Genomic DNA, 144,179 nt, shown 5'->3' on the forward strand with positions numbered 1-144,179 from the left:
GGCTTTTCTGCAGATGAGGTGTGCGGTGAAGATTTGATCCGCCTGCAACACTTTAACTAACTCGGCTCTGATTATAAAGAGAGTTGATTGAAAGTTATTTTAATCCCTCCGTGCTTTTCGATCTCTATTTCTTCCGCTCTCCCTATATTGACCCTCTCCTTTTCTGATCTCTCTAGTATCCTCTCCTTCTCATTCCCCGATCTCTCCCATTTTAGATATTTTCTTGTTATCTGACTTGCCTTGGTCAAAGTAATTAATTCTTCAGTTACCGATGCATACGCTTCGGTTTCTAGATGCAATAAATGCTCAAGCCTTATATATATACACCAACGAAAAATCCCCTTCATACTTCACTTCTCCTCCTTCAGTTTCTCCATTTCTCCAATTCTAGTTTTTCCGGCAATATTTCTGATTATAGTGATTGCTTTTGATCTTTTTTCGTCTATTTCTTCGCCCTTCGCCTGAAAATTTACAATCCCGGCGATCAGAAAACCATGAGGACAACATCTAATGACAATGAGGGAACTGGACTAATTTACCAATCAAGATCGAAAGTGACAATCATACCGATCTCGAATCGGTCTACCGATATAATTGATGAATCGATATCAGGCAAGAGGACTACTAATTTCAATCTTAATGTCGGTGACCGCCTCTTGAAGTTCATTTGGCCCCTCACCACATCGGGCATCCCGACTGTAGCTCGGTTCTGGTCGATGACATCGACGATGACTCCACTCACCATCATAAGAGTCATAGTCACCCTATCTGAGCTGCACATCTATCCAATACTTGTGGCTAGCTTTCTGATCAAACACATCTTTTGATTCAGCCACAAGACTAGGCTTTGACATAGGCTATTATTAGGTAAGATGTAGTGTTGATCTTTAGAGATCGCCCAAATGACGTAATCCGATATTTAAAGATTTCCCCAATGATGTAATCCGATCTCTTGAGATCGCCCAGATGATGTGATCCGATCTTTTGTAAATGAAATGATATTTTATTTGAAGATTTTTGTTTTATTAGTTATTTTTCCGATCTCTAATATGCTTGTCCGATCTAATCCCTAAACGAATCGCCATTAGTCGATCCATGATTTAGGAAGTTTGACCGATCCGAAGACCTCGGCTAACCGATCTCATTTATTCGATTGAGTACTTGATTGTTTGAATGTATTAGAACATTAAACTTTAAAGCAACTATTAACCTAAGTATAAGAGATCGGAAAGACATCACTCGTAAGCATGAGATCGGACTAAGCCATGACCAAACACCTGGTAAAACTTTAGAACATTAGAATTGGAAAGACTTAATTTGAATTCTTGAGGTCGAAATCATCATTAGATCGGACAGAAATCTTAACTTTATTTTAAGGATATCTGGAACATTCAGGTGAGAAGCCCGATCCTAACATTAGCTAAATGAATTTCCACAATATTTGTAAAGAGAGATCGGAGGCAAGACTGGATGATCCGGAGATCCGACACTGATTCGAACCCCTCTGATAAGAGATCAGAAAACAATTAACTAAGTGTGGGATCGGTTTATTTCATGATCGAACAATCGATGTGTTCGAAAAAGTAATTTGTGATCGAAGGACATCGTCTGAGAGTCGATTTTAAAGTCCCTTGACTTCGGTGATCGGCCAAAATATGGTGTCAACACTTTTGTTAATATTTGATTACAAATTTAATTAGTTCACATTTGGTAAAGATGTTATTGCCATCCTATATAAATTAATAATGTTACCAAGAGTAAAAAGGAAAAGAAATTAATTGGAAAGGTAGGCTAAGTTTGGAAGAGCAAATTTTTATAAGAAATCGTATTATAATTATTAATTATTAATGTCATATTATATTATATAATATATTTAATCATAAATTATATATATATATATATATATATATATATATATATATATATATATATATATAAATATAAATTAAGGACTATATAGTTAAGAAATAATATATTATAGGTTTTATGCATATTAATAACAAATTTTAAGACCTCAATGTTAATTTAAGTGTAATTTTTTATAAAAACAATTATATAAAATATATAAAATTATTTTTAGAACTGAAACTCAAACTAAAATCATACCAAAACTGAAAAATCAAGAATTGAATTAAATTGAAATTGAAACATTAAAAAATCGAATCAAATTTTAAATTAATTTTAATTAGACCTCGAATCGAAATCAAACCCACACACTTTAATAGAAATAAAGATTGCTATGGTATTTATTGAGTTCAATTTTATAAATTATTTTAATTATATTTGAAAACTCGAGACCCAATATAATTTTAAAAGATTACTCTAATATCATTAATATTTTAGTTATACATAACTGTATTAGGTTGATAATTGATCAATTAAGCATGTAATTTTGAGTTATGAGTTCACAATTTCTCAAGCCAAAAAAATCCGTCTGGCATTGATAGCACAGGTGGCCAAAGGTTCAGAGCCATGCCTTAATGGAAGCTATAAAAGCTGGGATCAGAAAAACTGCAACCCGCTGGGGCGCAGGAGGACCACCAAATTGTCAACAACAGCCCCACTTTGTTTGGGTTATAATCTGGCCTCTCATCAAGAACATTAAAGGCTCTGTTGATATCACTATTATTTTACTACAAAATTTTAATTTAGGGTCTGTATGTTTTCTGAAAAATATTTCTTTGAAAAATTTTTTTTTACATTTTTTTAATATTTAGTTAATTTAGAAAAATAATTAATAGAAAATATTTTTTTTAAAAAATTATCTATACATAATATAAATACATATTATTAACTTAATATTAACATTTTCATATATAAATTATTTTCTATGAAACATAGCCTAATCTCCACTTTAAAAATTATAAAGTTTTGAGTTTAAATTTTATATAAAATCAAATGAAATAAAAATATTATTGTTTTACATTTTCTTTTCCTCATTTAGTATTTACAATAAACTGAGGGAATCAATTTAGACTCTAAACAGTAGATTAATTATTTAAATAATATTTTTTTAAACTATTTATCATTTTAATGTGAATTTAAAACTATTTACAAAGATAGTATTTGCTTGAAAGAACGTCGGTTAACAAATATTTTCAAGTTTTAAAAAATAAACAAAAAATCACCATTTGAAGAAGCACTTTCAATGGCAATTTATCAACATGTCCTATAAGTGTATGTCAGCGTGTCAATGTGTGTCAATGCTTAAAAAACTGTCAGTCCAAATAATATTTTTAGGGTCTATCATATTGTTTAAGAAAATACCATTTGAAATGGTATTTTTTTGAGCATGTGTCAGATTGTTAGAACACATGAAATGTAGAGACTATATTTTAAAAGCATAGAGAATAAATTATGAAAATTTTAAAGTTTTGCCTTACTTTCATATCATTTTTTCCCTCTTTTCTCTTTTCCCTTATAAAAGAAATTTCTTCTGTTCTTCATATGAGTAATGATTAATGCATATAATTTTTTTAGGAGTACTGCAACTCTTTTTTATTTATATTTTTGTTATGAGTGTAATTATTTTCTTTATTAATTTTTTTCAGATTTAATGAAAGTAAAATAATAAAAATTAAGTTCGAAGAATTAAATAATAAATTAATATTAAACATGAAACTTTTTGAAATAGAAGCATAAAAGAGTTGAAGATGTTTGATTAGGTGAGTAAACAAAGAAATAATATTATAAATTTTTGGGTGGAAGTTAATAATTATTGCATGAAATATAAATAAAAATATTACATAAAATATATTATTAGAATGTACTTGTCACACCCTAATCCTTGTAAGGCATAACATGTTTCCGTAGTACACCTAATGAATTACCGTACTTCGCCTACCGGTATCCCATTAAATATACTATAAGGGATTTTAAAACAATTTCTGTTCATTTTTAAGCTGGCGGGTAAATTTTTTACAAATATTAAAAACCTTTAATTGACACTAAGTCACAAATCAAATTTTTGGATATTTAAAACTACCGTAATTTTTACAAAAATTCCAGCAGAGTGTCGGCTGTATTTTGAAAAAACAATTATTCAAAACTTGAAAAGAAACACACTTCTAATATGTTTTCTCAACCACAACTCCAATACAAATTATTTTCATATCCCAATTCAACACAATCACTCAATTCAATTTTCAAGCCATATATGGATTTCAAGACTCAAGAGGAAATTTGAATTTCATACTCATTAGGATAATAAAATTACTATTACAAAATATACAAGTAAAGAAATTCTCAAATTAAGATTACAATAGTTTGATTTCATTACATACCAAAACAATATTATAAGAGTTTTTGTACAACTGCTCAAATAATTTACATACATATAATTACATGCATACATCAAAATCTAATGTACAAGGGTATACCTCTAATATACCCGAAGCTAATCCCAATGAGTTTTCAAGGCGCAACTACTGGAAATCTCACTTAGCTGCTTTATCTTTACTTTCACTTGTAACAACATACAAAGCTATCGCTGAATGGTGAACTCAGTGGTGCACAACTATAATTTAAAATATAATATACAATACCTTGCCAAAATTTTAGCAAAGAATTTGGAAATTTTGAAATTCAATCAAAATTTCGAAAATCAAAATATTCATTACCAATAAAATAAATTATTTTTTAAAATGACTCTGCTCAAGAATTTCAATTTGTCAAATCATAACTGAACATTTAAAGTAATTCCAATAATTTATGGAAATAAATCTTAATTTCAATAAAATCAATTATGCATAAATCCCATTTGAAATCACAATTCTTACTATTCAAAACCCATTCTTTATCTCACTAACTATGCAAGACTAATCTATAAGGGCCATCTTCGGGGCGATTCTAACTCCTTATGGTCGGGGAGATCGAATCAGGATTCTAACTCCCTATGGTCGGGGAGGTCGAATCATCATGCGCAGTACACACCACAATAATGCTACTTCCGAAAGGGCCAATGAAAAACTTAAATCTAACCTCTAATAAGAGGAGAATTTAAGCTTGTGCACGTACCATGGTAGTCAAAACAAAGCTAACTCCATTGTCTCCTCAACAAATGAGGGAGACGGGTAATAACCTAGTCAAGCATCTATAGTGAGATATAAAACAATATCATGAATTTCTTTGTCCTTTTTGTGAGCATAAATCACAACACAATTCCATTCAAAGACAATTCTAATATCCAATAATTTTTATGCCCATCACAATTCAAAACATAAATTTGTATTTTTCCATGCAAATCTCATTTCAATCACAAATTTTCGAAACTGAACTCATTCAATCCATATCTAAAATAAAATTACAACTGAACCATTTTCCCAAAACTAAACTCATTTATACTATAACAAATTTCCAATAATCATTGAAATAAATTCGATGTTGGATAAACATAATAAATAAAGAACATAACGTCAATTAATCATATGAAATATTTAGAATAAAATCAATTAAAAACTAGTTGTGCACAAATCTCTTTGTCAACTAGTTTACTCTAATTTTTAGTTTTTCCTTGAAGATCCCTTTCTAGTCTCTTTTTCAATTGAAACACACAGTTTACAGTGTTTCAGTACCATATCTCATAATTAATCCATTAATTTATTTCATGCCTATTTAATTGTAGTCTTAAATTTGCTTAAAATGGTATCCTTTGAATTTTGTATTTTGTGTCACTATTCATTACACTATTCAAGTCAAAATGTTGATTTTTTCCTACTAAATAGGTTTATTAATTCTAATTGCACTCATATATCACATTTTGGGTGTCGATTTTATTGGCATTGATTGCCAATTCAATTTCTAATTTCCCTAGGTGCAAATCCAAAATTTTAGTTTTGATTCACTATTTTGTACTGTTCCATTGGTCTGGCTACTATGAAAATTTGGCTAAGTGTTCTTCATCAAAGTTGTTCCTTATTATCTTATCTTTAATTCCCTTTTTGAATCACTCCATTTGGAGTTTTTTTGGCTCAAGTTATGCCTATTTTTCTAAGGCTAGCCGGATTGGTTCAAACCTAGAATTCTAAGCACAATTTTGGTTTTGGCAGTTTTGGTGTGCTGATTGTAGCTCACTTTTTGGATGGGTTATGGTCAGAATTTAGGTTTATTTTCTTCATAAAAGTTGTAGTGCTATGTCTCAGCTTTCCATCCATATAAAATTCATGTCATTTGGACCTTCCTTCACCAACTTATGGTCAAATGAACAAATACTATTCATTTGGTCATTCTGATACAGTGGCAGTGCACATTACCCGGATTTGACCTAATTGTTTACTATCTTAGAGTCACTTTCTGGGTATGATTTCTACATGAAAAATGTGTCATTATGTGTATACTTTCATCTCCAATTGGCCTCACACTAATTGGAGGGACATAATTATAGTTTTAATCCCTGAAATGGACCTTGGTCAGGTTGTCCAGTAGTGACCCCTCACCAATCCGAATTTGACTGAACTTCTCTCCATTCAAACACATTTTAAATTACACCAATTAACCATTTTAAACCTCACTTATGTCAAGATACATCAATTTACTAAATTCTCAAATTTTCTTTCCAAACCCTAAGGGTCAGGAACCCTAATTTTTCTAAATGTTGCAATTTATGCAATTCACACATACAAATCACCTATCCATCATCAATTCACTAAGAATTTATGTTTAATTGAACTAAGCACCATTACTTCCACTTATCCCTAGCATGACCGAAATTCTCTAATGGTCCACCACACTTGATTTTATTAAATTTTTCCACAATTTCAAGCTTAACTCATACACATAAACATAATTCTAAAGAGAAATTAAGTGTTTATTTACTAACCTTTGTATAACTTTTCAATCTTCAATTTCTTCAACTTTTTCTTCTTTCTTTCTCCTTCAATCTTCTTTCCAAGGCTCAATTACTAGTTTTCTTTAAGGAAAGTAGGGTATTTAGGGTTAAAATTAGGGTTTAGGAAGTTTAACCGTAAGCTTCCATGGTGGAAATTGAGAGAAATTTGTGTGAGAGAGAGATGAGTGAAGCGTGGCGGTAAAGAGAGGTGGAAGAAGACCAAAATTATGCTTTTAATTTTCATTTTATTTTATTTATACCTATCCATAATTAGTTAATTAAATTATAATTACTTTTTTGATGTCATGCTTGCCTCACTAGGATGATGTCATAAAAATTTATTTTATTTTCTTTTCTTTTCTTTTCCTTTATTTTTTCATTGTTCTTTAATTTAATTCTATATTCTGAAATTTTTATTTCTCAAATTTTATTGGACAGTTAGGTCGTGATTCACCTTTATGGGTGAATTGACCAATTTGTCACTCGCCGGTCTGATCCGGTTTACCAATAATACTGTATTTCTTCTGGAACTCTGACCTAATTATTTGATATGGTTTTCAACCTTTTTTTATGATTTTCATATTTTCCCTAACTCTGCAATTTTTCCTCGGGCTGCAGTGTCACAATGCCCTGTACGAAATTAAGGTTTTGACTAATCTCGCAATCATTTCCCGGTGCGATCACCTATCCTTGTGACCCCCGGCTCATTTAACTTTTTATATTATATTTTTCTGATCTATATTTAACCTTCGGGTAATTACTATTAATTTTTGTTCATGGCTTTTCTAGGTGACTTAAATATGATTCTAATCCTTTTAATTATCCGGATCAACACCGGTCACCGAAACAGTGATTTGCATAGGACTATGCATATAGGGGTGTTACAGTACTCTTCCAATTATCACAAGTTTAATAGCATAATACTAAAATCAAAATATTCCATATCATATCAATATATTAATTTAATTTTTAATTAAATTTATTATAGAATTTGACATACATGTTAAAAAAATTATCAAAATTAAAATATTAAATAAACATATTACAAAATTAATCAAAATAAATAATTTACATTAATATTTAAAATTTACCTTAATTGCAATATTTTTACTTCCTAATGTCAAAATCCAAACAACAATTCAACCAGTAAACTTTGTATATAATATGAGAAAAAAAAAATCAAGTTACATGCAAAGAATATATATATATATATATATATAGGCAACAAAAGAAAAAAGAATTGAGATAAAAAGGGGAAGAAGAAAGAACCTTGCTTAAGGGAAGGAAACTCTTTAACTTTGAAGGGAGTTATTTTTGGCATTTTTTTTTTTAAATGTTGCGGTGCACCTTTACGTACTATACTAAAAATCACCAACTTAAATACTGCTATTATGTTATATTTATTAATTATTAATTTTATATTCATTTATTGTAATAAACAAACATATAATTATTTATTTTGAAATTATTCCTTAAAATGAAAATTAATTGATAGTTTTAAATAAATTAAGAGTATTACAACTACTTTTAATTTACATTTTTATTATGAGTGTAATTATTTTTTTTTGAATTTAATTGTGCTTTAAATAAATTTATAATATTATAACTCTAACTTTATAAAATATGACAATTTTATCTTAGAATAAATTTGTTACTCTACTTTAAATTAATGAGATTTCTCATTGACTAAAAAAATGGATCCATCTTCCTATGATTTATTTTCTAATGTATTGCGATAGTTTATTTTTAAAATCATCAAATAAAATAATAATTTTAGTGTCAAAAATTAAGAGTTTTAATTGATGTGATAACACATAAAATTATCAGTTTAACTAATAATTTTATAAATAATATTACTGTATAAAAATTATATTTTAATTGATAATTTTTTATTTAAATACTTAAACATAAAATTACTTTTTCAATTTATAATTTTGATAATATTATATTATTTTAGTAAATACTTAAATTTCATATTATTTTAATAAAATATTTTTAAAATAATATTATTTAAATAATTAATACCTAAATGGTCCCACACCCTTCATGATAATAAAACATTTGATAAACAAAATCAATCTAATCTCCACCAACCAAAATTTTGTGTGTCGGCAACCCTACACCATATCACATGCTACCCCTTTTTGTTGCGTCTTCGTCCTATTCTCCACGATTATATATATATATATATATATATATATATATATATATATATATATATATATACTTCCATATTTTATCCTACGAAATAATATTTTATTCGACTTCCCCATTGCTCGGATCAAATAGTAAATAAATATTTATTTTCAAATGATTTAGATTTAATTTTTATATTACATAAAATAAAAACACTAAATTATATATAATTTTAAATATAAGCAATCTCATAATAATTAAGTAATAACAACGTTCGGTTTATTTTTAGGTTTGAGTGATTATTTATTTTAAAAGTATTTATTTTTAAAATTGATAAAAAAATAAATTAATTGTGATATATGAAAATTAAGTCGAAAATATTTCAACAATAAATATTAAAATAATTAAATTTTAATAACTCCTTCTTTTATTAAAGAATTTTTTGAATTAAAAATAAATAAATAAATAGGATTAGGTTGCCACTGTTGTGGTGGAGTTTGAGCTGGGTAGTTGATGTGTTGATGGTGAGACTGGCAGTTATGAATGCCTCTCTGAAAACGAGCCTTGGATACAGTCCTTGATTCTTGAAAGCTCCATTACATATATATATATATATATATATATATATATATATATATATATATATATATATATATATATATATATATATGTCCAATTTAAATTATTTTGTATGATTTTCTGAAAAGTGTCTTTGAGACATTAGTTAATAGTAGTTAATTTTTTTTTATAAAAGTTAATATTTTAAAATTAATATATTTAGATTAATTTAAAAATTAAATTAATAGAATTAATTTTTTTTGTAAAAAATAAAATTTTGATATGAAACAATCCATAATCTATAAATTAATTTAAAATTTTACAATAATTCAATTTAATTAATTTTTTAATCAATTCTTATATTTAAAATAAAAAGTTTAATTCTTTTTAAGTAAAAAAATATTTTAAAAAATAAAAATAAATATAATTGTGTGAAAATTTAATTGAATTTTTTAAAATAATTTATTTTAAAACAAATCGTAATAATTTAATCTAAAATTATTTTAAAAAAAATAAATTTAAATAATCCACAATCTTGCCAATCCTACCTTGAATAATTTTGGTGTAACAAACACACTACAACAATTATTTTTTAGGAAATAAGAATTACAAATATAAAATATACATAATATTCACAAACTAAAAAAAAAAGTACATTTGCATAAAATAAAATAAGTATAAATAATCACTAAGAAAAAATTAATGGGGCAACCCTACTTGACCCAATAATAACATGTCTTAACTATTCCAACTAACCTTAAGAGTTTAAATTCTAAGATTCTAAATTCAAAACTCTAAAAATTTAAATTCTAAATTCTGAAAATTTGAACTTTAGACACTAAAATTTTAAATTTTAAAATTTTAAAATCTAAATTATAAATTCTAAACTTGAAACTCTAAATTTTAAATGCTAAACCCTAAAAACACTTTACTTTTTTTTTTTTTTTTTAATTTGGTCTAGTTGACCAGCATATTCATGTGAGAAGATCTTCTCATTTTTTTTTTTATACAAAATAAAAATAAGAAATTAATGTTTAGTTATCATATTTATCAAAATTAAAACTTAAGATATTTTTTCATGAATAAGATCATAGAATATAAATATATTATGAATTTTAAGCTATCATAAATGATTATTGAATTTCTTTTTTCTTGTATTTCATTGATATCCCATCTCAATAGATAAAGACTAATATATTTGTATCGGATAAACTCACTGAATGATAAAATGTTCTCAATAATATTTCTCTATTTAAAAAAATTAAATATTTAATATTTATTAAAATATAAGAATGTTAAATCATTCATATCAAATATTTGTTGATTGTATTTTTTTTTTAACTTTTAAAAATATTATTAAATTATGTATTAAATTAATTAAGTTGTTGTTAGGTTATTTTCTTTTCTACACAAATAATGGAAAAAATAAAAAATCCATATGCAAAATTTGACGAATTATATTAGACATCAAATCCATTATAATAAATAATTAAGTTGATTGAAATTCAATTGACTTGGCAAACTCCGAATCAACGAGGCTTCACCGTCAACAAAAGGTTCCTATTAGCCAGTATTATGATATTTTTGTTTTGACGTGTGCGAGGGACAGTCACAAATGTAGGGACCAGGGGGCGGAGGGAAAGGGGCGCTGGTGGGGGCATAAATGGCAGCACCAGGTGGCAGAGGGAAGGGGAGAGGCAGGGGAAAGGGGAGCTGCTAGGGGCATGCCCCCACCCTCCTAAAATTTTATATATATCTATAATTTGTCAATTGTCAGAGCTAAAATTTTTATTTGGTGGGATCATTTATTTAATTAGTTAATTTTAAGTGTATATATATATATAATTTTTAATCACAATTAAATTTTAAAATCATTGTAAATAAAAAAAATTATTGTCAAAAAATATAAATTTTAATAATTAAGATATTTTACAGTTATTTTAGTACATTAAATATTAAAATAATAATTACAAATTAAGAGTATTTTCTTCTTATATATATATATGCTACCTAATAAATTTAAATATAAAATATTTTATGTATATCTCAAAATTTTATGTATTACTTAAAATGTGAAAAAAATTATAAATAAATTATACAAATTTTTGGAAAAAATAAATTGTATAGTTACTTAAACTCTTTTTTATAAATATTAATTCAAAATATAAAATTGATACTAATTTTGTATTTTATATTAATTTTTAATAATTTTTTTAAATGATTAAAAATAATAATGTATTTTATATATATTTATTTTTTAAAAAAATTTAAGTGGATTAAGCAATAATAATAAATTGTCACGACCCAAATTATAGACCGGATCGACACCAGGACTTTGATCAACATAAAGCTCTCAAAGCCTGTAATAAGCTTAACTAATTCAAGCCCAAACCTAAGGCCTATTACTGTAGTCTAATTTTAAGAAGACAAACGAACAGAGTCTGGCAATAAATTGGATTATCCAACAGGGAGTTTTTAGCTCACCCGATCTATAATCACAAAATTTATTAATTTAGGGAGCTCAGCTCACCCTCATAATCCTCAACATTACAATTTAATCAAATGAGAGCTCAGCTCCCTTAATCAAGATAAATACTCATCCCATATATCCACATATGTATAAATAATAGGTTTACAATTTCAAAATAAATAAACTATTATAGTATCAAGCTAAATAAAATACTTTTAGCACATGCAGAGCTCTAGATTTTTAATTAATACTATAAAATACTGATGTTGTTGCTAAGAGACCTGCGATGAAGGAAATATGTTAATCACAAGAAGGAGATCCTCCTGTAACCTAGAAAAATAAGGTGAACAGGAGTGAGCATTCGATTCATAGAGTAAGATATTGATTTTAAACATAATTTTTATAGGGTTGTAAATGAACCAAGCCGCTTATGAACTATTCGAGGTTCGGCTCGGCTCGATTCGGTTTGATTTCTAAACGAGCCAAACTCGAGCTCGAATTTTAAGATCGTTTAATAAACGAGCCAAGCTCGAGCTCAACAGTATTCGACTTAAGCTCAAGTTCGAGCTCGGCTCATTTATAAGTTCGCGAGCTGGCTCGTTGAACAAGCTTGCAAGCTGGTTCGTTTACAAAAATATTTATATTAATTATTATAATTTTATAATATTATAAATATATTTATTTTGTTTATAATTTTTTTAAAATAATATATTCTTTAAAAATATGATATAAACAATATATAAAATATATTTTTAATTATATAATTATTTATGCTTTAGATTTATTTTTTTAAAAAAATAAGTTAATTTTTATATAAGAATAAGTTTAGAATATTGGATAATAAATACATAAAAATTATTGTAAACTATTTTTTCTATATTAAATTACTAAAAAATTTAAAATTACATACTTTTGACGTTAGTGTGATTTGAAACGTGAAGCATATATCTATCATTCTCTTCCTTCTCTATTAAAATTCTAAACTTTTAAAATATTAAGTTTCAAAATTAACATTAATATATCTAACAATTATTATTACTTTCTTTCTATATATAGTCTCACTTCCAATCTCTTAATTAATTTTCTTTTATGTGAATTTTAAACTTTTAAAAGATTAATATTCAATTTTAATACTAAACTATTTATCAATTATTATTCTTCTTATCTCTCTAAATACTTTCTCTTTATGCATCCTTTAAAAATTTTTCTCTCCTAAATTTTTTCCTGCTTAATATTATCCTCTTATTTCCTAAAAATTAAATTGTTAATATGTTAAATTTAAATTATAATACTATTGAATTTAGTTAAGAGCCATGAAATTAGATTATGTGTGTGTGTGTGTGTATATATATATATACACATTTATGTAATTGAGTTTATTATAATTATCATTAATATATTGATATTATATAATATATTGTATTTAATTACATAGTAATCTTTTAATTAAATCATAATACTATTGAGTTTAGTTAAGTGTCATGAGATTAGATTGTGTGTATATACATACACATGTAATTGAGTTAATTATAATTTTAATTAATATATTGATATCATATACTATCTTGAATTTGTATCATATGGTAATCTTTTTAATTAAATCATAATACTATTGAGTTTAGTTAAGATCCACGAAATTAGATTAAACATATGTATAATATAAATGTGATTTTTAATCAAATTTAAACCTTAAAAATTTATAAATGTAATAATAAATATGATAAAATTTTAATTATACATTATATTGTACCATTAGGCTTTTATTGTAGTAAATTATTTATATAAAATAAAAGCAAGTTAAAATTTAAAAATAAAAGTTAATAAATTAAAAAAGAAAAAGCTTTTTTTTTAATTGGCTAGCAAGCCAACATGTGGGGCTCAAATGGGCTCTTTAGTTTTTTTTTTTTTAAGTTTTTAATTTACTTTTATTTAAATTAAATTTTATTTTAATATAATAATATTAACGAGTTTGAGTTTAGTTTATAAACGAGCCGAGCTCGAGCTTGGTTCGTTTGTATTATAAATGAGTTTGATACGAGCCGAGCTCGAATCAGGCTCGAGTTTAATATATATGTAATGAGCCGAGCTCGAGTTTGAATATTAAAGCTCGAATCGAGCTTGAGCTGAGCTCGAGCCTGAAAAAAAAATATAAAGAGCTGAGCTTGAACTATTAAAAGTTCGGCTCGTCTCGGTTCGTTTACACTCCTAAATTTCTATAACTACTTGAGACTAATGCATCCCTGAGAATAAAATGTAATAAATACCAACATATTCAACCAAATTCAAATAATATTAGCACAAAGAATAATTTAAAGCACTCACACACCCACATGTCACATCAACATATGTATGCATATGGGAGCTGATCCCCTATACAACTTTTAATCCAACGTCTGCCAGTGAGATCAACTCGAGCCGAATTTTCTCTTAATAATTTAAATGTGAGGGTCAACAAGATCAACTCAAAGTCGTATTTACCCCTACTTATCACAAAAAGGATCAGGCCCCAGCAAGACTAACTCCAGCTGATTTGTCCATCTTACCCATATCTAATACCATGCCACACGTCCCAACACACATATAGAGCTCCAAATTACCTTAAGGAGACACCCACATTGATTTCATCAAATAAGAATACAACACAAGGTGTGCCTAATAATAGCTATATACATATATTTATAAATGATGCATGGGCAGGCCTTGAATATATAATAATATTGAAATCATAGGTAAAATCAATATCTGCTCACAGATTAACCAGAAGTGGCTATGGAGGAGGATGGCTGACCCTGATTACCTAAATAATTATATTCTAAATTTATCAATACTAACTTTAAAACAAGACTTTAAAGAGATAAAAGACATCCTAATTTATACCGAAAATCCGGCAGAGTTTCTCCTGTACCTAGAACCTATCAAACCTATAAAGTGGTTCAAATCACATTTCTAAAATCACAAGTCTCAAACTCACATCTCAACAATATCACATGGTCCCTCTTGGGCTCTCCAAACCAGGCAAAACTCACATAATCAGAAAATTTTGTTATAGTCCTTAAAACTGATATTCAGCAAAAACCATTCAAACTAACTCTAAGAATTCTAAAATTTTTCCCCGTGGTCCTTAACAATGTTATAAGGCTATTGCAAAATGAATTATAATTTTCTAGTCACCTACAAATATTTTATGGATTTTTATTCTAAACTCAGTACTAGATAAATAAGGAAATTTAGAGTTTGGGTTTACCTACGCCAATTCTGATGCTTTGAATGCATCCAGAGCATCTGAAAATAGTGGCGAGGACTGTAATATTGGCCTGCTTCTTAGATAATTCCGACAGTCAGCCTATCTGATCCGAAAATGCAAATCCGGGCGCCAATGAAATTTCTAAAAAATGAAAGTACCTACGCGAAGCCCACAACACAAAGAGTTATAATATAATTTTTATTTAATTAAATAAGCTCATTAAAGGCTCAGAAAAATATTGCAAAGTTCGTTGGACCATCGGATTTTCGGTGTCAGAAAATTTTGAAATTTATATCACCGCGAAGCTCTCGCCGAGTAAAGCACATTGGTACTCTCAAAATCTCCGTGAGGTTCCTGGTTTGGGAGAAATTTAGCCAAAAGTCGAAATAGGCTAAAACTTCCTAAGCTCGATTCAGACAAACCGCTTGATGAAAATTCGTATCCTTAGTGTCTTTTAAAAAAAGGTGATTGACACTGGACCCGGTCCAATTGGTAATTAGATCTACCAAATTTTGGCTGGGAAGATAAAGCATCGCACTACGAGTGAAGGGAGATTTGGGCGCATTTTTCCGGCAATCCAGGCGGCGACCTGTGGAGGGGAGGCTTCCTAGTGAGGCGTCAGCGACTGGGGAAAGGGAGAGGAGTGGTCGGCTGATGTGGGGAAGGGAGGAGGAGAGAGAAAATGAGAGGGGATGGGAGAAGAGTCATGTGCGCGGGAAAGAAGAAGCGAAAGAAAAGGGCCTATCCGATTCAATTTGGTTCTATTCAAGATACCCAAAATTAAATTTTTACTCTGCCTTGAGACCCAAAACAAGACCTAAAAATTTCGAAAAAAATTATCGAAAACTCAAAAAAATATGAGGAGTCCAAATATAATTTTAATTTTGCCACGTGGTATTTAAATTAATTTTTAAAAATCGATGAAATTTATTATCTCAAAAAAATAAACCCGATTTTAAAAATCTAAAAAATTTTAAATCAATTTTCCTAATATTTAATAAAATAAAATATTATAATTTACATATAAAATAATTATTTAAAAATTTTGAGTGTTATATAAATAGTATATAACTTGTTGGTCCCCTCAAGAAACATTTTCCGGCTCCACTCCTTGCAAGGACAACAAGAGAGGACACGAACGAGTTATCCATGACAATGAATTTACATTAAAAATCATCTTTAAGTCTGTATTTATTTATAATTGTAAATAATCCTGATTAGTAATATTCAAGATGATGTCCTTGGTGTATATTATTCGTGGATACTATTATATTAGTAGATGAAACTAAATATTAAAATAAAAATTATTATTTCATATAAAATTATATATATATATATATATATATATATATATATATTGTAATAAATAGAAAAAGAAGTTGTGTAAACAATATATAAGAGAAAAGAGTATTTATGTGTCAAAAATCATGCCATAAAAAATCTAACCCATGAACTACAAAGTAAAAATTTCATCAATTTTAATATATATATTTATAAAGAAATAGAAATATTAAATTAGTATTGGTAAATAATTTACGATGCAAAAGAGAAAAAAATTCACGAATATGAGATTTTATTTAAACATTAAAACTTATCACTTAAAAATAAAGCAAAAAAAAAAGAAGCTAATTTGTGGCTGTTTTAGCCTGAGGAGCATGCTCTCCAAGCCATGCGAAGATAGTCCCAAATACAAGCTCTACATTTTCCTTGGGTTCTCCAATCAAAACGTGCCACATACCAGGAAATACCCTCATAGTTTTGTCCTTGCTCGCAGCTGATTCATACACAAACCTAGCAGAGTTGAAGTCACAGACCATATCATCCTCCCCATGCACCATCAGCAATGGAACCTCTAGTTCATGGCAATGCCCCTTTATATACTCACAAATCCTCAGAAACTCTAATGCTGTCGCTGCCGGTGGCTTCCCTGTCGTCCGGCGATTCGGGTTCTTTGCCACCAACCTTCTTTTCCACTCTTCTTTGTAAGATTTGCTAGCCACTGGCTTTGAGGCCACTACTTTCCAAGTGGGTGCAAACAGTGCAGCCACAGGAAGTAGCTTCTCCAATGGCCAAATGGGCTTAAACTTGGGAGAAATTCCACACATTGAGCCGTTCAAAATCAAACCATTCCATGCAAATCTTTGCTGTAAGCATATGAGAACTGAAATTGCACCTCCTAGTGATTCTCCATAAAGAAAAGCAGGAAGCTTGGGATTATCTGCCTTAACAGAGTCAAAAAACTGTATGCAATCATTAACAACAGGTTGGATATTTGGTATGTGACCAGGCAACCCATCAGAGCGGCCATGGCCCTGGAGGTCAAGAGCACAGACCAAGAACCCATTTTTGGCTATAGCTACTGCAGTAAGCTCATTGAGCCAGCTGCTTTCAGAGGAGTAGCCATGGACCATAGCTACTAACCCTTTAGGGTTGAAGGTGGAATCAAGACGCCATGATTGAGTGAAGATGTTCATGTTCTCCTCGTTGAGCATGAAGGATTGTTGGTGAAGAATTTGGTTCTTTCTGTAGAACTCTTCTCTTGTGAAGTCCCCAAATGGGCTATTTTCATTGGCTTGGTGGATTGGGTGAGACATAATGATTACCTTCTGATCTTCTTTCTTTTTTTTTTTTTTTTCCAGGAAATAAAAAATTGAAGAGAAATTTTTGAAAGGGAAAAGTTGGGAATGATTGGAATAATAATGAGAATGGAGATTGAGAGTTACCTGGCAATAGCATTGCATTATATGGAGGGAGAGAGATGACCCTTCAACCGCCTAATTATCATCTCTCAACTGTCCTCACACCTAACACTTTATGTGGCTTTTAGGCAAAAGAAACACATGTTCCAATTACACTAACACCACACCAAAAACAACTTTTTACACAATTTTTTTTTATGAATTAAAATTTCATTAATGAAATCAAGAAAACTTAACCTGAAAAATTACGAAGTGGTTTTTTTTTTCTTCCTTATTTTAAAGATACAGAATGTTTTAGGTCTTGGAAAAACTTTTAGAATATTTTTTTACTTTTTTTAATTGACATAAACCAAAATCGGAATGGCCTAGTCACCTCGGGCAAAATAAAAATGTAAATTCTTTTCATTAAAATTGTACTTAAAAGTTTCTTACCTCATACTGTTGTTTCTGTTAATTAGTAATTAAATTAAGTAATTAATTACTTATTATTAGAATAAATTTTCCTGAAATTAGGAGTTCTAATTTAAATTAAAATAATTAGTAAAAAAATTTTAAAAAATAATAATAATTTTCATATAAAAAAAATTATCAACAAATATTATAACCTCCCTTTTAGTAGGCGATTTATAAACTCTACTATAATTTCTTAATAAGGTTAGTGGTATATCTTGATCTTAAATTGAGTGAACTACTCATTACTTAGAGGGTGTTTGGTTCACTTGTTTAGTGCACCTGATAGCAGATAGACACCAAAACAAGTGAACTAGAGTGTTTGGTAAGCTTAAAAAAATAAAAATAAAGCTGATACGATATGATACCCATTATCTGCAGTTTGTATCAACTATATTTTTAGAGTTGTTTCTCATCAACTGATAGCTGATTTCATTTTTTTTTATTTTAACTATATTTTCTTTTTTTTATTTAACTCGAAAATTAATATTATTAATACTTTTATCTTTTTTATTTATAATTTTAATATTTTAATTAATGCATTTCGACTTTGTTAAAATATTTTTTATTAATAACATAAAATATAAAATATTTATTTATACCTAAAAACTTAAAATTAATTATAAGTTTTTCCTTTATTAACATTAATAATTAATTTATTATTTTATCTATATTTTTAAAGTTATTTAATTATTTTTTTAAAATTTAATTATTTTTTTATTTCAATAATAAAATAAATGATATAATATAATAGATTAATAATTATATATTTGTAACAACCCAAAAAAAAAATAGTAAATAAAAAAATAAATTATAAGTAAAATAAAATTAAAATATCATGTTATTAATACTATAAGATTTATTTGAATTGATTTTAAAATAAAAGAAAATAATTAGAATAAATAAATTAAAAATTAAATTAAATATTTAAAATTTAAAATTTTTCCAGGAAATGAATCTGGACAACATGTCTGTCCAGGTTCATTCTTAGAAAAAAAAAAAAAACCAGCAGCCCCCCCCTGAAACTCTCTCTCCTGTCACTCTCCCTCCCCCTCCCTTTTTCTTCCGACTGGTGAGCCTCCAGCCACCATGGCCGGCCGGCGAGAGGTCCCCCCACCTTGGACGTTGCCGGTGCACCACCAGTCGGCCGACAGCACCACCAGACGCGACGGCAAGAGAGGGAGAAGAGAGGGAAATGCGTGGGCAGGTGGTCCAACTTCCAGGCGCAATTCCGGCTTCATCCGAGGTCCGATCAAGGCGATTCACGTGGCGTTGGAAAGCTTGTTCCGAGAGCTTTCTTTTGATACTAATTTTGCAGCAAATGGAGGTCGGATGAGTGAGATATGGAGGAGAGAAATTTCAAAATTTTCAAGCTTTTGGGTCAGATCTAGGACAATCTGACCGTTGGATTGATGATCCGAGACCACTTATGAACTGAGAGAGAGGAGAGAAACATGATGATAGACAGATGTTGCCGGCGACTGACGGCCGGCCACCGTGTGCGGTGGTTCTGGCGGTGGCTCCGGCGAGCTTTGGGGATAATTCAACTTTCAGAGGCTTCCTCATAAATTTTTGAAATTTTTGAGACATAAATAAGCTTTGGGTAAGATTATTTTCATTATTTCACAGTCTGTGGTGCTTAAATACAGTGTTTCTTAAACAGGAAAAATTAGAAAAAATTCTAAGAAAAATAAATGATAAAAGTAAAATTATTTGGATATATTCTATAGTGTTTATTGAATTTTTAAGTGATTGTAGAATATTTTTGAAAAATAAAGATGGATATTAGTTAGATTTTTAGTATATGGGCATATAAGATTATCTGAAATTATGATATTTAAATTTTATATGATTGGTTGAAGCTTGAGAATAGAGGTTTAAATATGTGAATACTGAATTGGGTTGAATTAAGAATATGTTAGCTATTGGAAACTTATAGAATTGAATAATATTCTTGAATAAAATATTTATGAGTGATTAGAAAATTACAATTCATTTTATGATAGCTTTATAACTTTATTAAGGATCGCGGGGCAAAATTTTAGAATTTTCAGAACTTGTTTGAGTGGATTTTTACAAAATATCAATTATAGGGACTAAAATATAATTTTTCAAGTTTATGACTATTGTCTAATTTGGAGGGCCCAGGAGGGGCCATATAATGTTGATGAAATGTGATTGTGAAAATTGAAATTTAGAAGTGTTATTTGAATCTTTTTGCAGGTTGGCTAGGTTCTAGGTATAGGGGAAACTCTGCCGAATTTTCAGCATAAATTAGGATATGTTGCCTCTTTAAATTTATTTTTATTTGAATTAGCACTAATAAATCCACAATAAAATTATGTAGGTGATCATGGTCAACCGTCTTCCTTCACCTAACCTCTACAGTCATCTTTGTGTACTGTGAGTAAAATATTAATTTTAATTATAATTTCAATATTATTATATGTTTAGGCATGCCCATGCATCACTTATAAATATGTATCTATGTAGTTAAACACTAGGCACGTTTTATATTGTATTCTTAATTGATGAATTACCATGGATGCTATTTGTGGTAATTTGGAGCAGTATGCGTGCGTTGGCATGCGTGTGGTATGGTATTGGATATGGACAGGATGGGTAAACACGGCTTGAGAGACACTCACTAGGACCCTGTCCTTTATGCATAAGTTGAGGTAGACACGGCTTGAGAGACACTCACTGACACCCTGCATTTGGTTTATTAAGTGAAAGTCCTACTTGAGAGACACTGGCTGGCAGAGGTTGGATTAAGAAAGCTGTATAGGGGATCAACTCTCATATATGTATTGTTTGAACAGTGTTGGGTGTGTAAGTACTTCAAATTGCCTTTTTGCTGTTATGATGTGATGTGTATTTGATGATGTTGTATTTCACTCCACAAGATGCATTAGCTTTAGATAGTTATAGAGATTATGATTAAAATTGGTATTTTACTCTCTGAGTCGAACGCTCACTATTGTTTACCTTATTTTTTCATACTACAGGAGAAGAACTTTTTTAAGAATAACCTGCTTTTTTTCCTCACAGGTTATCAATAATTACTTAATTGAATTATTATTCTCTAAATTTATAATTTAGAACTCCACATGTATTAGTAGTAGCATTAATCTTGTCAAGAACTGTATGAATTTAAGTTTTTGTATTTATAGATGAAAATTTTTTTGAGTTTTCAATAGTTTATGAATGATGTAGCAGGGTTGAGCTGGGCTCCCCTAATTTTCCTTTATGATAATTATTGAGTTAAATTAGCTAGAAATAATATTATAATAGTTTAATTTATTTTATTTTATATGCATGTTGGGCCTAAATTATGGGCCTAGTTATGGGTTTGGGAATAGTAAGGCTTACTACTGGCCTTGGGGGCTTTATGCCAGCCCAAGTCCTAGTGTTGGTCCGGCCCATAGGTTGGGTCGTAACAAAGTTGGTATCAAAGCTTAGGCTTTAGATTCATGGGAAAATGTACACCTAGAGTTGTCACATGCAGAGTATAGGGTCCTGTTTCGTCTTCTTCTATTATTCTTTGTTTCTAGATTCTGCATCATACCTAGGGTAATATAAGAGTGCCTCAGTTAGTGTCTTGATTTTTGTGGAGTACATAGATATGTGAAATAGATTTAGCAAACATATTGAGGTCTGCCATGAGGATACGTACTCCAAGAAATGCTATGTTTCTGTCAGTATAGGTTTGAGTGTCATGCCTATATGGTGCAAGGCGGGAGGACATAAAGGTGATTTTTGGCAATATAGTTGCTTCAGATGGGAACGAGGGTACCACTGCTAGTAGTCATTAGTGGATAGCCCCGTCAAAGTAAGTATATAGTATTAGTGAGTTCAAGAGAGATAAGAGATTCGGGAAATCTAGTATGTGGGATGTACCGTAGTAACTATGCAATATTCTCGATATTTGTGCTGTAAGCTACAGATTACAGTACTGACATGGGATTATTGTGTAGAGTTACGTATTTTCCCGTGGTACACCAGGATGAGGTTGTTTGCAAATGGCCTCTACTTTGGTACAGTTATACCTGAACAGGGTTCTATTACTACAAAAGAGTTTGGAAATCCTAGGTAGAGATTTAAAACCCTAGAGCTAAAATATCGAAGGGTCACAATTGTAAGGTAGCTAGAGTCAGTGACTCAGTTACCCTAGTATGAGCTACAGTTACATCAGGAATTGCTGAAAGACTAGAGGTTTCAGTATAGTCATAAGTTAAAGGTAACACCTATAGGGTGAGGCCATTTGGTCTTTGATATGGGGTCTTAGATAGTTTTTGCATTGCAATGGGCCTTTTGCCTAAAGTTTAGTAAAAAAAAAAAAAAAAGCAGTATCTTATTTGTGTAGCAGCAGGGCACAGGGTACGATTTTTCTCCCCTAAAGGAGACAGGAAGCTATGGATGATGTTCATAGCCTGTGAAACGACGCTTTAAGGGGTTTGCTGTATGATAAGAGAGTAGATAACCTGACATAGTTGTGGCAAGGTGGTAGATGTAGTACCTTTTTCACAGTCAATTATGATGTAAAGCGGTCTTATTCTTTTAAGAGGGATGGGGGTTTATTACTAATAATGGTGACTAACAAAATAGTGCCCCAGATGGGACTGTAGAGTGTGGTAGAGAGTAGTTGGCTCAGGTATCCTAGAGAGGATACAAGTTCCATTATAGGAGTCATATATAATCAGATCATGATGGATGTAAAGCCTTTGAATTGAATGACGAGTTTGGGTACCCAATATCTTAAGTTTTGGCTAATTGAGTAAACATGAAAAAAAAAATAATAATAATAAATAAATAAAATAAAATTGTTGCAGAATTAGTTTTCGAGGTAGTAAGGGTATTATGTAGGCTAAAGGATAGAAATAGACATCACACAATAAATGTATGACTGCAATTTCTTGAATTCCTTTCTAACTTCATATTGTTCAAAACAATAGTATAATCTAATTATAATAGTATTAAGAGTAATAAATTAGCGAAGATAAATCACAGGAGGCCAGTGGATAGAGAAAGTACAAAATGAAAATTTAGACAATTGATTGCAGATGCAACATAATCTAAGTGCTAGTAGAAGTACTAGCTAGAGTGGTCAAAGGACCAAATCTGAGTAGCACAGATATGTGATAACCCGGTAGAGACTCTGAAAGATATAGTTAACAAGTACAATTGTCATGTTAGGAAGAAGAATGGAACCAGGGATAGAATAGTTAAGTTCTAATTTGGGTAAGATAAAAGAAATAAATGAAAAGACAACTTGAAGGGCACAAAATAAAAAGGAACAAAGTTAAGATATAGGGTAGGCTAAGTGTTATTCTTGGCAAGGTGAATGACAAGGATGGAGAACCCAAAATGAGACCACATTAGTGAGAATAGTGATGGAGGTATGAAATCTAGTAATGTGATACTCATAGCATGATGTAGTTGGGGTACAGAGAATAGAAGTTAGTAAGTAGTAAGTTGAATAAAAGTCAATCTAATAGATCAAATAGGTATGATGAGAAGAAAGAATGATAGATAATGACACATAGGCTTTAGGTTAGACTTTTGAGATAGTGAGAAGGTAGTTAGAGGTTCATTATGAATGTTAAGCAAACGTCTTTAGAGTGATCAACAGAATCACTTTGCAGTGAAGCAATAATGACAGAACAACAGTAGGGGCAGAAAGAAAAGCAACAAGCATAGGTGGTTATAAATCACTAGAAAGTTCAAGGATCAAATTAATGACCATAGGTAAGAGTGGAATTAGTGCTAAAAGAATCTATTAGTAAGAGAAATCTTTCAAGATTCAACAAAAGTTAAGGGCACAATATCAATGATGATAGGACAATGAATTATAAAGTATTATGTCAGGAAGGACAATGATACAGTAAAGGGTTCATGCAAATGATACCTTATAGGTAGAGCACAATTGTGCTAAGAGATGATGAAATTTGAAGAGAAAGGCCAAGAAACATAGGTTAAACATTATTATATGAACAATCAGGCATAATTGACTGTAAGAGGATATTTTTCTTTCTCTTCAAGTTTAACTCGTGCTTTTTGTTCTAGAGGGTTATATAAGGAACAGAGACAGAGTCAAGGAGACCTGGTTATTTGAGAGTTTGGTAGGCACCAATTATACACAATTTCCTGATATGAGAATGACAGTAAGTGCATGCCTAGTATTAAGTATGAAAGGACGAGCAAAGTAGTCACAGGAGTTAAATTGAGTTAACTACTAAGGCTTGCAACCGTTTTAAACTATGAGCTGGAGGAAATACTATTTGTGGATGAGTTTCAATAGATGATATTTTTGCCAATGGGAAAAGTTGAGGCTGAAGTTTGGAAAGTTGTGGGCAGTATATGTGGCTATATCAAGGAGAATGAACTAAGTATCTAGTTGGGAATTGTGGCAGAACACGCATTTACCACTACTTCGTCAGTTCAGGTGGAACTTATAGGCTCAAGGATTGTAGGAAATAATAATATTTTGATGGTCATGTTAGGAAGGAAGTACAGGGAGAATCATCTACGGTGAATATCCTAGTGGTAACTAATCGCAGAGTTAAAATTCTAGAAGTAACAGAGTTAGTAGTCAAGTTGAGAATAAAAAGTATAAAGGGTACAATTAATGCTAATGGGATGAATATCGTCAAGGGAAAGGCACAAGGCAAGGAAAGACAAAGAGGAATAGTATGAGAGGACATTAAAGAATGTCTAGGGCAAGTTATGGTAAAATGGCAGGTTAAGGGAATAGTGGAGCCTCAATCTAAGTACCAATGTTTCAAGAAAATGCCTCAAATAATAAGAAGTTCAAGCAGAAAGCAAGGAACTCCCTTTTCAGGAAAAGATGGTAGGATATGATAAGTTGTTTTAACTGGGTGGCTTAGGAATACGTAAACTTTTGTTAGGTCAGAGAAGAGACCCAATCCACTTTCTAATATTGATAGATAGAATATGAACACTCAACGCTTAGATGGAGCTCTACATAACTAGTTACATAAGATGGACATGAGTTGATTTGAGGACCTTAGTAATGACACAAAGGAGATTGAAAATTCGAAGTATCATGGGAGTGAGAATATGCATAGGTACTAACCGTTGAAGTCAAAGGACAAGTAAAAATTTAGAATAAGATGCCTATGATAGGTGCTACAAGAAACATGTTATAGAATACTATAGGATAAGGAACATAAGTCATGTCCTTGGGAAGCAGAAGATTGAGGGGTAAGCGCCAAGGTTGATTAAAGTTAAGAGACATAAAGTCAAGTACAGAGAGGTATAGTGAATACTTGAGATGTCAGAAAAATGGTCAATGAATAGTTAAGAGATAAGAGCATCTCTAGTAAAAAAAAATGATGACAGTTAGGGCACTACGGTAAAAATCAGAGAGCAGAGGAATGCGATCTATACTGCACGAAGAGTTTGGAGAATAAAGCATTTTAACCATCTTTGCTTAGCTGGAGGAGTAAATGCTCGCACCTATCCCAATAGCCCTCTTTCTTTATCCCTTGTTTATTTGAAAATTCAAGGACGAATTTTTCTTAAAGGGAAACAATGTAACAACAAAATAATAATAATAATAATAATAATAATAATAATAATAATAATAATAATAATAGTAAATAAATAAATAAATTATAAGTAAAATAAAATTAAAATATTATGTTATTAATACTATAAGATTTATTTGAATTGATTTTAAAATAAAGGAAAATAATTAGAATAAATAAATTAAAAATTAAATTAAACATTTAAAATTTAAAATTTTTCTAGGAATGAATCTGGACAACATGTTTGTCCAAGTTCATTCTCAAAAAAAAAAAAAAAACACCCCGCCCCCCCCCCCCCCCCCCCCCCCCAACACTCTCTCCCATCACTCTCCTTCCCCCTCCCTTTTTCTTCTGACCGGTGAGCCTCCAGCCACCATGGCCAGCCGGCAAGAGGTCCCCCCATCTTGGACGTTGCCGGTGCACCACCATTCTGTCGACAGCACCACCAAACGAGGCTGCAAGAGAGGGAGAAGAGAGAGAAACGCGCGCGCAGGTGGTACAACTTCCAAGCGCGATTTCGGCTTTATCCGAAGTCCGATCGAGGCGATTCAGGTGGCGTTGGAAAACTTGTTTCGAGAGCTTTCTTTTGATACCAATTTTGCAGCAAATGGAGGTCAGATGAGTGAGATATTGAGAAGAGAAGTTTCGGATTTTTCAAACTTTTGGATCAGATCTAGAACGATCCGACCATTGGATTGACGATCCGAGACCACCTATGGACTGAGGGAAAGGAGAGGAACAAGATGGTATGATCAGATCCGGCAGATGTCGCCTAATGTTAGAGTTATGTGTATACTTAACATGAGTTGTTTTCTTGTGTAGAAAATTATGAATATGCTGTCTTCAATTTGCTGTTTGGCTGCTGGCATAGTTAGAATAGCTTGGGGATGAATTTTGTTTCAAATCTTCACTATATTAAATTTTGTGTTATGATAGATTACTATATTTGATCATAATTGTTGCCTCGAGATTCAAAAATAATTAATTTTCTTGAAAGCAAGCTTGCCAAGAAAAATGCTTAATGTTTATGTAGTTGCTGATCGTTCTTGATATTTGCAATGTAAACAACACCAATTTGTCCTGACTTGCAAGATTTAATGTGTTAGTGAACGCCATTCGGACAGCTCTCCATTGATGACCCTTTTAGTAAATTAAGTACTTTTGCACCTGGTTTCCATATCTATATTTTCCACTTTGTGTTTACTTGAGAATGTTAATGTTTTCTTTTGGGTCTGTTGCATGTCTACTTTCTATTTGCGGGTTTTCATAATTATGCATGCAAGTTGACAATGATGCCGTGCCTTTGAAGTGACTTTGCCTATTTTATCTTCTTTTAGCCTCCACTCTATTGCCTCCACTTTCTAGTCTTCTAATCATCTTTGTTTAATTATCAGTTCTTGAATTCCATCTTCAGCCTTAACTATACAGCCAATTAAAAGTTTGTTGAGGCGATGTTCAACTAGTTTATTGATACAAAACCATAACATTTCCGTGGCTTCTTTTCCAGGTTGGAAACTTTCAGTTGAGTTCTCTCATTCAGAAAGCTATCAGACTTAGAAAGGCAGGGTTTCTGTACAAGCAGAGGCTTGAAAGGAGGTGTTCAGACCTTCAAAAGGCTGAAGCTGAGGTATGCCAGAAATTACATATTATATGTCATGTATATTGATGTGTTTCAATTTGACATGGTCTCAAAAAGAATTCCATCACCTAAAATGCAAGTATAAGGAACTGAAAGTGATCCTTTTGTATGATAGTAGCATATTTGACATAGTTTGCCCCATTTTGTGAAATGATTCTACTGCAAACTTCTAGTTTGTCTTATAATTATAAATAAATTATATAGTTGCTTCAACTCTTTTTTATGAATATTAATTTAAAATATAAAATTGATACTAATTTTGTACTTTATATTAATTTTTAATAAAAAAATTTTTAATCTATATTATATATATTTAATTTTTTTTTATAAAGTTAAGTGGATCAAGCAATAACAATAAGTAGTAGATAAGTTGTTGGTCCCTTCAAGAAACATTTTCTAGCTCCACCCCTTGTAAGGACAACAAGAGAGGACACCACCGAGTTTTTCATGACGATGAATTTACATTAAAGATCAACTTTGAGTCTGTATTTATTTATAATTGTGAATAATTCTGATTAGCAATATTCAAGATGATATTCTTAGCGCATATTACTGACAGATAATATCATATTAGTAAATGAAAATAAATATTAAAATAAAATTATCATTTCATATTAAATAATATATATAGAAAAAGAAGTGTAAACAATATATAAGAGAAAAGAGTATTTATGTGGCAAAATTCATGCCATAAAAAATCTAACCCATGAACTAAAAAATAAAAATTTCATCAATTTTAATATATATAAAAAATAAAAAGAAATAGAAATATTAAATTAGTATTGGTAAATAATTTACGATGCAAAAGAAAAAAAAAATCTCCAATGTGAGATTTTATTTAAACATTAAAACTTAACACTTAAAAAAAAGAAAAAAAAAAAAAGAAGCCAATTTGTGGCTGTTTTAGCTTGAGGAGCATGCTCTCCAAGCCATGCGAAGATAGTCCCAAATACAAGCTCTACATTTTCCTTGGGTTCTCCAATCAAAACGTGCCACATACCAGGAAATACCTTCATAGTTTTGTCCTTGCTTGCAGCTGATTCATACACAAACCTAGCAGAGTTGAAGTCACAGACCATATCATCCTCCCCATGCACCATGAGCAATGGAACCTCTAGTTCATGGCAATGCCTCTTTATATACTCACAAATCCTCAGAAACTCTAATGCTGTAGCTGCCGGTGGCTTCCCTGTCATCCGGCAATTCGGGTTCTTCGCCACCAACCTTCTTTTCCACTCTTCTTTGTAAGATTTGGGGGAAATTACCTAGATGGTGTAATTTAAAAACTAAATTACCAAAAGGAGGTGAGGAAAAAATTATTTATCAAAAGGGGTATTTTTGGTGACGTGGAGGAGAGAGACTGGCAGACTCAACCATGAGTAGCGACTAAGGACCAATTTGTACTAAAAAACCTCCTTTTGGACTAAAATGTAAAAAAAAAAAAAAAAATTTAAAAAGTCATACGTAGCTGGGTGCTACCCATACTAAAGTCTTGCTGCACTCAACAGTACAGATTCTCTTGTTTGGTGAAAAAGGTTTCGTTTTACGAAAAGAAGCAGCTGGGTACTACTCATGGTAGCGTTTAGCTGCATTCAAACAGTACTGATTTTCTCGTTTTAAGAAAAAAAAGTCAAAAAAAAAAAAAAGAAGTGGGCAGCTACTACCCATGGTAGCGCCTACCAGCTAGACGCTACCAAAGTTAGCGCCCAGCCTCATTTCGCGTGGCGTCAGAACTAGCCCCTCCTTTACGTCAGACCTCCTTTACGTCAAACCTCCGTGGCGTCAGAATCAGCCCCTCCTCTGCGTCAGACCCGTGAACTGTGAAGAGTGGAGTCCTGCTACAATTAGACGCGCATAATAGTGGCGTCTAAGTCCACTATTTATACCACCCTCCACTACTTCCCCCACATCCCATCAGCTATAAAAAAAAATAAAAAAATAAAAAAAATCAACCCTACTCTGCTCTCCCTCTAAAATTTTGCTGTAGATCAACTTTGTGTAAAAAATTTACTAATCATTTATTTGTTTATTTCTCTTTGATCATAGAGAAAACAAAAGGTAAATAAATATATTTAGAGTTAAGTTTTTATTATTCATGCTATATACATATTATATAATAATATATCTATCTAATAATATCTGATATATTTTTTTATATGCTAACAATATTTCTATCTCTGTATCTCTCTTTCTCTCCATATTTATAGATAAATTAAAGCCCATTGAATTTTGAAGTAATTTTATTTTGAGATAATTTTTATATTATTATTAATGTTAAATAATAATGATATAATAACAAATACTGTAGCATGATTTATTATAATACTCTAATAAAAATACTATTTATTAAAATTTTTGCACACTCTAATAAAGAAAATAATTTTTTATAAGTGTAATAGTATAATTTTTTTTATTATTGTTGTTAGATAATATTTTTATAATAAAAATGACTATAACATAATTTTTTGTAATACTCTAATATCTCTCTCCCTCTCTTTGTCAGTATCTCTTTCTCTCAGCTTGTAAAAAAAGTAAAGTGTAGTGCATTTTTAGGTATTATTTTAGTTATTGATGTTATATTATAAATTGTTATAGTATAATTTTTTATGACCCTCTAATCTCTCCCTCTCTCTCTCTCGACCTGAAGAGAACTTAAAGGTGCAGTGAATTTTGAGGTAATTTTTTATTTTGAGATTTTTTTTATATTAAATACTAACTTTATAAGAAAAATTAGTATAATATAATTATTTATAATACTGGAAAGAACTATTGTTTATTAAAATTCGTAGACACTGTAAAAGAAAATAATATTTTGTAAGTCAAACAGTAATTTTTTTTTATTTTTGTTAAATAACAATTTTATAATAAAAATTACTGTTATATAATTTTTTGTAATACTCTAATCTCCCTTCTCCCTCTCTATTTTTCTATCAATATCTCTTTCTCTCAGTCTGTAGTGAAAGTAAGTTTCAGTGCATTTTGACATATTTATTTAATTATTGATGATATTACAAATTGTTTACTATAATTTTTTATGACACTCTAATCTCTCTCTCTCAGTGTCTCTTTCTCTCTCTCTGGCTATAGGAAAATTAAGGTGCAGTGAATTTTGAGGTAAATTTTACTTTGAGCTAATTTTTTTTATTATTCATATTACATTTTTTTTAATTATTGATGTTAAATACCAATTTTATAATAAAAATTTCTATAATATAATTTTTTATAATACTATAAAAATAAAACTACTATTGATTAAAATTCCTGCACACTCTAAAAAAAATAATTTTTTGTAAGTGTAAAGTAATTTTTTTTAATTATTATTGTTAAATAATATTTTTATAATAAAAATAACTGTGTTGTATAAAAGTACTGTTGTGAATCTTGAGGTAATTTTTATTTTGAGATAATTTTTATTATTATTCATGTGACATTTTTTTTCATAGATGACATTTTATGATTATTATGGAAAATTTGTAGGTAATATTTATTTTGACATTAATTTTTGTATTATTGCTATTATATGAAAATCTAAATAGAAAATAATATGTTAGATGTAAATACAATACTGTATTTGTTAATTTTTTTATATAATGTGTTATAATAGATATTAATAGATTAAAAGACTAATAATTAGAGTGATTGTTTGTTCATTTATTTTTGTAATAGAAGAGTAATAATACGGTGCAGTGAAAGATTAATAAGTTGATAATTACCTTTAATAGGAATGGAAGAAGAACAAATGCACAGTCGAAATTACCTCCGGCCAGGTCCATCTGATCCTTCAATACTCAGACACTAGAGACTTCATCTGTCAGAGTCTATCTGGAAAGGTACAATGCAGGAAGAGGTGATAACTTGTAGAAGACATGCAGATGTTCTTCACTTGGATGCCCCTCCACAATTGATTGTTCCTCATTTGACGGAAAGTGGTTTTATTGGAGTATCTCGAATGAGATTTTTTGCATTGGATTGGCATCTCATATCAGCTCTAATTGAAAGGTGGAGACCTAAGACGCACACATTCATGTTATCGATAGGAGAGTGTACTATCACTCTAGAAGATATTGGTATAATTACTGGATTGTCTATAGATGGTCATGCAATAACTGGCAATTCTAAATTGGATTGGCCATCTATTTGTGAAGAATATCTAGGCATAAGGCCACCTCCACATGTATTTAAGGGATGTGGATTATATATGTCATGGTTTGTAGGTTAATTTGAAGCTATTCCTGAAGGAGCTGATGATACCAATTTACTTATACATGCACGAGCATATATAATGCGTCTAATTGGAGGTTCACTTTTCAATAACAAATCAAACGCTCGTGTTAATTTGATGTTCCTACCATTGCTTGCGGATATGAGACAAGCTGGGCAATATAGTTGGGGTTCAGCATATCTTGCATTCTATATAAGGAGCTTTACCGTGGAGCAGATCCTGAAACTAAAGAGATATCTGGTGCCCTTTTCATCCTACAGATTTGGGCATGGGAGATAATTAAGAATGTTGCTCCATCATTACCAGATCCAGCACCACATGATAATGCTCCATTGGGTAGATAATTCAAACATTTATAAATTAAGAAATAAATTTATGGGTTACTTTGCAGGTGGAGTAAAATGCGATAGGTGACACAGGTTACCATACATGTATTAATCCAAATGAGAGATAATATTGATAGAATGGCAGATAATAATGTGAGATACATAATAACATATTTCTATTAAATTAATTATAAGAGTTAATCTTATTTTCATCTAACAACAATTTTTTCTATGGTTTATATTTGCAGTTTATATGGGAACCATTCACCCAGGATGTACTAAATGGTTTGCTTGAGTATTGCATGCAGGGGGGGGGGGGGGGGTAGCAGGCGATGGTGCCACTAATCTGCTTTCACATTATTGAGTGGCACCAACCTGATAGGGTATTATTGCAATTTGGATTGCAGCAGCCGATTCCTCGGCCCCCTCGTCAAACAGACGATCTGCATCAAACTTCACTGCGACAAGGTGATGGTGACTAGGCAACATTTCATGCCCAATATATTAACAGATAGAATAAATGCCACCAATTCATTGTACCAGGTGATGCTGCTACGAGGCCACTCCACCATCATTCGCAGTACATAGAGTGGTATTGCCGCTTGTCTAGACGATGGATCTCAGTAACAGGAGCTGCTATAGGTTCTGTGGTAAAGTATCATTTTTACCTTTGTTTCTTTAATAGTGTATTTGATTATTAAGTAATAAATTAAGTGTGTAATTTTATTATATTCAAAATTGTGTTTCACAGAAGGATGGCCTGGAAGAATTGCTTATTACATTGGAAGATTCGTCCGCACAGAATATTACATATAGTAAAAGATTAGTCCTAAATATGCTATGAGCCCTGCAGGAGGAGAAGCGTCCTATTAACCGACGACCACCATATCTAGATCCGGCCCCACCAACACATGTTTTTGGGAGTTGTTAGAAGATCCATCGATTGTGCAATCATAGCAACAGCAGAGAAAGCATAGGGGTGGACAAGTAAGACAAAGGGAGCCATCTAATCCGTCTACAACACCAATAACTGAAGCAGTGCCACACCCTATATTTTACCATCCCTTTGATAGTTTTGATGCTAGGGCACAACCTCCTACCCAATTTCCCGAAGCTGGTCCGTCAACATCCATTCCAACATTCACTGAATATTTATAAATCCAGTACACAGATTGGACCCCTGGTCCATCCATGCTAGGCCCTTCTGGACAGTGGATGCCTTCGCCCTCACAACATATGATGCAATAAGAAAGGACATTATTCGAGTTCATTCCAACTCAACATGAGAGGACACCATTTGATGCAATGTTCGCCCCTTTCTCTCGACCATCTTCGACATCGCGATATGGATTCGATGCTGCAGAAGCTTCAGAGATGTATTTTGCACCTCATGATTCTGGGCTTGGGACTTTTGCATCAGGGGTGGGACTCTTTGAGCATTATGAATCTGGTTCAATGCAGAATGAGGCAGGTCCATCTTCAAGCATGCAGCAAACTGGACCAGAACTTCAACTAATGTCGAAACAGGATGTTGATGAACATGAAGATCAAGGAGAACATTGCAGACATGGGAGGTGGGCTGGTGCGTTGCGTCATGCAGGATAGAGGAGGTGTCCAGGATATGGCATGTGACCATTTTTTATTTTTATTTCTTTATAATTTATTTAGTACATGTATAAAATATGTGTCATAAATGACATTGCTGAAAAAATTATGCATTTATTATAATATCTAAAATTATTTTTAGTGATATCTTTAATTTTGCAAACGTAAACTCTGTTCATAGAATAATGTATTTATAGATATAATAAACATAAGTCTCAAAATTTAACTTAACCATCAAGTACATAGTTATTAATTTAACTAAACATTAATTCACATAATCGTCTCAATCTTAGAAAAAAAAATTTTCATCAACAACCTAGTACATAAAAAAAAAAAAAAAAAACATATATCCATACAATAATCCATACAGTTCATACTTATGAATATTATGACTAGGCAATTTTCTTGCAATGTACGTGTATTTCACCTTCAATTGTGCGCTTGACAACTTTAAAACTTCGATGACTTTTCAATTGTCTTATATATTCATATAATTGGAAATAATTATTTTCAAATTCTTCTCGCGCGTGGACTGCAATAACATATTCAAACATAATATAAATATAACAATATAAATAAATTTACAATCCATTTTAAGTAACATAAAATTATGTTATTCAATATTATAATATTATTTTTTTCATTTTTTTATTATTTTATTACCTTTTTTACATATAAAATAATGTTCTAAACCTATTAAATTTTCAAATCTAAATTTTACAACATAATATTTAAATTTTATTACTAATATTTTTTAGTTTAACTAATACAAATTATTAACTATACTATTATATAATATTTATTTTCACTACAAAATTTTAAAAATATTTTACTAATACATAAATTATTTTCTTTAACATGAAATTTATTATTGCATATCATTAAAAAAAAAACACATAAATATATACACTACACATACCTTAAAATTTTGGAGAGAGCCGGTACTTCAAATGGTTGCTCAAAATATTATACAGTGAATAGTGTAGATGCATGAAACTAGTGCAAGAAATGAGAGTTGGATTGGTGTATATACAGCTACTAGACGCTATTATATTTAGAGACTACCTGCTGGATAGAGGACTAGCTTGACGCTACCAATGGTAGCGTCTGATGACAGTGCGTCAGCTGGGTGCTCCTAGCTGGTTGCCTCTTCTCTTTCGACAAGTGGTGCAGATTTTATACTGTTGACTGCAGCTAGACTCCACCATGAGTAGCACCTAGCTGCCAACTCTCTTTCTCGAACAGTGTACTGTTGAGTGCAGCAAGACTCTACCATGGGTAGCACCCAGCTGCCCTGTACTGTTAAGTGCAACAAGACTCTAATATGGATAGCACCCAGCTGCATCTGACTTTTTATTTTTTATTTTTTATTTTTTTTTACATTTCAGTCCAAAAAGAGATTTTTTAGCATAAATTGGTTCTTAGTCGCTACTCATGGTTGAGTCTATCTGTCTCTCTCCTCCATGTCACCAAAAATACCTCCTTTTGGTAAATAGTTTTTCCCTCACCCCCTTTTGATAATTTAATTTTTAAATTATTTAAATTACACCATCTGGGTAATTTCCCCTAAGATTTGCTTGCCACTGGCTTTGAGGCCACTACTTTCCAAGTGGGTGCAAACAGTGCAGCCACAGGGAGTAGCTTCTCTAATGGCCAAATGGGCTTAAACTTGGGAGAAATTCCACACATTGAGCCGTTCAAAATCAAACCATTCCATGCAAATCTTTGCTGTAAGCATATGAGAACTGAAATTGCACCTTCTAGTGATTCTCCATAAAGAAAAGCAGGAAGCTTGGGATTATCTGCCTTAACAGAGTCGAAAAACTGTATGCAATCATTAACAACAGGTTGGATATTTAGTATGTGACCAGGCAACCCTTCAGAGCGGCCATGGCCTTGGAGGTCAAGAGCACAGACCAAGAACCCATTTTTGGCTATAGCTACTGCAGTAAGCTCATTAAGCCAGCTGCTTTCAGAGGAGTAGCCATGGACCATAGCTACTAACCCCTTAGGGTTGAAGGTGGAATTGGTTCTTTCTGTAGAACTCTTCTCTTGTGAAGTCCCCAAATGGGCTATTTTCATTGGCTTGGTGCATTGGGTGAGACATAATGATTACCTTCTGATCTTCTTTCTTTTTTTTTTTCCAGGAAATAAAAAATTGAAGAGAAATTTTTGAAAGGGAAAAGTTGGGAATGATTGGAATAATAATGAGAATGGAGATTGGAGATCATATATATAGAGGAAAGTGAAGAATATGATAAAATATTTCAAGAAATTGATAAGGGTATGGGATTCAGAGTTGCTTGGCAATAGCATTGCATTATATGGAGGGAGAGAGATGATCCTTCAACCGCCTAATTATCATCTCTCAACTGTCCTCACACCTAACACTTTATGTGGCTTTTAGGCAAAAGAAACACATGTTCCAATTACACTAACACCACACCAAAAACAACTTTTTACACAATTTTTTTTTATGAATTAAAATTTCATTAATGAAATCAAGAAAACTTAACCTGAAAAATTACGAAGTGGTTTTTTTTTTCTTCCTTATTTTAAAGATACAGAATGTTTTAGGTCTTGGAAAAACTTTTAGAATATTTTTTTACTTTTTTTAATTGACATAAACCAAAATCGGAATGGCCTAGTCACCTCGGGCAAAATAAAAATGTAAATTCTTTTCATTAAAATTGTACTTAAAAGTTTCTTACCTCATACTGTTGTTTCTGTTAATTAGTAATTAAATTAAGTAATTAATTACTTATTATTAGAATAAATTTTCCTGAAATTAGGAGTTCTAATTTAAATTAAAATAATTAGTAAAAAAATTTTAAAAAATAATAATAATTTTCATATAAAAAAAATTATCAACAAATATTATAACCTCCCTTTTAGTAGGCGATTTATAAACTCTACTATAATTTCTTAATAAGGTTAGTGGTATATCTTGATCTTAAATTGAGTGAACTACTCATTACTTAGAGGGTGTTTGGTTCACTTGTTTAGTGCACCTGATAGCAGATAGACACCAAAACAAGTGAACTAGAGTGTTTGGTAAGCTTAAAAAAATAAAAATAAAGCTGATACGATATGATACCCATTATCTGCAGTTTGTATCAACTATATTTTTAGAGTTGTTTCTCATCAACTGATAGCTGATTTCATTTTTTTTTATTTTAACTATATTTTCTTTTTTTATTTAACTCGAAAATTAATATTATTAATACTTTTATCTTTTTTATTTATAATTTTAATATTTTAATTAATGCATTTCGACTTTGTTAAAATATTTTTTATTAATAATATAAAATATAAAATATTTATTTATACCTAAAAACTTAAAATTAATTATAAGTTTTTCCTTTATCAACATTAATAATTACTTTATTATTTTATCTATATTTTTTAAATTATTTAATTATTTTTTTAATTTTAATTTTTTTCCAATAATAAAATAAATGATATAATATAATATATTAATAATTATATATTTATTTTAATAATATAATAAATTACATAATATATACCTTTATTAGCTATTTCACATATCAATAACAACAGCTAAATATAATTTTACCAAATACTTAACATAAATCAGTCATCATCAGCTACTAACTATTAGCTATCAGCTAACAGTAATAGTTATCAATTGACAGTTATCAGCTGTATTTAACGCTTAAACCAAACAGGCCTCTAAACTTTTTCTTTTTCAAAAAATTAATAATAATAATTTATTATTGATCATTATTTTTAATCGTTTATAACATTAAATTAATGTTATTAAATTCAATATTTGTTACAATTTTGATATTATTTGGCCAAATTAAATTGTACTTTCTGGGTAATTAAAAATTTTAATATTTTCTGTTAAAAATTTGAATAATATAAATTACAAATGAAAATTCCAACCAATTGAGATGCTTAAATTATTCAGTTCAAAAAATGTTTAAATTAGAACAGTTTGAATATATATATATATAGAGAGAGAGAGAGGAGATGGCAAAAGTTTTAGAATCCCATCTGCCCTGTCTCGAATCCAATCAATTTTTTTGACTCTGCTTTGATTATGATTTGCGTGGGGCGGGAAGACCTTCTCCCCGTCTGCATAATAATATATTATTATTTTTTATTAAAAATAATTTATTCTATATATTTATATATTGAAATGTTATAATTTTAATAAAAATAAAATATATTATTAAAATAATATGTCAAATTTATATTTCTAATTATATTTTATTTTTAATAAATAAATTTATATTATATATTAATAAATTAAAATAAAAATTTTAAAAAAAATGAAAATTACTCATGGGGAAATCTGTCCCGCTACTCGGTTAGGAACTTTCCACCCGACCCCCAACTTCTGTAAGGCGGGGATGAGGGAGTAATCCCACCCTCGACTCGCCTCGTTATCAATCCTACTTTGAGTTTTCCTGGGGAATTTATTAAAAAAAATTATAAAAAAATAAATTTTTTTATAATTTTTTTTAAAATTATACATAATAATATATATTAAAATTAAAATAAAATAGGACAACATAATTATCAAACATAATAATTATAATAAATATATCATTAAATTTATGTTAAAATAAATGAAATTTAAATTCTAAATTCTTTTAAAAGTATATTTATAATCAGTCACTTACTGTCGAACATCATAAATCAATATTTATTTATGTGGCTAATTAATACTTATGCTTTCCTTTAAGCTCATATGAAAAAGAGTCTACGAATGGACTGATATAAATGTATTTAATATATATGAAATAAATTTATTCATAAATTATAAAAACATAATATTTATAATAAAGTGCACTAAAAGACATAGAACGATAGGTTGATTTAATAATGTAAAATTATAAATAAAATAAGAGATTTTTTTTTAACCTTTATCAATAAGTTTTATTACTTTAATTTACTTATCCAAAGTCAATTAGATAGAAAGAGTCAAATGTTTTTATTAATTAATAATTATATCTAAACGTTTAATTTTGGATCGCATATCTCCACTTTTAAGTTTGAGAATAATTATATCCAGATCTCAAAATCTTATAGTTCATTTTGTTATCCACAATAAAATACATTGATTATATATTTTTTTATTTTTTTTATTAATTATTATTTTAGTTGGAAAAATTTAAAATCTCTTAAATTAATTTTGAGATTTTAATTACAATGGTTGTAATATTAAATATTGAAATGTATGTTTTAAAATTAAAATATTTAAATATAATTATAAATGTATTTTCTATATAGGTCTAGTTTTTTTGAAAATTGATTTGATTTGACCTTTTGTGGATCCCAAGCTTAATGCATATATATATATAATTTGATTGTTATGATATTGATAATTAATTAGTATTAATTTTCTATAATTCTAATTAATTTTTTATTTTAAATACATTGAACATTTCTACTAATAATTGTGTACACATTCATCTATCTAACATTGTCATGACCCAACCTATGGGCCGGACCGGCACTTGGACCTGGGCCAGCTTAAAGCCCCCGAGGCCCTTAGTAAGCCTAACTATTCCTCAAATCCATAACCAGGCCCATAATTTAGGCCCAATATGCATATAAAATAATTTAAATTAAACTATTATAATTATATTTTGAGCCAACTTAACCCAGAAATTTTCAGAAAACTAAAATCAGGGGAGCCTAGCTCAACCCTGTTACCTCATTTACAAACTGGTTAAATACCATACAAATCTTCCTTTATTAATTTCAAAAATTTAAATTAACACAATTTCTAACAAGGTCCACACTATTACTAACACATACGGAGTTCTAGATTTTTAAATTTAGAAAAGATAGTAAAATAATTAAATAATTGATGTTAAACCTGCGAGGAAGAAAACAGGTTGCTCTATAAAATAACTTCTCCTGAGGCCTGGAAAAATATTGAACAGGAGTGAGCGTTCGACTCAGAGAGTAAAATATCAATTTTAACCATAATCTCTATAACTATCTAAAACTAATGCATCATGTAAAGTGAAATGCAACAACAGCAATAAATTCACATCATAACATCAAAAAAGTCATTTGGAGCACTCTCGCACCCAATAATATCAATCATAATATATATGGGAGCTGATCCCCTATACAGCTCTCTTAATTCTAACTGTGCCAGCGAAGAACTCAGCTTGGACTTCCACTTAATAACTAAATCGGGGTCCCAGCGAAGAACTCAAGTCATGTCTATCCCGAAGGACCGGGTCCCAACGAAGATCTCAAGCCGTGTCTACCCATCCTATCCATAGTCCACACCACATCACACGCACGCCAACGCACGCACAGTGCTCCAAATTACCACAACAACATACATGGCACTTTCACAATTACGAATGCAACATAAATCGTGCCTAAAGTTTATCTACATAGATATATGAATATAAGTTGCATGGGCATGCTTGAACATATAATAATAGTGAAATTACAATTAAAATTATTATTTTACTCACAATACACCGATGACTATTGTGGCTGCTGGATGCAGAAAAATAGCTGACATCGATCACCTAATAATTAAATTATAAATTTATTAGTGCTAAGTTAAGATAAAACTCTAAAGAGGCAATAGACAGCCTAATTCATGCAGGAAATCCGACAAAGTTTCCCCTATACCTGGGACCTACCCAAACTACAAAAAGGCTCAAATAACATTTCTAAATTCTCAATTTTCATAATCACATCTCATCAATATCACATGGCCCCTCCTGAGCCCTCCAAATCAGACAATACTCAAAATCTTAAAAATTACATTTTAGTCCCTATAATTGACATTTTTCAAAAATCCACTCAAACAAGCTTTAAAAATTCTAAAATTTTGCCCCGGGGTCCTTAATAATATTATAAGGCTATTGCAAAATGAATTGAAATTTTCTAATCACCCATGAATATTTTATTCAAGAATTTTACTCGACTCCATAAATTTCCAACATCTAATATATTCTTAATTCAACCCAATTCAATATTCACATATTTAAACCTCCATCCTCAAGCTTCAACCAATTATATAAAATTTAATTATCTTAATTTCAAATAATCTTATATGCCCATATGCTAAAAATCTAACTAAAATCCATCTATATTTTTCAAAAATATTCTACAATCACTCAAAAATTCAACAAACACCATAGAATATCTCCAAATAATTTTACTTTCATCATATATATTTCTTAGAATTTTTCTCCAATTTTTTCTGTTTAAGAAACACTGTATTTATGCTCCACAGATAGAGAAATAATAAAAATTGTCTTACCCGAAGTTTATCTGTCTCAAAAATTCCAAAAATTTATGAGGAAGCCTCTGGAAGTTGAATCATCTCCATAGCCCACCGGAGCCACCGCCGGAACCACCGCGCACGGTGGCCGGCCGCCAGTCGCCGGCGATATTTGCCGGATCTGATCATACCACCATGTTCCTCTCCTCTTCCTCAGTCCATAGGTGGTCTCGGATCGTCGATCCAACGGTCGGATCGTCGTAGATCTGACGAAAAAGCTTGAAAAACCCGAAACTTCTCTCCTCCATATCTCACTCATCCGACCTCCATTTGCTGCAAAATTAGTATCAAAAGAAAGCTCTCGGAACAAGCTTTCCAACGTCACCTGAATCGCCTTAATCGGACGTCGGATGAAGCCGGAATCGCCCCGGAAAGCCGCTGCCCACTGTGCGCGCGTTTTCTCTCTCTCCTCCCTCTCTTGCCGCCGTTTCTGGTGGCTCTTGCCGTCGCCGGAGGGTCACCGGCCGAGTGGGAAGCTGCTCGGGAGGTCGCCGGCTGGTCATCGGAAAAAGAAAGAAGAAGAAGAAGAGAGGGAAGGAGAGGGAGAAAAGAGAAAATGGGGGGGGGGGGGGGGTCCTCCCGTTTTTTCTTTTGAAAATTATTGTTATTATTTTTTTTAAAAAAAGCTGGCATGTGACAGTGGAAACCCACTGTCACATGCCAAAGTCCCATCCCCCCCCCCCTTTTTTTTTATTGTTACATTCTTCCCCCTTTAAGAAAAATCCGTTCTCGAATTTTCGAATAAACAAGTGATAAGGAAAAGATGATTATTAGAACAAGTGCAATCATTACTCCTCTAGCTATGCAGAGATTGGTAAAACATTTATTCTTCAAACTCTTCATATATCATATATGATATTCTACCGCTCTCTGATTCTACTACAGTATCCTATTTGTCATCATCTCTTTCTAGAGATGCTCTTATCTCTTGACTATTCACTGACCATTCTTCTGACATCTCAGGTATTCATTATAACTTTATTACTCTCGACTTGATCTCTGATAACTTTAATTAACTTTGGCACTTACCTCACTTTTATTATGCCCTAACGTGTCTCTTAGTGACTTCAGTCCTCATCCCTTTATTTCAATAATCTCTGTTTCCCCAAAACATGACTTATATTCCTTATCTTAAGGCATCCTATGAGTAGCTTTCCTGTAGCACCTAATCTAGGCATCTTGTTCGAGATCTTTACTCTTCTTATGACCTCAGTGGTCAATACCTATAAATCTTCTCACTCCCATGATACTTCAAATTTTTAATCTCTTTTGTGTCATTACTAAGGTACTTAGACTAACCTCTATCCATCTTATGTAACTAGTCAGGTAGAGTCTCCTCCAAGGGCCAAGTGTATCATTTATCAATATTGGAAAGTGAACTGGGTCTCTCCTTCTAGGTAACAAAAGTGTTTATATTCCTTGACAACTCAATCTATGCGACTTTATCGATTCTCACTCCTTCTCTCAAATGGAAATATCTAGACTTCTTCCTTTAGCTTCTTAGTATGTGGCCTACTTCTGACACATTGGCACTCAGATCGAGACTCCACTACTCCTTTAATCTATCATCTCATAATAACTTATTTTAAACATCCCTTAGTGTGTTCCTAGCATACCTATTCCTCCTTATCCTCATCATTATAACTGGCTCTATCGAGCTTTCTTCCTGTCCTTTGCATCTTATCCACTTCCCTTTCCTATTTTTGGTATTGTTGATATCTTTTCAACCTGCTGTACTTATTCCTTAATTTCAGTCCTATCTCATCCTTACACCTTTTCCTTCAAGAATGTCCATCCCATCATCAACTTTAACTTTCATTTTATTTCTTAGTCTTATCTTGATTATTAGTTCTGTTACTTCAAGAATTCTTACCTTACGATTTTCTCCTACTAGCACATTCTTCACCTTTTGTAACACTTATAATTAACCATAGAAAATTTTTCTTGTATCCCCTTTTTCCAACTTAACTATCAGAATATTATCATTCCCTACCAGCCTTAGTAGGAAATTGCTTATCCTGGATGAATAGGAGCCCCATAAACTATAAGTTCCATCTGAACTAACACGGCTGTGGGAAATATGTGTCATGCCTTAATTCCAAACAAGATACTTCACGTGTTCATTCTCCTTAATATAATCACATAAACTGCCCATAGCTTTCTAAACTTCAACCTCAAATTACCCATCAGCAACAATTTCATCTATTGAAACTCATCCATAAATAGTACTTCATCTAGCTCATAGTTTAAAACAGTCGCAAGCCTTAGTAGCTAACTCAATTTAACTCCTGTCATTACTCTGATCGTCCTTTCATACTTAACACTAGGTATGCACTTACTGTTATTCTCATATCAGGAAATTGTATATGAATTAGTGCCTATCAAAATCTCAAATAACTAGGTCTCCTTGCCTCAGTCTCTGCTCCTTATATAACGCTCTAGAATCAAAAACACGAGCTAAACTTGAAAAGAAAGAAAAATATTCTCTTATATTCAACTATGCTCGATTGTCCATATAATAATGTTTAACCTATGTTTCTTGGTTTTTCTCTCCAAATTTCATTATCTCCTAGCACAATTGTGCTCTACCTATAAGGTATTATCTGCATGAACCCTTTACCGTACCATTGTCCTTCCTGACATAATATTTTATAATTTATTAACTTTACTTATACTCGACCTATGTTTCATATCTATTATCATTTATATTGTGCCCTTAACTTTTGTTAACTCCTGAAAGATTTCTCTTACTAATAGATTCTTCCAACACTAATTCCACCCTTAGCTATGGTCATTAATTTGATCATTGAACTTTCTAGTGATTTATAACCACCTATACTTGTCACTTCTCATTCTACCCCTACTGTTGTCCTGTCGTTATTGCTTCACTACAAAGTGATTCTGTTGATCACACTAAAAATGTTTGCCTGACATTCATAACGAACCTCTAACTACCTTCTCACTATCTCAAAAGTTTAACCTAAAGCCTATGTGTCATTATCTATAATTCTTTCCACTCATCATACTTATTTGATCCCTTAGACTGACTTTTTTTCAACTTACTGCTTACTAGCTTCTCTTTCTCTACCTAATTAGATAGTCCGCAATATCATCGCACACCTTCTACTTTTTGCTCATTATTATTGTATTCCTCGCCTAATCTTCTTGATACTGTTAACAAGTTAAAAGAATCTTGCCCTATTACTATCCACTTCACTTTAGAAATAGGGAATAAATAAAGTATGATCCAATCATGTAACTCCAAGCTCTATATTTTAGCCCCTGTCACAATCTCAGCTATATCATGCTATGAGTATCACATTCCTAGATTCCATATCTCCATCACTATTCTCACTTATGTGGTCCCATTTTGGGTTTTCCATCCTTGTCATTCACCTTGCCAAGAATAACACTTAGCCTACCCTATATCTTAACTTTATTCCTTTTATTATGCGCTCTTCAGGTTGTCCTTCTGTTTATTTCCTTCGTTTTACCCAAAATAGAACTTGACTATTTTATCCCTGGTTTCATTCTTCTCCCTAACATGACAGTTGTACCTGCTAACTATATCTTTCAGAATCTCTACCACGTTATCACATATCTATGCTACTCAGATTTGGTCCTTTGACCACTCTAGCTAGTACTTCCACTGGTATTTAGATTATATTGCATCTGCAATCAATTGTCCAAACCTTTATTCTGCACTTTCTCTATCCATTGGCCTTCTGTAATTTATCTTCGCTAATTTATTTCTCTTAACACTATTATAATTAGATTATACTATTGTTTTGAACAATATGAAGTTAGAAAGGAACTCAGGAAATTGCAGTCATACCTTTATCGTATGATTTCTATTCTTATCCTTTAGCTTACATAATACCCTTACCACCTCGAGAACTGATTCTGCAGTAATTTTATTTATTTGTTATTATTATTATCATTATTATTATTTATTTATTTTATTTTTATTTTTATTTTTATTTTTATTTTTATTTTTTTTTTTTTTTTTTTTTTTTTTTTTACTCAATTCGCCAAAACTTAAGATTTCGGGCACCCAAACCCGTCATCCAATTCAAAGGATTTACATCCATCATGATCTGATTATATATGATTCCTATAATGAAACTTGTATCCTCTGCAGAATACCCGAGCCAACTACTCTCTACCACACTCTACAGTCCCATCTGGGGCACTATTATTAGTAATAACTTTCGATCCCTTCTGAAAAGATAGGACTATACTCTAACTTGCTGCAACAAAGGTACTACATTTACCACCTTGCCTAAACCATGTCAAATCAATGACTCTCCTATCATATTATGGCTCTGTGAATCTTCAATTCACAATTTTGACCTTCCCTCGGTAGTAGGGTTGTACTTTATTCCATACTGATACACACAAGGTATACTATTCTCACTAAGCTATAAGCAAAATGTTTGCCATACTGCAAAAACGATCCAAAATTCCATGCTAAAGACTAGATGATCTCACTCTATAAGTGTCACCTTTACTTTACAATTAATCCGAAACCTCTGGTCTGATGGCAACTCTTTATGTGACTCTAGCTCATGCTAGGGTAACTGAGTCACTGACTCTAGTTATCACCCAACTGTGACCTTTCAATATTCTAACTCTAGACCCCTAACCAGGAGTTCCCAACTCCTCTGCAAATATAGAACTCGCTCGCATAATCGTACCAAAGCGAAGCCATCTCAAACACCCTCATTATGGAGCACCACGGGATGCACGCAGCTCTACACAATAATCTCATGTTTGCATCAGAACTGCAGCTTACAGAGCAGACATCGAGAACATTATATAGTTACTATGATACGTCCTGACAAACTAGGTCTCCTAATTTCTTATCTCTCCTGAATCTTCTATTATCACAAACTTATTCTGACTGGGTCATCTCACGATGATCGCCAAAGATGGTATCCTCATCCTTATCTGGGGCAACTGTACTTTTAAGACTCACTTTTATGTACTCGTGCCTTACACGTAATGGGCACACCATTTAAACCCATACTGATAAAAATATAACATTTCTTGGAGTTCGTATCCTCATGATAGACCTCACATGTCTACTAAATCTATTTCACATTTCTGTGTACTCCACGAAAATCAAGACACTAATTGAGGTACTTTTATATTTCCCGAGCTATAACGCAGAATCTAGAAATAAAGAATTACAGAAAAAGACGAAACAGAATCCTATACTCCGCATGTAACATCCTAACAAGACTCCTTTTACACTCGCAAGTATATTCTTTCCCATGAATCTAGAGCCTAAGCTCTGATACTATATTTGTCATGACCTAACCTATGGGCCGGACCGACACTAGGACCTGGGCCAACTTAAAGCCCCCGAGGCCCGTAGTAAGCCTAACTATTCCTCAAATCCATAACCAGGCCCACAATTTAGGCCCAATATGCATATAAAATAATTTAAATTAAACTATTATAATTATGTTTTAAGCCAACTTAACCCAGAAATTTTCAGAAAACTAAAATCAGGGGAGCCCAGCTCAACCCTGTTACCTTATTTACAAACTGGTTAAATACCATACAAATCTTCCTTTATTAATTTCAAAATTTTAAATTAACACAATTTCTAATAAGGTCCACACTATTACTAACACATGCGGAGTTCTAGATTTTTAAATTTAGAAAAGATAGTAAAACAATTAAATAATTGACGTTAAACCTGCGAGGAAGAAAACAGGTTGCTCTATAAAATAACTCCTCCTGAGGCCTGGAAAAATATTGAACAGGAGTGAGCATTCGACTCAGAGAGTAAAATATCAATTTTAACCATAATCTCTATAACTATCTAAAACTAATGCATCCTGTAGAGTGAAATGCAACAACAGCAATAAATTCACATCATAACATCAAAAAGGTAATTTGGAGCACTCACGCACCCAGTAATATCAATCATAATATATATGAGAGTTGATCCCCTATACAGCTCTCTTAATTCCAACTGTGCCAGCGAAGAACTCAGCTCGGACTTCCACTTAATAACCAAATCGGGGTCCCAGCGAAGAACTCAAGCCGTGTCTAGCCCGAAGGATCGGGTCCCAGCGAAGATCTCAAGCCGTGTCTACCCGTCCTATCCATAGTCCACACCACATCACACGCACGCCAACGCACGCACACTGCTCCAAATTACCACAACAACATACATGGCACTTTCACAGTTACGAATGCAACATAAATCGTGCCTAAAGTTTATCTACATAGATATATGCATATAAGTGATGCATGAGCATACTTGAACATATAATAATAGTGAAATTATAATTAAAATTTATATTTTACTCACAGTACACCGACGACTATTGTGGCTGCTGGATGTAGAAAAATAGCTGACCTCGATCACCTAATAATTAAATTATAAATTTGTTAGTACTAAGTTAAGATAAAACTCTAAAGAGGCAATAGACAGCCTAATTCATGCCGGAAATCCGACAGAGTTTTCCCTATACCTGGGACCTACCCAAACTGCAAAAAGGCTCAAATAACACTTCTAAAATCTCAATTTCCACAATCACATCTCATCAATATCACATGGCCCCTCCTGAGCCCTCCAAATCAGACAATACTCAAAATCTTAAAAATTACATTTTAGTCCCTATAATTGACATTTTTCAAAAATCCACTCAAACAAGCTCTAAAAATTCTAAAATTTTGCCCCGCGGTCCTTAATAATATTATAAGCCTATTGCAAAATGAATTGAAATTTTCTAATCACCCATGAATATTTTATTCAAGAATTTTACACGACTCCATAAGTTTCCAACATCTAATATATTCTTAATTCAACCCAATTCAATATTCACATATTTAAACCTCCATCCTCAAGCTTCAATCAATTATATAAAATTTAATTATCTTAATTTCAAATAATCTTATATGCCCATATGCTAAAAATCTAACTAAAATCCATCTATATTTTTCAAAAATATTCTACAATCACTCAAAAATTCAACAAACACCATAGAATATCTCCAAATAATTTTACTTTCATCATATATTTTTCTTAGAATTTTTCTCCAATTTTTCCTGTTTAAGAAACACTGTATTTATGCTCCACAGACAGAGAAATAATAAAAATTGTCTTACCCGAAGTTTATCTGTGTCTCAAAAATTCCAAAAATTTATGAGGAAGCCTCTGAAAGTTGAATCATCTCTATAGCTCACCGGAGCCACCGCCGGAACCACCGCGCACGGTGGCCGGCCGCCGGTCGCCGGCGACATTTGCCGGATCTGATCATACCACCATGTTCCTCTCCTCTTCCTCAGTCCATAGGTGGTCTCGGATCGTCGATCCAACGGTCGGATCGTCGTAGATCTGACGAAAAAGCTTGAAAAACTCGAAACTTCTCTCCTCCATATCTCACTCATCCGACCTCCATTTGCTGCAAAATTGGTATCAAAAGAAAGCTCTCGGAACAAGCTTTCCAACGCCACCTGAATCGCCTCGATCGGACGTCGGATGAAGCCGGAATCGCGCCGGAAAGCCGCTGCCCACTGTGCGCCCATTTTCTCTCTCTCGCCGCCATTTCTGGTGGCTCTCGCCGTCGCCGGCCTGGTGCGGAGCTGCTTGGGAGGTCGCCGTCCGGTCACCGGAAAAAGAAAGAAGAAGAAGAAGAGAGTGAAGGAGAGGGAGAGGAGAGAAAATTGGGGGGGTCCTCCTCCGGTTTTTTCTTTTGAAAATTATTTTTTTTTTTTTTAAAAAAAGCTGGCATGTGACAGTGGAAATCCACTGTCACATGCCAAAGTCCCATTCCCCTTTTTTTTTTTTTGTTGTTACAAACATTATTGGGAAACAATAAGGTAATTTATATGTACCTTGAGAAAAATTATAAAATGTTTTTCTAAAATTATATCTAATAATTTGTATAATTTTCAATAATAAAAAAATACAATTCAACTTAAATTTATTTATTTTTATTCAGTTCAACTAATAAATATATATAATTTATATTTGCCAATAATAATTATAATATAACTTCAGTGCTTTTGCTCTCTTTAGTCTTCCCACACCAGCAACATGCAAACTTCTCTTGCTTTTGTTGACTACTCCACATATATAAGTATTTCTCATTTTAATAATATTGTTAAAATTTATAAAATAATTTTTTAAAAAAATTAAAGTTATTTTTATTAAAAATAGCTTAATTTTTTCTTTTATTAAAAAAATATTTTTATTAACCTATTTTACTGAGTACCTAAAATGCTAAAAAATGTAAAAAATATTTTTTGTGAAATAAATGGAGTCTAAGTTAATTTAATTTGTAGAAAAGTTTATTTTTTAATAGATGTATAAGTAATAATGATGAAATTATATACAAACTAAAATTATTTATTATCTATATATCTATATTAAATAAAAGTAAAAGTTTATGCAATATGTATTATATTATAATTAAAATTTTGTCTATTATGTTTCTATAAAATTATGTACTATTAACTAACAGATGATTGCTCAATAATTTAAAGAAATGGCCATTTAATTTGATGAATTTAAATTTTAGAGACTAATTATTGTAATGATTATTAAAAAAACAAAGATTCATATTCGCATGGCAATTGATCCAACATTATTGTTTTATAAGTAATTTATTTATATAAAAATATAGCAATATAAAATTTTATAATTTAAATTTGTATTTTATTTTTATTTAATAAAGATTATTTAACAAAAAAAGTGTTTATTTAACAATCTATGAGGTCAAAAAGTAAAATTTGGATAATTCCATTTCATTTATAAAATTTTGAAATATTAAAAAGATAAAAAAAATTAATATTTTAAATTTAATTTGAAACTACACTCAATCTGTGATTAAATTAATAGCTTAGCAATTAAATATTTAGCTTATAATATTAAAAATTTAAAGTAGGATATGCATTATTCCATTATCCAAATTATGATATTTTTGTTTTCTTTAACTATTTTTAATCAATTTTTATTGATTGGATTCATTGTTTACTAAATTTTTTAATAAGTTAAATTGAATTTACATTGATTGATTAAAATTTGAAATTTACTCTCAAAATCTTTAGTAATAATAATATCATGTCAAAAGTTTAAGTTGGGTAGAATGATGGCCAATTGAACTATTCCATTTACATTCTGTTTGGGAAATTTTTTAGAGGGAAGAAAAAGAAAGAGTAAAAAATAAAGAATATTTTTCTTTTGCTATTTTCTTTGCTCTTGTTTGGATAAAAATGGAGGAAAATAAAGAGAGAAAATAAAATTATGATAAATTTACAATTTTATCTCATGTATTTTTCAAAACAAAAAACTTTATAAAAGGGTAATATTATAATTTTGATGTATAATCTCACACTTTTATTATTTTCTCTCCAAATTGGAAAGAAAATAACAATAAGAAAATAAGGGTCCTCTTGTTATTTTTCCTCCTCCCCTTATTTACTCTTCATTTCCAAACAAGAAAAAGTTCTAATCTCAATTTATTTTTCCTTATTTATTTTCTTTCCTCCCATTTTCCTTGTATCCAAATAGAGTGTTAGTGCCAATAATTTTCCCAACACTAAAATTCTTGATTTATGCTTTGATACCAACAGTAAAATTAAGCGCTTACTATTATACTAAAAATTTAAATTATTAGCAGAGATATAACTTTAACTCTCTATAGCGTAGCAGTCTAAATATCATGAACAAAAAAAAATGATGCTGGCCATTGAACTTTCCGCACTCAAATAAATATGTTAATAAAAAATATATAAACAAATATTATTATTAATATATATATAGTCGTCTAAATTAATTAAAAGGATATTAAATTATATTTTTTAAAAAAATTAAACATAAATATTTATTTATTAATCACATTTGTATATAATTAATGCATATAATATATATATATATATATATATATATATATATATATATATATATATATTTTCAATTCAATGTAATTTGTTTTTAAGTCTAATTTGTTGATATTTTCTCCGTACAAAAAAAAGCACATAATTAACAATATGAGAAAGACAGTCAATTGTAATTAATAATTTTGAAAAATAAAATAAATCATACATGAGCTTTTAAAATAAGGAATATGACTCACAAAATATATATGATCAACACTAGAAAAATAAGACTTTTCCTCCAAATTAATAAGCAAATTATGATAAAAGCCACTCCATATAATTAAGAGATAATTTATATATAGTCATTCTAAAGTTGGTACTTGATGTAGTAAATATATTTTAATTTAATAGAATTGTAATTATTTTTATTTTTTTATTTAAATTTTAAATATAAATCTCACTAGAAAAACATTATATAATTTTATATGCAATTTCCTCAGCCAATTTTAACTTAAAAATATATATTAAAAACTTTAACTTTCATATATTTATAATCAAATAATGATTATCAAAGAGCTTATTTAGATAAATTACATTTAACAAGAAAAAAAGAAATCTATTTTGAAGAACTTAAAACTTAATTTGTTAAATTTGGGGACTTTTATAATTAAAAAAAAAAGAAAGAAATTAGGAGTTAAGTAATCCTTCAAATCATTTTGGTTGGTTGGCATTGAAATTCTGAGATAAAAAAAGTCCTTTTAAAAAAATTATTTTGTTCTTTTGGAATTCTTTATGACTAGAATGTGTCAAATCTAATTTTGAATTGATTTTTAATAGCATTTAATTAATATATTAAAAAAAATTTTAAAAAAAATAAATTTAACAATAATGCTAAACCGTTCTTATAAGAGGATTCTACTATGGGATTAACTAATTGGATTTTTGTTTAGGTAGTTCACTTTGTGACTAAATTTTGCAATGGAAGTTCTCAATTAGTTGTCCAAAAATATTCAAACTTGTTCATTGGATCCCATCCTATTAAAGAGACAAGACTGACCAAGAGAAAGGAAAACTAGTTAGTTGATGTCCATGATTAATTAGTATTATTAATTGGAATTTGGCATCTCTTAAAGATTCTTTAATTCTATTATAAGTTATGCTTTGCAAGCTAATATTATACTGATTTGATTCCCATATGAATAGAATTGATTAATGGGTGAGGAAAATAGAATCCATATATATATATATATATATATATATATATATATATATATATTTTTTTTTTTTTTTTTTTTTTTTTTTTTTTCACTTGAAGTTACATTTTGAGCTGAGAAAATGGATGAAAAAGGAAACAAAATTGCATTTCAATTTTCTAATTTTCTGTGTTGGTTCCTTTAGAGTTCTTTTTTTATTTTTTTTTTGGTCATTTGAGCTACATTGTTAATTCAGTTGGTATTGTTACTTCCCCTGTTGTTGAGAATGCAGGGTTTTTTTTTTTCCCGGTCTCTGTTGGGGGCTATTCCTGGGTATCAACTGTCAAGTCAGATGAAAAGTTTTAACGCTCTCTATATTTTATATGCTACAAATTTAGTAAATAAAATTATAGTCCTTTGGTTGCTGTTGTCTGATTGTTGATTTTCTGGGTCACCTACTTACAATTTAGTTTTATGTTACTTTATAATTTGGCAGATTTTCTTTTTTTGGCGTGGAGTATATGACTTAGAAGCTGTTATTCAAATTCATGGGCAATTTAGCTTTTTCTCCTGCATTGCAACTTTGGTTGGTCCCAGTTGTGTTTCATTGAAAGTATATGGAGAGTCAAGAGGTTTTGGAAACATCAATCAGCATGGATTTTGGTGTCAGATCATGCAACAGCGGTATAATGCAGCACAGTGACATAAAAGATCGGTTGGGAATCTGGGTGTGGACATCCTTCATGATTTTGACACTTATTGGGAAGATATAAAAGATCGGTTGACTGTGTCAAGAATGGTGAGTGACTCAGTTGTCAAGGGTATGATATGTGCCGTTGCGCAGGAGGCAGCTGAAAAGATTGCTCTGAAAGAATCAGAGATGGCTAAATTAAAAGAAACATTACATCTTTACCATGTGGGTGCAGATGACAATGAATGCGTGAGGTGTTCAATGATGTGCCATGAGCCAAAAGGTAGAAAATATGGACTTTATTCCACCCATTCAAATGGCATGGTAGATCATGAGAGATTACAAGGTTCTTTGGGCAACCTTAAATTTGCAGCTAAAATGCAGTTTAAAAGGCTCAAGAATGAAATTGACAAGATTAAGAGGAAGGGTTCAGGTTCTGAGTTGAAAGGATTGAGCGGTTTTCTACAGGAGATCATGCCTGACAAGTGTATTGATGTGGATAGGGCATTTGATGGTCTTCGAACTACTTTGGAATCTATCTATGTGCATGCAGAAGATATAGTTTGCTTGTCTAAGTCATTACTCTTTGACTGGCAGCAGGAGAGAGAATTTCAAGCCAAAATTGAAGGAATGGTGGTCAAGAATTGTCTTCTGAGTCTTCAAGAAGAGTTTGAACGGAGATTGCGGGATCAAAATGCTAAATCTTATGGAAGTGAAATTGCAAATTGTGTTGAAAAGATCAAAGAGATTTCAAGTTTACAATGGGAATTAGATGCCATCTCCAAATGATTTTCTGTTCCTCAAAGTGGGCATTTAATTTCACATGGTTCCTTGGAGCACCGAAAGGCTTCATTTAATCATGTTTCATCAACTTCACTTTGGGAGGAAAATGGCAAACATGATGAGTCATTAACTGTTGTTCCAGAATATATGGATTATGCACAACTAAAGCACTTCTCAAAGGAAGAATTATTTAGTTATTGCAAGGCTGAGATGACTAGAATGAAGAGAGACCATGAGTTAAAAGTGCAACAAATGACAGAAGAATTTTTCAGTTTGAAGAGAAAGTACATGAAGCGAAGGGGTTCTTCTGTGCCAGTAAGGAAGGATAAGGAGTTTGATTCATTGAGGAAAAAGATCCTGGAGGTCATTCTAAAATTGGATGACATCCTTATGGAAAATGAGAAAGTGCCTTTGTTTTGTAACAATGGAGACTGTCTAGACAGTTTGAAGGATAGACTGGAACAACTCTGTTTAGAAAATCAGCAACTACGAAACTTGCTCATGGATAAGAAAAAGCAAATTAAATGCCTTTCCTCACAAGTTTCTGATGCTGCAGAGAAAATACTACAACACTCATTTGCTGAGGAAAAATTGTCAAGAATGCTTGACGATCTTAAATGTGTTATGGAAGATGCACACATTGAAGTTTCAATCAGTGATGATCTATATAAATTTCTTCCCAAGGAGGTGTTCAACCACATGAAAAGCTTCATACAAGAGTTAGATATGGAGCATCACATCATGCGTGGAATCTATGAAATCATATTCAAAGAAGCTACACACAATGCTGAGCCTGCTGTTAAGTTAGAGATTGAAGATTCATTTATAGAGTCCATCATCATGCAAGGAATATGTGAAGTTATTTTTAGAGAATCCTTCAAGGAAGCTGAGGAGAAAGCTGGCAACGTGAACCTGAAATATATTAATGAAAATGAAATGCAAATATCCCTTGAGATGCAAGTGTTGGAAAAAGAAAAGGAATTGAGATTGCATATTGCAGAGAGAGAAAAAATAGAGCAAAAGATGATCTTACTTAAGGCGATGATTGAAGAAAAGGACAATTTGGTGCAAGAAACAGCAGGGGCATTGGCCAAAGAGAAGGAGAACTTTGAGTTAATTTCTCAGGAGCTTGGTAATTTAAGGTCTCAGACAACTCAGCAGCAGATATTAGAGTTGACAAATAATGAAGAATAACAAATTGTCAAAGGTGATTTGGTCAAGGCATTGGAGACAATTGAAATTGATAAAGGGGAGATCTCCAAGTTGAGAGAGCAGCTTGAGATAGTAGCAAAAAAGTTGAAAGAAGTTGCTGAGGGGAAAAGTGTGCTTCAAACCATAGAATGACGATTTTGGTCCGGTTTGAAGCCGGTTTCTGTTTTGACCGGTTTCGATCCGGTTTTGACCGAAACAGTTCTGGTTCGGTTCTGATTCGAAACCGGACCCTGGCCACCCCTACTCCAGATGATTAAGTTTCATAGGATGCCTGTTCTACATACAATTGCAAACCTTATGCATTCATACATGTGTCGACTGTGACATGAGTGACTTCTCTCCCTTGGTTAAGGGAGATGGAAATGGTATACGTAAATTTAATTCATGTTACCTGCACTTGACATCCATTAACTCCCAGAGACTTGAACAAGTTGAATAGTGGATGTAGCTCAGAATCTCCTGCTTTAAATCTTGATTTGTGTTCTCAATGATTTCTGGCTAAATAAGTTGTGTCTATGAGAGACAAAGATTTCTTTTGATCTGTGCTCTATTCATTTTGTTAATGTTAGAGTTATGTGTATACTTAACATGAGTTGTTTTCTTGTGTAGAAAATTATGAATATGCTGTCTTCAATTTGCTGTTTGGCTACTGGCATAGTTAGAATAGCTCGGCGATGAATTTTGTTTCAAATCTTCACTATATTAAAATTTGTGTTATGATAGATTACCATATTTGATCATGATTGTTGCCTCCAGATTCAAAAATAATTAATTTTCTTGAAAGCAAGCTTGCCAAGAAAAATGCTTAATGTTTATGTAGTTGCTGATTGTTCTTGATATTTGCAATGTAAACAACACCAATTTGTCCTGACTTGCAAGATTTAATGTGTTAGTGAACGCCATTCGGACAGCTCTCCATTGATGACCCTTTTAGTAAATTAAGTACTTTTGCACCTGGTTTCCATATCTATATTTTCCACTTTGTGTTTACTTGAGAATGTTAATGTTTTCTTTTGGGTCTGTTGCATGTCTACTTTCTTATTTGCGGGTTTTCATAATTATGCATGCAAGTTGACAATGATGCCGTGCCTTTGAAGTTACTTTGCCTATTTTATCTTCTTTTAGCCTCCACTCCATTACCTCCACTTTCTAGTCTTCTAATCATCTTTGTTTAATTATCAGTTCTTGAATTCCATCTTCAGCTTTAACTATACAGCCAATTAAAAGTTTGTTGAGGCGATGTTTAACTAGTTTATTGATACAAAAACCATAACATTTCCGTGGCTTCTTTTCCAGGTTGGAAACTATGAGCTCTCAGTTGAGTTCTCTCATTCAGAAAGCTAACAGACTTAGAAAGGCAGGGTTTCTGTACAAGCAGAGGCTTGAAAGGAGGTGTTCAGACCTTCAAAAGGCTGAAGTTGAGGTATACCAAAAATTACATATTATATGTCATGTATATTGATGTGTTTCAGTTTGACTTTATGGTCTCAAAAAGAATTCCATCACCTAAAAAGCAAGTATAAGGAACTGAAAGTGATCCTTTTGTATGATAGTGGCATATTTGACATAGTTTGCCCCATTTTGTGAAATGATTCTACTGCAAACTTCTAGTTTGTCTTATTTAATGAAAATGTGACTTTTCTTGTTTATGTATAATGAGTCATCTAGTGTATTCTTAACTAATATATTGCTCTCTTTTTTTTTTAATTTAAAAAAAAAAAGGAGTCTTCATCTTTTGGTTCACTGTTTTTTAATGTTTGCAAATATTTGTGATTGTTACTTGTTAGTTGTGTGTGTAGCGCGTCTTTTCAAAATTTTAACTGATTTTTTCTTGAATCTCAGGTTGACCTTTTAGGTGACGAGTTGGATGCTCTTCTAAGCCTTCTTGAAAAGATATACATAGCAATGGATCATTATTCTCCAATATTGCAACACTATCCTGGAGTAAGATGCATCTCTTTCTGTTGGTTACATTAATGATGTATGTGAAATTGTAAATTATTTTTTGTGCATGAACTTGTGTCTATTTGTATGGTTGACTTCTAGGGTTGGTAGTGGGTAGTATTTGTAGGTATCCAACCTTAACCTAACAGGACAAGTTCGATAATTAGTATCCATATAAAGTTTTTATCAGGTCGGATTATATGCATTGAGTACTTATTAGCTAAATTATTTTATAAATTTTATTAATTAAATATAAGAATATATATTTTATATAATTTTATTTATAAATTTTGGGATATTATATTTTAGAAAATAGAATTTAAATATTTTTAAAGGATTACTAAATTTTAAAATATAAATTATTGATAAAAATACTTCAATAAAAATCTCTGCACATGTCAACCTAGGAAAACTTAATAGTAGGTTTTCTTTGTGTGGCCATTTACTAGAACTTATCTTCTTTGTGGTTATGCATCTCACTAGTGGTGTAATGCCATGTATATGTTAAAATTTTATATTAGTTTTCTCTTTCTTAGAGAATAAAATAAAATCCATCTACTCAATAAGTCTTTCATTTTGATTGTTACAGATTATAGAAATTCTGAAGTTGGTTAGAAGAGAATTAAGTGGAGAATCTGGTTAAACCAATTTAATCAATTTTTTGGCAAGGTAATATTTCCAAATTAGTGGCTTCATTGGTTTCACGCTTCTGTCTTGAGCTGCCATCTAACTTGGCATTCTATACATTTGAACAAACTGAGAGTTATTTACACATATTTGGTGATTTTACTGAAAATTTGTAACTTCTCCGCAGATCCTTTTGTTCCTTTTGTTGCACAGATAGAACTGCTCAATTTTTTTGGGTACTGCTGCAGAATCTTCTGACCACAGCATTATCTAGAAGTGCTTTTTGCAAGTAGATATCCTATAAAACACTGTTGCTAAGAATTTTCGCGCAGTCTAGCCAGAGAAGATATTACCATTTGCCAATCTTTTGGTCCGACATGTAAAATGAATTGGTATGCTACAACGATACAGGGTGCGCAACTTGGATAGCCTTTTTTTATTTAGTTTTCCGTACAGGATTGCATCGATGAACCACAATTGTTATTTATTTATTTATTTTTTGTACACTTGAGTTGCTTATGTAGATAAGTAGGAGCAAAGGGATGCTCCTTTGCCTCCAGAAAAATACACATTGGCAATTTTTTTTCCTGTGTCAAGCTTTGTCCTATTCTATTCTATAGGTTAAGCATAAAATGTACATATTTTTCCTCCTGTCAATGAAAGAAAAAAGATGCTAGTCAATTGAAAACAGCTTCATTTTCCCCGTATCCTTTGAGCTCTGTTACATCAGGTCTATGGTTGGCCGGAAGTCGAGTCCAGAAGGCCAATGAAACCCAACCATAGACCAATGACATCAGGTCTATTTATTTGACTAAAGGGCAATTGATTTATTCTTTGTTTCTTTTAAATAGTCCTTCCAAGGAACGCTGAAGGGCACTGTTTAAAAATGCTATTTGCTGTACACTGAAATAAACTTTTATTTGTATTCACCCAAAAAAATATATATATATTTCTTAGGAAGTCTTCCTCTATTTTTCATTGCACGGGGAAAACGTGTAGTCTAGTGCACAGCCATGGGTCAGCTATGGTTGTACTCTTTCAATTCTTTCATGAAGAAATTACAGGCCAGCAAAGCCGCCCCAACAGCTGGTTCCACCTGAAGAATCCAAATTACAGGGAAAAAAGATTGTTACCTCACTCTTATAATGAATGAAACTAACAAATGAGCAAATTACAAAATCCCCTTGAAATTTAGCAAAACTTAAAATTTTTTAAGTCCTTTCTTTTTAAAATAAGTTTAATGATCCTCATCTTATTTCGCCATAATTTAGTCCTATTCCCTCCTCTGTTCACTTTTATTTGTAGTTTAAAATTTTTACACAATAATTAAAAAAATAATTAAATTACTTATATCAAAGTACTCCTTAATTTTCCTAAATTACCCTTTATCTCACTTAGTTAAGAGAGAGATATGATTAGTTTTAGGAAATTGTAAAAATAGTTATTGTATTTAGTAGAGATGTAGGCAAAATTGGAAAAAATTAATTAATACTCTTTAATATTATCAAAATGACAGATAATTTTGTACAAAAACTAATTAAAAATGACAGATAAAAGTGGACGAAATGAGTATTAAAGTATCATGTATTTCAGTTCTTAATCTTTAATTTTAAACATTTTAGTCCATCTTTTAGTTGCAATAACATTTTGTCTCTGTTTCATTTATTTTTTCAAGATTAAGTTGCTTAATTTGAAAACTCAATGACTAAAAAGTTATTTAACTTAAAATATGAAGGACTAAAATGTACTAAAAGGCCTAGTGTATATTTTTTCAAAAGTTAAGGACTAGACTATTTAATTCATGCAAGTGTGATTATTGCTTAATGTCAGGAGCTTTTTGTAGTTTACCCCAAACAAAAATTCCCACCCCTCTTTAAGATCCTGGCTCCACTACTGGTTTATCCATTTCATTAAATCTTCAGAAATAGTTTGCATAAACAAGCTGGTTTGGGAACCAGATCAGTGTTTGCATTAATGGTGAGAAAAGCAAAAAGTTGCTAACCTGTGGTCTAACCGGATAAGCCCCAGGGAAGAACTCCTGAATGCATTTCACAACTTCTTTTCCTATATCCCAACTCTTGTTAGCTTCAAGGACACCTCCAACCATCACAACAGGGAAAGAACCATTTCCATCTACAAACAAAAATGATGTGTCTGAAGAAGATGAAGTCCATGAAAGTAGGCAAAACTAATATGCATGCTGGAAGCATTGCTTTCCTATAGTGTAAATGCTGATGCATTATCTACCATAGCTAGTGCAGTGAAAATTGATATAATAAAGGCTATAAGAATATGTTAACTATGACTATATTTCAACTGTTTTGAGCTCATAAAAGGTTGACATCCATTGTAGAAATTCTTTAAAGTCAAAAAGAAATTATACGACCATGAAGAAAATTGTCGATCTAATAAGTAACAATCAAATGAGCATGGCAAGACCATTTTGGCACCTTCTCCAGATAATCCAAGTCTCTGAACAACAGCTTTTACACTTAGAGCCAACTCCTGGACTGCTTTGAGTAAGATCTTATTTGCAACTTGATCAGAAGCTTCTGCACAAAATACCACTTCTGGAACAAGGGCTGCAATCCTTGCCCAAGATGTATCTGCATAAGTCCACCTAAAATCCCCAGTGAGAGGATACCAATCAACTTATATTCAATTCATGTTCTTCAGGGTGCTGGCCAATGACCAGATTTTAGGTTTCTGCTAAATATAAAATGTTTCAAAGCATACTTAGTTGAGCCGCATTAAATTCAACTATGCCTACCATAAAAGCATTGTGATAGATATTCCAAGAACAAAAGCTAAGATCATGCTTACCACAACAGGAAAAAATGCAAATTCCAAAAATCTGACTTCAAGAGAGTTCAAATATTAATGCTTTTGTGTTCCCAAAAAAATTGCACCATGTTTCGTGTAGCAGTAGCTTGCACAAAGATTAGGACCTCCCTGTTTCTGCTTTTTGTTGCTTTTGCAACATCAAACACTTTGTCTATTGACGACAGGCATATTTCCATAATCTGGTTACACTTAGGGTTTTAGAGACTACCATATCAGATAGATATTAACCATGCTGTATGAAGAGAGACAGCCTATGTGAAAATGATCTCTCCTACCACTTAAAAGGCTTAGGAGAAGAAAAGTGAGGTTGATCCATTCAATCGAAATATTGACAGCTGGAATTGGCCTTCTGTCAGTTCACTTCTGAAACTGACATTCAATAAGGTTGAAAAAGAGAGGAGCTAGGAAGATCTTTTAGGATTTGATTCATATGTCAACTTGTCAAGAAGATGCTCTGCATGTGTCTTTATAGGTGTATGTGGTCCACAATCATGCCATCCTTCATAAGCATACAATAAAAACAAACCAATTTCATTTTTCTACCAGGTCACTTCAATTCCACATTCTATTCCACTCCATATTTTTTGCGACTCCAAGAAAATTTTTGTTGGTTTCAGTTCCAGGAGAAGAATGAAGTGTAAAATGGCATTGAACATGTGTGTGTGTGTGCATATTCAAATGTTTGACAGACATGCTTAATTCACATTTTAAAGCAACTATTCAGTAAGTACTTGACAATCAGATTTAAGAGTATAAAAAGCGATACCCAATGACTTCATCAGGAGAAGAAAGATCCAATGCCTTCAGAATTTTATCAGTAAGCATTGTCTGTAGACCACGACCATCATGAGCCCTTATTACTGCAGTTAAAGCCTGAGCAGCAATGCCATAGCCACTGCAAATTACCACACATCACTATCATTGAATTTTTTTATTAAAGCCCATAAAGTTAACTAAAGCTCAACTCAATTAAGTGTTACTCCAATACCATTGGAGATTCTAAATGAATATTTGCCACCATAAGCTTCATGTCCATTTGGATCATATGATAAGCATGACACATGCGGAGTTATAAAGTTTGTAGATACTGATCTCTAAAATTGTGAAAACTTTCTATTAGGAGCACAGGACTTCATAAATTCAGCAAGAATGCAATATTTCATAAAATGAGCAGCACAAGTCAAGAAGTTCCTTATTTAGTTTAACTTTTGAAGCTGCACTTAGAATGGCTCCTTTTGTTTCAAAATTTTCATTGTTCATTACAACATTCAACAAAGATGCTGGTCTTGATTCCTGTTAAAAACCATTCCTTGTTGCATCCTTAGGCTTGTATTCAAAAACCCAGAGCACACGGACATAAGAGAAAGATGGCAGTTCCCTAAGCACAACAAGAAAAAAAAATGTAGTTTTCAGATACCCATAATTTTATAATGATGTGGTTGCACCGCACAAGGTTTGTCATTAACAAGAAGTCCTGATGCAACAAACGTTTCTCATATCACAAAAAGATAAGAGCATTTAAGTCCTTTTTTTTTCATTCTAAATAAAGCCTCATTAACCATAAGGAATCAATAAGTCACTCTCTACTCCTAACATATGCAAACTTTCAAGGAAACAAAATATAACAAGAGAGAATGAGAACAAAAGTAATGCTTGGAGAAAGTTTTCTTCAAATAACAGAACAGAAGCTCCAGTGTTATTTCTCAAAACTCAAATATCAACAATAAAACAAAATGGAATTTGTAAAAATATGGGAAAAAACACCAAGGTGGTAATTTTGTGTACTGTTTTGTAGAAGGGAAATCAGTATGAAACGAGAATTTTTTTTCTTAGCTGAACAGCCAAGAAAGGCATTGAATAACACTTCTTATGAAGGTAGATGAACAAGAATTGAGCACTAGCACTAGCATATAAAGGCAAATTAGAGTACTGGTATAAAATTCCAAAAGGAAAAAGAAAAAGTTAAGATCCAGACCCAGAAAGCCACTTCCACTACTTATGTGAAGTGGGAAAAACAAGTTTAAGGCCTTCTAATACCACTGAAATAAGCAAACTTCCTGTTTTTTCATCATCAACCCAAAAGAAAAAAGGAAAAAAGAAAAAAAAAAAACTCAGGAAACAAGATCAAATGCTATTATGACAGCAAGTCCTTCACAATTGAACATCCAATCATCCAATTTTTTTGTTAAAAAAAAAATGTAGAAACTGTTGTCCTTCGGGTTGCACGTGTATGATATTTATTGACAATACTTTCAAAACATATGTTGGAAGTCCATCTTAGAAAATATATGATTAATAAAGATATATTAGAATAAATTGCCATTATTAAGAACCATTAGAGTAAAAGCATCAATATTATTCTTCAAAAACTAACAGGCAATAAAATTTCCAAAAACTACCAATTGTTTAAGAAATGATTAATAAGCCAAAATCCTGTCTCATACTTGAAGCATAGAACTAAAACACACCAAGCATGAAGTTACATACCTTCCCCAATCACCTAAGATGGGCCCTACACCAGAAGCCCGAGCTTCTCTACCATCTTCAGCTATTCCATAAGAAATGCACCCAGTACCAGCAATTAATACACATCCATGAAGCTTTCCCATGGTCCCACTTGCCAAAGCAGCAACAGCATCATTCTGGACATACAATTTCACATGGCTGGGGAATATTTTCCTGAGAAAATAAAGTCAGCTGATTCAGCACCAGTTGTCCACCAATAATGCAACGGTACAAGCAAAAGATAAGGAAAGATAAGAGCTACCAGTCAAATGTGTGCTATCTACAGCACCAAAAAACAAAAAAATGTCTGGCATTGAACACTACAACGTAAGAACTCTTCAAGGAATGAAAGCAACAAAACAGTGATTTTGAGCCCTCAACGACCACCATTTCTTGCATTGCAATATGACATGAATCAAAATTTTGCAGGAGTTCATATCAAATTCCATTATTCGGGTTTGGAAACCCACTTTTTTCATCAAAGTGTCACTATGCCATATATCTCACCATCTATGGCAATCAAAACGTCTTCTTTTTTTTTTTTCCCTCAGTTTGCATGGTTTGTTAGTTAAAAGTTGCCTCCAACAGTTTCCAATTTTAGTAAAATTAGAATAGAGGGAGAGAGATTTCAGACATCAAAATAAAAGGAATCAACATATCTTCTTAGACATTAGATTTTCCCAAACAGAGTTATTTTCTTAACAAAATTCTATTTCGTTATCATCTAATGGTATTTCAGTTCCATGCACGTTTGTTTTGGCTCTCCTTTACAAGCGTAAAGTTCATAAAATCAAGACCAACCCCTCCCTCATGCAGATTCATGATATGTGAAGAAAGGTCAGATTGAAGAACTTTGAAATCTTGGTTATCATTTAGAAGCTTGATTAGTTAGTGCTGGATTTTCCAGGCTTAATGGTTTGTTCAATTATTAGTTTATCAATTAAATCACTAAATGTAGTCAATAAAGAACAGATTATGCCAGTCAGGAGATTTTTACTTTTTCAATTGAGTTATTAAAATAAATACAGTCTTCATTCACCAGCCAATACCTAGCTCCCAGGTCTACCTTCATCAGTCTTAAGTCTGAAAAGTTCTCAGTATCTATATAAAGATTTCTTGTATGCTCTTGAAATTATGACTGAATATAGCAAGTGCCAACAGAATTTTCCTGATTACCTGATATTAACACATTTTCCTCATAATATGGTAAGTGCCATCTGAAATTTAATTACTAAATGAAGTGTTATTAAAGATGTGTGGAAGCAGCGGTAGTTGGAGAAGGGTGAAATACATTGAAAGAGGCTGCTGTACCCAAACAAACTTCTAAGAAAAAGGCTTAAAAAGTACGGTGGATATCTAAATTATGGAGCTGGGGCTGATGTAGAAGAAGAAACCACCCATAAGCAAAAAGTTTAAGTCCTTACACCCTGAGATCAGACTCTGCTCAAATAAAAATAAAATTTTTTGCATATTTTTAAATCTACTATATAATCACTAGTCTTAGAATTCAATCTTCAAATAAATGTGGTATTACTTATTACGGTGAAAGAAAAACTTTACATAATTTCCACATCACCTTAGCCAACTTAGAACCCTTTCTTGATCAGTTGGATGGTTAACACCAGAAATGCCTAAGCAAACAGCACGAACAGCAGATCTATTTGAACCTGATTTTGAAAGGACCTCAGCCATAACATCTTCTAATGTATCCCTGGCAGAAGATTCTGTAGAATATGATACATGGACAATAACTAAAAAATTCAAAAAAGCAAAATAACTCTTTGCTCTCTTTGTTACTTTTAATCATTAACAACAGGACTTAGATAAAATTCATGGTAATATGTACTCTTAAAATTACATGAAAAAAGGTTTAAAAGGAAAAAATCCAACACAACTTATACTAAAAGCATGCAAAGTGATTTTCATACCCCAATTTTCAGAAAACACATTTTTTCCCCATTGAAACTCATACAAAGAAGTCAAAGATGTAGTACACAATATAACTTAAGAATCCAAGAACTCTCATTCCTATAAGAAAGCATTTATGATGAGAAAAACAACTTGATTACTTAATTCATTGCAATCTATCATCGCAAGGACCTTATTATATGACCATCAAAATAACACTGTTAGTATTGGCAAAGCTAAAAGATCAGTAACAGGTAAGAGTGCTTTCAAGCATTGTGCAATCAACAAATTCTTATGGAAAAGTTTCTTAAAACTACCCTGAGAACGAGCCTGCATTATTACCGTGGTTCAGAATTCCATCACACACACACAAAGCTAAAATAGCTACAGAAAAAATGCTAACGAAAAATAGCAGCAGGATAATAAGATCTAATTACAAATTATTTCGTGAGAAGCTAAACAAATCATGGGCAAGAAAAGAGACAACATGCCAAGATTGTTGCAGTCATCGCAGCTCCAGCAATAACAAGGTCAAGGAAAGACCAAAAAATACATGCAATTTTCAACAATTGAAGAAATGCCAAGTCCATTTTTTCAACTGATTTCAACAATTGAAGAAGACATCTAGATCAAATTCATTGAAATTTGAGAAAGCTTCTAAGAACTGAACATCATCATATACTACATACCTAATAAAAATAATCGAACATTTACAAAAGAAAGACCCTCCGATCAAGAATTCTTTATTTTTAAGAAAAAAAAAAGAGAAGAATTAAAAATTATACCTCCTATGCTGTTGTGATTGGAGCAACCAGTAATTGCACGAGCAAGCATAGGGAGAGGGTTAGGAAGGGTTTTGGAGAATGGAAGAAACGGCATACATACACAGACAGTGGAGGTGGTCCCACCATCCAAACCCAGAACAACCCCATCATACCCATCACCATTTTCACAATGATCATTAGCTAGAGCTACTTGTAATTCTTGTTTAGAAGCATTCTCAAATGCCCATATCTCTCCATTTCTTTGCATGTAATTATTCATGGAAATGGAAACAAGAACACCTCACCTCTCCCTATGATCTGAGTGTGTCTCGGGCCGAGGAAAGAAGAAGAAAGAAAGACAAGATAAAGATTAAGGACGAATGCCAACGTCAGCGATCAGACAACCTTTTGTCTGTATAGGAAAGACTCGCACTTTTAGCGTGCGATTAATTTTACAATGCTTTGGAAATTGGCTCCAATCTCTAAAATTCACATGGGTCAACTTGGGCGTCTACTATGTGAATTTATTCATATAATATAAATGAAAATATATTTAATTAGGATTATTTTCAGTTTATTTAAGAAAATAAATTTATATTTTAATGCTAGTTTTCATGCAATTTTAAGTTTGTACACAAATGCACCCCTTATGAGTGTCTGGGATCAATCCAAAATCATTTGTTTGAGGGGTCAAATTTAAATTTTTTTTTCTCATTAAAAATATAATAATTGTTCTATATCTTTATTTTTTTACATTAAAACTAAAATTAAAAATATAATTATATGTCATTTTATGAAATAAAATAATTTTATTATAAAATTATTTTGTGTTGCATATAAATATTAAATTTGTTTTTATTTTTATTTTATTTTTTACTCACAAAAATTATTTTTACTTTATTTTTATAATCAATAAAGTTAATTGATTATTTTTTTATATTATGCAAAATTAATAATTTAAATTTTAAATCTTATAAAAATTTTTAAATAGTTTATAAAAATAATTTATTTAATTTTTTAATATTATTTAATAATTTTGAATGACTTAATAAATATTAAAAATTTAATTGTAGAAAACAAACCTTCCTCATTCGTAGCCCATCATTATTAGCATTAACTCAAGTGTTCAAATCTTTGCTACTTTCATTAACCTTTAATTTACAATAAAGTTAAAAGATAATTATTTATGATTAATAAATAAAATTTCATTTTCTTTCCTCCATACCTACTTTATACATAAATAGAATTATTTAACAAAATTTATTAGATAATATAATTATTTATTTGTAATATATATAATTAATATGCCATTAATATTAAAAAGATAATTAAATATTTATATAAAATTTTTATAAAAATAAAATAAAAATTATTAACTATACATATTATATTTTTGCATAAATGAAACTAACCATTTATGCATGTAAAGAATTTAAAAAATTCAATAGTGTTGACGGTGTATTGGATAATAGATTGATTGCGCACTCTACTCTTTAACTCCATAATCTTTTTATGAGCTATAATCTCTAAATTTAAATTTACTATTGAAGGAAAGCTCTATGCTTCGTAAAATATTATTCTCAAAAAAAAATATATCTCTATAACAAAATACATAATAACTCAATTAAAGAAAATAATAAACTATAACAACTCAACAAGAACAAATATATAAATTTATTCATTCAAAATCTATAAATATTAGATGAGATATACTCAAAATTTATTTCAAACACATATTTAGAGTTATTAAAGAAAAGAAAAATATAGATAGAAAAAGGGAGGAATTGCTACTTAGTGAGCACTCAAATAGGAAATGAAAAGGAGAAAAATATGGAAAAAAATGGGAGAGAATAGAAAGTTTATAGGGAGATGACATGTATGGATATATATTCATAAACATTAAAAGTAATTAATAGTAATATTTAAAATTAAATACTTTTATATAAAATTTTAAAACACTATTAAAAATATATATAAATATAACCTAACAAATACAAATTTTAGTTTTAAAAAATTTAAATTAAATTGAATATAATTATTTATTTATTTGTTTATATTGATTGATATTACATTCAATTAATTTTTTTTATTAATTAGTATCTTCAAATTGTAGATTAATGGGTGAAGGCCTAGGATAATAAGGCTTCATTTCGACTGTTGCCCTAGTTATTCATTATATATAAATATTAATAATTATGATAATGCTAACATTATGAAGCATAAATAGATTTTTTTTTTACTTTTTAAAATCTTTATGAATTTTATATGACAAAAAAAAACTTTAATAGAAAATTTTATTTAGTAAGTTTAGTAATTTTTTTAATATTAAAAAAAATTCTGGCATTGGGAGTTCGTTGCTCCCTGCTCAATATAACAAGGAGAATATATATATATATATATATATATATATATATATATATATATATATATATATATATATATATATATTTCGCGAGGGTTTTGCGGTCGCCTGGACGAGCACTCACCGAAGTGGGAAAGATGAGAAGTCGCCACTTTAATCTTCAGGGAAATTAAAAAAAATCATTTATGAAGATAATTTAAGGAGAAACCATTTCGAAAACAAAGATTCTAGGTTCGGGGTCCATATACGGATAGGAAAGGTGTTAAGCACTCCACCTCGTCCCTCAATGAGGGTAAGCAGATTTAACATTATGCTTTGTATAAATTAAAATTGGTAATTTAAGAGTTGGGGTGACGATGTTATTCCTTTACAAGGGAAAAGGAACATTTGATATTTCACTATTCAGGGCTGCTCAATAACATGAGTACATGAGATAACCCTTAGTGAGTAAGTGTCGAATAGCAGATTTTTTCTAAGGGTTACTTTATATATTGAAGTTGTAGTGTTTTAATTCAGGTTTTAGTTAAGAGAATTCAGCTAAGGACTCTCTCCCGATCCCTTGATGTATTAATTTAAGTGGGAGATTTCGGATAAGAACTCTCCTCCGAGTTTTATTAAAATTTTGGCTGAGAATCAGGTAAGAACTCTCCCCCAATCTCTTAAAGTATGTTCGTTAAAAATTTAAGCGAAGGATCACGGATAAGAACTCTCCTCCGATCTATTTTATTAAAAATTTTGGTTGAGAATCAGGTAAAAACTCTCCCCCGATCTCATAGAGTATTTGATTTAAAGTTTAAGTGGGAGATTTCAGATAAGAACTCTCCTCCGATCTCCGCCTATTAAAATTTTTTATTGAGAATCGGGTAAGAACTCTCCCCCGCTCTCTTAAAGTATTCGGTTTGAAGTTTTAAGTGAAGGATCTCGGATAAGAACTCTCCTCCGACCTCCACACATTTAAATTTGGAATGAGAATCAGGTAAGAACTCTCCCCCGATCTCTTAAAATATTCATTAGGATCGCATATCGTAAGGACTTTGAACTAAAGATTCTGGCCGAGCGAGGGCACAAGAAACCGGTGCAGAGCTTCTCCTAACCCACAAAGCCTTATAACTAGAGGGTGAAAACAAGACCGAACTTCTCACTGATCTCCTATGTGATCGCCTTATTAGAACTCTTTGGTTGGCAATATCCGATCTTTTTTAGTTACTAGTCTAGGGCCCGATCCTATCTCGGTTCCCACTCTACTATATTATCTCCTAGGCTCGTTTCGTGGCCCGACCTCATTACTTATTTGTTTGACCTACTATTCAACCTAATGTTACACCTATCCTTTTTATCATTTTTTATTTTATTGAAAATTCTCACATCGAAACATTTCTGCTTACGACCTTTTGAGTACTTACAAGCTGCCTGTGAATTGAACGTCTACTCTTGAAAGAAATGAAAAATAAACGAAGACACAGGAAATAACTGTTTGACTGGACAATCTATTTTGAGATTTTAATGCAATTGGATATAGAAGAAATTTCAAAAGAAAGCTGGAGAAAATAAACAAAGGTATTCGACAAAATGATAGTTTAGACGTTTACTTGTGGGGAGTTAAGTAGACGGATGGAATGACTCCAGAATCTTCAAATATTGTAGAGCTGAAAGCTGACGGCTGAAGGACTAATGCTTACTTCGGAGTAGCGGGAACCAGGTCGAAATGCAGTTGAGTCGAAGTGACGGGAACCGGGTCAGAATGCAGTTAAGCTTCGAGAGTAATATACTGATATTGAGGCAGTGAGAATGAAAATGAACAAAGAAAATAGCCTTACGGAGTAATGAACAGGCACTGAAAATGAAAATTTCAGGGTTCAGAACTCCTTCGATGAAGATACTTAAGAAAATTAGTTTCCAAAGTTTCTCAAAAGCTCAGAATGGCAAACTAGCAAGACTGAATCAAATTTCAGAGTCTTTCCACTATAATCTCCACCACCTTTTGCCCGTCCCGTTTACAATATTGCATGTAGGTATTTATAGAGAATGGGTGCTCCTTATGAAGGGTCAGGATCTCATCAGGGGAGATGGAGGGTTTAGATTCAAAAGGTCACAATCCGACATCTGAGAATTAAAGAAAATCAAAATGGAGGGTTGAGATTTCATTCAGAACATCCGTCCTTTCTTCTCTTAATCCAACGGCTCAGAGTCTTGCCTTACAAGATGGATCTGAGGGCTGGGAATGAAAAGTGTCGATCCTGTCGTCTACTTTTTGATCCAAGGGCTCCGAGTTCGTCCTTACAAGTATAATCAATGGTGGAGATCAAGGTATACAGAACTACCATAACTGTTTTGGCGTCTGTCAGCTAGGTAGGCATTTCTGCAACTGAGGTGTGCGATAAAGATTTGATCCGCCTGCAACGCTTTAACTAACTCGGCTTTGATTATGAAGAGAGTTGATTGAAAGTTATTTTAATCCCTCCGTGCTTTTCGATCTCTATTTCTTCCGATCTCCCTATTATGACCCTCTCCTTTTCCGATCTCTCTAGTATCAGGTCCCTTCTCATTCCCCAATCTCTCCCATTCTAGATCTTTCTTCCTTATCTACTTGCCTTGGTCAACGCTATTAATTCTTCTGTTACCGATGCATCCGCTTCGGTTTCTGCATGCAATAAATGTCCGGCCCCTATATATATGTACCAACAGGGAAATCCCCTCCACACTTCACTTTTCCTCCTTCAGTTTCTCCATTTCTCCAATTCTAGTTTTTCCGGTAATATTTCTGATTATAGTGACTGCTTTTGATCTTTTTCCGTCTGTTTTCTTCGCCTTTCGCCTGAAAATTTATGATCCCGGCGATCAGAAAACCATGAAGACAACATCTAATGACAGTGAGGGAACCAGACTAATTTACCGATCAAGATCGAAAGTGATGATTGTGTCGATCTCGAATCGGCCTACCGGTATAATCAGTGGACCAATCTCGGGCAAGAGGACTGCTAATTTCAATCTTAATGTCGGTGACCGCCTCTTGAAGTTCATTTGGCTCCTCACCACATCAGATGACATCGACAATGACTCCGCTCACCATCATGAGAATCATAGTCACCCAACCTGAGCTGCACATCTATCCAATACTTGTGGCTGGCTTTCTGATCAAACACATCTTTTGATTCAGCCACAAGACTAGGCTTTGACATAGGCCCTTATTGGGTAAGATGTGGTACTAATCTTTAGAGATCACCCAAATGATGTAATCTGATCTTTAAAGATTCCCTTAATGATGCAATCCGATCTCTTGAGATAGCTCAAATGATGCAATCCGATCTTTTGGAAATAAAATGAAATTTTATTTAAAGGTTATTATTTAATTATTGCATTAGTTATTTTTCCGATCTCTGATGTGCATATCCGATCTGATCTCTCACTAAATCATTATTAGCCGATCTGTGGCTTTGAAAGTTTGCTCAATCCGATAACCCTAGCTAACCGATCTCTTTAATTTGGTCTTATTATTGTGTTTCTGGAATTTTCCCCCGACGTGTCAGGAAAGTGAACCGATTCCGCTAACTGATGCGTCGCTTGGGACTTTATGAGCATTAAATGCTCAGACGGGTATAAATAAGGGGAGGGTCAGTCAGTTGCTCCCTTATGTCATTTTCAGAACTTTGCTAGCAATCTCAGCATTCTCTTGTTTCTTCAAGTTTTTCCGGCACCGATCACATTCCGGTAAGGATTTTGATTCTTTTCTTAGTTAAACTTCTTTTGTTTTCTTGAAAATGAGCGGCGCCGAGGGTCGGAGGGCTACGAGCCCACCTTTCATCCATGTTTTGTGGACCTCTGAAGAGGGCGATGTAATTAGATCAGGTGGTCAAACCAGCACGGTCATCGTTCCGGTTATTAGTCCAGCTGCCAGATCGAGGCGAGGAGCATCTTCCAGAAGAGAAAACCTGCCAGTGGATGAGTTGCCTTCGATCCTGAGAGAAACCGATCTTCAATCTATAAGCTAAGAGTACAACCTGCAAATTGACTCCTTTGAACTGATCAAGTGCCATGGCGACCATCGGGCTGATCACTTCTTTGATGAGGTTGATCTCATCATAGTATCTGAAGAGCAGCTAAAGGCCGGGCTCCATTTTCCTTTGGACGAATTTTACAAGGCCGTCCTAAAGTTCCACCACGTCTCGGTAGCTCAAGTGCATCCGAACTCCTGGCGGACTCTAATAGCTTTCTGGGGCCTCTGCCGAGCTAAGGGACTGGAACCCACGGCTAAAGTCTTTACCGAGCTACATAGGCTTGCCCGAAGGAAGGATGATGAGTTCTGGTTCTTTCAAGCTAAGCCAAACTACTCCTTCTTTATCGATTTCCCTTCTTTATTGAAGAATTAGAAGGACCGCTTTTTCATATTGAGAAGCAAGATTCCTAACGGCTTTGAGGGTGTCCCACGGAGTTGGTAACACTTGGTAGCTCCGATCCCAAAGCAGATCGCCTTAAATAAGGATGAAGACGCCATGGCAAAAGAGTTAAAATCTCAAGCATCTACCCAAAAATTCTCGTGCTTTAATGCGGTTATGGCTGAACTAAAATATTAGATGATGCGGCTGATCACTGACGAAGAATACGAGCTTCAGCTCTCTGACCTCGGCCCTGGTACTACCCATATCTCTGGTCTCTGAATCTTAGCGAACTCACTGACTTCTTCTTTGTGCAGGTATGGCGAGCGGCGATGCTTCCAAGGAGAGCCGCAAGCGAAAGAGGGAGGTCTCCAGAAAAGTGCGAGCGATGAAGGGGGCCACCATTGCTGATGCTTAGACCCCTCGTTGTGAATTAGTAGAGATGCAGAGCTCTCCTCCCTGATCTCAGGAGCAACCGATCCCTGAGGTAGAGGTCGTCGCTCCTGCTCCTCAGTAAATCGAGCTTCCACCTCCCCAGCCTCCTCCGATCTCTTCCAATGTGGAAGGGGAATCCTCGGGTCCTACGGTTAGGACACTTTCTCGGGGTGCTCAACTTCTGATCCAATCACTGAAAAGGAACCACTCTACAAGGGGGAATCCTAGCCTGGCCAAAGTCATGGGAGCTTCCATTTGCTTCCAAGAAGATCGGAACCGGTTGGCAGAGGAGAGCATGGATGATATCTTAGCTTAGACAATGAGCTTAGGCTTAGAGGCCATTGCAAACCAGCACGTACTCAGAGAGAAAGCCCATGCCTTAAAGAAAGAGATTCTTAAGGCGGTCCAAGACTCCTCAGCTGCACAAGCTCAGCTCTCCTCTGCTAACGACTACATCGCCAGAATGGAAGATCGGATGAATCATTATGAAGAGAGGGTAGCGGAGGTGGAGGGAGAACTTGAAGACTCTCAAGCTAGTTGGTCTGCCTATCTCGCTCGTTATGCTGAAGACCTTTGGGGGAAGGAGAAAGAGCTCTGAGCCAAGGATGAGGAGCTCCAAGCTAAGGAAGAGGAGAGCACCACAAAGGAGGCTGGGGCTTATGTGAATGCACATAATGACCTTCTGGCCGAGCTAAGGAAGCAGTATCTTGAAGAGGACTTCTCCTGGATGAATGAGCTCGCCCTAGAGGCCAAAGATGAGAGCGACGAAGAGCCAGAGAGAGAGAGAGAATGAGAGAAATGATGATGTACCTAGAGAGCAGGCTGGGGGAGACCCTCCAGCCGAATGACTTGTAAATTTTATTTTGAAATAAATTGAAGTTCTTTTTCTGTTCAAATTCTTGATGAGATCGGAAAGCATGCAAATCGTATGAGTACTTAATTGTTTGAACGTATTGGACATCAAACCTGAAAGCCACCATTAACCTAAGTATAAGAGATCAGAAAACATTGTAAGCCTGAGACCGGACTTAGCCATAACCAAACACCAGGTAAATCTTTAGAACATTGGAAAGACTTGATTTGAATTCTTCAGATTGGGATCGTCAATAGACCGGACATAAACCTTAACTTTATTTTAAGAAATATCTGGGACATTCAAGTGAGGAACCCGATTCTAGCATTAGCTAAATGAATTTCCATAATATTTATAAAGAGAGATTGGGGGCAAGACTTGATGGTACGGAGACCTGACATTGGTTCGAACCCATCTGATAAGAGATCGGAAAACAATTAATTAAGTGTGGGATCGGTTCATTCCGTGGTCGAGCAATCGATGAGTTCGGAAAAGTCGTTTGTGATCGAAAGACATCGCCTGAGAGCGGCTTATAAAGTCGATTAAAAAGTCCCTTGACTTCAGAGGTCAGGCAAAATATGGTGTTGACAATATATAAAAGCAAAATTATTAATTTTATTGCATTATAGACACTTGTTGATTAGTGTCTCTCTCGTATTATAAAAAAAGATAAGAATTTAAATTTTAATAATTTTTATATTTTTTAAGGGATTTTCAAAAAATAAAAAAAAAATAAAGATAAAAAAAAAGAGTTTATGATAAATATGATCGTTATTTTGATGGTGAGATATGGAAATTCATTAATTTTTTTACATAATTCTTTTTATAATATATCGCATTGTTTGATTATTATCTCTCATTTTATTTTTTATTGGACTTTAATTGAAATGTGAATTCCTAAATATTTTGTTTAAATTTGTCATATATTAAATCCAGATTGAATCAGTCGGTTGAATCAGTAAATCGATTTTTAAATCGATTCAAATTTGTAATTAAATCAGATAAGAAAGCTATCTGGCGTGACGCTATCGACTTGATAGTTAAACCGATAAACTGGTGTGACCTAATTGACCATTCTGGTTCAATTATTAAATAGAAAAGCTCTTTTTTTATTTTTTTATTTTTACTATAAAGAATTAAACTCAAAATATTATAAAAAGTCTTTAAAATCAAAATAAATTAAGCTAACTTGATTGTTATGTATTTTTAATTTTAATATATTTATTTTTTAATATATACTTAATATTTCATATATATTAAAAAGAAAATTATACATTTATAAAAATTTTTATGTATTATATTACTTAAATAATTTTATATAAATTTTAAAAACTCTATTAAAATGTATTAAATATAATATAATAAATATTAAAATTTTATTTTAAATAATTAAAATTTAATTAATTATATTTATTTATATTAATAAGTATTATATTTAATTAATTTTAATTAATTTATATATTTAATTAATTTTTAATGACTGGTTGAATCATTGACCCACTGATTGAACCACTGACCCATTCACCTGGTTCCTCAACCGAGTCAACCTCCGGGCTGGGCTTAATAACACCGGTTGCCTCTTTTATAAAGTATGAACAATATGAATTTCTCACGAAAAATATTTTTCCTCAAATTTTTTTTTTAATTTTCAAAATATTAAAAAATATAAAATATATTTTTCTTGATTAAATAAAAAATTAAGTTATTTTTAAGAAAAATAACTTCCTCTTTTCAAACGAGGAAGTAATTTTTTTTATTTTTTAGATTTTAATAATTTTATTAAAATATAAAAATACTTTTATATATATATATATATATATATACTATTTGTTTAATATTATAATTAAATTATAAAAAATATTTTTATAGAAAAATATTATTTTAAAAATATTTTCTATATAAAAATTATTTTCTACAAAATAAAAGAAAGCTTAAAAAAATTATATCCATATCATTTTAAAAATTATTTTCACTTAAACAAAATATTAACTCCAAAGGTAGAGTTTAATTAATTAGTTAATTAGGGTGTAACTACAGAATCTCCATGGTTGCTGGTCTATCAAATCCAAATTATCATAGTCTCCCTAATTGGATTAGATTGTTCTATCCAATTTTGATTTCTAGTATTTAAATATACTAGGGTCTACCCACTTGCTGATTTTGATGGTGGAGAAATTACAAACTAAATAATAATAATAATAATAATAATAATAATAATAATAATAATAATAATAATAATATATACCTATCAAATTTGAATTTTTTTTATAATTATTTTCGATTGAAAATTAAATTCTGAAATATCAGACATTTGATTATTTATATTATGTAATATATAAATCTCCCCTAACCAAAATAGATATAAACTTTAATTCATGTGAGTTGCTTTTATTAATTAAATTTGACATAATATATAATAAATTTATATTTATTCAGGCATTAAAATCAATTATTTTTATATTTAAAAATATATTTTAAAATGGTGTATCTAATATAAGTTTAAATTCATATAAAAACGAACTTAACAATCGTTGGATTAAATATTTGCATTGAGATATGTGTAAAACTAATTAAAGTCTATATAAAGGATGCATGAATTTAAATATAAAAATTTAATATAACAGTTGATTAGCCCATTATGCTCGAACACTTTATAGACATACTCATTTTAAAAATATAGAAAAAAAAAATTAGACATTGAATTGAAAAGAGTATCTTTATGATTGCAAATTAGAATATGTAAAGAAAAGGGTTATTAACAAACTCAATAATTGAGACATAGAGTGAGGTCTTTAAGAGAAATACTAATAAGAATTTTTTCAATATAGTTTAACACTTTTTATTATTAACCAAAGTCTAATTGAAAATCTATTATGTAACAACTCAAAATTTTTAAATTATAAATAAAATAAAAAGGAGATATTATGTTATTAATATCATAGGATTTATTTGAATTGATTTTAAAATAAAGGAAGATAATAATAATAAATAAAGTAATAATAAATAAATTAATTAAAGTTAATTTAGTAAATGAGAATAAAATAATTAAATTTTCTTAGATTATATTTATTTTTATCATTACTAAAGTTTTATTAAACTTTAACATAATAAAATAATTTTGAACTTAATTGTAAATCCCTAAAAAGTTGAGGGACTAATAGTGTAATTAGAAGTTAAAAAAAAAGGGACCCAAAAACGCTGAATCGCCCCCCCCCCCCCCCCCCCCCAAAGCTCTCCTCTTTCTCCCCGACTCTCTCTCCTCCCTCTCGTTTTTCTCCTTACCGATGACCACCCCAGCGGCTCCAGCGTTGACCAGTCCACCTCCAGCAGCCATGAACGCCAGCCAAAAGAGCAGCAGCAGCGGTGGGGAGCTCTACCAACCACCTAAAGGCGCGCAACGTGGGAGAGCTTCTAGGCCATTTTCCAGCCATTTTCGATGTCGAGAAGCCTGCAAACGGTGTCAGCGTGGCTCAGGCGTCCCTTTGGAACCTCCTTCGCCAGTGATAATGGAGTTTTTCCGGCAAGTTGAAGAGAGAGAAAGAGGAGAGAGAAAATTTGGGCAGTGGCTTTTCGACCACTTTTCCGGCGATCCAACCGTCGGATTGGAAATTCGAGGCCACCGATGGGCTCAGGGCGACGAAATCTTTGAGATAGGGCTGGTCCCGCTCCGATCGGACACCGTTTGAAAAATGCGATAATCAAACGGTCCATATCGCTTAGTGAGATTTTTGAACTTTTTCGATTTTCAAAATTTTAAAATAATTTTATGATAATTATTAACAAAATTTGGACTTAATTTAGGTGCAATCGGATCAAGGATAGCTCACCGGCATTAGGACCGCATTTTCAGCCAGATCTGGTTGCCCGACGGCCCGTCTCAGAATGTGATCTATATTATAGTCAATCCTAGCGTTTTTGGACGTTCTGAATGCGTTCCAGGTGTCAGATTTAGCATAGGTAAACCCGAACTCTAAGCTACTAAATTTTTACCTCATACTAGATTTAGAATAAAATTCATAAAATATTCGTGGATGATCAGAAAATTTTGATTCCTTTTGCAATAGCCTTATAATATTGCTAAAGACCGCGAAGCAAAATTTTATAATTTTTAGAGCTTGTTTGAGTGGATTTTTATGAAATATCAATTATAGGGACTAAAACGTAATTTTTAAGTTTATGACTATTGTCTGATTTGGAGGGTCTAGGAGGGGCCATATGATGTTAATGAGATGTGATTGTGGAAATTGAGAATTTAGAAGTATTATTTGAATTTTTTTTTCAGATTGGGTAGGTCCTAGGTATAGAGGAAACTCTACTGAATTTTCAATATAAATTAGGATGTGTTGCCTCTTTAAATTTATTTTTATTTGAATTAGCACTAATAAATCCACAATAAAATTATGTAGGTGATCAGGGTCAACCGTCTTCCTTCACCCAACCTCTATAGTCATATTTGGTGTAATGTGAGTAAAATATTAATTTTAATTATAATTTCGATATTATTATATGTTAAAGCATGCCCATGCATCACTTATAAATATGTATTTATGTAGTTAAACACTAGGCATATTTTATATTACATTCATAATTGTTGAAGTGCCATGGATATTGTTTGTGGTAATTTGGAGCAGTGTGTGTGCGTGGCGTACGTGTGGTATGGTATTGGATATGGACAGGACGGGTAGACACAGCTTAAGAGACACTCACTGGGACCCAGTCTTTTGGGGTAGACATGGCTTGAGAGACACTCGCTGGGACCCCGCATATAGTTTATTAAACAAAAGTCTGGCTTGAGAGATACTCGTTGGCAGATGTTGGATTAAGAGGGCTGTATAGGGGATTAGCTCCCATATATGTATTGCTTAACAGTGTTGGGTGTGTGAGTGCTCCAAATTGCCTTTTTGCTGTTATGATATGAAAATTATGACGATGTTGCGTTTCACTCCACATGGTGCATTAACTTTAGATAGCTATAGAGATTATGGTTAAAATTGATATTTTACTCTCTGAGTCGAACGCTCACTCCTGTTCACCATATTTTTCCAAGCTATAGGAGGAGACCTTTTTCAGAATAACCTGTTCCTTTCCTTGCAGGTTATGAAAAAATTACTTAACTGTATTATTATTATTATTATTATTATTATCTAAATTTGTAATTTAGAACTCCGCATGTACTAGTAGTAGCATTAATCCTGTCAGGGACTGCATGAATTTAAGTTTTTGTATTAACAAATGAAAAATTTTTATTAGTTTTAAATAGTTTGTAAATGATGTAATAGGGTTGAGCTGGGCTTCCCTAATTTTAGTTTCTGATAATTACTGGATGAAGTTGGCCCGAAATAAAATTATAACAGTTTAATTTAAATTTTTTCATATGTATATTGGGCCTAAATTGTGGGCCTAGTCATGGGTTTGAGAACAGTAAGGCTTACTACAGGCCTTGGGGGCTTTATGACGGCTCAGGTCCTAGTGTCGGTCCGGCCCATAGATTGGGTCGTGACATATTCTACGAGTTAAATGGAGTTTGTTATTAAAATTTATTTTTTATTAGATTATGTAAAAATTAATAGATAAAAATAATACATTAATAGACAAAAACTTTAAATTTATTAAGGAAATTAAATTAATATAACAAACAAAGGAGATATAAATTATAAATAAATTAAGAATCAACAAACTTAATAATATTTTACCCAACTTATAGAATAAGTTTGAACCATCCGATCAAGCCCTAATAAAATAAGTTTGAGTAGTATATAATTGAGTTTGAATTTAAGTAATAATACTCGTGATAGATTTAGATCGGGTTTGAGTTTTATATATCGGATATCTTTTACTTGAACTTTTATACAAATACTTAATTAAATATAAAATATATTTTTTTTATAATAATATTTATAAATTGTATATTTTTTATTTTAAGTAAATAAAATTTAAATATTTTGTAAAATTATTAAATTTTTAAAATATAAATTATTAATAAAAAAAATAATTTTCATGTAGAATATTAATTAAAATATATAAAATTAAATAGATTTAAATATTTTTTGATAATAATTGTCACGACCCAACCTATGGGCCGGACCGGCACTAGGACCTGGGCCAGCCTAAAGCCCCCGAGGCCCGTAGTAAGCCTAACTGTTCATTAACCCAACTCTAAGGCCCATTTGGGCCCAAATTCAAGAAAACAAACGGACAGAGTCCGGCCATAAAATGGACTTTCCAACGGGGAGTTTTCGACTCACCCGACCTGTAAACACAATAAATACTCAATTGGGGAGCTCAGCTCACCCTCCACATACTCATCAGCATAAAAAAAATAAATGGGAGCTCAGCTCCCTCATCCAATCCATCAACATGCATAGAATATTAAGTTTACAGGTCCAAAATAATAATTTAGTTTACAGACCCAAATCAAATATACATTTCTAACACATGCGGAAATTCTAAGATTTAACAAGTTTATACAAACAGTAGTAATCGACCTGCGAGGGAGAAAGCAGGTTAACCTCAAAAATATCCTCCTGTGGCCTGGAAAAATTTTTGAACAGGAGTGAGCGTTCGACTCAGAGAGTAAAATATCAATTTTAACCATAATCTCTATAACTATCTAGAACTAATGCAACCTGTGGAGTGAAATGCAACATCAACAACATTTTCACATCATAACATCAAAAAGGTAATTTGGAGCACTCACGCACCCTGTAGCATCAATCATAATATATGGGAGCTGATCCCCTATACAGCTCTCTTAAATCCAACCTGGTGCCAGCGAAGAACTCAGCTCGGACTTCCACTTAATAACCAAATCGGGGGTCCCAGCGAAGAACTCAAGCCGTGACTACCCCCCGAAGGATCGGGTCCCAGCGAAGAACTCAAGCCATGACTACCCGTCCTATCCATAGTCCACACCACATCACACGCACGCCAACGCACGCACACTGCTCCAAATTACCACAACAACACTCATGGCACGTTAACAGTTATGAATGCAACGTAAATCGTGCCTAGAGTTTAACTACATAAATATATGCATATAAGTGATGCATGGGCATGCTGAACATATAATAATATTGAAATTACAATTAAAATTAATATTTTACTCACAGACTTGACGACAATCACTGTGGCGGCTGGGCGGAGGAAGAAGGTCGTCATTCCTCACCTGACAATTATATTACAATTATTTAATACAATCTGACTCAATATAAACAAAGAAAAAGACCAATACGTCCTAAGTCGTGCCGAAAATCCGGCAGAGTCTCCCCTATACCTAGGACCTACCCAACCTGCAAAAGGGCTCAAAACACACTTCTATACTCACAATCCATATATCCACAACTCAATCACATCACACAGCCCCTCCTGGGCCCATCAAATCAATCATCCATCACAATATGTAAAATTTCAATTTAGTCCCTATAATTGACCATTTTTGCAAAAACTGCCCAAATCAGCTCTAAAAATTCTAAAACTTTGCCCCGCGGTCCTTAGCAATATTACTAAGCTATTGCAAAAAGAATCATAATTTTCTAAGCTACCACGAATATTTTATGGATTTTTAATCCTATTTAAGCACTAGAAAATTACGAAAAAGCAAGGTTTGGGTTTACCTTTGCCGATTCCGACTTCGGGAACGCGCTCGGGACGTCTGACAATGGGGGGCTAGCCAAAACCTCGGTCCAATTCGGAGACTTTTCCGATAACGGGTCTGTCTGGCCGGAATTTCACAGACCTGGTCAACTGTCGAATTTCCGCGAATTGAGGATACCTACATGAAGCCCATAACACGGGGGTTAGTACATAAATTTTTTAGAATTTTCTAAGCTCATTAAATGCTCGGAAAAACACTGCGAAGTTCCGTGGGACCCACCGAAAAACGGTGTCGGAAAAATTCGAAATTTATGTAACCGCGAAGCTTTCGACGAGTGGAGCGTGCTGGTACCCTCGGTTTTCTCGTGGGATTCACGGTTTTCGAGAAATCTAGCCCAAAAATCGAAATGGTCTAAAAACTTCCCGAGCAAAAATCGGACAAACCGCTCGATGGATTTCGGCGTTCTTAGTGTCTATGGAAAGCTCTCGCCGAGTAGATGATTTTAGACACAAGACCCGGTCCAATTGGTGGCCTGATCGGCCGAATTTTGGCCGGGAAGCCCAACACAAGGCTGGCGTCCGTTCTAAGGCCGTCGGCGTTCGATCGGCCGAGGTGGGGCGCCGGCGAGGTGGGGACGCAGGGGAGGCAGCGGCGCGGCAAGGGGAAGAGGGAGGAGAGAGAAAAGAGAGAGAGAAGAGGAGAAGGTCGACGCGCGTGAGAAGGAGAAGAAAAAGAGAAGAAGGCCGATCCGATTCGACCGGTCCGATCCGGTCGGGTTCGATTCGGCCGGTTCGATTGAGAATACAAAATTTTAAATTTTTACTCTGCCTCAGGACCGAAAACGAGGTCCAAAAATTTCGAAAAAATTTCAGAAAACTCAGAAAAATACGTAGACTCCAAATATATTTTTAGTTTTGCCACGTGGTCTTTAAATTAATTTTTAAAAATCATCAAAGTTTATATTTTCGGAAAATCGAACCCGATTTTTAAAATCCGAAAAATCTCAAAAAATTCCAAAAATTTAATAAAATTAAAATACCAAAAATGCTCATAAAATTTAAAATTTTGGGGTGTTACATTCTTCCTCTTACGTAAAAATTCGTCCTCGAATTTTACACAAGCGTAATAAAGCACATGATTATACATTGAACAAACAAGGGTACTTGCTACGCATGTCCCGCTCGACTCAGTGCACTCTTCCACTGACTGACTCCTCCACAAAACCTTAACCATAGGAATCTGTTTTGATCTCAGCTGTCTCACTTGGTAGTCCACTATGGCTACAGGCTGCTCCTCAAATGTCAAGTTCTCTTTTAGCTCTATCACATCCGGTCGCAGTACATGAGAAGGATCTGGAATGTATTTCCTGAGCATGGAGATGTGAAACACGGGATGAACGTGAGAAAGGTTGGGTGGTAGCACCAACCGGTAGGCAACTGCTCCAACTCTATCAGTAACCTCAAAAGGTCCAATATACCGAGGTGCCAACTTGCCCTTCTTTCCAAATCTCATGACTCCCTTCATTGGAGAAACCTTCAGGAATACATAGTCGCCCACTGCAAACTCCACATCCCTCCGTCTAGGGTCTACATAACTCTTCCGCCATCGAAAGTCGTTACTGCTCGATTAAAGGAACTACCTCTGTAGTGTACTGCACTAGGTCTACATCATGCACCTTCGCTTCCCCCATTTTTGTCCAACACAGAGGAGACCTACACTTTCTTCCATATAGTGCCTCATAGGGTGCCATCCCTATGCTAGAGTGATAACTGTTGTTGTAGGCAAACTCCACCAAAGCTAGCTGCTCATCCCATTGACCTCCAAAATCCAAGACACTCATGCGAAGCATGTCTTCTAGTGTTTGGATTGTCCTTTCTGATCGTCCCGTCTCGAGGGTGGAAAGCCGCATCAAGTTCAATCAGTGTGCCAAGTGCCTCCGCAACTTTCTCCAAAACCGAGAAGTGAATCGGGGCCTCCGTCGAGATATTATGGAAGCCGGAACTCCATGCAATCTGACTATTTCTCGAATGTAGAGCCGGGCATACTGTGCCACAGAATATGTAGTCTTCACAGGTAAGAAGTGAGCTGATTTGGTCAAGCGGTCTACAATTACCCATATCGAATCATATCCTCGCGTGGTACGAGGCAACCCAGTCACAAAATCCATAGTGATCATTTCCCACTTCCATTCTGGGATAGGGAGCTCTTGCAGCCTTCCCCGATCTCGTGTTCAAACTTCACCTTCTGACAAGTCAAGCACTTGGACACAAAGTCTGCTATGTCTCTCTTCATACCATTCCACCAGTAGCTATCTTTCACATCATGGTACATCTTGGTGGAACCTGGGTGGACACTGTACAGTGTGTAGTGTGCCTCTCGCATGATTTCATTCCTGAGGTTGTCCACATCGGGCACACATATCCTAGAACCTAGCACTAGGGCGCCATCATTGGCAAATCCAAACTCACCACCTTCACCTTGCTGTACTCTTTCTATGATTTTCATCAATTGTTGGTCTCTGTGCTGGGAAACTCTAACTCTGTCCCTCAAGTCTGGCCTCACTAAAAGTGAGCCAACAATACCCTCATCCGAAAGATCTAGGATTAAACCTTGATCCATCAACTCATGTACTTCCCGAATCAACGGTCTCTTCTCTCTGAAATGTGCGCCAAACCGCGTAAGATTTCCTGCTCAAAGCATCTGCCACAACATTGGCCTTCCCAGGGTGGTACTGGATGGTGCAATCATAGTCTTTCAGAAGCTCCATCCATCTCCTCTGTCTCAAGTTTAAATCCCTCTGTTGGAAGATATACTTCAAACTCTTGTGGTCGGTGTATATCTCGCACACTTCACCATACAGGTATTGTCTCCAGATTTTCAGTGCAAAGACTACAGCCGCCATTTTCAAATCATGGGTGGGGTAGTTCTGCTCATGCCTCTTCAGCTGCCTTGAAGCATAAGCCACTACCTTTCCATTCTGCATCAAAACACACCCAAGGCCAACTCTGGAGGCGTCACAATACACGGTGTATCCTTCACCACTCACAGGTAGTGCCAACACAGGGGCAGTGGTTAGACACTCCTTAAGCTTTTGGAAACTCACCTCACAGTCATCTGTCCAAATGAATGGAACATTCTTCCTGGTCAACTTAGTTAGGGGAGCCGTTATCCTGGAGAAATCTTGCACAAAACGCCTGTAGTAGCCAGCTAAACCCAGAAAACCGCACTTCGCTGGATCGTTGTAGGCCTAAGCCAATCAGTTACAGCTTCAATTTTCTTGGGATCCACTTGAATACCGTCACTAGAAACCACATGTCCCAAGAATGAGATGCTTTCTAGCCAAAATTCACATTTTGAAAATTTGGCATATAGCTGGTGCTCCCTCAAGGTCTGCAACACCATCCTCAAGTGCCACACGTGTTCTTCCTCTGTCCGAGAGTATACCAGAATGTCATCTATGAATACAATGACAAAACGGTCCAAAAATGGCTTGAACACCCTGTTCATCAAGTCCATGAAGGCTGCTGGTGCATTAGTGAGTCCAAAAGACATCACCAAGAACTCATAATGACCATATCTTGTCCTGAAAGCCGTTTTGGACACGTCCTCATCCCTGATTCTCAACTGATGGTAGCCTGATCGTAGGTCTATCTTGGAAAAGAATCTAGCCCCTTGGAGCTGATCAAACAGGTCATCGATCCGAGGAAGTGGATACTTGTTCTTCACAGTCACCTTGTTCAGCTGTCTATAGTCAATACACAACCTCAATGACCCATCCTTATTTCTCACTAATAGAACAGGAGCACCCCAGGGTGAAGTGCTCGGACGTATAAAACCCTTGTCCAACAGCTCCTGTAGTTGCTCCTTTAACTCTTTCAACTCTGCTGGGGCCATCCTGTAAGGTGGCATTGATATGGGGTTTGTACCCGAAACAACATCAATGCAAAACTCTATATCCCTTCCTGGTGGCAACCCTGGAAGCTCCTCTGGGAAGACATCCATAAATTCTTTGACAACAGGAACATTTTCCATGCTGGCACCTTCTACAGATGTATCTCTCACCAATGCCAAATACCATTGGCATCCACGCCTCAACATTTTTCTAGCGCTAATTGCTGACACCAAATTATATGGAGCCACGCTCCTGTCACCATCAAAGCTAAACTCTTCCACACTAGGTATGTGGAAATACACCTTTTTGTTCCTGCAGTCTAAGGTGGCATAATGAGTTGCCAACCAATCCATCCCCAAAATTACATCAAAATCCATTACTGGTAGAGGAACCAAGTCTGCTGGGAGGATCTTTCCATCCACTACCACTGGGCTACCCGGAAAAACCATATCTACATCTATGTTGTCACTAAGTGGGGTAGCTACCGACAAAGGGCATTCTAAAGTTGTAGGGTTTCTACACAACCTTATGGCAAACACAGGGGAGACAAATGAGTGCGTAGCACCCGGATCTATCAAAACACGAGCCTCATAAGAACAGACCAGAAGAATACCTGCCACAACTGCGTTTGAAGCCTAAGCATCCTGGTGGGTCAGGGTGAAAACCCGAGCTTGACCCCTACCCTGAGTGGCAGAACCCTGATACTGACTTCTACCTCCTGATTTGCCCCCAAATCCACGTCCCCCTTGTCCTCGGCCCTGTCGAATCGATCGCCGCCATGTTGGAAGCACCCGGATACAACTGGCGAGGAACATTTGCAATAGAACCCTGTGACCCCATCTGTGGCTCACTAAAAACGGGGCATTCTCTAGCAAAGTGACCTGGTTGGCCACACCTGAAGTATACTCCTGAATGTCCTCTTCCACACTGTGTACAAGGTGCCAAGGAGGATCTCGAACTGCACCAATCTGTTGTACCGAATCGTGACCACCGCTGATCCGCACTCGTTCAATCCTCGTGGTTTGTGTCTAAAACCACTTCTATTGTTCCTACTCTTTCCTCTGTAATTACTCTGGCCACCACAATCCGGAGTACCCATTTGGGGAACACCGGTAGAACCCTCTGCTCTGTTTTTCTTTTCTCTTCCACTGTCATCCACAAAGATAGCTAATCTCTATCTGTCTGGCTCGATCAACTACCACGTCAAAAGACTGATCAGACATCATGGCCAGGTTTGCATACCTCCTGTCAAGCCCCTTTAGGAACCTCTTCACTTTCATAGTTTCTGTAGCTACTGCTGTAGGGGCATATCTGCTCAATTCCAGAAATTCTGTAGCATATTCATCTACAGACCTGCCATTCTGTCTTAAGGCCTCAAAGGCCCACTGTTTCTGATCTCTGAAGCTTTCTGGCACAAACCAATTAATGAACAGTTCCACAAACTGAGCCCACGACAAACCCTCCATCCGAGGTAACACGTAGTCATTCATCCATTGTCTAGGCATAGGCCCCATGACATGCTGCATACACTCTATCGCCTTCTATCACCAATCAGTAATTGCATTCCTCGCTTATCTGCAGGAATCCAAAAACCGATATGCATCGTCTGACACATCATAAGTTCCAGGCACCAACTTCTTGAAATTAATTATCTGTTCATAAGGTTCCCCTCTTGGTGCGGTGGACTGCTGCTGCTGTGGAGGGTGGACCATATACTGCGCCATCATGTCGATGGTTCTCTGCAGACCAGCTAGAGTAGCTACCATGGGGTCCATGGGACCCTGTGCCATAAAGGACTGATCCTGTACTGGGGGTGGCTGCTCCTCTACTTGAGCAGCTCTAGGCCTCCTACCCCGCCTCCTCGGGGCAAGCGCCTCATCCTGTGCTGACACCTCGTCAGGCACATCTGGCTCTGGTGCAGTGGTAGCTCTCCTGCTTCTACGCATTTTCCTGAAATTCAGCAGCATTAGCCCACAAAAATTCAAAACTGCTCATTACACAGCTCTATAGACTCATATTTATACATAATATATGGAGCAGAAACTAGAAGCAAAGATGACAATGCAAGACGAGTGTGAACCCTATTTTCCGCATGTGACTCCTAGTAGACTCTTCCCAACACTTAGACAAATTTTTTTTTTCCCTAAGAATCTGGAGTCTAAGCTCTGATACCACATTTTTTGTCACGACCCAACCTATGGGCCGGACCGACACTAGGACCTGGGCCAGCCTAAAGCCCCCGAGGCCCGTAGTAAGCCTAACTGTTCATTAACCCAACTCTAAGGCCCATTTGGGCCCAAATTCAAGAAAACAAACGGACAGAGTCCGGCCATAAAATGGACTTTCCAACGGGGAGTTTTCGACTCACCCGACCTGTAAACACAATAAATACTCAATTGGGGAGCTCAGCTCACCCTCCACATACTCATCAGCATAAAAAAAATAAATGGGAGCTCAGCTCCCTCATCCAATCCATCAACATGCATAGAATATTAAGTTTACAGGTCCAAAATAATAATTTAGTTTACAGACCCAAATCAAATATACATTTCTAACACATGCGGAAATTCTAAGATTTAATAAGTTTATACAAACAGTAGTAATCGACCTGCGAGGGAGAAAGCAGGTTAACCTCAAAAATATCCTCCTGTGGCCTGGAAAAATTTTTTAACAGGAGTGAGCGTTCGACTCAGAGAGTAAAATATCAATTTTAACCATAATCTCTATAACTATCTAGAACTAATGCAACATGTGGAGTGAAATGCAACATCAACAACATTTTCACATCATAACATCAAAAAGGTAATTTGGAGCACTCACGCACCCTGTAGCATCAATCATAATATATGGGAGCTGATCCCCTATACAGCTCTCTTAAATCCAACCTGGTGCCAGCGAAGAACTCAGCTCGGACTTCCACTTAATAACCAAATCGGGGGTCCCAGCGAAGAACTCAAGCCGTGACTACCCCCCGAAGGATCGGGTCCCAGCGAAGAACTCAAGCCGTGACTACCCGTCCTATCCATAGTCCACACCACATCACACGCACGCCAACACACGCACATTGCTCCAAATTACCACAACAACACTCATGGCACGTTAACAGTTATGAATGCAACGTAAATCGTGCCTAGAGTTTAACTACATAAATATATGCATATAAGTGATGCATGGGCATGCTGAACATATAATAATATCGAAATTACAATTAAAATTAATATTTTACTCACAGACTTAACGACAATCACTGTGGCGGTTGGGCGGAGGAAGAAGGCTGTCCCGGCTCACCTGACAATTATATTACAATTATTTAATACAATCTGACTCAATACAAACAAAGAAAAAGACCAATACGTCCTAAGTCGTGCCGAAAATCCAGCAGAGTCTCCCCTATACCTAGAACCAACCCAACCTGCAAAAGGGCTCAAAACACACTTCTATACTCACAATCCATATATCCACAACTCAATCACATCACACAGCCCCTCCTGGGCCCATCAAATCAATCATCCATCACAATATGTAAAATTTCAATTTAGTCCCTATAATTGACCATTTTTGCAAAAACTACCCAAATCAGCTCTAAAAATTCTAAAACTTTGCCCCGCGGTCCTTAGCAATATTACTAAGCTATTGCAAAAAGAATCATAATTTTCTAAGCTACCACGAATATTTTATGGATTTTTAATCCTATTTAAACACTAGAAAATTACGAAAAAGCAAGGTTCGGGTTTACCTTTGCCGATTCCGACTTCGGGAATGCGCTCGGGACATCTGACAATGGGGGGCTAGCCAAAACCTCGGTCCAATTCGGAGACTTTTCCAGAAGTGTCCGTTCGCCTAATTTCACAGCATCGGCCAATCGCCGAATTTCCGCGAATTGAAGATACCTACACGAAGCCCATAACACGGGGGTTAGTACATAAATTTTTTTCAGAATTTTCTAAGCTCATTAAATGCTCGGAAAACACCGCGGTTCTCAGGGGACCCACCGAAAACGGTGTCGGAAAAATTCGAAATTTATGTCGCCGCGAAGCTTTCGACGAGTGGAGCGTGCTGGTACCCTCGGTTTTCTCGTGGGATTCACGGTTTTCGAGAAATCTAGCCTAAAAGTCGAAATGGGCTAAAAACTTCCCGAGCAAAAATCGGACAAACCGCTCGATGGATTTCGGCGTTCTTGGTGTCTATGGAAAGCTCTCGCCGAGTAGATGATTTTAGACACAAGACCCGGTCCAATTGGTGGCCGGATCGGCCGGATTTTGGCCGAAGCCCATCGATCGCAAGGCGCGTCCGTTCTAAGGCCGTTTCGCGTTCCAGTGGCCGTGGGGGAGGGCCGAGGTGGGGCGCCGGCGAGGTGGGGACGCAGGAGAGGCGGCGGCGCGGCAAGGGGAAGAGGGAGGAGAGAGAAAAGAGAGAGAGAAGAGGAGAAGGTCGACGCGCGGGAAGGAGAAAAAAAAGAGAAGAAGGCCGGTCCGATCCGGTCCGGTCCGGTTCGATTCGGCCGGTTCGATTCAGAATACAAAATTTTGAATTTTTACTCTGCCTCGGGACCGAAAACGAGGTCCAAAAATTTCGAAAAAATTCCAGAAAACTCAGAAAAATACGTAGACTCCAAATATATTTTTAGTTTTGCCACGTGGTCTTTAAATTAATTTTTAAAAATCATCAAATTTATATTTTTGAAAAATCGAACCCGATTTTTAAAATCCGAAAAATCTCAAAAAATTCCAAAAATTTAATAAAATTAAAATACCAAAAATGCTCATAAAATTTAAAATTTTGGGGTGTTACAATAATAATCAATTTTAAATGAATTTAAATAATTAAAAATAAATTTTAATAAAATTTAAAATGAATTTAATTTTTAAAAATATTAATTAAATTTAAGCTTAAATTAGATGATTTTAGCAATTCCTATCTGTTTTATCCCTGCCTACTTCCCCAATCCCTACTAAAAAAACAAAAATGGATTGGTCAATGATAAGAGTACAATCACCAATACTAGCAATTATTTTATCAAATCTTTTGAGTATATTGATTAATCTTTTTTTCGCCTTCATTTCATGTGAACATTTTTCAAATTAAACCCTTCAAGACCAAAATTGTATCACCACCTTCTTATTGAAGTGTTTCTTGAGTTAAAATAATAATTTAATTAAAATGCTTTCTCAATTTCTAAAAGTTAGGAAAGTTAATTTTTTATAAATCACTCTCTTATCTTTTAAACACTAATATAAATACTGAACAGAAAATAATATTTTAAATACAGTCAAAATAGTAAATATTAACTTTAAAATTGCTGTTAAATAGATTTTTGTTCATGAATTTATTTCTATTTATTGAATAATAAATATAAAAATTGAATATTTTCCAAAAAAAAAAAACACAAATTGAATGTTTCAACCACAACATGTCATCTATTCAATTAAAATAATTATAGTAGTTAAAACAATTAAAGAAACATATTACAACACTTAATAAATAGATATGTACGTAATTCATGAGTCAAAATTAGGGTTAAACATTTAGTTCAAATCGAACTAAATTATTAAAACTGAATTAATTAAATTATTATTTTTAAAAAATCGAATCGAATCAAAATGAATGAAAAATTGAACCAAACTAAATCGTTCTATTTTGGTTTAATTCAATTTGAATTGATCAATTTTTTAGTTTTAATGATTTTTTTAATTTAGACTTTATTTTTAAGTTATTTAGTTTGATTTTGACTTTAGTTTGAATCTAATAACCATTAATCAATGAAATTAAATAATTTATATATATAATTACATATAATTCATAAATTCATTATAAAAATAAATCAATTTAAAAATTAATAAAGTAATTCAATTCGATTTGGTTAAATCGATTTTTTTTCTCTTCAAAATCAAACTAAACCGAAATAACTTAAATTCTTAAAATGTAAAACTGAATCGAACTGAATTATCTTAAAAACTTAATCAAATTACCTAAACCAATTAGTTTCACTAAAATAAAGGGACTAACTAATAGTTTTTTTGAAAATATGGAGATTAACTAATTAGTTTTCTTAAAATAGAGAGACTAAATAGTAGTTTAAAAAATTATTTCCATATCATTTTAAAAATTATTTTCACTTAAACAAAATATTAACTCCAAAGGTAGAGTTTAATTAATTAGTTAATTAGGGTGTAACAAAAGAATCTCCATGGTTGCTGGTCTATGAAATCCATGTTAGTAGTATGCCCTAGAGCATATCATTTAGTATGTATCTTGTACATATTTTATTAATAAAAGGCATTTCTACTTTTCCGTTTACATAATATATTTATGTGTAATAGAAAAGGTCCATTGATATTTTGTTAGAAATATTATTCTTAAGTTGTTAAGAATATGAGTGACAATATTTCCAGTACAAAGTATCATAAATAGGTTCACAATCGAGGATACTTCATAATAAGGACATAACTCATCCATAAAGATTGTATTCATATTTGTTCCCAAGTTATTTATATGAGATATAAATAAGATGGAATGGTGAGTCTCATGCCATATAACAAATATGATAGGCACTTATAAATGATAAGTAGGCCGAACCAGTGACACTTATGACAAGCACATGGAGTTTACTCTTGTCAATGTTTTGTCATAAATCATATCAGTGCATATAATCTTTCGACCTAAGATAGCATAGTTATCTTGTATATAGGTAGTTTGAGTTTGATAATTCTTTCATACTTGTACTGTGTATGAGTATATGGGCATGTGTTGGCTCCTACTAGTTATATATGGAGGTAGGTGTTGATCAAGATGAAATCTGTTCCTCTAAGTAAATAGAGATAAAATCCTATGTTCATTTAATTGTTCTTGATGTTTCAAGTTCCTGGCCATGACAGATAGATTTATTCAGAAAAGAGTTTCTGATGAGAAAATCTTTTTAATCAAGAACTGGAATTAAAAGAGAACATAATATTCATAGCAAATGGAGTTTGACATAAACCATGACTCTAGCTTGAGTTGGGATTTTGTAACAGAGAGATTCTAGTGTATGGTAACATATGATTATAGGTTCATTTAAGGTAAATCTTATTACTAATTGGGTGGCCATGGCATGCTATGCTAGGTGTTAACCATGGTCTATGAGGTTCATAAAATGATTTAGAGAAATCATTTATGGTAAGAAAGAGTTCTGATGATATTAAGAGTTGATATCATGTCTCATTGCCAATTAGTGATGAGCCTAATAAGTCACACACATACACAAGTTATCAGCTATTTAAATGTGATTTAATTAATTAATTAAAGAGTTTAATTAATTAATTAAATAGGTTTAGTTTGCAATTAAATTGCAAAGTCCCTAGCATGACTTGAAACCAAATATAGATTATTGGATGTGTAGTATAAATTAAATTTATATTTAAAGTATTTAAATATGAATTTAATTAATGAGAGATTAATTAATAGAGACTAATTAATTAATTTATATTTGATATAAATTAATTAGAAGAAAAATAATTATTTTGGGTTAAGAACTCAAAATTAAGACACAGGGGCATTTTGGTCATTTCACAGTGTGACACGTGGCACCATGAGATTCTGACACATGAAATTACACATAAGCTTGCCAAATGTTTTTTAATCATGTAAGATGATTAAAATCAAGATTAAATATAGGTTTGACACTTGGCACAATGTGATTGGGTCACTTAAACCTAGAGCTAATCAAAGAGTGACATGTGGCAAGGGTTTAATGTGTTAACCTAGCTATATAAGTGTTGTTATGAAAAAGAAAAACAACCAGTAGCCACCCCTCTCCTTTGTCACGCCATTTTGAGGCTCTCCATCTATTCTTCTTCATCTCTCATCAATTCAAAGAGATTAGCCATCAATCTCTTGAATTAAGAACATTAGAATTTGTTTCTAGTGTCCTATTTACATCTTTAATCTCTTAAAAGGCAGAACTTGAATTTCTAATTAATAGAAAAAGCTTTAGAAGCTGTTCAAGGGCTGACATAGGTGTTCTTGGTGTGGACAAGCTAGAGGGGCAACATCTGGTATCCTGAAGACGAATCTCAAAGGCGCAGACACGCTGCAGTGCATCAAGAAGTTAGTGTAATCGTTCTTGATTTAATCTAGGGTTCTAAAATTAATCTGATTAATTTTAAAATCTTAAATGGTAAACACATATCCAAAAACATATTAAAAGAGTTTTAATATGTTGTTTATCATTGAAATCAAATAGATAAAAATAAATCTTGCATGATGCATGTGACCCTAGGTGAAAATTTTTGAATTCAATGGTATAAACTTGTGTTTTTCACGCTTCCGTTCCTTCAATTGGTATCAGAGCCACTATATTTGCCATTTAGATTGATGTTTATATGATTTAATTGTGTGTTTGATCATGAGATCAAAAGTTCATTGCTGGTTGCAAAGCCAAGGTGGCGGCACAAATGATGAACACTATGGTGCACATGGTTGATGCACCACAATAGTGTGCAAAGGTAAATGGATGATGAATGTGCAATTGTTGTATAATCTAAGATCCATTTTATGTCTAATTAAATTGTTTAATTAGAATTTTTATCACACAATTAAATTATGATTCAAATCAGAATTTTAAAAATTGTTTGAATGTTATTCAAATCTGAATTTTAAAAGTTGTTTGAATGTGATTCAAATCTGAATTTTTAAAGTTGTTTGAATCATATTTAAATCTGATTTTTTAAAATTGATTGAATAAAATTCAGATCTGATTTTTTAAAAAATGTTTGAATGTGATTCAAATCTGATTTTTTAAAAAAGGTTTGAATGTGATTTAAATCTGAATTTTTAAAGTTGTTTGAATGTGATTCAAATCTGAATTTTTAAATTTGTTTGAATGAGATTCAAATCTGAATTTTTAAATTTATTTGAATCATATTCAAATATGAGATATTCAATTTAATTTAAGTATGTATGTTTTATTTAATTGTTAAATAGTGATACGCATGATGGATGTCGCATTGGGATTTTGCGATCGCCTGGACGATCACTCACCGAAGTGGGAAAGAGTGAGGAGTCGCCACCTTAGTTTTGAGGGAAACTAAAGAAAACCATTTGAGAAGATAAATAAAGAATGAAACCACTTCAAGACAGAGATTCTAGGTTCGGGGTCCGTAAACGGGTGGGGAAGGTGTTAGGCACCCCACCTCGTCCCTTAATAAGGGTAGGTAGATTTAATTTTGCGTCCTTTATAAATTAGTTAGAAGGGCTTGAACGGGAATGTTAATCCTTTTGGTAAAAGGAATGTTTGATTTTTCACTGATTAGGATCACCCAGATACATAAGTAAATGAGACAACCTTAGTGAATTACTTTTGTATGTTAATTTTACTTGAAAAGGAATGTTTTATTTAAAATTTAATTTAGAAGATCGGATAAGAACTCTCTTCCGAACCTCTTTTAGATATTCATTAAAATTTTGGTTGGGGATCGGATAAGAACTCTCTTCCGATCCCTAATAAATATTTATTAGAGATTTTAATTTGAGATCGGATAAGAACTCTCCTCCGACCTCTTTTAAATATTTATTAAAATTTTAAGCTGAGACCGGATAAGAACTCTCCTCCGATCTCTTTTAAATATTTATTAAAATTTTAAGCTGAGACCGGATAAGAACTCTCCTCCGATCTCTTTTAAATATTTATTAAAAATTTTAAGCTGAGACCGGATAAGAACTCTCCTCCGATCTCTTTCGGATTAGCAGGAGCCTGGAAGGGGCTTTGCCGATCTCCCGAATTTCAATTTCAGCTACATATCTCAAGAACCTAAAACTAAGGTTTCTGGCATTCAAAAATGCTGGAGATAAGGTTTCTTGATACCCCATGACTAAATGGGTAATACTAAACTTGATTTACCGACCTTCCATGTAGTCATTTCACGCATACCTATTAATGTCCGATCTGTTCTGTCTAGTTTATTTTGGTTTTATTCCTCTTCATGGTATCTTGCCGAATTCCCGTTCACGTCAGCCTAATAGTTTGGCTATTTTCCTGACGTGTTATTCAAGCTTTCTCTTTTAAAAGAGACCCTTAAGTTGCAGATACCTATATTTTGCCTGACCACTTACACACTACTAGGAGCTAAAAGCTCGTATTCAGAAATGACGAAAATTGATGAAATGATGGACCGATCACTAAAGAGATAATTCGAGAGTAACGTTCTTTGAGATTTTTTTTTGCTTAGAATAAACTTAGAGAAAACCGCGTACGTAAAGAGAACAAAGAAAGTGCGAAAAGTAAACGCAAATACTTAATAAAACAGTAATATGAACTCTTACCTGTGAGGAGCCAAATATATTGAAATAACGTGAGGTGGTAAATAGTGATGAAGATGGCGGATTGATCACCGAGAGTTGATGTCTGTGAGGAGCCAAATGTATTGAAATAACTATGAGGTGGTAAATAGTGATGAAGATGGTGGATTGATCACTGAGAGTTGATGTCCGTGTGAAACCGAGAGATGCTTTAGCTAAAAGGTAACTGTAAGAACCAGTGGAAGGAAGTTGAGCTTGAACAGAGGAAAAGAAAGCAGAGATGATGAGAGTATGACCAGATAATGAACAAACTGAAATGTAGAGTTCCAGATTCAAAATCTTTTCAAGAAAACACTCGAAAACTAGTTTCAAAAGTCTTTTAATCACTACAAAACAGCAGAGTAACAAATCGAATGAAGTTTGAGTTCCTCCACGATAATAGCGACCTCTTGTCTATATTTTTTGTCCGTCCTGAACAGCTTTTTCATGCAGTATTTATAGGAATCGTGCTCCCCATGAAGGGTCGGGATTTATTTTGAGGGAGATGGAGGGTCAAGATTTTGAAGTACATGATCGGATGTTCAGAATTAAAGAGAATCAAAACGAATGGTCGAGATCGCTTCTCGTAATATTTGTCCTTTTCCTCTTTTAACTGGACGGTCTTGAATCCTCTTGTCCGAACGATCCGAGGGCTAAGAGTGAAAACGCCGGTATTGTCGCTTCTCTTTTGATCAAAGGGTTCCGGATTCATCATTACAAGTGAGATAAACTGTGGAGATAGGGATGTACAGGATCACATGACATACCGCACCACAAGATTAAGTGCGATTCTTAGCGCGTGGTGGAGATCTCGTCGCAACGCTTTAACTACCTCGGCCGATTCTCGACGACGGTTATTGGGATTTGTCTTATTCTTTTTGTCTTCCGATCCTCCCTAGCTCCTATTCCGATCTCTCATGCCGATCTCCTATCTCCGATCTCTTTTATCCCTTGATCACCTGGATTCGGTCCAAGCATTAATTGCATCTCGATTCTCAAGGCGTCGCTGCTTTTCCTCTCAAAGAATAAATGCTCATTTTCCCTATATATACCTGTCGACGGAGACATTTTCTTCATCCGACTTTCCTCTCTTCATTTCTTACTTACCTTGTTCTAGCCGCTCCAGAGAAGTTACGCTATAATCGAGGCTTTGATCTTTTTCCGATGGATTTCCTTTCTCACCGACTGAAAATTTACGATCCCGGTGATTGGATGATCCTAATTGACGATGGTGAGAGAACTGGATTTGACCGATCCGTATTGCGGGCCTCGGTTGTACCAATCTCGAGTTGCTCAACTGAGTTCATTCGGCTTCTCATCACATTGAGTGTTCCGACAGCGATTCTGATCCACATTGGGTGTTCCGACAATGATGAAGCATCCTCGGCAATATCCTTGGGATCAGTTATAAACTGATCCTTAGATCGGCTGGTGGTATCCTTGGGATCAGTTATAAACTGATCCTTAGATCGGCCCCTTCAGATAGGATTTTCGTCGGTCTCTAGAGATCGCCCAAATGATGTATTTTGTTTTTAATGTAATCCGATCTCTAGAGATCACAGAAATGATGTGATCCAATGTTAGTGTAATCCGATCCCTAGAGATCGCCCAAATGATGTAATCCGATCTTTTGGAAATAAAGACTTCATTTTATCGGTTATCATCTTATTGTTTTTGCATTGATTATTTTCCGATCCCTAATGTGATTATCCAATCTGATTCTTTACCTGAATGACCCTTAACTGATCCTTTATTCAAAATGTTTAACTCATTATGCCGATCTCTAATTAACCGATCTCAGAACATTCGATTATTTGAGAACAGCTGTCGAGTCCCACCAATCGATGCGCTGCCTAGAACTTCGCGAGCATTAAATGCTCGGACTAGTATAAATAGGGGTGGGAGGGTTAGCCAGTTGTTCTCTCATTCCTTTCTCAGCCTCTTGTTCGCAACTTCGAAGTTCTCTCCTTTTCTCCAGTTCTTCCGACGCCGATCAGACTCCGGTAAGGGCTTTAATCCTCTTTTTAGTTTAAGTTCTTTGTTTCTTTTGAAAATGAGCGGTGCCGAAGGTCAGAGAGCGGCGAGCCCTCCTTCCATTCAGTTCTCATGGTCATCGTCTGATGAAGAAGAGGCAGTCGGGCCCAGCGTGCAACCTAAACCCCCTAGGGTCTCTGCTCCGTGCCTGGCCTGGGTCATACCATCAAGGCTTGCACCACCTTCAAGGAGAGACCCTTCCTATAGACGAGCTTCCGTCGGTTCTTCGGGAATCCGATCTGCAATCGTTTGTTCAAGAATACAACATTTGTCCTGATTCATATGAGCTGATCAAGTGCAATGGCGATCTTCGGGTCGATCACTCTTTTGAAGAGAATGACATGGTTATGGTGTACGAGGAACAGTTAAAGGCCAGTCTGAGGTTCCCTCTAAACGATTTCTATAAGGAGGTCCTAAAATTTCACCGAGTATCCATTGTTCAAATCCACCCCAACTCGTGGCGGATCTTGGTTGCTTTCCGAGGTCTATGCCGAGCTAAGGGAATCAGACCTACGGCTAAGGTGTTCGCCGAGCTACATGCACTAACTCACGAAAGGATGACGAACATCGGTTCTTTCAGCGAAGCCTCATTGCGGACTCTTTTCCGATCCGCCTCATCACTTAAGAATTGGAAGAACCGGTTCTTCATTCTGAGGAGTAAGGATCCGAGCTGCTTTGAGGACTTTCCTCGTAGCTGGTGGTACCAGGGGCCCTTGCTTCCGAAGCACATTACCTTGAGTCAAGAGGAAAGCTCAATAGTGATGGAGCTGAAAAGTCGTGCCGCCACTCTAAAATATTCTCGCCCAAATGCGGTGATCGCGAATCGCACCATTGACCATGCAATCGATCACCGCCAAGCTCGCGAACTTCCGCTCTCGACCTCGGCATTGGTATTTTCTATATCTCGTTCTCGTGACCTTAGAGATCTCACTAACCTTTTCTTTGTGCGGGTGTGGTGAGGGTTCTAGGAAGCGGAAGAAGGAAAGAGAGATCTCCGGAAGATAAAGGAGATGAAGCGTCGAACGTCTTCAAACACCCGGCCACGAACACGGGAGATACAAAGAGACCCACCTCAACCTTCGGTCCGCCACCACCGGAAGCCGCCGATCTCCTCCTAGATCGGAAGAGCAGCCCCCGCCTCTCTCAGTTATTCCAAGCACGGAAAGGGAGCCTACTGAAGCTTCTGGGAGGACCTCTTCTCGTGGCGCTCAAATGCTGATCGACTGCTTGAAGAATAACCGGACTGTTAGGGAGAACCCCGATTTTGCCAAAGTCCCGGGATCTACCATCTTCTTTCAGAGGATCGGACAAAGCTATCCCGAGTGGTCTCGATGATATCTTGACTCAACCATGAGCCTAACGTGGAGTGTCCGTGAACTGCACCATGATTCGGGAAAAGATTCATACCGGGTAAGGAGGTCGGGAAGAAAAATCAGAATTGGCTTCCTCCGATCCCAACTCTCATCCGCCGGATTATATATCTCAAGTCGAGGGACGGGCGAAGTACCATGAAGACCACCGGCCGAAAGGTCTCGTGACTTGGCTGAAAGTGAACGGGCTCGTGAGAAGTCCAGGCACTTCAGCCAACGGCCGCCAGGTCGCTCAACTTGTAGAGGAGCTTAACGCGAAAGATAAGGAGCTTTTGGAGAAAGACAAAGAGCTTAAGGAAAAGGATGAAGAGATGGTGTCGGGAATAGCCGGAGCCTATGTGAATGCTCATAAGGATCTCTTGGCCGAACTCCAAAAGCGCTATCCTGAAGAGGACTTCTCTTGGATGGACGACTGCTCCTGGGGCGATGGTGGAGATAGTGAGGAGGAGGGCGAGGAAGAGAGAGAGAGTGAGCAATGTAATCAGTCGGGGTGATCCTCACCGAATAACTTGTACAAATTATGAAATGAAATGGAATATCTCTTTTGTTCAATGAATGGATGTGATTGGAAAATCTTTGAATTGCCTAAGTATTTGATTGTATGAGCATAGCGATACATGAACTAAATGCCATTATTAGTCTAAGTATAAAAGATCGGAAAGCACAATAAGCATGAGATCGGTGGGGGAGAAATGCTGAACGGGACTTGATTAAAATTGAAAATTTAACTTGAACACTTAAGATTGGAACCCTCGTTAAACCGAACCAAAACTTTAGCTCTTAATCTTCCGAAAAGGAGGTCGGCAGTAAAACTGGTAGGAAAAGATCTAGTGTCAGTTCATTTTATTTATCAACAGAGATCAGGGATATACCCGACGGGTCCGGAGATTCGACAATGAGTTTGAGAGATCGGTAAATAATTTGAGAGACCGGCGAGGCTTTGACTGATACGAGAACTTAGCTATTGATTCAATTCCTCGTGAGGAGAGATCGGAAATGTGACCGCCTATCAAAGAGGGATCGGAAACGTGATTAGCTGTTCAGAGGAGACTTAGTACCAGGGATCGGCTTCAAAATTTTATTGATTCTAGGGATCGGCCAAAATATGGTGTCGACAATGGATGATTATGGACTATAAAAGACCAATGTGATTGGATTTATTTCTTTTATGTTTCTTTGGGATTGTAAATTAATTTATTTATTTTAATTTATTTTGGGCATGTATTATTAAGTTTGTAATAATTTTTGGGTTGTAATTTCATTTATTTAAGTTCTTGTAAATTCGCCTTGGTATGCCAAGGATTACTATGTAATATTGGATTGCAAGAAGTTCAAGGAGGTCAAGTGCATTGGTGGGACCAGTGGGAGAAATTCAAGATTAAGTGTTGATTATGTACTCCTTCAGCAACTCATGTAAAATGAATAAATAAAATGCACCTAGGAATGCCCTGATTCAATTCTTGGTGGCTCAAAATTGAATCCCTTAGAAAGTCCATGATCATACCATATTTATTGCTTATCCATGAATGCATGAGATGTATGGGAATGTATGCTATTATATGATATATGCATGCTAATTGGATAATGTGCAAAGTGAGACCTTAATAGTAATTAGAATGACCATAAAATCTTTGGACAAGTGGAAGGAGCATGATATAAGAGCTAAGTGTTACATGCTTGCTTCCATGAGCAATGAGTTACAAAAGCAGCATGAGAACATGTTGAGTGTGAGTGAGATCCTCCTTCATCTACAAGAGTTGTATGGTGAGCACAGTAGGAATGCTAGGTATGAGATATCTAGACAGCTATTCCGTATGAGGATGTTTGAGGGGCAGAATGTTGGGGATCATGTCCACAAGATGATTCGGCTGATTGAGCAGTTGGAACATCTTGACTTCAACATGGATTTCCAACTACAAACGGATTTGATCCTTCAATCCCTTCTTGAGTCTTTTGGGAATTTTGTGACAAATTTCCATATGACTCAGTAGGAATGCACCTTAGCTGGTTTACTCAACATGCTGGTTATTGCCCAAAAGAATATGTCGGGCAATAAAAGAAAAGAGGTAGCGTTAATTGCATCTTCTTCTGCTGGAAAGTCCAACAAGAAGAAGGGCAATAAGAAAAAGAAACCTCAGATTCCTGGTCCTTCCAAGAAAATTGGTAAACAGAAAAGGAAGACTAAAGCTGATGGAGGCAAAGGAAAGTGTTTCCACTGCCAAAAAGATGGGCACTGGAAAAGGAACTGCCCAGAGTATCTTGCTTCTCTGAAGGACAAAAAGGATACACCCTCGGAAGGTATGTCCATATCTTGTTATTTAGATTCTGATGATACTCATAGTTCATCTACAGCTTGGGTTTTAGATATCGTGCGCTTCACATTTCTAATGATGTGCAGAACTCGCAAATAGTAGCGACTATGCTTCAAGATATTAGAGTCCAGATTGGCAATGGCTCAACTGTTGAAGCTTTAGCCATAGGATCTAAATCTTTTTACATATTTGGACATATTTTGTGTTTGGATAATATTTTATATGTACCTGATGCTTTTAAGAACATCATTTCTATATCTAGTTTGACTAGAAATGGCTATGAATTTCAGTTCACAAATGATGTTTGCAATATTTATTTTGGAAATAAATATGTTGGTTCGGGTTATATGAATGATGGTCTTTATTATTTGGATAATAATGACAAACACAAATTGAATGCAAGTGATCTAAAAGAATGCAATGCCATGGTGAAAACCAACTCAAGTTCAAAATATATTTGGCACTTAAGGTTATGTCATGTTGCAGAAGATAGGATTGCAAAACTGGAGAAAATGGGGATTCTATCCTCATTGGGCTCTGAGTCTACTCATCTTGCCTTCAGGGCAAAATGACTATATCACCCTTTGTTGGACAAGGGCTAAGAGCTGAAAATATTTTGGAGCTAATACATAGTGATGTATGTGGTCCATTTAAAGAAATGGCTAGAGGGGGCTTTCATTATTTTATTACCTTTACTGATGATAAATTAAGATTTGGGTATTTGTATTTGATGAAATACAAACATGAATCCTTTGAAAAGTTTAAAGAATTTAAATCTAAAGTAGAAAATCAAATAGGAAAGAGTATTAAAGCTCTTCGATCAGATCGTGGAGGTGAATATTTGAGTACTGAATTTGATGAATACTTGAGAGAGCATGGCATTATTTCTCACCTGACTCCTCCAGGAACGCCACAGCTGAATGGTGTATCTGAAAGGAGAAATCATACCCTATTGGATATGGTACGTAGTATAATGAGCTATACTAATATGCCAATCTTCTTTTGGGGATTTGCATTAGAATCAGCTTTGTATATTCTGAATAGGATTCCATCAAAATCAGTTTCTTCCACACCTTATGAGATATAGCATGGAAGAAAACCAAGTCTTAAGCATGTTAAGATTTGGGGTTGTCCAGCTTATATCAAAAAGCTAAACACTGATAAATTGGAGACCAGATCAGAAAAAGGTCGATTTGTTGGATATCCAAAAGATAGTTTTGGATATTATTTTTATTTGCCTACTTCACAAAAGGTTGTGATAAGTAGAGATACCACATTTCTTGAACAATAGTTTGTTCAAGAAGGAGGCAAAGGAAGGCAAATAGAGTTAGAATTGGAGAATTCTGACCAACCAACAGATCAGATGGATATAGATCCATCTAGTCAACCTATACCCGTTGATGAAATATCTACAGCTGTTCCTCGTAGAACAACTAGGGTGTCTCATCCACCAGTGAGATATGGTTTCCTTCATGAAGAAGAACAAGAGTTGTTTACTCATGAAGAAGTAGATCATGGAGATGATCCACTTACCTATGAAGAAGCTATATCAGATATAGACTCTTCAAAATGGATTGATGCTATGAAATCCGAGATTGATTCCATATATAAGAATCAAGTTTGGTATCTTGTTGACCCACCTGAAGGTATTGTACCTATAGGGAACAAATGGGTTTTCAAGAAGAAAATTGGTTCTGATGGAAAGGTAGAGACCTATAAGGCAAGGCTAGTAGCGAAAGGATTTCGCCAAAGGCAAGGAATCTACTATGAGGAGACTTTCTCGCCCGTTGCCGTGCTTAAATCAATTAGGATTTTATTAGCAATAGCTGCATACTATGATTATGAGATTTGGCAGATGGATGTCAAAACAGCTTTTCTCAATGGATACATTGAAGAAAACATTTTTATGGAACAACCTAGGGGTTTTGAATCCCAAGATGGTTCCAAGGTATGCAAGCTAAAGCGATCTATTTATGGGTTGAAACAAGCTTCGAGGAGTTGGAACATCCGTTTTGATGAAGCCATTAAATCCTTTGATTTTATCAAAAATGAGGATGAGCCATGTGTATATAAGAAGGTTAGTGACAGTGCTATCACTTTCCTTGTCTTATATGTGGATGACATACTGTTGATGGGTAATGACATAAGTATGTTGACAACTATAAAGGTATGGTTGTCAAATACATTCTCCATGAAAGACTTAGGGGAGGCAACCTATATTCTTGGGATTCGCATATATAGAGATAAAGCGAAAAAAATAATTGGTTTATCCCAAAGTCTATACTTGGAAAAGGTGTTAAAGAGGTTTAACATGCTTGATTCCAAGAGAGGATTCTTACCAGTGAGACATGATATCCACCTTTCTAAAGAGATGTCTCCAAAGACACCTGAAGAAAGAGATAAGATGGCCAGGATTCCATATGCTTTGGCTATTAAAAGTTTAATGTATGCAATATTGTGTACTAAGCCGGATATCGCATATGTTGTTAGTTTGACTAGCAGGTATCAATTCAATCCAGGTTTGGAATACTGGATAGCTGTCAAGAATATCCTTAAGTACTTAAGAAGAACTAAGGATTTTTTCTTAATTTATGGAGGTGCAGACTTGCAATTGGATGGTTATACTAATTCTGACTTCTAATCAGATATCGATGATAGAAAGTCTAGCTCTGAATATGTGTTCATTTGTAATGGAGGTACAGTCAGTTGGAAGAGTTCCAAACAGAGCACGACTGCAGATTCCACTACAGAGGCTGAGTATATTGCTGCATCAGATGCTGCAAAGGAAGTTGTTTGGATAAAAAAGTTCGTGACAGAACTTATAGTAGTTCCTTCCATTGAGTCAGCAGTTCCACTACACTGTGACAACAATGGAGCAGTCATACAGGTTAAGGAACCAAGGTCTCACCAGAAATCCAAACACATAGAAAGGCGCTACCACATTATCAGAGAAATAGTTGGGCGAGGCGATGTAGCCATGCAGAAAATAACATCAGCTGAAAATCCAGCAGATCCACTCACTAAGCCTATGTCACACACTCAGTTAGACTGACATCTTGAGAAGATAGGTCTAAGATATTGTAATGAATGGCTCTAGTGCTAGTGGGAGATTGTTAGTAGTATACCCTAGAGCATATCATTTAGTATGTATCTTGTACATATTTTATTAATAAAAGGCATTTCTACTTTTCCGTTTACATAATATATTTATGTGTAATAGAAAAGGTCCATTGATATTTTGTTAGAAATATTATTCTTAAGTTGTTAAGAATATGAGTGACAATATTTCCAGTACAAAGTATCATAAATAGGTTCACAATCGAGGATACTTCATAATAAGGACATAACTCATCCATAAAGATTGTATTCATATTTGTTCCCAAGTTATTTATATGAGATATAAATAAGATGGAATGGTGAGTCTCATGCCATATAACAAATATGATAGGCACTTATAAATGATAAGTAGGCCGAACCAGTGACACTTATGACAAGCACATGGAGTTTACTCTTGTCAATGTTTTGTCATAAATCATATCAGTGCATATAATCTTTCGACCTGAGATAGCATAGTTATCTTGTATATAGGTAGTTTGAGTTTGATAATTCTTTCATACTTGTACTGTGTATGAGTATATGGGCATGTGTTGGCTCCTACTAGTTATATATGGAGGTAGGTGTTGATCAAGATGAAATCTGTTCCTCTAAGTAAATAGAGATAAAATCCTATGTTCATTTAATTGTTCTTGATGTTTCAAGTTCTTGGCCAGGACAGATAGATTTATTCAGAAAAGAGTTTCTGATGAGAAAATCTTTTTAATCAAGAACTGGAATTAAAAGAGAACATAATATTCATAGCAAATGGAGTTTGACATAAACCATAACTCCAGCTTGAGTTGGAATTTTGTAACAGAGAGATTCTAGTGCATGGTAACATATAATTATAGGTTCATTTAAGGTAAACCTTATTACTAATTGGGTGGCCATGGCATGCTATGCTAGGTGTTAACCATGGTCTATGAGGTTCATAAAATGATTTAGAGAAATCATTTATGGTAAGAAAGAGTTCTGATGATATTAAGAGTTGATATCATGTCTCATTGCCAATTAGTGATGAGCCTAGTAAGTCACACACATACACAAGTTATCAGCTATTTAAATGTGATTTAATTAATTAATTAAAGAGTTTAATTGATTAATTAAATATGTTTGGTTTGCAATTAAATTGCAAAGTCCCTAGCATGACTTGAAACCAAATATAGATTATTGGATGTGTAGTATAAATTAAATTTATATTTAAAGTGTTTAAATATGAATTTAATTAATGAGAAATTAATTAATAGAGATTAATTAATTAATTTATATTTGATATAAATTAATTAGAAGAAGAAAAATAATTATTTTGGATTAAGAACTCAAAATTAATACACAGGGGCATTTTGGTCATTTCACAGTGTGACACGTGGCACCATGAGATGGTGACACATGGGATTACACATAAGCTTGCCAAATGTTTTTTAATCATGTAAGATGATTAAAATCAAGATTAAATATAGGTTTGACACTTGGCACAATGTGATTGGGTCACTTAAACCTAGAGCTAATCAAAGGGTGACATGTGGCAAGGGTTTAATGTGTTAACCTAGCTATATAAGTGTTGTTATGAAAAAAAAAAACAACCAGCAGCCACTCCTCTCCTTTGTCACGCCATTTTGAGGCTCTCCATCTATTCTTCTTCATCTCTCATCAATTCAAAGAGATTAGCCATCAATCTCTTGAATTAAGAACACTAGAAATTGTTTCTAGTGTCCTGTTTACATCTCTAATCTCTTAAAAGGCAGAACTTGAATTTCTAATTAATAGAAAAAGCTTTAGAAACTGTTCAAGGGCTGTCATAGGTGTTCTTGGTGTAGACAAGCTAGAGAGGCAACATCTGGTGTCCCGAAGACAAATATCAAAGGTGCAGACACGCTGCAGTGCATCAAGAGGTTAGTGTAATCGTTTTTTATTTAATGTAGAGTTCTAAAATTAATCTAATTAATTTTAAAATCTTAAATGACAAATATAGATCCAAAAATATATTAAAAGAGTTTTAATATGTTGTTTATCATTGAAATCAAATAGATAAAAATAAATCTTGCATGATGCATGTGACCGTAAGTGAAAATTTTTGAATTCAATTGTATAAACTTGTGTTTTTCACACTTCCGTTTCTTCAATCCAAATTATCATAGTCTCCCTAATTGGATTAGATTGTTCTATCCAATTTTGATTTCTTGTATTTAAATATACTAGGGTCTACCCACTTGCTGATTTTGATGGTGGAGAAATTCCAAACTAAATAATAATAATAATAATAATATACCTATTACATTTGAATTTTTTTTATAATTATTTTCGATTGAAAATTAAATTATGAAATATCAGACATTTGATTATTTATATTATGTAATATATAAATCTCCCCTAACCAAAATAGATATAAACTTTAATTCATGTGAGTTGCTTTTATTAATTAAATTTGACATAATATATAATAAATTTATATTTATTCAGGCATTAAAATCAATTATTTTTATATTTAAAAATATATTTTAAAAGAGTGCATCTAATATAAGTTTAAATTTATATAAAAACGAACTTAACAGCCGTTGGATTAAATATTTGCATTGAGATATGTGTAAAACTAATTAAAGTCTATATAAATGATGCATGAATTTAAATATAAAAATTTAATATAACAATTTATTGGCTCATCATGCTCGAACTCTTTATAGACACACTCATTTTAAAAATATAGAAAAAAAAAATGGTCACTGAATTGAAAAGAGTATCTTTATGATTGCAAATTAGAATATGTAAAGAAAAGGGTTATTAACAAAATTGAGACATAGAATGAGGTCTTTAAGAGAAATACTAATAAGAATTTTTTTAATATAGTTTTAACAATAATTTTATTATTAATCAAAGTCTAATTGAAATCCATTCTACAAGTTAAATGGAGTTTGTTATTAAAATTTATTTTTTTATTAGATTGTGTGAAAATTAATAAATAAAAATAATAAATTAATAGACAATTTATTCAACAGAAAACTTTAAATTTATTAAGGAAATTAAATTAATATAACAAATAAAGGAGATATAAATTATAAATAAATTAGGAATCAACAAACTTAATAATATTTTATTAGAATAAGTTTTAACTATCCGATTAAACCCTAATAAGATAAGTTTGGGTATTATAAAATTAGATTTGAATTTGAATAATAATACCCGTAACAGATTTATATTGAATTTGAGTTTTATATATTAGGTATTATTACTCGAATTTTTATATAAATACTTAATTAAATATAAAATATATTTTTTCATAATAATATTTATAAATTTTACATTTTTTTATTTTAAGTAAATAAAATTTAAATATTTTGTAAAATTATTAAAATTTTAAAATATAAATTATTAATAAAAAAGTATTTTTCATGTAAAATATTAATTAAAATATATATAAAATTAAATGAATTCAAATTTTTAATAATAATAATTAAATTTTAAATAAATTTAAATAATTAAAAATAAATTTCTATAAAATTTAAAATGAATTCGATTTTTAAAAATATTAATTAAATTTAAGTTCAAATTAGATGACTTTAGCAATTCCCATCTGTTTTTATCCCTGCCTACTTCCCCAATCCCTACTAAAAAACACAAATGGATTGGTCAATGATAAGAGTACAATGGCCAATACTAGCAATTATTGTATCAAATCTTATTAAAATTTTTTTTTCTCCATCATTTCATGTGAACAAATTTCAAATTAAACCCTTCAAGACCAAAATTGTATCACCACCTTCTTATTGAAGTGTTTCTTTGAGTTAAAATAATATAGGGTAAATTATCATTGTCTTTTAATTATATTAAAATTAATTATTGAATTTTTATATTTTTAAAAATACATAATTTAATATTTTACATTTGATTTCATTAATTATTTCGTCTCTCTATTCACTTTTATTAATTTAATTATTAATAAGTGGATTAAAAGATAGTCCACAAATGATAAAAATATTAATAATAATAAAATTTTAAGTGAAAAACATTTGTAAGGATAAAAATTTGTAAATAAAAATATTTTTCATTAACGATAAAAATAAAAATCAAGAAAAATAGATAGAAGATTAAAATAAATGACATAATTAAAATTTAAAAAATAATTAATACAATTTTTTAAAAAGAATTAATTATTTATAAATCACTCTCTTAATTTTTAAATATTAATATAAATATTAAATAAAAAAATAATATTTTAACAACCATCAAAAAAATAAACATTAACTTTTAAATTATTGTTAAATGGATTTTTAATCGTGAATTTATTTCTATTTATTGAATAATAAATATACAAATTGAATATTTTCCAAAAACAAAAAACACAAATTGAATCTTTCAACCAAAACATGTCATCCATTCAATTAAAATAATTACAGCAGTTGAAACAATTAAAGAAACATATTTAAAAAAAAAAAAACATATTATAACACTTAATAATTAGATATGTACCCAATTCATGAGTTCAGATAATTATCTCATTTTTTTAAATTATATAATTATATGATTTGATGTAATTTAATTAATTTTTTTTAAATTAAAAAATATATATATATTTTTTCGATGAATATATAATAAAAATGATGATGATTATTATTATTAGTTGATCAATCACCGTACTAATAATAAAATTTAATGAAAAGAAGGAAGCAGGGGAGTAGGGGTACTATTGGTACGGAAGAGGAAAAGACAAGTCACAGCTTTTGCAATAATTGAAACGCAGAGGGTAGTTTTGTAATGGCAGCTCCACAGAATACTTTCACTTCTCATCATCTTCCAGACATCTGCATGTGACCCTATCCATCTCTGCTGCTCAATGCCCCTCTCTTGCTCTTCTTTTATATTTCACTGTAATGTAAAATCAATAGATTTTGGTGAACTTTAGAATAATTTATTTCACATTCTTGTCTCTTTTGTAAAGCTTACAACTAACAATGGCAAGATGAATTGAAAATTCCCAATCTGTTTCCAACTATAACCCATGTTCTGGTTTCTTGCTTAGATAACCCCATCTCTCTCTTTCTCTCGCTTAATCTTTCAAGAACTCCCTTTTCTTGCATTTCTCTGGGTTTCAGCTGAGCATCTTCACTGGCGAGAAAGAAAAAGTTTGTCAATCGCAATATTCTATTTTTCTTTGGCATCTTTTTATTATTTTCAGCCTCCACCATTTCTTGTATAGTTGTTCTCGGTTCAGATTTCCAAATTAACTGGGCAGTGTTGATTTGAAGTTTGGGAGGGTTTTCATGAGCATTCTTGTTGCAAAGCTTTCATGCATCTAAAGCTTGGAATTCCATTGCCCATACGAGATTCGTGAAGGTAACTTGATGTTTCTGTTAGTAACTTGGAGACTTGTTGATTCTGCTTTATCATGTAAAATTATTTTATGAGGCTTGATGATCAAATTCTAGGAGATGAGACTTACTGGGATTTTCGTGCATTTTACAAGGCACTGTTCATTCTTGCATATTGATTGATTTTAGCTAACCAATTCGATTTTCGCATTTTTCTCTCTTTAAGAAATCTGTATATAATAGAGGAGTCTCATCTCATCAGGGTTCTTGAGGGAAAGTAGTAATGGAGAAGATCCAGAAGGGAGAGCTCTTGGGTCTTCTATATCTGGTGATAATATTCATGTCTGTTAGCGCTGGAGAAGTTGAGTCAAAATCTTTTTTTATAAATTGTGGGACGAATACCAGTGTTAATGTGGACGATAGGAGATGGGTTGGAGACATGGTTCCTAACAACAATTTCACCCTTGCTTCTTCCCCTTTGTCCACCACCACCTCTAATGCAAGTGGTGTTTCCACCTTGGGGTCATTATATGGAACTGCTCGGATCTTCACTGATGCTCTTAACTACACATTTGAAGGAATTAAGGGAAATTACTTTATTAGACTCCATTTCTGTCCTTTCCCTTTTGATAATTATACTATAAATGAATCCTCGTTTACTATCATGGCTAATGGTCTGAAACTGGTGTCTGAGTTCAATGTTCCGAGCAAGATTTCACATAAGAATTCGTACTTGCAGAGCTCCAGTAGCAATTCAAGTTCTTTCTCTTTGGTTAGAGAATACATTCTATTCATTTTGGATGTTCTTGTGCTTGAGTTTGTTCCATCTAAAGGATCATTTGGGTTCATAAATGCCATAGAGATTGTCCCTGCAGCGGATAATCTTTTCAAAGAAACTGTCAGTAAAGTAGGGGGAAATGATGCAAATCTCAAGTTGGGCGGACAGGGGATTGAAACTGTGTACAGGTTGAATGTTGGGGGCCCTGAGATCAAACCTAAACAGGATTCAGACTTCTGGAGGACGTGGGAAGTGGATTCCAGCTACATGATCATAGAAAGTGCTGGTTTTGAAATCCATAATAGTTCAAATATAACCTATGCTTCTATTAACGGTTCCTCAGTGGCTCCTCTTCTTGTATATGAAACAGCAAGAACTATGTCCAACACTGAAGTCCTAGAGAAAAGGTTTAATATGTCATGGAAATTTGAAGTGGATCCTGATTTTGATTATTTAGTCCGGTTACATTTCTGTGAACTGGAGTATGACAGGGCAAACCGGAGGATTTTCAGGATCTATATAAACAACAGGACAGCTGCTGATAACTTTGATGTCTATGTGCGAGCAGGGGGGGAGAATAAAGCATATCATCAAGATTATTTTGATGCAGTCTCCTCCAATATCAACACGCTGTGGATTCAACTGGGCCCTGACACTGCAGCTGGTGCTTCAGGAACTGATGCTTTGCTGAATGGGCTGGAGATTTTCAAGCTGAGTCGAAATGGGAATCTTGCTTATGTTGAGAAGTTCAATTCAGCTGGGAATTCTATTAAAAATTCAAAATCTTGGATTCTTTGGGTGGTAATTGGAGCAGGTGGAGTTTGTATCCTCATTCTTGCAACTGCATTTATTCTCGTCTTTTTCTTTTGCAGAACTCGTAAAAAAGAATTGAGTGACACCAAAGACAATGCTACTGGATGGCGGCCGCTCTTCCTGCATGGTTCTATTGTAAGTAGCATAGGTCATGGCAAGGGAGGAGTCCAAAATTCAAATGGATCTACTGCATCCACTAGAGTGGGCAAGCGGTTTACATTGGCAGAGATTCGTGCTGCAACGAATAATTTTGATGAAAGTTTGGTGATTGGAGTTGGAGGTTTTGGCAAAGTGTACAAAGGGGAAATTGAAGATGGAACCCTTGCTGCAATCAAGCGAGCAAACCCACAATCTGAGCAAGGCCTGGCTGAATTTGAAACGGAGATTGAGATGCTCTCAAAGCTGAGGCATAGGCATCTGGTCTCCATGATTGGGTTCTGTGAAGAGCAGAATGAGATGATCTTGGTTTATGAGTACATGGCAAATGGGACTCTTAGAAGTCATCTTTTTGGGAGTGATCTTCCTCCCTTAACTTGGAAGCAGAGGCTAGAAGTATGCATTGGCGCTGCACGGGGACTTCATTACCTTCATACAGGAGCAGACCGGGGGATAATTCACAGGGATGTTAAGACAACCAATATACTGCTTGATGAAAATTTTGTAGCAAAAATGTCGGATTTCGGGTTGTCGAAAACTGGTCCAGCTTGGGACCACACCCATGTTAGTACAGCAGTGAAAGGAAGCTTTGGATATCTTGACCCTGAATATTTTCGTCGACAGCAGTTAACTGAGAAATCTGATGTTTACTCTTTTGGTGTAGTGTTATTTGAAGTTGTTTGTGCTCGAGCTGTTATAAATCCAAGCTTGCCAAAAGATCAGATCAATCTCGCAGAGTGGGCAATGAGGTGGCAGCGGCAAAGATCTCTCGAAACCATCACTGATCCAAATCTGACTGGAAATTACTGCCCTGAGTCCCTGAAAAAGTTTGGGGAGATAGCAGAAAAATGTCTTGCAGATGAAGGGAAGACTCGGCCTACAATGGGGGAAGTTTTGTGGCATTTGGAATATGTCTTGCAACTGCATGAAGCTTGGAAGATTGCTGGTGTTACAGAAAGCTCTATATCAGGTAATCAAGCAATGGAGGATCTAGAAGAGAGAGTGCAAGGAAAGGAGCAGCAACCTTCCAATGAAGGGACCAGTAAATGTGAACGTGATGGATGAAAGAATCCAGAGTATATGCATAGATGTGGTCATTATATTGATATTATGATGTTTTAGTGTTATCTATTCTTTTATTTTGTTCTTTCTGATTAAGCATTGAGCAGGAACTCTACAGTGGTTATACATAGTGAGGGAGGTAAATTGTATTGGTTGTAATTTTTTGTTCCTTACATGAAAATTACCTGGAAGGACCTCCATCTGCGTGCCCAAGTCGAAATACCTTCATAGAAATTCTAAATGTATCCGACTCGATCAATTTCGTATTTTTGGTTAACAATGATTTTTTTTTTTTCTTTTAAACTTAGTTGACAATGATTTTGTTAGTTTTTCATTATTGCACACGCTTGAAAGCCTTATAAATCTCTCTCTCCCCGAGACCTTACAGTTCCAAGAAACCCCTGTTTTAATTAAAGCGATATTCAGTACGAATTCGACACGCATGATGTGTTTCAACTAAACCTAGTATCTATATGCAGATGCAACTTACAGAATGATTTCTAGTTGACGCTCGAGACTTCCCTTTTGTTTTCCCCCTTTTCATGATAATTTCATATTGAATTACTGGGTGGAGTATTATTTTTTTTGGATATTGAATTTAAACTGCCAAAGCTCATTCAGCAAGACATACATTTGAATATTAACGTTTTAAGAAGTGAATTAAATGGCTTTTGACTTTTTCATTTCACTACATTTTAAGTTCCAGCCACAGAACAATCATGAAACGCAGGGTAATCCACATGAATGGATAAAATGCACTGGACACAGAAAACAAGAGTACCCAAGAACTACCTGGGACAAGCTCTGGTCATGGACAACAACGTCCCCAACTAGCAGGAACCAACCAACGACGTTCTAGTCTTGGTTCCCAAGCACAGGCAACATGGAATGGTACATTGGGATAATTGCTACCCAATATCAGATAATCAAAGTTCAAAAAGCAATCTTACACGCAATCCTGCAACACGACTGTTTAACTGTTGCAAAGCCTTCATCATCAAGTGAGACGGTGCTTAGACGTTTAAGCAAGACTGCCTCTGTAGCTTCGTCAAATTCCTGCCTAGACTTGAACAAGAAATAGCCTCCACACTCCCATGCTGAAAGGTTGCAGGGGGTTGAAAGTGTTTGGGCCTGCGGACAACGAATCCACAATAAACAATCAAGATAATTAAATTTCAGCTGAGATCAAACATCGCGCAAAGTTAACATTGTTGGCAATTTCATAATTTTGTCCAAATATTTAATAAGAGGTTAAGTCAGATTCGGAACTTAAGCTAAGATTAATATGGGACATTATATACATGGTCATAAATTCCATACCATCACCGGCTGGCATATACCAAATTTGAGTTGAACCAGTAAATTCTAACCCACAATTTGTTATCTTGATTTATCAAATAATCCTAGTATTTCTTTTCCCTGCTGTGCTGGTCTATTTCAGGTCATAAAATGTCATAGAAAACCTAGTCCTTCACTGTAAAATAAAATATATAAACATCATTCCAACACAAAGATATTTCAAAATTCAAAAATCAACTTTTAGAAGGTCAACAAGACCTCTTTCTTCCTCTTCTTATGTGTGTGCACATGTGCATATGTGTTTCTCTCCAGTCCTCTTCCAGATAATAGCACGCCAAAGATGTTCGCATCTAGTCAGATGTCATAGCCAAGCAAAATCAAAGCCAATTAAGTAAAATTGGCAGAGAATGTACGTCCATAAAATGTGAGGGGATGAAAACGTCTGCAGGATTACCTCCTTTAACCAACAAGGGAGATTAATTCAAGAGAAGAATGGATCAAAAACAAATCTCCTTCACATGGTATAAAATACAGGATAGAACAATCACATCGCCATTTTACCTGAAGAAACAAAAAAACCTTTTTGCCACAATCTGATATCATCAGGTTATAAGGGATGTCCTTGTCGAGTAAACAAGAACATGTCTCAGCAAGAACCTCCACCATGATCTTAAAATTGCAGTTACTCGCAAAGAGGAGGGTTTTGATAGGGTAATCTATGACAGTAGAGATGTGAATTCCTTTTTGTCCGGCATCAAATAAGATATCAACAGGCATGTGCTCCACTGGTAAAAGATCTGGAAAGTAGCAGGCCTTCGCCACCAAAAGAAAACAAAAGAATTTTCACTGCAATTCCTCCCATTAATTGAGAAGAACGAACATTTGGTGATGAATGATAAAATTGAATGGTGTCCAGAAACCCATTACTTGTCATAATTTCAAAAAATGGCATGCAGAAACTTTCATATAGAAACTGTTTTTATGATGACAACAAGCAATACGGTACCTGGAAATAGACACGTGAATGTCGGGGACAATTGTAGAATAAACGGAAAGAACAATTATTTATCTCAACAGCAACCCTCACAACCATTTCCAAGAATCTTGCATCCAGGACCTGGTCAAGTCTGTCGAAGGCATGAGGTACCAGGAAGACATGGCCATATTCAATTGGGTTTACCTTAAACAACAATCAATCTACAAGTCAGATGTAAGAATACACAAAGAACAACTATTTTTAACATTGTAAATTGATGTAGGAAATCCTAAAAATTTTAGGACTATTAGTACTGCTTATTTTAAGAAAAAGTATAAGAAATAGTAGTTTATTTTATTTAGAAGTTAGTAGTTTTATTTGATTTGTAATTCCTAATTATAGTTGGAATTAGGGTTCCTAATCCTAATGTAATTAGGGTAAATAGGGCCTAGGATCTCTACATACTTAGAGATTTTATTGTGATTATTGACTATTGAATTTGAGCAAATAAATTGAGAATTAGTTTCTCTTCAATTTGAGATGTTTCTCACCCTAAATCCCCAATGCCTATTGGTTCTGCATAATCCTAAAGGTTTTAGGACTTTTAGGACTGCTTATTTTAGGAAAAAGTATAGGAAATAGTAGTTTATTTTATTTAAAAGTTAGCAGTTTTATTTGATTTGCGATTCCTAATTAGAGTTGGAACCTAATGTAATTAGGGTTACAAAAATCTATAAATAGGGCCTAGGATCTCTACATAATTAAAGATTTTATTATGATTATTGACTATTGAATTTGAGCAAATTAATTGAGAATTAGTTTCTCTCCAATTTGAGAATTTGTTTCACACCACAAATCCCCAATGCCTAATGGTTCTACATCAAAAATATATTGCGATCAACATGCACAATAAACATCCCAAAAAGCTTTGCAAGGACAAGGCACAGTGATATGATAGCCCATTGCAAGTTTGGCTTAAAAAGAGAGCCTTAAAAAAATAAGTAAATAAAAGGAAACTTTGAAGATAGACTGGCAGCCTACTTCACATACCCCCTTAATAAATTTTTTTTTTTTTTTTTTTTTTTTTTAGAAAAAAAGGGGACACAAAAACCAGAATTGATAAGTAAAGCGGACTTTTGGGACCATTTCAATTTAGCCTTCTTCTTCTTCTTTTCCTTGGAAAAAAAAGAAAGGAAACTCATTTGGTTGAGCATTGTTGTTTCATGTAATTTTTACTTTTCTCCCTTTCGTGTTTAAACTTGAAAAAAATAAGCAAAAAATGGAAAAATAGGTTTTCATTGTTGTTTCTCATAGCGCTCAATCATCGTGGGCCCATCCTCCACTATAATGTTGTAACTGGTTTTCAAGAGAAATACCATATGCTCTGCTTTTTTATTATTATTTTTTACCTACTTCCACTTGGTTCTCGGCTAAAATGCATTAAATGCATTAAATAAATAATTGAGTTCTAGTCAGCATTTTGGAGAAGATTATGAACATAATTCATAATTGAATTTTTTTCCCTATTATTCCTTTATTTTTCAGAGTTTAACTTTAATATTTTTTACAGTTAATATTATTATATATTGTTTTTAGAGTTTTAAAATTTAATAAATATTTTATTTAAACTATAATAGACTTTTATATTATTATAATAATTATTTTTAACTAAGATTGATTTTTTTGGTGAATATATGCACTATTTATTTTATTTTATTTTATTTTTTTTTTTTTTTTTTTGAAGATAGGAATACATTTTACAAGCCAAACTATTTTTGCTATACAACAAAAGGTATAAAATTAATAAAAACAGTTTCTGAAAACAGACAACAAAAAACAGAAGATAGCTTTTAGTTCTTAAAAAAAATAAAAAAACAACAAACCTACCATGATACCAACATACCCTAAAAAATTCAAAAATAAATAAAAACAGATAAAAACGAGAATCAATAATATGTCAATCAGGAGTCTCATGACTCGAGAATGGACAGGAAGTCAAGACAATTAAAGACAATGACAAGCACCATTTGTTTTTATGTTTCTCATAAAGATGAAATATAGCTTCTATGATATTTGGAGCTACCTTAAAGGAGGAACTCCAAATGCTCAGACTTACATTGATAACAATCAAGATTGCATCATTAGGCACAGCAGCTGAAGGAATAAGCTCAGAGTCTGCCTTGTCACCATTTGTAATGCAAAACAGTAATTCTTCACAGTGCTTGGTCTGCTCAAACACAAGCACGTCCTCTTGATGGCACATTTTATGCTTCTTAAGGTCTTGTAAACCATCCATACTCCGGTCACTATTTAACTGAGCAAGAAACTTTCTTCTACCCCTAATAACCTGTATAAATTAACTATCAGTTCTCCATTATATTTAAATTATTTCTCGGCAAAAGAAGACTACTAAAGAAAATAAAACCTTAATCTCAGAGGCAGTAATGTCATATTTGAAATGACCTTTCCACATTCTCTCTTCCCACTGCAATGCAACAAGAAAAGATTATGGCTACATTTCATTAAGAAATCAGGGAACATTTTTGTTCTATACCTGGGCAAAACAAAGAGGGCCTAACACATTTTCTTCTTTACCTGTGCAAGGAGAAGAGAATCCAATAGACTTTGCTCTTCTTCAGACATGTGTGAAACTCCCCCAAACAAGCTATTGTCAATGAGATATTTGGTGCCAAAGCAATAAATGGGAATTTTGATGCCTGAGCAAGATCACAGAAATTCAAATTATATTTAGGGAAAGAAAAAGGTTTTCCATTATATGCAAAACAATCCTCAGTAAGACATCAACTATAAAAGCATGAGTAACTGATTATGCATCAGAGTTCCAACAATACACTGCAGATAATGTATGGTGTCAACCAAAGTGGCAGTAGTCATCTAAATCCATCAAGTTTTCAACCGCTCAAACATATAATTACCTGCCACTATGCAAAACAAGTTTCTTCAAAACAATTTTTTAATTGGTACATTTAGTGCCACTGTGTTGTATTTTGTAAAAACAGAACTAATCACGCTTCTAGCTGGACCCGGAAAGAAACAGTTCACAAATTCTCAAATGCTGCATGTCACCACAATTTCAACTCTTCCACACCATTCACAAGACAGAACTATTAACATGCCCATATGTCCATCCTCATCCATGAAACCATTGCCATTAACAGATGTTTCATCACTGCCCGCCACCGCCTGACTAATTTTTTGATATTTTCTAGCACTACTATCTCCTCTCTCTCTCTCTCTCAAGAAAACGTAAATAAAGCTTGCAACAAAAGCTGCCAAGAGCAATAGGGCTGCAAACAAAGATCAGCTTAATAATGTGTAGGGTTTACCTCTCTCTGCATCACAAGTCTCTCCCTGTAGAACTAACTTCAACTAGAGCTAAGAATAATTTCAAATGTTTCCATTATGCCTATATTATTATAATGCTTCTAATCTGTTCCATTGTCCTCTGAAGATATTCAACATTAAAATACATACATACACACAAACACTTATATGTGATATGCTTTTAAATGGTAAAACTTCCTATTTAAGGGATTTCTAGTGATGAAAATTTTCATTATGTTACAGCATTCCTTAATACATTGTAAGCACAGGTTATGTCCATTAAATAATAAATATATTGATTTGCATTGCTAAGGCATTAAACAAACTTTTTAACCTCAAAGGTTTCCAGGCTCAACCAAGGAATAACAAACTTGTTTAACAATGGATGACAGCATCATTTTGACCATTACACTCTTTAGTCTTCTGCATTTTGTCTCTTTTCTAAACTCCAACTCTCTATTCTCATCATTTCCCTATGTGCCCCCCTTCCCAAAGAACAAATAAATAAAAGAGAAGTTTAAAAAAAAAAAAGAAGTCCTGACAATCATAAATTCTATGATGAATGAAAAAAATAAAGTGAGAAGCCAAACCACACTAAATACTGTAGAATTAACATACTTTACCAATTTTATAACAACCTTAGGCAAACAATAAAAAAAGGTTGACCCAATGCATAAAGCATCCCACACTTGTGTGCTCTAAGGAGGGCTAATGTACGCAGCCTTGCCCCCTGCTTTGTAGAGAGGCTACTTCCATGGCTCTAATCTAATTATACATGACTCTAAATTTTAAGTTGCTGACAGGACTTCAGAGCAAAATTTCCATGCTGGACTGTCATAGGGTTCCATTTAATAGTCAAGTTCCCAATGTGAAAGATGGAAGTGCTCGAGATGAAAAATAATAGGTATAACACACATCCACACAAATGGGACTTGGGACAGTTACCACCAAAAATTAAAAAATTAGGGACAAAACAAAAACAGCATTATTCTTATTGGCGCTGACCATAAAAATCAACATCCAAAGGCAAAATTTCGATGGATACATAATATGACAAAGAATTACGTCTCACAACTCTAATAAATGAACTTTCATTTAAATTGAAACAAATAAAGAGATAATCAACACTAACCTTGAGAGCAGAAATGAGGACAACCCAACTGTTCAGTTGCACATCTCAACAGTAAATTGTTATCAGCAATTGGCTTGACTGTAACCATGCTTAAACAGAGTAATTTTCAAATCCACAATAAAATTAAATACTGTATTCAAATTGCTGTTCCAGCACCCTCCAAGTCAAGGAAGGTCAGATTGCTCAGATGCTTGTGTCAGTACCCACCACCAGCAAGGAAGGTAAGATCTGCTGGATGCCCACCTGCTGAAGGTAGGGCACCACGACCACCGTGAAATGAAGGGGATGCAATCAAAAACTTAGGAAATGCTTGTGCACATGATTTTCCCCGTCTAGTCTTAATACGTGTTTCTCTTTTTAGAGCCGTGATTGAACAAATGAAGCCAGCCCTAACAGGACCAGCAGCCCACTTATGTCCTTACAATTCTTCAAAGAGAACTGGAAATCATAAAATCAACAAGTCAAATATACCTCCAATCTTTGAACTCTTATCAAGGGAGAATATCACAATTCTCTTATGCAACTATGTTGTCTAAGGGAAAAAAAAAAATGAACACTTGCTTCTCATGTCATCTTCCTAAATAAATGAAAGGAACTTAGCTAAAATAGTTTCCTATTTGTTCAAATTTCAGCAATTGGAACCCTAGACACAAGAACTATAAGTGAAGCAGATTACCCAATATGATGCTGAGTCCAGTTGCTCCTTATCAAGCCAAAACAAGTGATATAAGTTCAAAAGGAAATTTTCTTTCTCCCCTGTCTCTTTTCAGTATTCTCAGCAACCAAAAATAAAGCAATCCCTAGCTAGGTTTGTTCAATTACTTCTTTAACCCAGAATCGTCTTGGCCATAAACTTATATTGCTTTAAAATTAAATAAAAAGGTGACAAAACAGAATCAATTGAAAAGCAAAAATAACCTTTATGAAATTATGCCAAAAAAGACCTCACAGCTCCGAAAGATTAACAACGTCGGAAGAATTTTGGTCATGAACAAATCAGTATCTGCATGTCAAAATCATCACAAATCAATCAAGCAAATCCATACATTTATTTCGAAGAATAAGAATTTAAAAATAAAAAATCAATCGAGGATGTGAATAAAAGTTCACCAATTCAACCAATTGAATCATATACCTACAATTTAAGCTGTAAAAGCGTAATTGATCAATAAAATTATCACCAAATAAATAAGCGGCAAACATAAAAATACAAGAAATCGAAACAGATTGAACAAGTTAAAATCAGGTATATTGCAGAGACAATCGAATTTAAGGAAGAAATCAGTACCTGGGCGGGACAGATTTTGGCGCTATTTTCTCTCTCTCCGTGCCTCTTTATCCTATTTCATCGTCACGACTACTTCTCAAATCCGGCCTCGGTCATCCATTAATGAGGGCTGGACACGTCTAATCAATCGTCCCAGAACAATGCCAATTTGCCCTTGGGCGGCTGCAGTGGCATGTTTTTTTTTTTAATTTGACAATTTATTAATAATGTAAAACGTGTGCGCAACATAATTTTTTTATTAAAAAATATAAATATAAATATAAATAATTAAAAATTTAAATGATTGTATTAACGAATGATTTAGCATTATTATTCTTTCAATGACTTTAATAATACTAATCTCAGATACATATATATATATATATATATATATATATATATATATATATATATATTTTTTTTTTTTCTCTCAAAATAACTATAGCCAAAATTATATAGCTTTCTTACAATTTTTTTAAGACTTTAAAAATTTTTAATTTTTAATAAATAAATATCTAAAGAGATAAATATAGATATGTTATAAACAATACTAGGAGTTTATAAAAAAAAAATCAATCTGTGTAGCCACCAATAAAAAAAATCACTGATAGCCTAAAAAAAAAACTAAATGAGGAAAGAAATGATGAAAAGAAAAAATAATATTCAACTAGGATATATATATATATATATAATTAAAAAAAAAAAAGAGAGAGAAATTACCTTATTTATTAATTATCTATATAGTCATACAATCATATTAATAAATCAAAATCTTTTTAATTTTTTCTATTATTTATTCCTTCTATCTAAATTCTAACACTGTCTGCACTTACGGTCGACCACCATCAGTGAAGCAGCATGAGGACCTTACCTTACAGTCGACGACCATCAGTCAAGCATCATGAGGACCTTAGTAACAACTCCCATAATCAACACAAAGGCAACTAGTCGGTTACTATAGCTTGGGCCAACCACATACGGAGCAGGTAAATCTCCTTTACGAATCGCCAAACATATAAAAAAAAATTATGTACAACTCTATCCTAACGTGAGAAGGGAGAAATTCACACTCCAAATCAATAAAATGAGTCTTTCCTTATCCAAACGGGACAGGAGAAGATTGTTAGACAATAGAATAAGAGAACCAAGCTTCTAAAAAATATATATAAAATTAAGAGAAAATTCTCTCTCTATGAGCTAAAGAGAGGAAAAAATTAATGTTATCAAGAGAGAAAAGTATATCCAAAGTTATTTTAACCCTATGTTGGCAGCTAACTTGGGGAAAGACTATCTAAAATGAGATCTTTTTTTTTTTTTTTTTTCCATATCACCCTTGTCTTCCAGTCTTTCTCATTTCTCCCTCTCCCTCTTATTTTGGGTCCACTTCTATATGTTTTGTTAATCAATTTATTTTTTTATCAATATCTAATTAAATTTTAAAATATTTTTATAATTAAATTAAAATATAATTTTGTAATTGTAATATAATAAATTTTTAAATTAAAATATTGTAATATTTCATATTAAGATGTTGCCCGGAATCCTTGAGTTATAATCTAATTGGATGTTGCTTGCAACTTAAGAGAAAAAAAAAAAGATTGGTGGGATCACTTCGAAACTCAAGTTAATAAATACCAATAAGAAAATATTAGAAGAATTGCATAACTTTAATATTGTCGTGACCTTTACTTATAGAGTAGAATAATACATTTTATGGATTAATTGATATTTTATACTAATTAATTTCACTTTGCATGAATGTGCCAATTAACATGTCCTATATTCTCAGCTTCAACATATAACATTATTTTATTCTGCATTTCTCTCTTGTATGATTACTCCCTCCTTATCTGATCATCTATTTATTTCGATCGCCTCAGATATCTTACTTCATCTGAATTTTTCATCATTTGTCTGAACATTTAATATTTTAACTGAACATCTTATGTCCTACTCGAATACCTGATGTCTAACTTTAGTTTGGGTTTCAAGACCCAAACCCCAATCAACTTAGAATGGATTTTTATCCATATTATATCATTGACTATAAAAGAAAGAATTATCTGGCATGAACTTTTTTTTACAACGCATAATAAAAATAAATTTATTAATAGATAATTATTAATTAGAATATAAGAGAAATGGAAGGGATAATGAGTAAAATGATAATCTGTATAATATATAAATGTGTAAAAGGGGAAATATTGGCTTTAAACAAATTACTCTTTATTATTTATAGTATTTGTAATTATATTTTTTAATATTTAATTAATTTTAAAATTTACATAAATTTAAAATTTTCATAACTTAAAATTTAATTGTTTATATAATTTTAGAGTTTGTATACATTTAAAATTCTTAATCTTATTTGTATTTAAAGTCTACTTAATCAAATTTTTATTATAATATAATTTTAAATAAAATTTTATAAAAATACCTTCATATTTTATATTAATTAGAAAAAAGGAATGTACTTTATTTATATAAATAACTTTTTTAATAAATCATAATAAATTTTAATCTCTATCTCATAATTATTTATTTAAAATTATTTTATATAATTATATTTAAATTTACATAGAATAACAAAAAAATTATTTTTGTCAGCTAAACATATAAATTCATTTATTAATTTTTTAAAATTTTTATTTAATTTAATTTTTATAAGTTCATTAAAAAAAATATTTCATATAAAATAAATTTACATTTTTCTTAATTATAGATATATGTCTAAAATTCTTAATTATTACATTAATACATAAACTAATTCTAATTAAAATTGAATTTATAAATCCTATGCAAATACTAATAATTGATATATATATATATATATATATATATATATATATATATATATATATAGACAAAAAAAATTCATATTCATTTATTTATAAAAAAAACATTTAATTAGTATGTAATATATATTAAAATCATATGAATCTAAAATTTTTAAATAATATATAATTACATACAAAGTGTAAAAAATAAATTATATATATGGCAAAAAATATTTAAATAGATAAATATATATTATTTAAAAATTTAGTAATTAATAAAATATGTTAAGTTTAAATTTAATTATAAAATTAATATAATTAATAGGGTGATTATAATTTATAATACTTATTTTTATTTTAAAATGATACATTATTAAAATTTAAAAATATTAATGTTTATATATATATATATATATTTTAAATTTTTTTAATACTATAATGTTATCATAGCTTGATATATAGTGAATACATATAAAAAAAATTAGAAATCATACTTTGAATATAAAATTGCTATTTTAATTTAATAAATTTATATTTAAATATAAACATAAATTAATTATTTGATTAAAAAAATTATAATTTTCTTATGAATAAAAATATTATAATATTTAATAAAATTTTTATTATTTACATTTAACATTTTTTTTATTAAAATGTGATGTTTACAACTAAATAAATAATTATAAAAAATTTAATTTAAAAATACATTATAAATTAATTTGACAAAATATTTTAATGTAAATTGGATAATTATTTATATGTTTTTTTATAGTAATTATTTTAATTAAAAATAATAATATATTAATGTAAATTTTTTTTATTATATTGGCATCATTTTTTATTTTCTACACAAAAAGAATATTTTAATTATTAATTTATTAGTATTAATATATTTTTCAATTTTATTTTTAAAATTTTTTTCAATATCACAAAAAAATGTGAAATTATGTAAAATATTATATATCAAATAAAAATTAATAATATTGATATTTATTGATATTGATGTACACAATTAATTTTATTAAATAAATTAAAAAATCAAATTGAAAATAACTAGAAATAAAAAAAAAATCAATATTACCAAATTGTATTTATTTTATTATTATGTATATAAACTCTTAAATAGTGTTAGACAAAATTTAGATTTTTTATATTAATTATATATATTTCATAAAAATTATAAAATGATAAAAAAATTAGTCTTGATAAATTCAATACTTATGAACTAACAAAATAATAAATAATTAAATTTATATATTTGTAAAATACTTAAAATTATAAAATTAGACTATAATAATAAATTTTTTATTATAAATTTCACCTATATAATTTTTTATTTCTATTAATATACTTTAATTTTTTTTTTATTTAATCTGAAAATAACAAGTGTATAGATAACATAAATATTATGAAAAATGAAAAATTATTATATTATCATAACAATAATAATAATAAATATATTATAATATTATTATATCATATAAAAATTTAATAAAAAATAACATGTAAAAATATTAAATCACAAGTATATACAACGAGTACAGAAAACGTGTCACGACCCAACCTATGGGCCGGACCGGTACTAGGATCTGGACCGGCATAAAGCCCCCGAGGCCCTTAGTAAGCCTTACTGTTCTCAAACCCATGACCAGGCTCACAATTTAGGCCCAATATGTATATAAAATAATTTTAATTAAATTGTTATAATTTTATTTCGGGCCAACTTAACCCAGTAATTATCATAAACTAAAATTATAGGAGCCCAGCTCAACCCTGTTACACCATTTACAAACTATTTAAAACTCATAAAATTTTTCATTTGTTAATACAAAAACTTAAATTCATGCAATCTCTGATAGGATTAATGCTACTACTAGTACATGCGGAGTTCTAAATTACAAATTTAGATAATAATAATAATAATACAATTAAGTAATTTTTATTTTCATAACCTGTGAGGAAAGGAACAGGTTATTCTGAAAAATGTCTTCTCCTGTAATCTAGAAAAATATGGTGCACAGGAATGAGCGTTCGACTCAAATAGTAAAATATCAATTTTAACTATAATCTCTATAGCTATCTAAAACTAATGCACCCTGTGAAGTGAAATGCAATATCGTCATAATTTTTCATATCATAACAGCAAAAAGGTAATTTGGAGCACTCACACACCCAATAATGTCAAACAATACATATATGGGAGCTGATCCCCTATACAGCCCTCTTAATCCAACCTCTGCTAGCGAAGATCTCAAACCGGACTTTCGCTTAATAAACCATATACAGGGTCCCAGCGAAGATCTCAAGCTGTGTCTACCCCGAAGAACCAGGTCCCAGCGAAGATCTCAAGCCGTGTCTACTCGACCTGTCCATATCCAGTAACATATCACACGCACGCGAACGCACGCACACTGCTCCAAATCACCACAAACAACATCCATGGCACTTCAACATTTATGAATATAATGTAAAACGTGCCCTAGTGTTTAACTACATAGACATATACATATAAGTGATGCATGAGCATGCCTGAACATATAATAATATTGAAATTATAATTAAAATTAATATTTTATTCAAAGTATACCGAGGACTATTGTAGCTGCTGGATGGAGGAAAATAGCTGACATTGATCACCTAATAATTAAATTATAAATTTATTAGTACTAAGTCAAATTAAAACTCTAAAGAGACAATAGACAACCTAATTTATGCCGGAAATCCGGCAGAATTTTCTCTATACCTAGGACCTACCCAATATGCAGAAACATTCAAATAACACTTCTAAATTCTCAATTTCCACAATCACATCATATGGCCTTTCCTGGGCACTCCAAATTAGACAATAGTCATAAACTTGAAAAATGACGTTTTAGTCCCTATAATTGACGTTTCATAAAAATTCACTCAAACAAGCTCTAAAAATTCTAAAATTTTGCCCTGCGGTCCTTAATAATATTATAAGGCTATTGTAAAAGAAATTATAATTTTTTTATTATTCACGAATATTTTATAAATTTTATTATAAATCAATATTAGCCGAAAATGAGCAACTTGGAGTTCGGATTTACCTATGCCAATTCTGATACATGGAACACGTCCAAAACGTCTGAAAATACTAGGATTGACTATAACATCGGCCACGTTCTGAGACGGGCTACCGGGCAGTCGGATCGGGCTTAAAATGCGATCTCCACTTCGGTGAGCTATCCTCGATCCGATCACACCTAAATTAAGTCCAAATTGTGTTAATAATTATCATAAAATTATTTTTAAATTTTGAGAATCGAAAATGTTTGAAAATCTCACAAAGCGATCTGGACCATTTGATTATCGCCTTTTTCATACGGTGTCCGATCGGAGCGAGACCAGTCCTATCTCGAAGATCTCGTCGTCTTGAGTCCATCGGTGGCCTCGGATTTCCGATCTGACAGTCATATCGCCGGAAAAGTGGCCGGAAAATTCAAAACCCATATATTTTTCTTCCAACTTGTCCTCACCGGATCTTCTCCCTCTGGCCACGGTTGGAGGCGAGGCTGGTTGGGTTTTGAAGCTTGCTGTGCCAGGAGTTGAACGGGACTAGCCTCGTCGAAAACAACCACCAAATGACATCGGAACGAAGCTTAAAAGTGGCAGCCTCACACATGCGTCCACCTCGCTCTCTCTTTGAAACTAGCCTCCATTGCCACCTTGCTTGCTGCCGTTGAGGCTCGCCGGAGCATGTTGGAGACTTACCGGTCTTCATCGTTGGTAGTGATGTCCTTTGCCGGCCGAAAAAACGAAGAAAGGGAGAGAAGGAGTGGGTGAAAGAGAGAGTTGCGTGGGGCGAAGGGGGTTGCATGGGTCTGTGTCAAAATTCCCACTTCTTTTTTTTTTTTTTTAATTTTGTATTTCACACTGCCCAAGCCAACGTCAATTCCATCAACTTTTCATTTCTTTCATTTTATATATATATAACTTTATTAAATCTCCATTTAAAATAAACTCTTAATAAATTAATTAAACATAATAATATTATTAATCATAATATTAGTAATTATACTAAATTTTTAAAAAAATGTTAAAATATAAAACTATAATCTAAATTGAATTATCCAAAAGATTAAATCTAAAACTTTATAATCATCTTATAAAATACATTAAAATCACATAATAATATTAAAATAATATTTAAATGCTATAAAAAATATGAAATTCATATTTTAAATTTTCAAGTTATTACAAAACGTATTATGCACATTTAAAAAAAATAAATTATTTTTAAAAAATATGAGAAAAATAATAATTTTCTTTATTATTTATAAACTAGAGAATACATGTCAATAAGGTAAAAAAAAATGTAAAAGTTAATTTTTTTATAATAAATTAAAATTAAAAAAAATAATAAAACAATTCTCAAAATTAATCAACGATGGATAAAAATAACTTTCCATAAGGATAATCATAATGAGTTGTGAAGTAAATTATTAAAATTGAAATTTGATTATATTATTTACTGCTTCTATATATGAAATTTTTTTGTTTGTATTATATTTATAATAAATTTAAAAATACAATATATATGATAAGACTCACTTATTAAATATATAAATTTTTTATATTTATATATTGAATACAAAATTTAAGTAATAATACATAGTTAGACCCGATCAATAATAAACTCATGACACAAGATATATAGTGGATCCACCTATTAAATATATGAGTCATATATTTATGTTTTATATTTATGATAAATTGGGTTTAGACAATAATTATTAACATCATGTTAGGAAGATGGAGTTGATCTTGAATTTCTATTTTCAATATGTATACAATTATTATTAATTATATTTATTGATGTCATTTCTAAATACAGGTTTAGAGTTTATTTTAAACTTAATAGTAAATAAATAAATAAAATTCTGCATGTTTTTATAGGCTTATTAAATATTTTATTCTTTATTAAATAAATTCATCGAAATTTTAAAAAAATAATATTTTATCATTATTTTAAAAAATTATTCAAATTAACTTTTATTTAAACTTATAATGCCATATTACATTATATCAAATTTAAATAATTTTTAACTAATTATGTATCATTGTAATTAGATTGAAATAAAAATAAAATAAAAAAATTTAAATAAAAATACAAAAACATTAAATTAATTATCTTTTAATTTTTAGGCTTTTCTATTAAAAAAAATCATTAATTAAAAATAGAATAAAAGCCCAAAATATAAATCATTAAACTTCAATTAATACTATTCAAAATCCCTATAGTCAGATTTCATTGAGTATTCATGCTAGATATGCCTAAATGGATTAAACACAATAAAAAAAAAATTTCAGAATTTAATATACTGAAAATAAAATAAAATTTAGATAAAATAAAAAGCAATCATTAATATTTAAATTACAATCAGAAAAACTGTTTTATGATAAAATAACTTTAGCTTAAGAAGGATGTCTGAAATTAAGGATTAAAAAGTAAGAGCTAAGTGGCCTTTGTTTTGGGTGGGGGGGGGGGGGGGCGGGGTTGGGGTGGGGCTTTGCCTATAAAAGATGAGGCTTTAAAAAAGCAAACTTTAGCCCATAAAGAAACAATATTTTTTTTATTGGAGAATGGTGGAAAAAAGCTATCTTTATTAAAAGAACACTAATATTTTTTTTTTGTTATTTTAATTCTTTTAAATAAATAAACATTGTTCCTTTCATTATATTTTATTTCCTAAAAATTTTGTAATACTCTAGGCTTAATTGATTCAAATATTTTTCAAGCTCTATATAACTAATTTAAAATAATGAACTTAAATTAATTTTAATAATTAAGTTTTGATTATTTATAACCTTAAATTAATCTCTTGAACATTTTAGTAAAAATTAAAAGTGTATAATATTTTAATCAAAATATTAAAATGTTATAAATTAAATAATTAAATATATTTTTTCTATTTAAAAATGTAAACAATTTCAATATATATATTTTTTTTTCAAATGTTAAAGGGTTCATAATAATTCTTAATGCCATTGACATTTTTTTTCTTCAACCACATGATTGATGGAGCAATGATCTCATGTTTGATTGCAATTGGAAATTGATATTCTTGCTCTTTATTACCTTTACAAAATCATATTCAATAATCATATTGGAATTTAAAATTCTTAATTTGTTAGATAAATTCTTGCTTTTTATTTTTTAATGAAGCCTTTTGGACTATACAACTAATTGAATAATAGTACAGTGGGATGTTATATGATGTGAACCAAAAAAGAAGTTTCATGTTCCCTCATCATGTTGCCTCCCATTGATTTCAACTATATAAAAATTCTTTTTACAATTTGGGTTGAGTAAACTAGAGATGCATTGGTGAAGTTTCTCCATGTCTAAATGTTAAGTCCTTTTCAATTTTTTTTTTTTTTGTGAATTTTTTAATATATTGATTTTTTTTATGGAAATAAAATGAAGTTTTAAGCAATACTCTTAAAAAAAAAAAATTGATTACAGATTTTATGCATTTGTTTTAATTAATTATTTAATTAAAATTTATAATCAAAATATAAAGATCCAAAAATAGTTATAATAATATTAAACTCATTAATGGGTAATGTTTAACATTGATTTGGGATGAAAAATTTGTATCAAATGTGATAACCTACACAATTCTCTCATTGAGTTAGTTTTTAGGATTATATTAAATCATTTCATTTTCTCCATATGGTAGATACTCTCCTACAACTTTATCAACCTCAGAAAAAGAGAAAAAAGCTTTAATCAAAAGCATGGATTTGTGGCTCCTAAAACTTTATCAACCTCAGAAATCCTATGCTAAGCATTTTTATAAAAGCTGCTATGTTTTTGTTGTTTTCCCTTTTACAAAAGTCTTGCATTGAACTGATTGAGAACAATAAATAAAGAAATATTTAATAAATTTAATTATTCTCTTTGAGTTATCTTTTATCAAGACAGTTTGATGCTTCTTCCCTTCGTCTTTGAACTATTTTACAGCATTTTTCAAATACATTTTTTTTTTTAATTTTTTTCAAAATGTAATTTAATTAATCGCAAATTCAACTACCTGTTTTGGTTTTAGGAAAAGAAAAGGAATACAACGAGAAGAATATAACTATAAAAAAACAATTAAGATATAAATAAACTCAAAGAATGATGTTATTGAATTTTATAATATTCTGAAAAGAATGGTATTGCTGGGGCCTTCTCAGCTCAGATTAGAGTAACTGACTGTACAAGGAGAAGAGAAGCTCTTGTAGAAGCAGCGACTTCATTGTTGGATAGGGCTTCTTTGGATGTAGGGGTAGTGAAGTTGAAAAGGGGAGTTTGGAGACACAAAGGGTTGGCTTTATGATCCCACATCACTGAGAGACAGTCTTGATGAGAGATTAATAAGCTTTTAAGCACTCTTCTTTTGTAAGTTAAATTTCTGCGGGAGGGTGCTTAGAAATTTTATTGATCTTTTATTAACATTATTTTTTTGGGATGTGCAATCATAATAATTGAGTAATAGATATATATTTTTTTATCATAAATATAAATAATTTTAAAATAAATAAAAAAAAATTATGAATAAGACCAATTAATCTTTAAATGAAGGAGTTTTGAGGGAGGGAGAAATAGCAAGAAAAAGATGGAACTGAAATATTTTAGAGAGAGAGAGGATTTTTTTTTTAACAAAATTAAAATTTAAAAATTCTTTAGTAAAAATGAAAGTAAAACACGGCCCATAAAATTTATTTAGCAATATTTGTTTTACAAAAAATATTTTTTACATTTTTTATCATTTGAAACACTAAAAAAAGAAATAATTAATAAAAAATATTGTTTTAATTAAAAAAATTAAGTATTTTTAAATTTTTTTAAAAATATGAATTAATTTTTTATTTTAAATTTTAATTTTATTAAAATATAAAAATATTTATATATACATAATATAAATATATATTATTTATGAAATATATTTGAGCTATAAAAAATGATTTAATTTGCATTTAATATTTTAAATATTATACACAAGCTTTTATATTTATTCAACTTTTTAATAATTTAATATGATAAATTAGTAAATAATTAAGAAAAAACTATACTTTAACTATTATTTTTTTTAAAAAATAATTTTTACTGCAACGGCCCACAAATTTATTAAAATAGAAGATTAGACACATAACTCCGGTAGGGACCATCACTGATTTGATCAATTTTTGCTTTTTTTGATCATTTGTGGTCCGCACGATCTAGTTTCGTCCATGGCTTATGCATACTCTTAACTCTCCAGTCCACTACAAATTGGTCATGGACAACATCGTTCGCTTGGTGACCATGTGTCATAATGTCACTGGTGGTCCTAAAGCCGGTCCCATGGATCCCACTCTCCACAATCGTATCATAATACTTCCACCTACTTCACCTCTAATGGGCGTGCGCTATTGAAATTTGAAAGATGGCCCCACTAAAAACCCTGGTAAAAAGGGCAGTGGTGGGAACCATTTCCTACGTGGCATTAACCTCAAAAAAGTGTTTTCAGTACTTCCAAAACTCTAGAATAAAAAATAAAAAAAAAAATCTTTAAATGGATTTGATAAATTGTTTGACGTCCACCATGACAGACTCACGCAGATTTTAATAGTTAATTGTTTTTTGGCGGGTAAATCCCTAATTGATACCCAAAAAAAAAAATAGACCCAAAAATTTCCCGCTAACTTTTTCACTCTCTGACACTAAAACCCTTGAAAGAACAAAAAAAAATTTATATGCTTTTTTTAATTAGCCAATGTTTTGTTGTTACCCCCACATGCCTGTGCTAGACACAGAAGGGTAAAGAGACAAGCAATTTGCTGCAAGGGTTTTGTTGTTTGTTATTTAAACAAAAGGTAAAGGAAAGGGTTTTTGTACTGTTCACGGTTTAAGCAGCTAAATGGACAGGTATTAGTGGTTTTGTAGCTAAAATATTTTTGGTCCCTTGTATTTATTACAATGTGGTTCTTCATTTGTTGACCCATTTCTTTGTTCTTATTCTTGGGCTTGTTCTTTTACTGTTTGCTTTGTCTCTGTGCACTGTTTGCTTGAGGGGGTAAGCTAAAACCCATGTGTAGGTTGTTCTAAAGCTCCTATGTCTAAAGTTGGAGTCTTCATAGAGGGGATGATTCTCCTGTGCCTACATTGTTAATGAAAGTTGAGATCTTGGTGAGATAAATACTGCATTTTCTCCCTTGGTAGATCTCTTAATGGGACCCAGTTTGCGTTGGATTTCCATTTTAGACATTTAATGCTTTGGTGAAGTTTGCGTGGCTGAAACAATATTCTTATTTGAAGCAGCGTCTTTCTCATTTGAAGCAGAATCAGTCTCGTGACGCTATGGTCTCTCAAAATTTGGTCTAGTATCAGGTACGGAGTGCTGGGTTGCTGAACTTATTTTGAGATTTTTAGTTGAATGTGGGAAATTTTCTCATTTTGTTCTCTGAAGGAGCCAATGTCTTTTGATAAAAGAAAATGGTTTTGCTGGGTCTCTCTTATTTTTTACTGTTAAATGGTAAAAACCTAGTTGAAATTGCTGATTCATATTGCTTAAACTTGAAAGCTTCACTTGTGTAGAAGATTCAGCTGATCTCTAGTTGTTAAGGGCTTGTTTCTCATAATATTGAAGCAGCCATTTTTGGTTCTATATCGTTGTGAAGGTCTGAAATTCACTTATCCCTCTTCTGTTTGATTGACGCTACTACATTTACCTTGGTGGAGACATTGATAGGGCGAAGATGAAGCTCTTTAGACTTCTAATGTTGTGCCTATTTTTCCTTTCTGCCATGGGTCAGCTTCCTTCACAGGACATTTTGGCATTGCTTGAATTCAAGAAGGGTATCAAGCATGACCCTACTGGTTATGTCCTTAGCTCATGGAATGACGAGTCCATTGATTTTGATGGCTGCCCTTCCTCTTGGAATGGTGTTGTCTGTAATGGTGGAAATGTTGCTGCTGTTGTCCTCGATAACTTGGGTCTCTCCACTGAAGCTGATTTGAGTGTGTTTGCAAACCTTACAAAGCTTGTCAAACTCTCTATGTCAAACAACTCTATGACCGGCAAGATTCCTGACAATATTGGCGACTTCAAAAGCCTTGAGTTCCTGGATGTGTCAAACAATCTCTTTTCAGGTTCTTTACCAACAGGATTTGGTAAATTAGGGAGCTTGAAGAACCTCTCATTGGCTGGGAACAACTTCTCTGGCTCTATTCCAGATTCAATTTCGGGGCTTGTATCAATCCAGTCTTTGGACTTGAGCCGCAATTCCTTTTCAGGGTCATTGCCTGTGCTATTGACGAGGTTGAATAACCTGATATATTTAAATCTATCTTCTAATGGGTTCACTAAAAGAATTCCAAGGGGGTTTGACTTGATTTTAGGTCTCAAGGTTCTTGACTTGCATGGGAATATGTTTGATGGTCATCTAGACAGCGAGTTTTTTCTTGTAACTAATGCAAGTCATGTTGATTTTAGTTCGAATATGCTAGTGAGCTCTAGTCCTGAGAAATTACTGCCTGGTCTTTCTGAAAGCATTAGTTACTTAAATCTCAGCCACAACCAGCTCACAGGATCATTGATAAGTGGAGGTGAGCTGCGTTTGTTTGCAAGCTTGAACGTATTGGATTTGAGCTACAATCAACTCTCTGGAGACTTGCCTGGATTTGATTTTGCTTATGAGCTTCAGGTCCTTAGGCTCCGCAACAATAGGTTCTCAGGGTTTATTCCTAATGACCTGTTGAAAGGGGATTCTTTACTATTAACTGAACTGGATTTGAGCGCCAACAATCTCTCAGGTAGCTCTTGAATTTCTTATTTAGCTTCTTAGTTAATTTTGTGAGTATATTTAATTTATGCTTTGGCTTACTACTATTTGGAGCAGTTTGCTAGGTTTCTCACATGGTATTTTCATCTTTCAGGACCAATAAGTATGATTATGTCAACAACTTTGCGTGTCCTTGATCTCTCATCAAATGGGCTTGTAGGTGAACTTCCTTTGCTGACAGGAAGCTGTGCTGTGCTTGATCTATCAAACAATCAATTTGAAGGAAATCTAACCAGAATAGGGAAGTGGGGGAACATTGAATATCTTGATCTCAGCAATAATCGATTGACAGGATCATTCCCTGAATTACTTCCTCAATTTTTGCGTTTAAATTATCTCAACCTCTCCCATAATTCTCTCACTAGTGCTCTCCCAAAAGTTGTTGCTCAGTATCCAAAGCTTAGAGTCCTAGATCTCAGTTCCAACCAGTTAGATGGAGTTCTTTTGACAGATTTACTAACATTGCCTACCTTGCAAGAACTCCACCTTGAAAATAATTTGCTCAGTGGTGCTATTGAATTTTCTCCTCCTAATAGTGAATCCAATCTTCAATTTATTGATCTTTCTCATAACAAACTTGGTGGTTATTTTCCTGATGGATTTGTTTCACTGACCGGACTTCAAGTGCTCAATCTTGCAGGCAATAATTTATCAGGATCTCTGCCAACTTCCATGGCTGACATGACCTCAATAAGCATGTTAGATTTATCCCAAAATCATTTCTCTGGTCCTCTACCCAACTTGTCTAATAGCCTTGGAAGCTTTAATGTTTCATACAATGATCTTTCTGGGGTTGTCCCAGAAAACCTGAGGAGGTTCCCTAGTTCTTCTTTCTATCCTGGAAATTCCAGATTGCATCTTCCTAGTGGACCTTCTGGATCAAACGAATTTCCAGCTGAAAATTCTAGGAGGAAACCAATCAACACTATTGTCAAGGTGGTAGTAATAGTCTCATGTGTAATTGCAGTGATCATTCTCATCATGCTTGCTATCTTCATACATTACATTCGTATATCAAGGAGACCACCATCAGATCATGTCACAAGCAAAGCTGTCCTCAGGCGTACTCCAACCAACCCATCTGGTATTAGGGGAACAGAAAGTGGAGGTGCCTTGGTTGTTTCAGCAGAGGATCTTGTGGCATCGCGAAAAGGTTCGTCATCAGAGATTATCAGTCCAGATGACAAAATGGCTGCTGTTACTGGGTTCTCACCATCAAAGCACAGCCATTTGTCTTGGTCACCAGAATCAGGGGATTCAGTCACGGCTGAAACGCTGGCAAGATTGGATGTAAGGTCACCGGATCGATTAGTCGGTGAGCTTTATTTTCTTGATGATACAATCACAATGACACCTGAGGAGCTGTCAAGGGCGCCAGCTGAGGTCTTGGGCAGGAGCAGTCATGGGACTTCATACAGGGCAACATTGGATAATGGGATGTTCTTGACTGTGAAATGGCTGAGAGAAGGGGTGGCAAAACAGAAAAAGGAGTTTGCTAAGGAAGCTAAAAAGTTTGCAAACATCAGGCATCCAAATGTGGTGGGTCTCAGAGGATACTACTGGGGACCTACACAACATGAGAAGCTTATTCTGTCGGATTATATCTCTCCTGGAAGTCTTTCAAGCTTTCTTTATGGTAAGATTTAGAGCTTACAGTTTTTCATTCCATAAATTGTGGGGACCTTGTGACTCTTGCTACCAAATACTCTTTCTAGATTTCCAGTGAAAAAGAGTAAAAAGACAAAAAGAGGTTGGCTGCTCTAAATAATTTATGCTTGCAAATGAAAATATTGCCACTGCCAAAGATGATGAGCTGAAAGCTTTGTGTCTTTCAAGTGGTCAGTATCTTTAAAATTGTCATTGAATTTAGATAACTTAGCATATCTATGCCCTTAAAATAAGCTTCCGAGAAATCAACTGTATCTCTGAATATAAATAGAAAGAAGCACATGATCTATGATTTGATTGTTCTCATGCTCTTCTAGTTTACTTTTGCTTCTCCATTCTGAATTGGAATTTTGTTTGTTTTATGGGATTGGAGTTTAGGCATTACCATTCCTATGGTAGAACTCAAATATTTACTGATATATCTTAACATACAATTGGCTAAATCACGTGTGGCTAAACATTGTCTGCCAATCATTGTAGCATTTGAATATGATAGAATCTTATAACTTAGATGGTATGAATTATGTGTATTGATTGATTTGAATCTCATGTCTGATGAACTTAACTTTTCAGATCGACCGGGAAGAAGAGGTCCACCGTTAACCTGGGCACAGAGGCTCAAAATAGCAGTTGATGTTGCACGTGGCCTCAACTATCTCCATTTTGATCGTGCTGTTCCACATGGGAACCTTAAAGCAACAAACATACTGCTAGATGGGCCTGATCTCAATGCTCGTGTTGCTGATTACTGCCTCCATCGACTAATGACTCAAGCTGGCACCATTGAACAGATACTTGATGCTGGGGTATTGGGTTATCGTGCACCAGAGTTGGCTGCATCCAAGAAACCAATTCCCTCCTTTAAGTCAGATGTCTATGCGTTTGGAGTAATACTATTGGAGCTTTTAACTGGCAGGTGTGCTGGTGACGTGATTTCTGGGGAAGAGGGAGGTGTTGATTTGACTGATTGGGTGCGGTTAAGAGTGACAGAGGGTCGTGGCTCAGATTGCTTTGATCCTGCACTGATGCCAGAAATGTCAAATCCAGCAGTTGAAAAGGGAATGAAGGAGGTCCTTGGACTAGCACTACGGTGCATAAGATCTGTATCTGAGAGGCCAGGTATCAAGACCATATATGAAGATCTTTCATCCATTTAATTTGTTGTCAAATCTGATTTGGTTGAACTTGATGTTTTTTGGGTTTAATATCTCATTGGCCTACTTTTTTTTTGAATCTTTGATTTCAGCCTTTTTAGGATTGTTAGCCAATTGTATCAATCATTGCTGTAAAAAAAAGAGCATATTTTGAATTGATACAAGATCTTCACATGTTTGCCATTTCCTGATTTGTGCTTTCTCTTTGCAAGGGCTTTCAGTGTTGCAATCAAATCTTTAATTGTTAGGTATCATGTATTTTTGCTTGAGTTGGTGGCAGTGTTTCAGATATTATTCTAGCAAATAACCTTGCTACATTTCATTTGGAAGCAAAAATACAAGACCAATATGTTCATTTTAGCGGAAGAGATTTATGACTGCATATGCACATATTATAAATTTATAATTTAAGAATTTGCAGAGGCCTGTGCAGTCTACATCAAGGAGGATTTTATCTTGAAATGGAATTTTTTTTAACCATTTCTTGAAGTTCAGCAGGACAGCTGAAGAGCTTGTATATTAGGAGTATATTTTGCACTAAAATCAAGTGCTTGCGGCTTCTTGATTTGTGGTTTGTTAGTTGAGTGAACTCTATGGGCTCCTGAAGTTTTATTTATGGTATATGGGGGATGCTGTTGAGCCTGCCACCCTCATTTCTATTACCAGTTTTCAGGTCCAGGTGGCAAGGCAAGATGGGCTTGGGACTGCAAGATTCCTCAAAATTCCAATTTTAGTTGAATTATTAGCCATTGATTTGGCACCTTTCCTCCCTCCAACTACTAATTATTAGCTCACTCACTATGCCAATTGTAGCTACTACCTGCTGCTAATAATAACAATCTATTATATTAGAAGGGATATCTAACTACTAGGCCTTTGGTCTGATGGTTCTCCATGTAAAGTTTTGAGGAAATTCTCTGGTTCAAATCTCTTCAGCCATCAAATTGGCGGAATTAAACCTTGATCACCATGCCATGAACCATGAGGCTTTGAGCGTACTAATGGGTTTTTAACTACTTAAATATGCAAGAATAATTCCACTAATGAATTGGGCAAATTATTGATTATAGAATGAAGAGAGCTCTGCATGCAGGACCACAAAAGAAAGGATACAATGTTTGTTCTTATCAAGAACTTTTAAGTGTGTGTGTATATATATATATATATAGAGGCACTCTTTTTGGTCAGACAGGGGACCTAGACATAATGGCTCTATTATTTCAAAATAATAATAATAATAATAATTGATTTGAGGCACTAAAAATTTGTCTTTAAAATCCTAATTGCTATCATTCCCTTATATCTATCTTTTTTCTCTATTTAAAAAAAAAAATATTTTTATCCATTTTATTTATTTTTTTATAAAATTTTCACTTATTTTCTCTCTCATTAAGAGTTTTATTTTGTTTATCTAATATTTTGTTTCTCTTATGGAGGTTTCTAATTTTTGCTAGATAAATTAACTATGATATTTATTCAATTTCTGCAATTGGATATAATCCTTTTAGGATTAATTTAACATATCAAAAGACATTGAATTGTCATGCAATATTATCTATTATATTGATTTCCTATAAACAAAAAATGCAAAGTTAACATAGTGAAAATATATTATAATTTTGAAACTGATTTAAATAATAATTTTCTTGTAATATTTTAAATTTAAAAAATAAATTTTATTGTGAATGTCATATAATTTTTTTTTGGAAAAATACACTTTAATACTTATGATTTAGGCATCGTTGATAATGAGGAAACCAGCAGGCAGGCTCGTACATATAGTCAAATAAGTGAAGCTCAACTTGCTGTACTAGCCTAAGAGCGCAGGGGACTTGCTATACAGTTTAACACCAGTTAACAATTTTATCCTTTTTACTCTCCGTAATAATTAATAAAACTTGCAAATAACATGTTACTAAAATATGTTTTTTCTACTTTTTATTATCAAAATTTACTTTTTTTACTAAAAAAATATTTATATAATTATAAAAATTATTATAAATTATTATAATTTTATCAAAGAGGATTTACCTTTTTTCTTTTTTTATTGTGTGTTCTTAATCAATTAAAAAATAAATTATATATATTACTTAAAAAATTATAAATTAAAAAATTATATTTTCTTCCATTTTATTTCCATTTTGAAAGCAAATATTAAGGGAATTTCACATTATCCCGTTCTTGTCCAAAGCAAGAAAAATTTTCTTTCTTTTCCCGCAAAAGAAACAAATCCAAAACATTTTCAGATATATAATTTGTATAATAATCCCATAATCTCAAACATATAGACTTATTTTTATTTTTTAAAATAAAATTAAAATAATAAATTTTGTTTAAACCTTTTTTTAATATATTCTTCATTTATATTATTATATTAAAAATTTTAATAATTTCTATTATTAAATTATTTTTGAGATTAATAAATTTTTTTAATGTATATTAAATAAAAATTTATTAATAAATAAATTATTATTTTAAAATAGAAAGTGACGTGTATAGGACAGATATCAGAAAGAACAAAGCAACCTTGAAGGAACAAAGGAATAATAAAATTTGACACAGCTTTCTCTGAGCTCAAGCTTGTGTGGGAGAGTTATCCATGGCAACACTATACAGAGTGAGATCACTACTTTCTATCTTCAACACCAAATCCACACTCTCTACATATGCTCCAGTTTGCAGCTTCTCTACATCACCACCCTGTTCTCAGTTTGAGGTTCTGTAATTTGCTCTCAAATGTACCCTTTTTCTTCAAATTACTCTTTTTTTGATGATTTGGGCTAGAATCACACATGGCCAGATTCTCATTGGATTTCACATAAAGTCAAATATATCGGGATTTAAGTACTGGGTTTTATACTAAATTATTCTTATGTCTTTAAGGAACTAATCAATTATCAATATGTATATGTGACCCTTAAGTTGATTTAATTTGAATATCTGTCTCTGTTGTTGCTGTAGTAATGGCAAGAGAAGGAACTTGAATACGCATAAACTGTTTATAAAGTTTCACTTTAATTATTTATGTTTAATACAACTCATGATTTTAAGAAACAAAGCCAAATTTTTGATTATGGGTTTTTGATTTTTTTTCCTCCTTGTGTTATTCTTCACTTGCGTATTATGATGTGATGGTCATTCAAATTGACCAACGAAACATTTAAAACTATCTTGTCAATATGCAAGAATGAAATTGCAGAAATAAAATCTGTGGTTGTCAATGGTCCTCTTTTAACTTATCATTTGTGATAAAATTGTCTCTGGTCAAGTGGAACCATATATAAATACTATGAAGTTGAAAACATTGCTTTTCAAGAATGGTTTTTGGTGGATTTCATTTGGTGCATCCAATCTATGTATATTCCAAAATTATTTGTAATAAACAAGCAACCTCTCTGCTAAATTTGAATAAGGCTAATATGTTCACTTCAAGGCCTTAATTTTAATGAGCCATTAGCAACTTGTGGATATTCTTTGGTTGAACAATTGAAGATGACAATGGTACTCGTTTTCCTTTATTGTTATTTGTTCTGTAAAAGGCACATACTCTAGGTCATGTCAAAAAAAAAAAATTGATATACTTGGTTTTAAAAAGAATGATGGGCTACTATGTCTATCTTTGATGAAATTAATTGAATTGTGGTGTGGTGTCTTCTTTTTTTGCCAATTGCCATGTTGCATTTTATAATTTTCATGCATATTCCTCTAATTGTTGCATTATGAATGACTGATGTGTTGCAGAGTGTTGGATTCATTGGGCTGGGAAATATGGGATCCAGAATGGCAAACAACCTAATTAAGGCTGGATACAAAGTGGTTGTTCATGACGTGTATGGCACAAACCTTTTTTCTTGCAATTTTGTTACTGTAGCTTCTATAAGTATAAAGTTTATTTAAATTCAACATAGGTCTGTTAATACTGGGTAGAGGCATCTTAGTAATCAGATGTGTAAACTCTTTTGTCAGCATTATAATTTTGGTTGTGTGTCCTAATATGTGGAGATAAAGGTGTATTCACCTGTACTCAATATCAAATGGGCAAATTTGATTTTGTTTCAGAAATTGTAATGTCATCAAGATGTTTACTGACAAGGGAGTTCCAGCAAAACAAACACCATTTGAAGTTGCAGAAGCTAGTGATGTTGTAATTACAATGTTACCCTCATCATCTCATGTGAGTTTTGTGATTTTATTTGGCTTTTTTTTTTTTTTTGATATTCAGGATCTATGCTGTTTCTTGCATGGTTGCCTTCTTTGGTCTTCAATAATGTACTTACCTTTTAAAGGTATTGCTTCATTGCTTCACCATGTTTCCAACAGTTTTTGGATATGAATACAAAATACTCTGCACTGTAACACATAATCTAAATAAATAAGGTCTTATTCATGCAAAGATCTAATATGCTTCTTCTTCCTCCTTTCATAGACCAAAAGAAAAAAAGATAAACTGAATAAAATAAAAATAAACCAAAATCTGACACATATGACAAAATCTTGTCTTAATATGTTGCTAAGAGTTTATTGTGCTCTTGAGGCACTTTATACTCTGCATTCTTGATCTATTCGTGTCGTGATCTCATCCTCCATGCCAAAGAATTTTGATAATGTATTTATATATGTGCTATACAACAACAACAACAACAACTAAGTCTTGATTTAGTTGGGGTTAGCTATATGAATCCTTTTTCGCCATTAAGCTATATTTGAAACCAATTCCGCATCAGTATCTAGAAATTGTAAATCTTTTGATACTACTTCCCTCCACCCCATTTTAGGTCCCCCATTTCCCTTCTTACTCATTCCACTACTAACTTATCACACTTCTTATACATATGGACGTGCATGCTATATTAAATTAAATTATTTGACTTGAAGAATTTTGATAATGTATTTGTAGACATGCTATATCAAATTAAATTACTTGACTTGCCTAAATTAAAAAAAGCAAGTAAAAGTAAAAATTTGGAATTTAAAATGGTTTTCATAAGAGTTTTTCATGAAGAGCTGCAGCCTGTTTTAAAAAATATAGGTTTCCAGGATGATCATATTAAACCAATATGCAATTTCATTTAAGAACTGCAACTTAAGAACCAGTGGTAATGAATATTACATATACACAGATACTTGAATGAATAAAAACTCCCAGTTTAATACATAAGCATTCTTCTTATATATCTTCATGTATTTACATCTATATGCAGTCTTAATTCTGTTAGTCTAAATGCTTTCATTTTTCTTAAGGTCTGTTGCTGGTTTGAACTTTGGACCTACCATAAGCATTTTGAAAGCTTTTTGCTTGAACGTTTCTATTTTTGTTGATTCTGCCTTGTTGTCAGTTTGAATGTTCTAGTCCAAATTATCCAGGTATTGGATGTCTACACCGGACCAAATGGGTTGCTTGATGGTGAAAGTCGCCTGAGACCACATTTGTTTATAGATTCATCAACGATTGATCCTGAAACATCAAGAAAGGTTTCTGCAGCTGTATCCAACTTCCTTTTAAAAGAAAAGAAAGGTATAACTTCATAAAAAGTAATAATCAAACTGTTTTCTTAATAGAATTCAACCACAAATTATTCAAGTGTACTTTTCCATTATATGCATATGGTTCTGAAGCATTAGTTGGCTGCTCTTTCATTTCTCAAATGTATGTGATTACTAAGTGAAAGTTTCAGTACAATTTGTCAATTGATAGTGTTGAATATATTGACTACTATTGTAGGTTTGATTCTCTCTCTCTCTCTCACACACACACACACATGTAGAAGTCATGTACCTATTTTGTAGGAATCCTTCTTAAAAGCTCCCAGGGGTTTTGGTTCTTGATGAACACTAAAACTGAAGTACTTGTGGTAGATGGAACATAAGATAAGTATAATTTCATTAATACTTCAAGTTCATGTAGAATCAATTTGTAGTCTTTTCAAAATTTTGGACTTAACAGTGTTCTTCTCTTAAAGATTGAGTAATATCTTATTCTTCCTCTGCCTCTGTTCTATGCATTGAGTAAATATGTTTTATGCAGGTTTTTGGGAGAAACCTGTCATGTTGGATGCTCCTGTGTCCGGAGGTGTTCTTGCTGCAGAAGCGGGTACTCTCACTTTTATGGTATAGCTTTAAGTCTGACTTCTTTCCAATGAATATATATCACATGATCACCATGGCCTGATTCAGTATGTAGCTTAACTTAGTCATTAATAAGACACCATACTTTTTTAGGTTTGCAGTGTGCTTATATAGAGGAGGAATTCATAATGGATCAGAGTAAAGTTAACAGTTTTTTCTTTCCTTCGCACTGTCATGACTCAAGCTGAATGTCAGTAGTAGTGGGTTTATTCAAGTGCTTCTATGCATTTTCATTCCATAGAACATTTGAAAGTGAGTTTGGGTTATCATATCTAATCCACCATTCTAAAATTGGATCTAGGGAAGCAAACTAGCTGAAGGGGTTGCGCTTTCCTAATTGAGACTATGAGCTTTACCTGGATCCAGTGTTAGTTTTTGTCGTTTTGAGTTTACAAGATGGGAAGATTAAAAAAAAAAAGGATCCCTAAATAGGCAGAATTTTCTTTTGGTTTCTTTTGGCCCACTTGGAGGCCCACCAAGCAGCGTGCTACACAAGGACAGTAATACTCTTTGATCTGATAAAAATACATCCACAATAGTTTTTGGATTTGAACAGTGAACTTTCAAACCATTAGATGTCCCTTAGGAAGAGGATTAGATTTTTGGCCAAAATAGTTGTATGACATATTATACAATAGTCAGTCTTCCTCACTGTTCAACTTGAATGGTTCATTTCTTGTATTTGTGTTCTTCTTGGATGTAGCTTGAGGGTTGGGTTTGGGTTAACTGTTAAACACCATTTGCTCAGTTACAATAGTATTGAAAGACCCAAACCCAAATCCAACTTAAACCTTCTGACATTCCAAACTTGACCAACTTTCATATTTTGGTAATTTTGAGGGGAAAAATTTCAAATCATATTGATGATTTCAGTAAATGTTGTATTTCATAGGAAGTATTTCTATAAGTGATAATCATTTTGGTGTCAATTGAACATGGTCTTTGGACAGATATGCCATGGTGGAAATTTCAGTTTTGCCTATATTCTTTTTAAAATTCATGATATCAATATTTTCCCCTTTTATGCAAAATAAACTTTTGATGCACTTGTGAGAAAGAGCGACCGCATTCTGGCATGTGTACCGAAAATGATCTGCACGAAAGTTGCAAGAAATGTTTTGATTTGAAACATCTTACTAAGAATATGACTCAAGACTGGTTGGAAGAGAGGCAAAGGAGTCATGCAGTTGAACCCCAACTTTGAGATAAAAAACTAGTTCAATTGAGTCAAATATTATATTTTCCCCCTGTTACTTATCCTTGGAAGCCATTAAATTCATTTGCCATTGATTTTTTGAGTTTCTGTTTAGTCTTATATTTGGGCATTAGTGCCTTAGATAAAAAAATTTATGGATGATGAGTGTGTATTGAATCCAAATAAATATAAAAAATATTATGTTGGTGGGGGGTGGGGGGGCTGAAGTTTTTCCCTTTTGATATTAATTTCATGGAAAATAGATGTTTTCATCCAGGTTGGTGGCTCTGAGGATGCTTGTCTGGCTGCCAAACCCTTGTTTCT

General features: G+C 32.8%; 6 protein-coding genes and 2 pseudogenes across 12 annotated transcripts in view; 4 read left to right on the forward strand and 4 right to left on the reverse strand.

Moving 5' to 3' along the window:
• Nucleotides 1–16,790: 16,790 nt before the first annotated feature.
• On the reverse strand, nucleotides 16,791–17,963 carry LOC110643191 (caffeoylshikimate esterase). The gene has a single exon (XM_021795462.2). It carries the CDS (start codon nucleotides 17,826–17,828, stop codon nucleotides 16,860–16,862), a length of 969 nt encoding a protein of 322 aa, XP_021651154.2. The 5' UTR covers nucleotides 17,829–17,963; the 3' UTR covers nucleotides 16,791–16,859.
• Nucleotides 17,964–28,417: 10,454 nt separating this feature from the next.
• On the reverse strand, nucleotides 28,418–36,208 carry LOC110643175 (caffeoylshikimate esterase-like; annotated as a pseudogene).
• A 16,464-nt stretch (nucleotides 36,209–52,672) lies between these two features.
• Nucleotides 52,673–57,328, forward strand: LOC110643176 (WPP domain-associated protein-like; annotated as a pseudogene).
• A 786-nt stretch (nucleotides 57,329–58,114) lies between these two features.
• Nucleotides 58,115–65,787, reverse strand: LOC110643183 (uncharacterized). Its single transcript, XM_058139577.1, has 7 exons — nucleotides 65,355–65,787; nucleotides 64,238–64,385; nucleotides 62,644–62,835; nucleotides 60,923–61,051; nucleotides 59,763–59,932; nucleotides 59,315–59,445; nucleotides 58,115–58,408 (listed from the first exon to the last, which is right to left on the reverse strand). The coding sequence occupies exons 1-7, from the start codon at nucleotides 65,611–65,613 to the stop codon at nucleotides 58,331–58,333; spliced, it is 1,107 nt and encodes a 368-aa protein (XP_057995560.1). The 5' UTR covers nucleotides 65,614–65,787; the 3' UTR covers nucleotides 58,115–58,330.
• Nucleotides 65,788–108,626: 42,839 nt separating this feature from the next.
• Nucleotides 108,627–112,280, forward strand: LOC110652440 (probable receptor-like protein kinase At1g30570). Of its 2 annotated transcripts, none has more exons than XM_021808030.2 (2): nucleotides 108,627–109,296; nucleotides 109,534–112,280. In XM_021808030.2, exon 2 carries the CDS (start codon nucleotides 109,555–109,557, stop codon nucleotides 112,081–112,083), a length of 2,529 nt encoding a protein of 842 aa, XP_021663722.2. In that variant the 5' UTR covers nucleotides 108,627–109,296; nucleotides 109,534–109,554; the 3' UTR covers nucleotides 112,084–112,280. The 2 variants fall into 2 exon arrangements, with proteins under 2 accessions (XP_021663722.2, XP_021663723.2); XM_021808031.2 differs by having other exon boundaries at nucleotides 108,775–109,296; nucleotides 109,498–112,280.
• Nucleotides 112,281–112,736: 456 nt separating this feature from the next.
• On the reverse strand, nucleotides 112,737–120,288 carry LOC110670426 (GDP-L-galactose phosphorylase 1). 4 transcript variants are annotated; one of them, XM_058139859.1, is made up of 9 exons: nucleotides 120,121–120,287; nucleotides 119,777–119,835; nucleotides 118,833–119,270; nucleotides 116,951–117,072; nucleotides 116,781–116,840; nucleotides 116,472–116,702; nucleotides 114,386–114,559; nucleotides 113,941–114,192; nucleotides 112,737–113,211 (listed from the first exon to the last, which is right to left on the reverse strand). In XM_058139859.1, exons 3-9 carry the CDS (start codon nucleotides 118,918–118,920, stop codon nucleotides 113,014–113,016), a joined length of 1,125 nt encoding a protein of 374 aa, XP_057995842.1. In that variant the 5' UTR covers nucleotides 118,921–119,270; nucleotides 119,777–119,835; nucleotides 120,121–120,287; the 3' UTR covers nucleotides 112,737–113,013. The 4 variants fall into 4 exon arrangements, with proteins under 4 accessions (XP_057995842.1, XP_057995840.1, XP_057995844.1 ...); XM_058139857.1 differs by having other exon boundaries at nucleotides 119,751–119,835; XM_058139860.1 differs by lacking the exon at nucleotides 112,737–113,211 and adding an exon at nucleotides 113,447–113,695 and having other exon boundaries at nucleotides 119,751–119,835; nucleotides 120,121–120,288.
• An 11,259-nt stretch (nucleotides 120,289–131,547) lies between these two features.
• LOC110650571 (LRR receptor-like serine/threonine-protein kinase GHR1) lies at nucleotides 131,548–136,717 on the forward strand. The gene is made up of 3 exons (XM_021805601.2): nucleotides 131,548–133,683; nucleotides 133,807–135,348; nucleotides 135,954–136,717. Exons 1-3 carry the CDS (start codon nucleotides 132,627–132,629, stop codon nucleotides 136,535–136,537), a joined length of 3,183 nt encoding a protein of 1,060 aa, XP_021661293.2. The 5' UTR covers nucleotides 131,548–132,626; the 3' UTR covers nucleotides 136,538–136,717.
• A 2,327-nt stretch (nucleotides 136,718–139,044) lies between these two features.
• The window catches only part of LOC110650572 (probable 3-hydroxyisobutyrate dehydrogenase, mitochondrial), a 12,333-nt gene continuing 7,198 nt past the window's right edge, over nucleotides 139,045–144,179 (forward strand). For 2 of the 3 annotated variants that reach the window (XR_002493995.2, XM_021805602.2), the window contains exons 1-6: nucleotides 139,045–139,250; nucleotides 140,276–140,364; nucleotides 140,594–140,708; nucleotides 141,899–142,049; nucleotides 142,560–142,642; nucleotides 144,133–144,179. The exon at nucleotides 144,133–144,179 is cut by the window's right edge and continues 49 nt beyond it. Coding sequence is in view for 2 of the 3 variants with exons in the window: in XM_021805602.2 (XP_021661294.2) it covers nucleotides 139,134–139,250; nucleotides 140,276–140,364; nucleotides 140,594–140,708; nucleotides 141,899–142,049; nucleotides 142,560–142,642; nucleotides 144,133–144,179 (602 nt within the window). In the remaining variant the exon portion in view is untranslated. Of the gene's footprint in view, nucleotides 139,251–140,275; nucleotides 140,365–140,593; nucleotides 140,709–141,898; nucleotides 142,050–142,559; nucleotides 142,643–144,118 lie in introns of all 3 variants that reach the window. The other variant, XM_021805603.2, reaches the window with a different exon arrangement.

This window comes from Hevea brasiliensis, chromosome 17, assembly GCF_030052815.1.
Source record: "Hevea brasiliensis isolate MT/VB/25A 57/8 chromosome 17, ASM3005281v1, whole genome shotgun sequence".
Classification (NCBI taxonomy): Eukaryota; Viridiplantae; Streptophyta; class Magnoliopsida; order Malpighiales; family Euphorbiaceae; genus Hevea; species Hevea brasiliensis.

Bases quoted from the DNA above. Each gene is read 5' to 3' on its own strand.
- LOC110670426 (XM_058139859.1), bottom strand. From the start codon at position 118,920: ATGGTTACAGTCAAGCCAATTGCTGATAACAATTTACTGTTGAGATGT. The intron at 114,560-116,471 runs GTAAGTCTGAGC...TTGTTGTTTAAG, and splicing joins CAATCTTGATTGTTATCAAT to GTAAACCCAATTGAATATGG. The intron at 113,212-113,940 runs GTAAAATGGCGA...CGTTGTCCGCAG, and splicing joins AGGTTTTTTTGTTTCTTCAG to GCCCAAACACTTTCAACCCC.
- LOC110650571 (XM_021805601.2), top strand. From the start codon at position 132,627: ATGAAGCTCTTTAGACTTCTAATGTTGTGCCTATTTTTCCTTTCTGCC. The intron at 133,684-133,806 runs GTAGCTCTTGAA...TTCATCTTTCAG, and splicing joins GAGCGCCAACAATCTCTCAG to GACCAATAAGTATGATTATG. The intron at 135,349-135,953 runs GTAAGATTTAGA...TTAACTTTTCAG, and splicing joins TCTTTCAAGCTTTCTTTATG to ATCGACCGGGAAGAAGAGGT.
- LOC110643191 (XM_021795462.2), bottom strand. From the start codon at position 17,828: ATGTCTCACCCAATCCACCAAGCCAATGAAAATAGCCCATTTGGGGAC.
- LOC110652440 (XM_021808030.2), top strand. From the start codon at position 109,555: ATGGAGAAGATCCAGAAGGGAGAGCTCTTGGGTCTTCTATATCTGGTG.
- LOC110643183 (XM_058139577.1), bottom strand. From the start codon at position 65,613: ATGAATAATTACATGCAAAGAAATGGAGAGATATGGGCATTTGAGAAT. The intron at 61,052-62,643 runs GTATGTAACTTC...GGTAATTTGCAG, and splicing joins ATCTTAGGTGATTGGGGAAG to TGGCTATGGCATTGCTGCTC. The intron at 59,933-60,922 runs GTATCGCTTTTT...TGGGGATTTTAG, and splicing joins TCTCCTGATGAAGTCATTGG to GTGGACTTATGCAGATACAT.